Genomic DNA, 144179 nt, shown 5'->3' on the forward strand with positions numbered 1-144179 from the left:
TCTTCAACCAGTAACAGGAGATAACTTTCTACTATTTGCATAGATTTTCCTCCTCTGTTCTTGCGGTGTTGTTTACAAATATGTATCAAAACAAAACACCACTCGGGTTAAAATGCATTGTAACGCGCGTTACTGAAGTTTGTACCGAGTAAAATATGTATAAAATTTTTGTAATGCCTTACATTACCGCGTTACTGCAAACAGCAATATATTACAGTAATTGCATTACTTTTGTAACGCATTACTCCCAACACTGATGATAACACTTTCATTATGGCTGCTTTAGCCACAGACCCTCAGCTACTGTACAGTGGGTCCCATTTGATTCACGCAGATGGGTGAAATGTATTACAATTTTTCGCCAAGAGGTGGCAGCCCGCTTGATAGCCTACTGTAAGCCAGGTGTTTTCAACCAATGGTCCGCGGCCATCAGTATTTTTCCCACGAACAATAACAAACGTAGCTCGACTTGGCCCGTTAAAATGTGAACAGTCTAGCGACGCATTTCATGAAGGCCCTTTTGGACATGTCAGTTTTGTACCACTATTTAGATGTAAAACTGCATTTCGTTTTAGACTATTGGTAGGCTATTTAATTTGTGCATTGACAATAAAGTTGAATATGAACTAAAGATGACTACAATCGTGCATATGTAGAAGAAGAAACATTCACAAATCCATGGCATGACCTCTCTTCTTGATAGCTGTTGAAAACTGCATAGAAATGACAGGGATTGTTTTGTTTGTTAATAAATAAATAAATATAAAATAAATAAATAAATAAATGTAAAACCTTCTGCTTTCCCCAAATACAATGTAGCCTACAGGTGTACATGACCTTTAATCAGTCCAGTTGCAATGGATGAACTGTGATGAACTGCCCTACTTGTGATTGTTTAGAGATGTTAAAGGTTTTATAACAATGCTACAAATTTTTTTGGCTAGTGCTACAAATCTATTGACCTTCGCAGCGCCAGCAGGCTACTCGCTGTGCGGCCCGCACAAACACACACAGGCATGCCAAACTAGCATACACAAAAGTTTCAAGAGTTTGGGTGGAGTAGAAGATGGATACAAATTGATTAGTGTGATTTATGTTCGCGGAACGGATGTACAGGAGCGGTGGTCATATTTTGTACCGCTATGCGGTACATTTAGTTCTTTAAGGTATGGAAGAGATTACTTTGTCAACCTCTAACAAAATATTTCCCATGCACAGCTCCCACATCTTGAAGAATTGTTAGGAGTTACACCTTTTTAACCATTTTGAAGTAAATACTGATTTATTGCAATGACAACAATGGGCTCTTTGCACGAAAGGCTCTCAATGCGGCCACTTTGTTTCCAGTGGAACCAGGAGTATTTGAACCTGCAGCTGGACCCAGTTGGGTGTTGCAACTAGTAAACTGGCACATTACGATAAAAAAGGATTTATGCGAGTTGAAATTGTTATTATTGGGCAAACAATATATTCAGTGTCGGAGTGAAGATGTTAGGAGCAGAATATAACAGAAGATGCCGTTACAACACAACGCTCCACCGGAAGTTAAGCAGCCACTTTGAGAGCCTTTCGTGCAAAGAGCTCAAGAATGACATGGTGGGGTAAAAATCCGAGGGTGGGCTTGTTACTCTCGGTGTATCCTGTCTGCACAGATGTCTGTACCTATGAGAATAACAACAGGGAAGGGAGGAAAACATTTTGTAGGTTTTGGGTATAACAACATGAAAACATTATAAAACTGTTGGTTGGAACAGACTAGGCCTACTGCAATACAACAAAGAGTACATTGTGTAAACTGAATTTTATGTTTAATAGTGATGGAATTGCATAACCAGAGGTTTTGGGTAGCTGTTTATATATTTATATTGTTTTTACTACTACTATATTTGTATTATATGCATATATTTATAAACCACGTTACAAATACGAGAAAATTAATGTGTAGTTCTCAGACCCCATCTCAATGAGATGAGGTTTGGCGTTAGCCAGGCTAGCATCAGTGGCAGTCCTGCCAGGGAAATTGACCAGCTGGGGACATGGAGCACTCCCTCCCAGCCAGCACACTCTACTGGTGTTGTTGGTGCCAAACCGGGTTGCCATTCCTTAAGATGGCTCTATCAAAGCTGCAGCATGTTCCATGCCCCATTCCCACCTCAAGAAACTTTGGAACATGCAGGTGGCCTTCACAATCTTCTCAGCCACCCCTGGAAGGTGTGTTGCCTGGGTGAACCCAGACAAACCTGTTAACAACCTGTTTCATCTGGTTACCCCAGGCTAGAAGTGCACATGTATCCTGAATTACTTACTGACTCCATAGATGCTCATCCTTATTCTGGCTTGGGCAATAGCCCTCGGGAGAAACTCAGCATCCTGCGATAAATTCTCCATTGTGCTGTAAGTATACCAAACATACACTTCACCATCCTCCAATGGGAAAGACAAAATGTAGAAATTCTCCTCTCTCCAGTTTTGTGGCCAGGGTAAAGGCAGAGGTTGTTACAGCGCAGAGGGAGTACCTCATCTGCATGAAACCTTTACGGCCCAGGCTCGTGTGGATCGAAAACAAGGGCAACAACACCAAGTTGAATTATAACAAATTTATTTGTTTCACAAAAGTATGTCTAGAGGGATGAAAGCTCAACTGGTTGAGAGTGTAATGGAATGCCGAAAATCGGAGTTAGAGTAGAGAATGTTTGTTGTGCAGTGAAAGGGAATGTATGCAAGAGTGAATGTGTGCGTGCATGAATGTATGTCGTGAGCATGAACCTATGTGTGTGTCTGGGTAGAGAGAGGTAGAGTGAAGTTGGTCCGGTTTTAACCCTTAAAGGAGTACTGTCACACCGGTGTGACGGGAATGTTGAGAAATTAACGTTCTAAAGAATATCTGGGTTCATTGAATTCAACATAGAACTTTAGAACCTTCAGTTGTTGCGGAACTTAGAACGTTCAAAAACCTACACCTTTAAGGGGAAGCCAGTCTCTGCACAGGTGGGGCTTAATTGCCAATCAAGCACTCTGCCGTCTCCAGCCAGCCAAGGCTCTGCGGTAGCAGACTGCCAGAGACATAGAGGGTCGTAACAGAACACATTAGGCATGGCTGCAAGATGCCGCAGGGAGGGGAGAGTCTTCAGGTATCCTTGTAGTCATTGATCCAATCAACAACCACAAAGAGAATGATTGACAATGTCCCTCTTGTAGTATAGGAACACGCTGGATAAAGAATGATTGACAATGTCCATGCTTCCCATCCTTCCCATCTAATGCTTCCCATCCATTGCTCCAAGGCAGTTAGGGATAGCCCAAATGGCACAGCACAGAAGCACAAAGTGAGTTTTGCATATATGGCCTCTTTAAAAGAGACACAATGGCAGAGTTGTCAGCAAACTTTACAACATGTCGATCTGGATGTTACATAACTGTTAAAGTAATTCCACAGTTTATTACCGTAGTACTGTAAATGTTTTTATTATAAGAAAGTATTACAGTAATGAAACAGTTTTCATTTATTCACAGTAAATTCCATGGTAATGTTCTGACATTACAGTTCTTTTCATGGTGACCTTCCTGGCTACAGGACTTGAAACTGACTGGACCCCATCAAGCCCTTAAATATAGAAATGATTTTGGCCAAGATTCATAGGGACTTTACAGTGCCTATAAAAGTATTCATCCCCCTTGGATATTACCCCTTTTAATGCTTTAATAAATGAAATCTTTGTCCATTTTATTTTTACAATAATTTACAAAAATCCCCTTTATAATGTCAAAGTGAATGCACATTTCTACAAAATAATTTTAATTAATACAAAAATATATAATGCAAAATAAGTGATTGCATAAATATTCACCCCCCTTCAAGTGACTGACCTAAATCAACAGTGGTCCAGCCACTAATAGTCTCACAATTAGTGAAATGGGGTGCAGTGAATGTGTATAGTATAGTAATATAAAGACACCTGCACCTGGAAGGTCCAGTCACTGGTCAATCAGTATTCCTGGCTATAATTCCATCATGAAGACAAAAGAACACTTCAAACAGCTCAAAGAAAATGTTATTGAAAAGCATGTGAAGGGATGGATAGAACAAATGTTCAAGTTACTGAACATCCCCTCAAGTTCAGTGAAATCCATCATTAAGGAATATAAAGAATATGACAAATGTGCAGCCCTGAGCAGCCCGTCACCACAAACTGAGTCACTGTTCAATAAGAATAATGGTGGGGGAGGCCACCAAGGCACCTATGATAACTGTGAAGAAGTTAAGCATAAGTAAGTATAAGTATAAGTAAATATACCAGTGTTTCCCACAGAATTGGATTGAATTTGTGGCGGTAGCTGACTTGGACAACGAGGGGGTCCTTTTTGGGGGTCCAAAAATAATTCAGTGGAAATGCATGGATTTCAGTTGCTGCTACTGGAAGAAACTGGAATCCATGCATTTCCACTGAATTATTTTTGGAATCTGATCCCTTATCATACTTGTTCATTCTTACTCGTCGCTCGACTTATCGTGACTAAATTCAAGATGGCTGCAAACGCTAAACTTCGTGAAGATACTGTCTGTATAAATCGTCTTGTAAGTAAACTACCACTGCTTTTTCAAAGTTCTTAATGTCTCGTTTTAAATGTCAGGGCCCTCGGAAGTCTACCAATGAAGTGTGGAAATACATTGAGCCTCGTAAATGGTGTAAAACAGTGATTTATTTGCATGGCTAGCCCGATGCGAAGCACCACCATTGAAAAAAGCTGTTGGTAGCATCGGCTAACTAGCGCCAGATTTTGGAGTGCAGGGGACAAGCCGAGATGGGCTATGAGACATACGTTCACACTCGGTATCATGTTTCAACACACTTTAGGTCAATATCACACCGGAATTCTCCTTTAATAGTAATTTAGCCAGACGTCTTCTATGCAATGCTTCTATGTGGCAACAACAATCCTTCAACAATCGTGAATATTTTGTTAAATGCACATGCAGAGGAGGGGCAGCTGGCTACGAGAGAGAGTGGGGCGGGGCAAGGAAAGGCTGCGTGCGTAAAAAGCGCAGCTCAATGGCAATGCAAGGATTTGATCTTATATTTAATTTAATTTCAATTAAATTAAATTAAATTAAATTAAACATAGAATATTAATTTGTGGCGGCCGATTTTTATTTTGTGGCGCCCCACCACAGATTAGTCAATGTATGGGAAACACTGTATACTCTTTTGATCCCGTGAGGGAAATTTGGTCTCTGCATTTAACCCAATCCGTTAATTAGTGAAACACACACAGCACACAGTGAACACACAGTGAGGTGAAGCACACACTAATCCCGGCGCAGTGAGCTGCCTGCTACAACAGCGGCGCTCGGGGAGCAGTGAGGGGTTAGGTGCCTTGCTCAAGGGCACTTCAGCCGTGGCCCACTGGTCAGGGCTCGAATCAGCAACCTTCCGGTTACAAGTCCAGAGTGCTAACCAGTAGGCCACGGCTGCCCCAAACATTAAAGGCTTCAGATAAGAGAAGATAATACTTTAATGTCCTTCAGCAGCTGAGATGACTATGCATACAGCGACCAGTTCTTCGCCAGTCAAAGCTCTATGGGTGAATGGCAAAGCTCTTATTAAATCTTAAAAGTTCATGTGGGAGACTCCAAGGTCAAATGGAAGAAGGTTCATTGGTCTGATGAAACCAAAATTGAGCTTTTTGCACATTAGACTAGATGCTATTGTTGGCACAAAACAATTGCATCTATTGTTAACTATTGTTGCACCAAATCACCAAAAACGCCCCATCCCTAATTTGAAGCAAGGAGGTGGTAGCATCATGCTGTAGGGAAACTTCTCGACAGCAGGCCCTGGAAGACTTGTAACGGTAAAAGTAAAATGAATTCAACAAAATATGGAAATCCTGGAAGACAATCTGATTCAGTCTGCAAGAGAGAAGTATGACTTGGGAGAAGATTTACTCTCCAGCAAGACAATGAGCTGAAGCCAACGAAAACTACACAGCAATGGTTTAAAGACAACAAGAGTGGCAAATCAAATCCCAGACCTCAATCCTATAGAAAATCTGTGACTGGACTTAAAAAGGACTGTTCACACCGGATCCCCTTCCAACCTGGCAGAGCTTGAGCAGTTTTGCAAAGAAACTGCAATATCCAGATGTGCAAGCCTAATTGATATCTATCCACGCAGACTCCATACTGTGCCAAATCAGAGAATGCTTTTGTCACAGAGTTTATTGACTCCACACCAAAACACATGAACACCCCATGCCAGGCCAGACCCGGCCCTTATGCTCTTGTCCTAAACCTCTGCCACAGGCCGTGCTGGCAGCACACACCGGCCGACCCCGGCACCAAGCACTCCAGCAACCAGCACGCAGCTAAATTGACTCTCGCCAGATGAATTTCGTTCCGCTTAGCTCTGCCTAGCTTCACTCACATCCATCTGGGACCTCTTCCATTGAGAGTAATTTCTGCACCAGATTTTATGGTACAGCAAATCAGGACGCAGGGCGGGAGTTTCATAGATGTGACATAGCGTAGAAGCGACTGTGAGACTGTTATCAGCGTCACGGGTTGGCTTCGATGTGAGTGGTTGAAGTAGCACGTCAATAGATGACGGACAAGTGGCTTATTCAATCATATGCAAGCATTTTTTATTAGTTCCAGCCTTCTGAAGCAAAACTCCAATGGATTGGTCCCAGATGGATGAGTGGAGCTACTGTAGGCGGAACGAAATTCATCTGGCGAGAGTCAGGTTAGCACACAGCCACAACTGCCAAGACAACGCATCAACACAACCAACATTGCAAGCCATCAAAGACCAACATTCATGAACGCATTGCACAGCATTATGGGAGTTCACAGTCCTGAACCAGCTAGGCTCGGTTCATTACAATACTTTAATTGTGGCCAAAGTTGCTCTACTCAATGCTGACGGGAGTGAATGTTTATGCAATCGCTTATTTTGCATTATTCATTTTTAATTAATTAACATTAGTTTGTAGAAATCTGCTTTCACTTCGACATTAAGGAGGGGATTTTTGTAAATTATTGCAAAAAAGTAGCCTGGAAATTCCAGACCCTGGTAATCTAGAAAGATTAAGGGTCTGGCCACGAATAATGTAATGGCCCAACTCGAGGGGCCATTACATTATGGATAAGACTATACGACCAACATTTACTGACTGATTCCGGACTTTGACGCAGCTGGATAACACTACGACTGTCATCTGTTTAACTTGCCTTTGGCCCGCCTATATCAGATACACCGATGTGATTGGCTCCCCCCGATACATGCAAAAGTAACCTGCATCATTACTCATTGCCAGAGTGTCTCATCAAAATCCCTCCCACGGCAATTTTCCATCCTGACGTCAAGGAAGAGGTACAGGAATTTCCATAATGACTTTCAAGTTCTTAACAACTTCATATCCCAGGTTGTCCTGCACGCACACACACACACACACACACACACATACATTGTGAAAAATGCTCACTAGTACCCTCTCACATGTTTTATGGCCTTTCCTGGACTTTTGGGTTGTTTAAGTGTTCTAGTTTTATTATATTACATATGTTGCCTACACAGCAGGCTTGTGTAAAATTCCAGAATTTAATTAAAACTGGCTCTTAAATTCCAATTCAATTCTTGAATTTCACTTGCATTTCAATTGAGGTAGCTATGTGGATACTGTTTTTTTAGAATTGATTTAGATTAAGTTTTATTTAGTATAATTTGTATTTTAGTATATTTAGTATATTATTTATCTTCTACAGTCCTTATTGCTTAGTTGTGTTTTTTATATTATATACTTTTAATTACTTTTTCTGCTGTTAGTGAATGTGTGTGTGTCTGTTGTCTGTATGGCCAACCTGGATCCCCCCATAGAGTCATTCCTCCCAGGCCTCCTCCTGGGATCAAGCCAGGAACATCTTCCATGACATCATCATATACTAAACTGAATAGCCTATGGAGGCTAAACTCCAAGTTAAAATAATGGAGTCTAAATCTTCATATTATGGTAGCCTAAATTAAAGACAATGATATTTGACAGGCTATTCTGTGAGTGCAGCGAATGTGTGTTGCCCAATACCTGATTTGATCAAAAATCTTAAATCCTTCTACTTTAATGGCTGGAGCCAACTTTTCATTTTAAAACCATCTGAAATTTAATTCAATATAGGCCAAATCATTTGATTTACAAATATTTTCACATTTACGTACAGTCAAAGTCATAGTCTAGAAAACATGGTCAGAAATGTAGCCTATATCTATTTAGTTTGTGGACTTGTATGGGTTAACAGGACTGATCATGTAATTCTAACTCCACCTTGTATTTATACTAGTATACAACCATTGCGTGCTTCCCTAGCCCTAGGTTGCTACATTGTAAAAAAAATACAACACGACTATCTCACAACACAAATTGCACCACCCTCTTCCCTCTCACTCGCCCGTAATGAACTTTCCTGGATATTTTCGAGGGCTGCAACTCACCGTCGGAAAGACAGTTAGATACTGACTTCAGCCGTTTTTGGCCCAGTCAAAGTGCTTTCTTTTACCTATTTGACACAATCGTCTCCGTTATTTCAATGCACTGAAATCGAGGATGATTGTTATTTTTTTATTTCAATTGTAGTCTTCTGGGTCAGCAACGAAGACAAAAAAAAATACTGCGTCTAGCCTACACTGGATTTGAGGCTAACAATGAAGGGTAACTAATAACTATTCATCTTTAATATGCCTGCTTAATCAGAAAAACGGGTGCAGTTAACTGTATTAATTTATAGCCTACATAATGGTCGTTTAATCTTATTCCTCTCCATCAGTATCGTGCATCGTGCAGACCTGCACATTACTCTTGCTGTTACACGGACAGACAATTCCAGCTGAAAAAGTGAAGACCGTCTTAAAAGGAAGCGGTAAGTCCTTTAACAGACCAATGTAATATAATGTTATGTGCACATGCAAACACACAACCGGTTGACTGGCATTCCGGCAAGTCTATCTTAAAACCAGAACAGTAAAACAAAGCGAGAGCAACAACCACTGTCACATTCTGGAGAACAATCTTCTTTTGTAACCTGTGTGTGACGAACAAGTCTGATCTTGTGCAGGGGACTACGAAAGGGTCATTCATAGGCTGTTTGTGTAGGCTGTTTGTGTTGGGAAAAATGATAGGTCTACTATGCTACTACTAAGCCTACTATGATAAAAAAAATATAGCCTAACAACAATAGCCTAGTTGTCATAATAATAATAATAATAGTAATGATAATGACAATGATGATAATAATAATGGTCATGATATAGGCTACAATGAAATTATTTAGCAGCACTGCAGTTAAAGTGCCGCTAAAGTGGTGGTTGAGTTATCAGCATTTCCATTCCGTTACATCACAACCACATTTCATTCAAATTTTGCCCTCTAGTGTTATCACAGCTAAACTGAGAGTGAAGCAGGAAGTCATGTTAGGACGTAATGCATACCATCCATGTGTTTGTGCTGCAGTGGACAGGCCATCTAAGGGCTTGGGTTACATTGATGGACTCAGATTGACAGACCACTTTAACAAGTGTTTTGAGAAAGTGTTGTTGTCTAACCTACATAAATGTGGTAGGCCTTTATCTTGTTGATATTGATATAGGCTACACGTAATAAATAGTCATCTTGTCTATAACCTATTCCAGAGAAATATGGCAGTATGGAATGTGTAATTCCAGTGAGAAAACTGTCAACAAATCTGTCTTGCACCATACAAAAGAGTACTTACAAACATGTATTCTAACTGTAACTTGAAAAAATTGACAGGAGTAACTACTGTACTGTAGTATCAAGTAACTATAGAATGTCTTTTTGAAATGAACAGTTTGCTACTGTTGTTATACAGCATGCAACAAACATGTAAACACAGTAAAATTGTGCCTATTTATTCATTTGGCTGAAACGTTTAATCAAAAGCAACTTACATATGTCAATAATTACAGGCCCAGTCAGAGGAACATGGGGTTAAATGCTTTTCTGGCTACTGCATAAGCCCAGCTCCTTAGCCAGCTACTATGCTACCGTGCCTAAAAACAGATTAGTTAAATCTGACCAAATTTAAGTGTGTCTTGTTAAATGGTCTTTTTGCTAAACAGTTTATTGAGTGCGTTCAAACCAATCCCGGGGTTGGTTGAAAAAGATGAGTCAAATTATATCTTACAAATTATTTGTTTGTAAATTGTAAATGACAGTATGGTAGCCTGCATGCCTGTCTGGTATCTCTGTTCATTTTCATCTCACTGTCTGAGATAGTGTGGCTCCTCTCAATACATTTATGTTTCCCTCAGCCACCAGGATGGCAGGCCATTCAGCATCGAGAGGGAATGACTTTAGTTATGATAGCGAAAGTGGCTGTGGTAAACGGCAGCAACGCCTGCAAACACAGAACAAATTGCCATTGGAACAATGTGTAGCAAAGGTAAAGACATTGTTTCCTGACAGACTATGCGGTTTATTATCAGTTTGTAAAGGTTAGGCAAAGTAGCAAGCAAAGTTAAGAATCCCTGATCAATGTACAGTAATTGGTTAGGCTGGACCAATGATTTCAAAATCGGGATTATGGATTGATCTTGAATTTCCCCTTGGGGATCAATAAAGTATCTATCTATCTATATATCTTTTATCTATCTGGATTATGTTGAATCTGCCATTTTGACACAAATGCTTTGTGAGGGCCAACACTTAACCATCACGCCACATTCTGATTTCTAGAAGTCAGTCAATTAGTTATCATGTTCCCTTTATCAGAAGAGGGAAATATTACGCCTTTACTTCTGTTTGAGTAAAGAAGCAGGAGCAAACACCCAAGGTCAATAAACCCTTGGTCAATAAAATCCACCATTACATAATTAGGTAGCCTACTGTAAGTGTAGTAGTGTTTTCTTAGCAAAAGGATGTCTTTTAAAGGATGTCTTATGAGTCCTTATGGGAACTCTTTTACATCCTTGCTTGATGTCTTGGCATATTAAAAAAAAAAAGTCAATGAAGGAAAAAAAGATATAGGAGGACATTATTTTTAGACTATTCAACTATGGCCAAACTCTGAACTCTACGAACTATGTGCAAACTGGAAATTGAAGTGCTGTCAAAACAGTGCCAAACATTCCACCCAATGGGAAACCTTTTAGCAGCATGGGAAAAAAAGACGTCCTCCTTCCCAACTCCCAAGTAACACCAGTAACAAGAAAATTGCAGCTTTTTAAAGGTTTACTAATATTTTAACTTTAAAGTTACCTACCAAAGTCGAAAAATATAAGTGTCCACAACACAACATGTCACCTAACTAAATCTGTATTCACAGGAGTGAATAGAAGAGACAGAAATGCTACCTACCCTTATCAAACCTGGGCTGTTTTTATCACTTTTAAAATCTGCTTGCACATTCCACACAGAACATAATGTTGACTTGCAGGCTGGTTGGGAGTGGGGGAGAGAATAGCCCATTGGAGCTGGGGGATGTCAATCAAGCAATCAATCAATCAGACAAGCTCACTGCACAGGCACTGCAATCACACAAAGGCACCACAACAAGATCATGTCAGTGTTTAGTGTTTCAATTTATGACGCCAGTTCTGTTGTGTGTGTGTGTGTGTGTGTGTGTGTGTGTGTGAGAGAGAGAGAGAGAGAGAGAAAGAGAGAGAGAGAGACAGAAATCTAATCTATATTTCAGGACCTCATTTAACAATGCATATTTCAGTGTTTGATTAGCATTATACATATGTTTTTTTCCAGTTAATCCTTGTTGCTACTATCCATGTCAGCATATGGGAATCTGCCTAAGATATGGGATGGACAGTTATGAATGTGACTGCACCCGCACTGGTTACTATGGAGAGAACTGCACCATTCGTGAGTAAAACAAAATTATGTACTGTATGTGTAAAATAAAATTGAAATGCCACCAATTACAAAATAATGCAATTCAGTTAAAGCAACACCAAAGAGTTTTTGTACCTTACAATAATGTTTCCAAAATCGTTTCAGTGGTTCATCAACTTGTAACAGGGTGAACGGCACTTCTGCATTTGCCTTGCAGCCCTCTATCGGCTATAACCGCACTATGTAAGTTTGCCAGATCGGGTAGCGGATCTGTAGTTCAATAGAATGAGACATAAGAAACTACAAATTTGACTTGCGTTTGATGTTACAATAAATCGTACTTTCATAAATCACGCAACATATTCTACCTTGTCTGTGGACATTATTATTTGCAAAGCCGGTGCTGGATAAACAAATAGCGTTCTTTGGTGTTGCTTTAAGAGATGAATGCAAACAGACAGTAAATTATGTTTATGAAACATAATGTTAAGAGATCACTTGTTGTACCATGCGATGTTGTACCAAGCAAATCTTCTAAGCAAACACTGCTTGCCTTGCTTGCCCTGAAGACATGCTACTGGTGTTCAAGTGAGATCACTGGCCAAGATATTGCAGGGTTCATTCACAGGGAGGAGTAAGATATAGATAGATATATACTTTATTATCCCCTTAGGGAAATTTGTCTTGGACTTCTCAGAAATTCTGACCCAATACAGACACACAGACATAGACATAAAAGGCTAATAACAGACAGTATAATTAAATAAGTGATTGAATAAATAGATTAAAAAATATATAATAAAAAAAAAACTCTTGCTGAACCTGATGGCACTTATTTGCGGTGTTTGTTAAGGAGTGTTATTGATATGGGGATAAAGGAGTTTCTGATTCTATTCAGTCTACAGTGGGGGACTCTGAAACGCCTGCCTGATGGCAGCAACTCATGCATGCAGGACATGAGAGGGATCAGAAAGAATTCTGTCTGCTTGCTTTAACACACATTGATCGAAAATAAACTGAGGGTTGTTATACTGTTTCAGACCAATGACTTTCATGGCTGTGTGGACTAGATAGTTTAGCTTTGATTTTAATGCAACAGAAAGGTTCCCAAACCAAGTGGTTATGCCATATCTAATAATACTTTCCAAAACTGCCTGATAGAACAATATCATAATTTTTTGGTCAACTCCATACAAACGCAACCGCCGCAGGAAGTGGACTCTTTGATGCAGGAACATAACAAGTCAACGTGAGTGTTCCATGTTAGGGAGCTATCTATATAAACACCAAGATATTTGTATGATTGTACCTGTTTGATTGGTTGCTGGTGTATAGTTACTGGGTTGTGATTGCCGACTGACTTTGGGTCAAAAATGATTTCGTCAGTCTTTTTAACATTTAGAATAAGGTGGTTGGAATCACACCAATCAACAAACTGCCTTACTTCTGAATGATAGATGTCCAGGTCATCATTCTGTTGAAGTAAACATAGAATTGTTGAGTCGTCTGAGTATTTAAAGATATAGTTCCCAGGGTGCTTAGATGAACACTCATTAGTGTACAGAGTAAAAAGGACTGGTGAACTCACACATCCTTGTGGTGCCCCAGTACTAATAACTTTAATTTGGGATAGACTGGAGTTTACCCTGACCTGCTGTGTCCTGCTAGTCAGGAAAGAATGAAACCACCGGATAAGTGATGGATTAACGTCCAACACTTTCAATTTCTGGATTAATAGTTAGGGCTGGAGAGTATTGAAAGCGGAACTGAAATCAATAAAAAGTAATCGGGCATAGGATGACTTGTCTTCAAGGTGTTTTAAAACAAGATGCATGATGGAGGAAGTAGCATCGTCAGTACATCGCCTGCGTTTGTAAGCGAATTGAAGTGGATCTAATTTACCATATACGTCTATTTTATGTATGCTAACTATGTACTTCTCAAAGCATTTCATCACAACTGATGTTAATGCTATGGGCCTAAAGTCATTGTTTTCAGTGGGATTTGCCTTCTTGGGCACTGGGATAATTATGGAGCGTTTCCACAGGGCAGGGACTGTGTGTGTCTATTGACTGTTGGAAAACAGGACACCAAGCTGCAGTTAGCTCCTGTGCAAATGTTTTTAACAAAAATGGTGAGATCCCATCTGGCCCTGCAGCCTTTTTTAACGGAATGCGCCGAAATAGGCGTTCGATGTGTTGTGGATCAATCCACAATCTATGTGTCACACTATCAATGGGAGGTAGGGAGCCCAGCTCCTTGTTACACTTCTCAGAGAAGTCCTGTGTCTCAAATCTTAAATAAAAATGATTTAAATCATTGGCCACTTTGGAGTCATCAAGTGATATAAAGTGATTTTTAGAAGGGTTCATGTTTGCAATAGCCTTCATAGAATCCCAGACTCTCTTAGTGTCTGAAGTATTAAAATTGAGTTCTAAAAGTTCTTTCTGTTTACTCCTAGCCACATGCAGTTGCTGGTTAAGTTCTTTCTGTGCTAGTCTAAGTGCAGCCTTATCATGAGTTTTAAAAGCAATTTTCTTTCTGTTGATACAGTCTTTAATTTGCCAAGTAATGTAAGGTTTGTTATTCGGGTATATGACAACATCCTTTTTGGTGACAACATTTTCGGTACAGAAATTAATATAATCTGTTATTGCCTCTGTTGCAGACTCAAGGTCCTGGCTGTGAAATATGCTCCAGTCTGTACTGAGAAAACAGCCTTTTAGAGTCTCAATACTGTCGTTAGACCACACAGACACTCGTTTTGTCTTTGGCTTGGAGCTTTTTAAAACAGTTTTGTAAGAAGACAGTAATGGGAGGCTTCAGAGTGGCAGTGTAGGCATTTTTCACATTACCATAGCATTTATCTAGTATGCTCTTATCGCGTGTAGCACATTTCACATATTGTTCATAGCCCGGTAATAGTGGTTCCAATTTACAGTGATTAAAATCACCCAGAATAAAGACCGGCGCACCTGGTGTACGTTGCAGCTGATCGTGGATACAGTCAGCTGTAAGACGCGTAGCCCTCGCTGCGTTCGCGCTGGGAGGGATGTAGGTCGCACATAGGATAATATTCCCGAACTCCCTCGGTAAGTACCAGGGCCTCAAGGATAGGCAGAGGAGTTCAGTGTCAGGAGTACATACCGAGTAAAGCCGGATCTCTGTCATGTGTTGCTCAGGAGAGGTGATGTTTTGAGAGAGACTTTAATGCTGTGTGCTTTATACCTACCTCACTTTCTCTTTTCTCAGAGAGCCGTTGTGTGATGGAAGATGAAATGGGATGCATGATATATTTTCCCTGTGTGTAGCAGTTGGTTGGGGCAATAATGTACCTGATATTTTCCATCAGCATGATTTAATTTCTGGGTGAGGTACTCAGCTCACCAGAAGAAGAAATACATGAGCTCCCCTAAAAGCTTAATTTCAGAAATGTAGGGAAAATCATTTTCTCTATATATTTATATGCAGTACTTTTTCACTAACAGCTATTTTGATAATCCCAATCATTTGTGTTTCGACACACAACAGTTTCCATCACTGCTGGGTCCACCTATGACAGTGCACTCAAGTAATGATATTCTTTTTTTCAAAGTGAATGCCATCACTGAATACATAAGTCAAAGCTTCAGCATTTGAGTGGCCAAGCTATGTAAGCAGTTTTTGTTAACGTGTCTGCGCTAAATCATGAAATAACACACAGAAACATTTTTACGCAGAACAAATGTGTGAGCTTCTGAATGTTTTACAGTGTACTGGGCATTTGTGTGCTGTGTTTAGAGTTGGAAAGGTTGTCTATGTATAGTCAGTATGCTTCTGAAGGTGTTAGGGGCCGTTCACACCAGGAACGATAACTATAAACATAACTATAATGATGAAAGCAATCCACACTGACCAATGATAAGGAAAGTCTTTCCTCATGTTGATAAGTAAGTAAGTATAAGTATATATACTCTTTTGATCCCGTGAGGGAAATTTGGTCTCTGCATTTATCCCAATCCGTGAACTGCACACTGCACACAGTGAACACACAGTGAGGTGAAGCACACACTAATCCCGGCGCAGTGAGCTGCCTGCAACAACAGCGGTGCTCGGGAAGCAGTGAGGGGTTAGGTGCCTTGCTCAAGGGCACTTAATTGGCACATATGATGAATGTGATGGCTAAAATTTAATGGAATCTGATTGGCTGTCAGCTTTTTATAGCGTTTTTAGAATGTTTAACTGTCACTCTGATAACAAAACCATTGATCACACTAAAAACAGTATCTTTCGGACATCACAAATATTTTGTTTTGTTTTTGTTGTTGTTTTTTTTGTTGTTTGTTTTTTCAGCGGAATTTTGGACCAGAGTTCGGCAGCACCTAAAACCAAGTCCTAACGCTATTCACTACATCCTCACCCACTTCCACTGGCTTTGGAATATCATTAACAGCACTAGATTGCGGGACTGGCTTATGCGGATTGTCTTGACAGGTCAGTATGCTACAAAAGAAAGTTATGTAATGGATGGGATGGGGGATCACAGGCCACAGAGATGGTGTTGCTTCACCACCAGTAAAAGTGAGGAATAAGCTGTTATAAGTGGACACTATAAGTGGTTTGATAGTTTGACACTTTCTTGCTGTCATGCTTTTTTGTAAAAAAAAAAAAAGATAATAGTAATAAAGAAATGGTATAATGCAGTCTACAGCATGGTCTCATCATGATCTATGCTGTAGACTACAATGAGTGAGTGAGAGACAAGGCGTACCATACGGTGCCATTGGAATGCTTAATAGACTAAATATTTACAGAAAGTAAATATGCACAGTCTGGTTGAGATGAATATGACCACCCTGCCTCTATCATGATCTCTTAGTCAGTTTATGACTTTTTTCTTTTCTATCTCATAAACAGGAGGAAAAGAAATCTGTTTGTTACCACAATGCCTGTTTCAGTTCCTTCTTGTTTCTACTTATTCTTGGGGCACTTTCTCTAGTGTGCTTACTTATGCGTGTGTTGGTTTTGACCTTATATCCTGGAGATGTTGATTCAGTTAAAGCCCTTTGGTGCAGTCCTGAACTTTAAAAAAACAACAACAATGTTTTATGACTTTCTTCCATGTCATTGTGTATAGAAACCCGGCTCAGTAGCTAGGAGGTGCTTTAGGAATGTCAGTTGAGTTAGAGGAGAGGCTGAGAGGAGTCAGAGATAGAAGATGGCATCCTGCCAAAATAACTTTTAATATACAATGGACTTTTTTTCTGAGGTTCCTGTGATTTAGCAGTTTTCATAAAAATTTCTCCTTGATACCCTGACTTCCTAAACTTTCTTTTGTAATAGGTATTCCACAGTGTAGGCCTTGATATCTTACATTACATGCTGAATTAGCAAACATATCACAATTAGCAATCCAATTCTCGAAGGAGACAGAAGGTTGCTCTAAACTATTATATTTTATATCTCATTCTCTTAAATCAAGTGGAATTCCACTGACCAATTGTAAGAAAAACAAAACATTAAGTGTTCAAACAAGCTCTAGAAGGTACTAGATAACTCTGTGTCGCAGTACTTAAGTTACCTTGGTTCATGCTTAGATTTGAGCAGATTTGTATGCATCAAGGCAACAAAGATTATGAATGGATTTTACATTTTGACATTTTTTCCTATTAACCCTTACCACCCAGCAAGGTCCGATCTTATCCCAAGTCCTCCAACATACAACTCTAAGTATGGATACTTGAACTGGGAATCATACTACAACACCACCTATTACACTCGTATCCTGCCACCTGTGCCAGAAGACTGCCCAACTCCTATGGGTACTAAAGGTAAGGCACAATGTCATCAAATATGTGCAAAACTGATATTTTAGTCACATATTGTCACATAGTTTTTATTTATGCCTTGTGGTCTTTTGTTTTTAAAGCAGACATAGAATGTAAAGCTGTTTTTAATAAGGCTTTGTTGAATAAGGATAGTTGGGTGCATGGCCATAAAGCTCTTGTGAACTTGAAAGACTATTGTTTCTTCCTTAATATGCAAATCTTGGGCTTTGAAATGACCACTCGAAAATGGACCAATCTGAACAAACACTGTTTGTTGTGGAGTTTGTTGTGAGTGGTCATTGGCTGCGAGGAAGCCAATCAGCTCAAAGCTTGCTAAATTATTATGGGTGCCAGATAAAAATGAAGGGTGCTAGATATCTGCTAAAATACAGCATTTTATTCCACAGTCTAATGGGCTTATAAAATAGCATCTGAGCATTTTTTGGACAGACCAATATTAACATTAGAGATCAAGATATAATTCGGAATTTTTGCCCAGATCCGATTTGTCGATTTGGCTGTTCAAATTACCTTTTAAAATGTGGCCTATATCAGATTCCAGTGTGAACTGTTTGTGGTTCCGAACTGAACCGCATGCCCAAAAGAACAATAACAATGACGTCAGCTAACTCCCGCTGGCGCATAATTGTGAGAAATGTCGGTGTAGATCAGTGGTCCCCAAACTTTTTCTTCCGAGGGCCAGCTCACTATGCCTGGCTCTAAGAGAGGGCCAGAGATTCGGAGTATATAAGTAAACATAAATAGCTTAGTGCTGTGAACAACAGCAGTCTACCTTAGTTGAATATTCCATTACATTTAATCATAGGCTACTGCAATTTAATACCATTATTAGCTGTGTTTATATTGCCATCATGCCATATCAGTGTAAAATGTAGCTCAAATGAAATAATACTAATAAAAAGACTTTAACAGTCCCAAAAGTGTATTTTATCCAAAATGTGTGAACTCTGAACTCTGTGTATTTGCATACACAGCTCAAGTTGTGAACAAACAATATCCTACAAATAATTTGAAGTTCCCGAACTATGAGAGTTTTATGAAGTGCAGGCAAAAACATCTGAAATGACCACTTTCACTCACCTGATGGAATTATCCCAGAAAGTCCCAGAAATATGACTTGACTTAGTTAGTTATTAAAAATTAATTGATACACTTCTAGAATACTTTGAGCACTAATGCAGTCAGCCTCTTGCATTGTTTGCAGGTAGGCCTACGTTTCATTCCGTTTTCGATGGCAAACGCAAAACAGCGCCAAAACAACCACCAGTGGACAAAAAGAGTATTACATGTGTACTGTTAAGACTCGCCATAGAGAATGAATGGGGGAAATTACGGAAGTTATAGTTTGACGATGTCGTACTCCCATGCGGGCCAGATGCTACAGTATATACCGCGGACATGTTTTAGGGGGCCACCCAAAATGAGGTTTGGGGACCACTGGTGTAGATTGACGTAAAAGTCGCATCAAATCCGCTTTTCTTGTTCACTCTGCAGCCACAAAAAAAAAAATCAGACCTGGGTCTGATTCAGGACCACATATGGATTTGAAAAAATCAGATCTGGGCAAGATTTGAGTGTTCACACTACTTCTGAAGAAGTATGACCTGGTCACTTGATCCTCAAAAAAGATTTGGGCCACTTTTGCCTGCAGTCTGAACGTAGCCTAATGTGATGTATGTATGAGTGATCTGTTTGCATCTGTTCTTTTGCCTGATTTCCGTTTCCCTTCCTCTCTATCTGTGCCTCTACTGGGCTGACGCTAAGCAGATGGGTCCCCCCTCTTAGCTGGGTTCTGATCAAGGGTTTTTTCATGTTAAAAGGAGTTTTTCCTGGTCACAGCTGCATTGTGCTTTCTCCAAGAGGATTCAGGCCTTGGACAGCTCTTTGAGACTATTGTATTGTACAATTTGAAAAAATGTTTTCTTCTGTCATGTACAGTCTTTCAGGTGAGCAGCACAGCAAATAAATAAATAAATAAATAAATAAATAAAGAAGGTTTCCTAATTGTTTTCACCTTTCTGTAGGTAAAACAGAACTTCCAGACCCAAAGTTGTTGGTGCAGAAGTTTATGCTTCGGGACCATTTTAAACCTGACCCTCAGGGGAGCAATCTCATGTTCGCCTTCTTTGCCCAACATTTCACTCATCAATTCTTCAAAACCCACAACAGAATGGGATTAGCATTCACTAAAGCCTTAGGTCATGGGGTAAGTACACATTATACCATACCACCATACTGGATTCCAGAATTTTAGTTTATGAGTTGAGTTTATGAAGACAATGAAAGAAATTAATGTGTTGAATGTTGGTTGGCTTGAGCTTAAACCAGTGGATATAGGTGAACTACAGTAGGCCATCATCTGAACTTAAATCATCATAATATTTTTTAGAGTATAGAGAATTTGTGACACATTTCCTGTTTATGTTTATGTGACAAGACGTGTCAATTAATTTTATTGCCATTTGAACATATTGCAGGTTATCACAATTTCCTCCTTGATTCAATGACAGCAACATCCTTACATCCTCTATAACAAATTATACACATAAATATGATGAACCTTCTAGGGGTAGTATATCACAATTGAACATGTGTCAACATGCACAAAATTCAAAATAGCTAATTACCTGTTGGCCGTGGCTAATGCAGTGGGGAGCAATGCAATGCCTATGTGTGTGTGTGTGTGTGTGTGTGTGTGTAGGTGAAACTACACCAGACACCAGGTGTTGTGTAGACCCCAGGTCATACCCAGGGCCAGGTCTCTGTTTCTGAGTAGAACACTGAGTGTGCTTTATCAAAACCTACTTAAAAACCATACTATTACAGAAGCTTATGATTTGTGTAAAATTATATTACATGTGACTTCTACTCTAGGTGGATGCAGGACACATATATGGGGATAATCTTCCCCGGCAGCTGAATCTTAGGCTTCACAAAGATGGAAAGCTGAAATACCAAGTGAGTAGTCCTGCTAAATGAAAACACAGTGTCCTGTCTACATTTTTTCCCACGCTTTGTACATGAGAGTTGTGACCTAGTTTAAGGTAGGGACACTTCTGGAGCAAAGACTGTTATTACCTGTCTGTTTATAGGATATCTTTTTTGTTGAGAGCCACCCCCTCATCTTGGCCCTTTAATGTCATCTTCCATCTACCAAATGTTAACAATATTTAGTTTTAATTTAATGGGATTTTAATGGACTTCATCGAGAATATGAACATTATAAAGAGACAGTACTGTGTAAAAGCCTTGTTTGCCATTAGATTGGTTGTTAACCAAATATTTATTAACATTGTTAACCAAATATTTATTTCTCTGTCTTTTTATTATAATCATAGATAGACACATGAGTTATGTAGATAGGTGTGCCAAAGTTGTTTTTTTACACTATTGTACATATTGACAATAAGAAGATAAGAAACAGGCCAAATTTGAGAATATGTATACAGTGTTCAACAGCACATTCTATGGATACACTCAGTATTCTGCAGTTGATATTCTGCACTATATGTCTAGATTAGAATGGCTCAAAATACAGACATGTGGTGTGCTTTGCAAAAATGTTGTACAGTTGCAGATGTTTCTATTTGAAATTTCTGAACCATTCCGCAATCTGCCTATGCTACCACTTGCCCAACACTCCTTGACTCCTATTGCAGCTATATTTCTGATATTTTCCTCAACAATTAGCTCATGGTACATGTAGGACAAAGAAGAAAAGGCCGCACTTTTCATACAAACGTGTTTATTGCACAGAAGCTTTTCGGCTTAGAGCCTTTCTCAGTGTGTTCGAGCACACTGAGGAAGGCGCTAAGCCAAAAGCGTTTGTGCAATAAACACGTTTGTGTCCATAAACACGTTTGTATGCAATGTGCGGCCTTTTCCTCTTTGGTATTACTTATACGTTTGGCCAAGCACTCTCAAAAATAAATAAGAAACTGAGTGAAGCCTGCTCCTACAACACATGTAGGACAAAATCATATGGTACAGGATAATCAAATTGTGATAGATGATGTGAAAATAATCAGACAGAATCTGTACATGCAACAACCATAGCTCCATGGAATGTTAAGGTACTTGTAACCAGAGAGGGCTGAAGCAGAATAATCAAGGATCTTTGTCGTAACTGATCAACATCTTGGACAATGAGTGTCACCCACTCCACAGCACTATTGTTAAGCAGAAGAGCCTGATCAGCTGGAGACTTCGCTCACTGCCTTGCACAACTGACAGACTGAGAAAGTCATTTGTCCCCAGGGCCATTGAACTGTTCAATGCCTCACTTAAGGGAAGAGGAGAGATAGACTTCTCTGCATAGTCTGTCTGCCTCTTCACCCCCTCCATGTTTGGTACTGTCTGTCCACTAGCCACTTGTACCACTGTCTTTATGCCTCACTGTTTGCGTGCTATATTAGCACTTTAGCACATATGCTTAACCCCCCCCTCCATGCCACAGCCGAACTGTGGCCACACTTATACATTTTCTTAAATAGTTAAATATATAGACTTTACTTTACTTTATTTCTGCATTGTTGCACTGTTGACTTACTCATTTGCACTATCACCATGACCACTATCACCATGACACTCATTCATTAATTCACACAGAGCACCTTAGAGCACCTTACCATACCTTACTATGCACAGAGAATCACATGCTCAGTCCCTGCCTCAGTCATTGCAAGCGCCTCTGATTTATTAATCACCACTATGTGGATACTGTTTTTAGAATTGATTTAGATTAAGTGTTAGTATAATTTGTATTTTTGTCATTTGTATTTTAGTATATTTTTATATATTGTATTAAGTGTTAGTATAATTTGTATTTTAGTATATTTAGCATATTCTTTATCTTCTACTGTCCTTACTGCTTAGTTGTGTTTTTATATTATATACTTTAATTACTCTTTCTGCTGTTAAAGAAAGAATGTGTTTGTGTTGTATGAATGCTGCTGCTGAGACCTTGAATTTTCCCTGGGGATCAATAAAGTATCTATCTATCTATCTATCTATCTAACATTACTTAAATGCACTTAATGCTTAAATGCAAACAGCACCTAAATAGCACATAACTCATGTGTGAGGATATCTGCTCTGAAAACAATCATTTGCAACACAACAAAACCAATCAAATGTTTCCTTTTGGATTTCAAAGTTTGTCATCCACTTCCTATTGCTTAAGGTTCCATTACCTCACATGTTCTTGCATGGATACACACATTCCTTCACACATAGCCATAAGCATGGCTGTATACATTCAAGCTAAGAAAATGGCCCTTCTGTGATGGTTGACAGGATTTGATAAATTGTTGGCAAAACAAATGTTTGGATGATGATGATGATGATTTGGATGGGTTTTTAAGCGTGTGTATACAGGATTCTTTTAAAAGTGGAATTGGGGTGAATATGTCAGACCAAAAAGGCAAAAAACAATTCTAAAGGTCAAGTCCTTTGTATTTGTTTACATCACATTTCATTTAAGATTGCATAACAGTACAACACTGTCAAAGTATCATTTTGCATCTTTTGTAATCTAACTCTTATTGTTTAAAGCATGGCCTTATTGTTATTTATTTTCATGCTCTGAAAAGCTGCTGAATGGTGAGATGTACCCGCCAACTGAAGCAATGGCAAAGGTTAACATGAGCTACCCTCCAACTGTGGCCCCTGAGAACAGACTGGCAATTGGGCAGGAGGTTTTTGGGCTGCTGCCCGGCCTCAGCTTGTATGCCACGCTATGGCTGCGTGAACACAACCGTATCTGTGACATCCTGCTTGAAGAACACCCCACCTGGGATGATGAACAACTCTTCCAGACTGCCCGACTCATTGTTATTGGTAACTATGGACTTTAATCCTATAACACAAATGGTGTCACTATTAAGTGTATTTTCAATTAAAACATTATAGTGTCTCCTAAGATTTAGTTTGTATAAGTATGTTTTTGACGTTTTAGATTTTATCCGTCAGCTTTATCATTGCCCTTAAAGAAATTTCAGGCTTCTTGCGCAAGAACAACAGTTGCCGCAAATTTTTCACATGCAAATTAGGTTTCAGGCAAACAGTTGCGGTTAACTTAAGTAAGTAAGTATACAGTAAGTATACTAAGTATATACTCTTTTGATCCTGTGAGGGAAATTTGGTCTCTGCATTTATCCCAATCTGTGAATTAGTGAAACACACACAGTGAACACACAGTCAGGTGAAGCACACACTAACCCGGAGCAGTGAGGGCTCAAGGGCACTTCAGCTGTGGATGTGGGCATGGGAGAGCAGTGCTCAACCACTTCCCCCGGCCACATTTTTCCTACTGGGTTGGGGAATCGAACCGGCAACCCTTCGGTTACAAACCTGAAGCCCTAACCAGTAGGCCAAGGCTGCCCCATTTTGGCAATGTTTCAGCAAATTTGTAGCAATGTCACCAGAGGTTCACTGGAAGTTTGCCATTATTGGCTAAGTGTGATGTCAAATCACTGGTGAACACATTTGCCACTAGTGGCAAACATCTCATTGTTGCCAGAACTTTGGAAGTTCCCCTGTAGCGGCCAAGATTGGCAAACCTCAAATCACCCACAAGTTTGCTGCAAATCTGCCACAAACATTTAGTTTTTGTAAGGGTGAGGCTTTGTGCTGCTATGAGTCCAAAAAGCAAAATACTTTTGTACACCTCTTACAGACAGGTGCGTCGGAGAAGACCAAAGGTCACCAACGCATAAAAGAGAGAACTCCAGCACACTGTTCACTTTGTAAGCAATTATATTTGTTTTAGCAACGTTTCGGTCAAACGACCATCATCAGGCAATTATTTTCCTGAAAAAAAATAGCCTACTAATACACATTGCTGAAATAAATATAATTGCTTATGGAGTTAACAGTATGCGGGAGTTCTCACTTTGCTGTCATCTGCTGTGGGTAAAATGCCCATGTGGTCAGTATTATAAAATATAATTTACAAAAAAAACATGGAAAAAATATATATTTGAAAAGACAAAAATAAAAAAATGACTCAAACATTACTTAAGTGTCCATTAGTTTGTATACTACAAACAATTAAAAAAGGCCTTGGTAAAGGTCCAGAATGTTTTATCCAAGGCGTAGTTGGGAAGTGAAACTAAGTGATTATCTACGTAGAGGATGATGACGTAAACCGCTGTACCACCACAACCCATTTGCCATTAACAGATCCCCAGATATGAGGGACTGTTCTCCCCAACTAAAGAAAGCATCTAGACTTTGGAGAAAAGTTCACTCACAATTGGCAGCATCATCCATGCTGCAAAGAAAATAAAATCCCTTTTGTCTTCAGTCTGGAGTTTCAGTTTAATTTAAATATTACAGCAACACTCTTGCATCTGCATTTAAAGCAACACCAAAGCACTTTTCCTCTGTCGCATGCATGCTATTTGTTTATCCAGCACCAGCTTTGCAAATAACAATGTCCACAGACAAGGTAGAGTATGTTGCATGATTTTATGAAAGTATGATGTATTGCGACATCAGAAAAAGTCAAATTTGTAGTGTCTCATTCCATTGAACTACAGATCCGCTACCCGATCTGGCAAACTTGCATAGTGCGGTTATAGCTGATAGAGGATCGCAAAGCGAATCCTGAAGTGTCGTTCACCCTGTTACGAGTTTATGAACCACTGAAACGATTTTGGAAACATTATTTTAAGGTACAAAAAACTCTCTGGTGTTGCTTTAAGATGATACTACTAATAATTGTGTGTTGTTTTTAGGTGAGACAATCAGGATTGTGATTGAAGACTATGTCCAACATCTGAGTGGCTATCTACTTCAGCTGAAGTTTGACCCAGAACTACTATTTAGTTCCCAGTTCCAGTACCAGAACCGCATAGCTGTGGAATTCAACCACCTGTACCACTGGCATCCTCTCATGCCAGACAGCTTCCACATTGATGGTGATGAGATCCCTTACTCCCAGTTCATCTTCAATACATCCATTCTCATCCACTATGGGGTGGAGAAGCTTGTCGAGGCGTTCGCTCTCCAGCGGGCTGGACAGGTAGCTATTTGAAAAGTCTTTCTGGTCTATGTCTAGGTCATCTCAGTAATGAAAAGCAAAATGTGTACTTCTTATATGGCTTGCAGATACAATAAAAAAAAAGTGTAGCTGACGAAATCTGTACTATTACTTGGTACACTCATGATAACTTTAAATAGGACAGAAGATAGGAATGACATGTGATAGATGTCCACAAGCACGAATTCCACGAGACAAATTAGAACAAACTGTTCCGGTAAAAATATTCTTGCCATATTTAAATGCTGCAATATTTCCCTTAATAGCTATCTCTGGCAATTCATTTTTGGATGACTGTAGATAGCTATTTAGTCTAGCCTACGTCTTCGTAGATAGGCTAGGCTAGATTATTAGGCCACAGAATAAAACACAGCTGCTAACGATCATCCTCCACAACCATGAGGATCTAATGGTAAACGTTATTGTAAAACCAACTGTTAGGGCCTACACAAGTGGTCAGCATATCTCGGCCAATAATATTAATATAAGTATATATACTTTTTTGATCCCGTGAGGGAAATTTGGTCTCTGCATTTAACCCAATCGGTGAATTAGTGAAACACAAACAGCACACAGTGAACACACAGTGAGGTGAAGCACACACTAATCCCGGGCGCAGTGAGCTGCCTGCTTCAACGGGCGGGCGGGGAGCAGTGAGGGGTTAGGTGCCTTGCTCAAGGGCACTTCAGCCGCGGCCCACTGGTCGGGGCTCGAACCGGCAACCCTCCAGTTACAAGTCCAGAGTGCTAACCAGTGGGCCACGGCTGCCCCAAATGACAAATCCTCAAGCTCTAACGGGGATTCGAACACTCAACCTAAGAAACACCAGTACAAGGCATTATCCCACTGAGCCACTAACAATCATTTGATATTAAAATTTAAATTTTGATGCTATTTGTAACTATGTGTAGCCTATGCAACCCAACTGTTGTAGGCATGTTTGCCTACCACTCTGCAGTCCCTTGCCTACCATTCTGCCTACCACTCTAGTTGTAAACAAACTGTGATGTAACATTAGAACGGAGGTGTAAAACCTTACCAGCTGACTGCTACATTCCTGCATGGTTCTGACATAGTTTGGAGCTGTGTTTTGGGTCATTGACCACATTGTCGAGGAAACTGGCTTCAACCAAACACTGCCCACACAGTGTGGCATGGTGTTTCAAACTGGAGTGATGGCCCTTTCCTCCAGATTCCTTTGGTTCTGTATAAATTTCCCACACCATCAAAGCATTCCAACTTTCCCACCACACTGCCACACCTAGACATCACATTCTCTCCATCATGCTTGACAGATGGATCAACACTCCTTCAAGAGTTTGGTCTGCGTCTCTGAACACCTTTGATGTAACACTTTGTGTTCCAGTCTTTCTCCAATGACTGTCTGTGTTCTTTTGCCCATCTTTTTTTTATTGGTCAGTCTGAAATGTGGCTTTTTCTTTACAATTCCAGCATCCTGAAGTCACCTCTTTGTTGATATTGACAAACTGGTGTTTTGCAGGTACTATTTAACAATACTGCCAGTTGAGGACCAGTGAGGCGTCTCTTTCTCAAACTCCCTCCTCCTCAAACACCCTCCTCTCTCTATTCAGGTTAAAGTCAGTTTACACTCTTCTGTGAAAGTGGTAGTGCACAGTCTTGGTTGTCCCTCTGTGCCTTCATTTCTCAGCATAGATTGTCAAGTTTCAGAAGAAAGTTATTTGTTTCCAGCTATTTTTCCAGACTGTATTTAATTTAAAATTATGTTCCTGAGTCATTCTTTATAATGGGAATGGGTATTAAAAAAAAAAAAAAACACTCGCCTGAAAATGCTCTATTTTGAAAATGCTCTATTTACAGTAAAAAAAGTAATTAAGAAATTCCAATCAACTGGAACTGTGACAAATTTGTCTGGACAAGAACCCATGTTTATCTTGCCCCCACAGTGGGAAGGATGATTAGAGGTCAGAAATTCCAGAAGAACTACTGTTGAAGAGTTATAGAAACAACTAGCATCTTGTGGTCACCAAGTCTCCTAAAAAACTTGAGAAGTGACCTCCATGTTCATAGATTATTCGAAAGCCATTATTATTCAGTTACAAATGTAAAAGGCTGAGGCTTCTAAATGCTATTGGGACTCTGCCTACAATCACGTTCTGTGGTCAGATGGACTGAATATTGAGCTTTTTAGCAACAAACACTCATGGTGATTGGGTTTGTCATACATAGAAAGATGACTATACTTAAAAGAACCCCATGCCTACTGATAAGTATGGTGGAGGATCTGTGATGTTGTGGGGCTGTTGTTATTCCAAAGGTCCTGGGCACCTGAGCAAAGTCTGTGTCTCTGCCAAGACACTAAAAGTGGGTCATTGGATCATCAAGCAGCTCATTGAACCATGACAAATTTACAAAGCAACACAAAAATGGCTTACTGAGCACAAAATCAAGCTTCCGCCATTGTTGTCTTAGTCTTCTGATCTGAAATCTATAGAAAACCAGTGGGGTGAGCTATAGCACCTCCAGCCCTGCCTGAATAGCTTTGTCCCACCCTGTGGCCATGTGCTTCGGTATGTAAACAATACCAGGGTTGCTTTTGACAGGCCAGGGGCTGGACACACCCTCCATCTCGTCACAATGAAACATTGTTTTTCCTCAGAATTTTTCTTTCCGAAAAGGTTGGATTTTTCATTTTTTAGACCTCTTTTTACTCAACTTTACCAGAGGTGCCAATAAATGTGGAAGGCACTTACATCAGCCATTTCCTGCTATAATCGTAATTTACCTGTATGTCTTTTATTTTAATGTTAGAAACATCCTTGATTTTGAGGGAAAAGCTATAAATTACCCCAAACTTTGAACGGTTGTGTTTGTCACCTACATTTTGGCCTTGAAACTAGATAGATAGATAGATAGATAGATAGATAGATAGATAGATAGATAGATAGATAGATACTTTATTGATCCTCATGGGGAAATTCAAGGGTCTCAGTAGCATACAGACATCACACACAACATGCACTTACAGCAGAAATGGTAAACATAAGTATAAGTATAAACATATATCTAAACTCCACTGTACAATACAGACAGTACAAGATAAGAAAGATAAGAAAACTAACAAAACTAAATACTAAATACACTATATAAATTAAATTAAGAAAGTCCAATGTGCTTGAGGGTGATCAAGCATAAGACGCTTGTAGTGACAGGGCCGGGACTGGTAATGTGCTAAAGGGAGTGAGTGTCATGGTGAAGGTGCAAAAAGTAGTCCAACCATAGTCCTTTAGTTATGTGTGCATGGCAAGGTGCTCAAGAGAGTGAGTGTCATGGTGAAGGTGCAAAAAGTAGTCCAACATTAGTCCAACAGTGCAACAGTGCAAGAGTAAGGTCTAGAGACCAGCATAAATAATATGGACAAATAGGAGAGTAAAGTATAATGTAGACAAGGTAGAGTAAAAAACTATTTCAGTGCAAGAACAGGTTGAGGTAATAGGGTTATAGCCATTTATTCATTCAGTATTGTAGCAGAAGCCTGACCGCAGCCATTGATCATGTGTGCTAATATAGCATGAAAAACAGTGTAGCAGTAAAACAGTAGTGAAAAAACATTAGGCTGTGTACATTAGTAAAACAGTAGTAAAACAGTAGTAAAGCAGTAGTGGGCAGTCAGTACTCAAACATGGAGAGGGTGGAGAGGCAGACAGACTAAGCAGAGAAGTCTATCTCTCCTCTTCCCTTTAGTGAGGCATTGAACAGTTCAATGGCCCTAGGAACAAATGACTTCCTCAGCCTTTCAGTTGTGCATGGCAGTGAGCGAAGTCTCCAGCTGATCAAGCTCTTTTGCTTTTTGATAGTGCTGTAGAGTGGATGACATTCAGTGTTCAAGATGTTGATCAGTTTGTTTAGGGTCCTTTTGTCAGATATTGAAGTGACGCACTCCAGTTCAGCTCCCACTACAGAGCCACCCTTCCTTACCAGCCTGTCAAGCCCAGCATCCTTCTTCTTTGTGCTTCCTCCCCAGCATACCACTGCATAGAAGAGGGCGCTGGCCACAACAGACTGGTAGAACATCCTGAGGAGCTTGCTGCACGTATTGAAGGACCGCAGTCTCCTCAGGAAGTACAGCCTGCTCTGTCCTTTCTTGTAGAGTGCATCAGTGTTGGCTGACCAGTCCAGTTTATTGTCCAGGTGGAGACCCAGATACTTGTAGGTGCTTACCACCTCCACATTGACCTAGTGGGGACACATGACCCTGAGTTGTTTGTCTTTGGGAACCCTGCATGCCTACCACATGTGAATCTGTATGCCTGTCACAAGACTTAATGGCATAGGGCGGCCTTATGGAGTCCCCAGGCCACACCATGGGCCAAACGAGCAAGGTAGAACTGATTATTTTAATTTTTTTCACACCAACAGTACTTGGTAACCTTGAGAAACCAGAATTCCCCTTTAAGGCTCCTTCATGCTCCCTTTACATAAAAAAAACAAACAAATGTTTCAACCAATGTGACTGTCACAGCCCACATACTTCCATGCCTCCTTTGCATTGGCATGGATGTTTCTCAAAGTGTGGTCCGGGGACCACTGGTGGTCCGCAAGCTATCCCAAGTGGTCCGCGAGCAGACGTGGTAAAATATGATATAGATGAGTTGTTTGCAATATTGAACCAACTTGTATGTAAATCCAAACAGTTCTGCAACACTGTCTATGTAAGATGTGCAAGTTTAAATCATATGAATCCTCTGGCACAATAAGCAAAGTGCAAAGAGAAAAAGCAAGATGGTTCAGTGAGTAGGCCTATTGTGTAGGCTAATATACTGTTAAAGTAGGCCTATTGTGTAGGCTAATATACTGTTAAAGTAGGCCTATTGTGTAGGCTAATATACTGTTAAAGTATATTTTTTTTAGCTAGGTGGTCAGTGTGTTTCTTTTTTATTGGTTAAGTGGTCCTCCCTCTGAAAAAGTGAACTGAGAAACACTGATGTAAGCAATATATCCACTAGAGGGCATCTAAGAATCAAATATGGCAAAAGGGATGTAGGTCATAATGACAACCTGCATAATGATGGACAACAATCCTCCACATTTATTTCTATCCCTGGTGAACACTTTCATTAAAAACATACACCATAATTATTGGCACCTGTAGAAAATCTTGTAAATACAAGGTAACTATTTTTATTCAACTTCTTGAATTCAAGTGTCTATGAACTTGGCTGTCCATATTTACACTAACAACATATTTGCAGTTACAACAATAATTAAAGGGACACCAGGCAACGTTTTCGTGTTAATTACTCATCTTCGTAAGTCGGTATATGGTTAAATGACTCATTACAGGGTGAATGAAGACTCTCTCACCCGCCCCTACTGCCTGTAGGAAGAATATCCCGCTTGTAAGTTCAGTGTATCGTACCCACCGACCGAAGCAGGATCAGTTTACATCCTGCATCCACAGCACAGAGGCAGACTAACGAAACGCTAGCGATTGTTGCAAACGTGTGTATAATGGCAGAGCCGGCGAAGAAGCAGCGAAAACCCTTGACGGAAGATGCAAAGAAAAGGAAAAGAGCTTCAGACCGAGCGAGGGGGAGTTTCGTAGAGAAAAAGCATCAGGCTTGCCTGGTGTCCCTTTAAGATCTAATCAATTGAAACTGAGAGAATCGCTTGGAAAATGATCTACATTTTATCTTTCTTCCATGCACAGTGAGGAGGAAGTTAAGAGGGGAAAATATTGCTGTAAGGAAATTTTGTTCACCAAAAATTAAAAATGTAAACAATCCAAATTCAGTTACCTATACATGGATTTCTATGCAACGTCACTAAAACATGCGTGCGCAACTAAGAGGCAGAAAGCACCATAGAACATCATAGAGCAGTGCTGTCCATGAAAAGAATAAAATGAGTTTTTGTGCTGAAAACTGCACCAATTCGAAATCACGATGGTTAGAGAATGTTCAATATGTTCAATATCCCTAACGGAATGCATGTCTTCGCCAAAAATGACAAAATACGATGTTATATTAATAATGCAAATGAACGGCAAACTCTGAAATATAGTCTGAAATGAGATGTTATTGTCATTGAGACAACAGGGGTATACAAAAAATTCCGATTGTAGCTTACAGCAGCCGACTATTTAGGTTAAGTTTATAACATTGTGGACGGCCACCAAGCGTCTTCTGCCCCACGGCTGCGCGCGCATCTAGTTTTGTTGGTAAACGGGAAACCTGTGTATAGACCTCTGAAGTTCATCTAAAAAGGAACCAACGCTGCCATCTTGACCCATATAAGGAGATCCGGGTGTTGAATTGAAGCTAACTACCTTAGGCAAGTTACATTGTTACATTACAAGTTAGCTCTGGGGTAGCAAAAATTAAAGTGTGCCATCTTAACGTACCGAAGATCACAGTATCCACTCAAAGGCAGAGAACAAAAGTGTGTAGAGCAAAACGTCTGCATTTCCGATTTCTTTGTCCGCGCAAGAGTTTAACAGGTGCAATAATTCAGAATCCCCCATGTTATTTTCCCATAGGGAAAATCTCAAGATACCGGATCTCATTATATGGGCAAAGATGGTAGCATTTTTGTAGGCGAACTTCAGGTCTGTAGGAACTGACAAAAAGGTTGCATTCAAAATGTATTATTGACGTGTCAGAAGGTGCTGAGAGAAATATTGTGTGCAGGTGCACCTAAATGAAAACGTTAGGTACACCAGAGTAACTAGTGTACAACATTATTCTGTTGGCTTGTCGTTTGTCAAAGAACACACATGATTTTACCCAAGGCACAAGTGCAAAACATCACACTTTTTCGTTTTTTAAATTGTGTACTTACACTATTTAGGATGATCTTAATAACAAAAACCCTCATGAAGTGACTGTTCTTCTTTCAGATAGGTGGTGGTAAAAATATTCATCCTGTCATAATTGGTGTGACAGAAAGTGTTATTCGGGAATCGAGAGAACTCCGAGTGCAGCCTTTCAATCAGTACCGCAAACGCTTCAACCTGGAGCCATATACATCATTCTATGATTTAACTGGTAAGTACTAAATGTTTTTAACTTTTAAGATTTTTAACTCAGGGAAATAAAAAATCCCTGAATTGATTTGTGGTGAGTTGACAATATTTGTAAACTTTAGAACAAGCACAAACTGATGGAGGTAAGGAAAAACACCTTCCTTCTTTTAACAGAAAGAAACCTTGAGCTGAACCCAGCCCAGTGGGGGATCTGTCTGCTTGGGCCTGATCCAGGGTGACTCAAGTAAAGTCAGACAGTAAAGCCAGCTTATGAATGTAATAGTTCCACAACTTACTATGGATCCTAAGGCCTTCTCATAGGTGTAACTGGTGACATTTCGCTGTTGATTACATGTCATTTAGGACTAAGGATCTCATATAAAAGACAGAAAGCACTCAATGACAATTGAGCACAATATATTGGAAGAATAAAAAATAAATATTGAAGTAAGTGACTGGTAGTAGATAACTAGACAGTTATCAGTCAGTCGGTGTCACGAACACTGCTCCACCACACTACTGTATACTAACATACAGTGCCCAGGTCAAAAGGTCGAAACTATGAAATAACATACATGGAATGATGTATGAGCAAAAAAAAAAAAAAGTAACAAAGCTAAAAGTTTTTATTTAATGACAGCTTTTTACATTCTTTGAACATGTCTATTGTTTTTCCAACGCAGTTCAGATCAACTTCCGTATGACGCAGACCACATAAGTCATAAATAAAGCCGGCCCCTCATGCATATGTTCTGCCCCTTTACTATCACCTCTTGTTTATGTTTATCAATGTTTATGTTGCATACTTTTAAGGATGTGCACGGCCGATGTATCAAATGAATGCAGGATACGTTGACAGCCTTGATGTATATGCATTGTTAATAGCAATTATATCCCAGGCCAATGACTAGTTTTTACTCTGTACATGGCATGACAAAATAACCTTCTGTACTTCTCTTGACTTTCTGTGACATTTTATTTCCAGAAAATGAAGAGACTGCACGTGAGCTGGAAGAACTCTATGGGGACATAGACGCCCTTGAATTTTACCCTGGACTTTTGCTGGAGAAGCCTCGATCAGGTTCAATATTTGGTCAGAGTATGGTAGAGATGGGCGCTCCATTTTCCTTGAAAGGTCTGATGGGAAATCCAATATGTTCTCCTGATTATTGGAAACCCAGCACATTTGGTGGTATGACAGGTTTTAACCTTGTAAATTCTGCCTCACTTGAAAATCTGGTGTGTCTGAACAGTAAGTGGTGTCCATATGTAGCTTTCAGTGTTCCCTCTCAATCACACTCTGAAACTAAACAACAGCCATCTTCTTTGAAGCCTGAACTGTAGTCCCACTGGTAATACATACTGTGCATCACTGTAAAGATCATTTCTTTTCCAACACATAAAACACAATAGTTTTCACCCACAAATTCACAACCACAGAACAATATGTTTTTATTTTATTTTCTCCATCAGAACAGTTCAATAAATGCACTGCAAGGAATGTGATAATGATATACATGTTCATATTATTGAGGAGAATGATTTTAAAATACACATGTCAATATATAACTCAATAAACAATTACATACCTGTGTTTAGATGTCCTTCAGTAAATAAATAACTGCTCAAGATTTACTGGTTTAAAGGTGTACCATCACAGGGAAGCTACACCAGGTGAGTTCCATTCGCGTTGCGTCTGCTGCAACAATAAGCTTCCACTAGAATCAATGAAAGTAGCTACACAAGACGTGATAGCGGCACGTACGTTTGGAAAAAAATAGACCAATCCAGAGCCTTATAGATAGAGACCAGTCTTTTAAATGGATTTTACACGTCATGAACGGAACGCATCAGTTACACACCTAGTGTAGCTTCCCTATCACACTGGTGTGATAGGAATGTTGGGAAATGAACGTTCTAAAGAATATCTGGGTTCATTGAATTCAACATAGAATTTTAGAACCTTGAATTGTTGCGAAATGGAATCTTATGTTAGAATATTCAAAAATCTACACCTTTAATGTGCAAATAAGGTGTGTGGTTTTTAGCTTGGTTGGAATCGTTTGTTGGAGTTGGTTTGTTCTCTAGTTCTTCTGACTCTTTAAGACGAATGGTGAGCTGATCCACTCCCGGTTCCAGGTTCAGCCCTCTCTTTTGCAGAATAAATGCTGATGATTCTCAATATTACAGCATGGATTGGAGGGGTGAGCTCTGTCAACCTAAACGCCCTCAACAAGATTATAAAGATCAGCAATGAGATCATCAGGCGATAAGAGGAGCCACTCAATATCATCCATAAGAAACGGACAGTAAAGAACGCCTCAAGGATAGCAGAGAAACACCACCCAGAACCTCAATCCCAACTTCATAAATAGAATCATAAATAGATAGAATTATAAATCATCTGTCAACCAATTTCATAATAAAAAAAATTCTGTTTGTCATGAGTAACTGGGTTATAGAAAGGTAACCTGGTAAAACCAAACTCAGTCTGGACACTCACAATTGTGAAAGCTTTCCAATATTAGCATGCTGACGGGCATAGACTTTGCGTTAAATTTGAAATCATTGGTCCAGCCTAACCAAGGCTGAATAAATTCTGATTTAAAAGATTTTTCTGGGGGCAGTTTTCACTGTGAGAACTGTGTTCTTATAATCCTTTAAATCATGTTACCAATAATTTTGGAAGGCACTAAATGAAAACCCCTTGACAGTAATGATATCATATAGTCAAATTGTTTAATTTAATAGTTTCATTTAATGGCATTTCTTTCAGTATCAGTTTATACATTTGCTGTATACACATATATTTGGTGACAGTGATATTCATATATATATATATATATATATATGTGTGTGTGTGAAGTGCAAAACAAATGTACATCTTAGAAAATACAATAAAAAAGTTAAAACAAATTTACAACTTGTGAAATACTTAAGGCAAAAGAAATCAGCAGCATCACAGGTGTGAAGGTTAAGATTAAGGATTGATACAGTGCAGATATTCTGACAGCTCAGAGACTCCAATTTCTGAAATACACCTTGCTCAACATCATATGGACAGTAAATATGTAAGATAGTCTTGACAGCTGTTAACAATATTGTTCTCATTCTCAGTAGACACTGTAAACTGTTGTTACATTCAGTGGTTACATATATTTCCAGATAGATTTTGTATGTTTTTTTTTCAATTGGCCCAAGGGTTTACATGAAGGCCATTTTTGATATGATTGGGAGCCTGTAAACAGTGTGGGTACAGCTAATTTAAGGTCGCCCTTCTCTTTTATGTAAATTTCTTGATAAAACGAAGTTTCAGATAGGCAATACCCAAGAAAAGTATAGTCATTATTGTGAGGGCAACATGATTCTGCCAAAGTCCCCAAGTTGAATAATCAATGCCTTGATTGTTGAGAAAGTCTTCCCCTGTACATCTGTCACATAAAACAGATAAATCAATTAATTTATCTAAAACATAAAATTAAAATCAACAACAAACTAAATTACTTCAACATTTTGGTTAGTTGTACATGTTTTTGTGATACACTGGTTATAACTCTAACCAACGGTTAACTACATCACATAGGTCTACAGTCATTGTAACATATTTTGCTTAAATGGAATGATCCGGAGTAAAATCAACCTAGGGTCTATCTATGGATAATAACAAGTTTAAACTTTCATTTGGGAGCAAAAATACCATTTCGAAGTATTGTAAACTTTGTAAGTGTATGGAAAGGTTATAAAAAAAGAATGTTTATGAAGTCAGTGCATTACTTTGTCTTGAAGAAAAGTATGTAAAAGTCAGTAGGCTCACTTGACTTCATGCAGTGCTGCACAGACCTGGATGAACATGATGCATGTGTTCAATGTGAAGCATACATCACGCTCAGCCAAATCTGCGCAGCGCTACACAAAATTGAGTGAGCCTGAAGGCAATAAGTCCGATGTCACTGACCGGTGTAAGGCCTGACTCGCTGCAGCATTCTGGACAGCAACAGACACGCCCACTCCAGTCTTACACGGCCTCCCCAGAGTTTTGACACCTGTGACTGATATCCAATTAGTAGACTTGCCCTATAAAAGGACTTTGTATCGGTTGCCTCGATGTGAGGTATTGTTTGTATTAACTCTACTAAGCCGTGTTTGTAGTATTTCATTGAGAGTTACCTGTTTAGCCTTTTCCAGTTTCGACCTTGCCCGTCTGTTTTGACCAAGCTTTTTGGATTACGTTTTGGATTGTTCGCCCTGTCTTTGGATATCCCTGTGTACTGACCTTGGCTTGCTGTCGGCTACTCTTTGGATTGTGGACTTGTACCTTTGCTAAGTAAACAGAACCAAACTGCACTTGAGTCTGAGACTTTATTTATCATCACAACCGGAAAACAAGTTAAGGTAATGTTAATGCACTGACTTCATAAACAGTCCTTATTGTAACCTTTCTGTATACTTAAAAAGTTTGCATTACTTCGATTTTCCTGTTTTTTCTAATAAGAGTGTGTATCATTTAAAGGTAGCACTTACGAAACACCTGGTGGAAGGGTGATATTGGGTGCTGTCTGACAAAATTTCAATCCTGAAAACTCATTAATCTGAAGAGCCTAAAGAAAAGCAAAGAATGTAAAAAAAGTTACATGTCATGCATACATATGAATATATGCTCTCACATTACAGAAGTCTGTTAAAACGGTACATTTTATACTGTACTCACAATAGTCACCACACACTCTAGTCTATAGTCTATGCTGCTGCTGTTATTCAGTAAAAGGTATTAATTAAGTAAGTAAATGAATTAAGTCTTACAGTGAGGCCATAGCGAGGAATACTGAAATATCCCAGCCAGGAAAGCCAGACCGCAATGCTGGGTAGATTAACCAGCAGTCCTGAGAAGATCTATACACAAATACAACAACACAGGGAATTGCACAACATGGCTACTGTACATCTGCAAAATCATGAAGATTTTCTCAAAACGGAATGTAATCAATCAAGTTAAAAAGATCACTGGATCTGTTAAAACATCAACAAAAACTCCTGACCACACATGGAAATAGGCCAATACGCCCACAATAGTGTTAGATCAGTCCTTTCAGTCAAAGCACTTCAGTGTCACATTTGGGATGTAGCCTGCAAGGCATATATTCGCTGAATCTGTTTCCATTTACCACTTTGGAAATCTGTCACTGTGTCCCTGGCTACATCAGTTGGCCATATAATCAGTCAGCGCCATGGACAGCTCCTTTTTCGCTTTCAATAGCCTTAAGGATTGTCTGACTGCACTGCAAATACACTGCTGCTTGTACACTCCTGCGCTCAATTTTGGGTCCTTCTTGTACTACGGCTGCTTCTGTGCACTCGCGCAACCTCTTGTGGTCTTGGAACTTCTCCCTAAGACTTTGTACTCTTGCTCATGGAATGTTGTGAAAAGATCCGGCCAAAAATTGCCACAGAGGCCCCAGCCGTGGCGTAACTGGCTGGGGCACCTGCACCTTACGCCGGCGACCCAGGTTCGATTCCCGCCCTGTGGTCCTTTCCGGATCCCATCCCGACTTTCTCTCCCACTCACTTCCTGTCACTCTCCACTATCCTGTCAATAATAAAAAAGCTCCAAAAAATATACTTAAAAAAAAAAAATCACCACAGAATGGAGTGTGGTGTTTGCATCATCTTCAGATTAGTTGGTGGAAAGGGTTCAGTGAATAATGCCTTGCAGGTTATATCCCAAAGATGACCTTGTGTTCTCCTTCAAATAACTGTGGATACATTCATAGCCAGAATGTTGTGTCCTCTGAGAATAAACTGACACTAAAAATGACAAATTTGTACACTAAAGTGGCGCTGAAAAGTCTGTCAGCCAAAACGTGATCAGATCTTCATCCAACCCATAACAAAAATAATAAAGACAAACTGATGAAATATGTATTGAAAAAAAAAATATTCACAATAAGTCACAAGCATGCTTCTGTTTTCCAAGATTCCTGCTGGGTTTGGAATAGGTCCCAGTTAGTCTGCTGTTATCAAGGCATCCCCTTAGATATTTTATTGAAATCTTCCAATTTACACCACAGTGAATACTCAATGCCCTCTGCACTGATCCTGCGTGTATACTGTTTGTGTGTGTGAGTGTGTTGATTTACCATCATGAAAACAAAGGCGATGGTCATGAAGATGTTGGCAATAGCAACCACAGTCTGGTCCGCAGAGATAGCCATAGTCATTGCAGTTGCTGTGTATGCAACTAATGCCACCGTAAGCATGAACACGAAGAATGCATCAGCAGTGGGTTTGAAGCCTAGGATGTAAGCAAATACAACACCAACAAAAAAACACACACAATGAGACACCAATGCAATACTCACAGTTGGGTCAAAAGACATATAACTAGAACATTTCTTAGTCCTTCCTTACCAGAACTAGAACCCTTCTAAATGAATACATGAAATGAACACATGCATGTGGGTGTGTATGTTACCTATCATAAAGTAGGCCACAAGGCTGAATGTGATGGCTGGAACTGTACGCAGTGTGATGATGTCAGACAGGATCTTGCACAAGAAGTAGACGGACACACGGTAGTAGCCACTGATATACTCATGTCTGTAATACACAAAAAGCTTGATATTAATACAAATGAATTATATACCGGTATTAGGAATATAAAGAAGAAATTCATTCGTATCCAGACTTACATGAACAGTTTACGCTCTGTGATGAAGAGTTCGGCTGATGAGAGTGCGGAAAAACACTGATTTGTTGTAATGAAGAAAAGAGCTCCCATTCTAAAATATGGCATACATACGGAAGCAATATGTTAGAGGAGGCTGGGCTGTTGAAAATAATAGAAAAAAAAAACAAATGAGAGAAAAAACCTTACCTGTTCTGTATTCCACTCTGATCCTCTTTGACATCAAAGAAAATGGCTCCCACAATTAATGCCAAGAACACGGTTACTCCAACCTAACAGAAAAGTAAAACCCGTAGCAAAAAAGGCAAAAACCTAATCAAAGTTCTTGTCATCCAATTAGAGAGAGAACGACTTTCAAAAACGTTCATTGTACATACAGGTGACATGATATATCAATTGACCTTCACACTGAATCAGAGAACAAATTATATTTCACTCATCATACACATCAAATAAATTACCTGAGCAACTGAAGTCTGGGGGTTGAGCATAAGGTTCTTGAACGTTCTCTGGAGGACCCATTTGAACTGGTGGCAGAAGGAGGTGTTGTAAGTGATGGTGCGTACAACGGTACGGTCAGCGCCTCCACCCTGAGTAATGCGTTGCAACTCCTGTTGTGTCTCACGGAAGTCGGCACTCTGCTTGTATGCTTCCACCAGGTGCTGCTCTATAGACTGCGGAGAAGACCTCTGTCCATCTGGAGCCACCTCTTAGGCACAAACCACCCATACACAGAACACACATTTAATACACTGTGCACTCACATAACAATTCAATTGCATTTATTCATATGTTCATATATTGCATGTTATTAGTCAAGATAGTGTTGCCCAAAGTTGCTCTACAGAACCAAAGTGATACATCCCACAATAGTAAGGTGTTTTCGGTAAGGAAATTACCAAAAAGTATTCTCATGTCGGCACTTATTTAATACCTTAACAATGTACACAGTGCAATTTATTGGAGCCAAATGAATTGGATTTAATGATCTTACAAAGATGGGGATTAATCCACTGTACAAAGCTGATAATATTAATAATTGTTTTTATTATAATAAATGTCAGCTACTCTTTTAATACCTATAAGAAAGTGAATCTCTATTGATAAGTAGTCCAAAATAAACTTATCATTGGTACCTGCCCAACCATACAATTGAATCTATAAAAGCATTGGAGGTTCAATGTTTGAACACTTCCAGCAAGTCAAGGAACAGGTTTGTAGAATTGTGCATTGCTATGCCTTTGACTTGTATGTAAAGTGTATTCGAAACAAAAACACACTAAGTCTTTTAATTCTTGTTGCTGTAGACAGAGTGACTGAGATTTACAGTAAATTTTAATATTTTCAATGTTAGAACATTAGATGGTGCACTTTTATTGTAAGATATACACAACAGGACATACATATAAACGGCCATAATATGCACCAAAGATTCTAGAATGCTCTTTATATGCACTAGGAAGGAATAATGAATTTCACTCACCTGAGTCTGTTGCAGTTTTCTGATTGGTAGCATCTCCATTTATGACGTCAAGGAAAAAATCAGCTGGGTTGTTATGTGGCTCACATTCATAGCCTACAAACATACAGTCATGTTATATCTTAGGGACAAAAGTACATCTGAAAGGATGAATATGTAGTACCGGTAAGTCATGAGCAGAATTGGCCACCTCCATGCATATGACAAAGTACATTTACAAACATTTACAGGTAAAGTTGAAATGGGGGTTCATGTCTAGAGTCCACACGTTTCTAAATGTTTTTGTCTGAGGATACTTGGATGTAAGAAATGAATAGATCATCTTTTTTAAATTTGCCATATGAAATATTGGTAATGTCTACTGTATATACATTCATATAATGCCACCTTGTTAAATAAAAGTGCTAATTTTATCAAAACATGAACACTTCTGAACACTTCTACAGATGTTAACATGATTATTAGGATATCATGAATGTGAGTTTGATTGTTTACCAATGTCTTTGAAGTACTGCAGTGCGTTACTGGCACTGCCATGGTAAACCTGTCGACCTGCCACCAACAGGGTGAGATGGTCAAATACGCGGAAGATGGAGAAACGAGGCTGGTGGATGGACAGAATAATGGTTCGGCCGTTATTGGCCATCCTGTTTGGGGTTTGGAGAGAGTTGAGGATGTCGTTAGCAAGGCTTGCATCAGGACAACATTTACATAGTATTTTTGTCATAGTGCTTTGCTCAAGGGCACAACGAGGGAAGCCGGGAATTTAACTCACAACTTTTCAGGCTACTGCATGCAACCCCAGCTCCTTAACCGCCCTTGTGGACATTTATATGTAGTCCTAATTCATTTCTGTGTATTTCTAAGTTGTATTGTATTTTGTACATTTCCAGGGTGTGCATTGCTTGCACCTATTGTTTAGGTTGGATGTTTAAGCACATCTCTGTAAATGTAATATGACTGTTTTGTTACTTTGCAAACAATTGGTTCGTTGGTGTGTGTGTTTTGTGAGAGGGTGTGTCCAAGGGAGACGTGTGTGCATACTTTTTAAGTAATGCCAGCACTGAATTCGCAGTGCTTGCATCAAGGCCTGTGGTGGGTTCATCCAGGAAGAGAACACTCGGGTCAATCAGAAGCTCCATGCCAATATTAGTGCGCTTGCGTTCTCCTCCAGAGATCCCTCTAATCAACTGAGTTCCCACCTGACCGCAAAGAACAAATAACAGTCTCATATTGATGCTTGGATTGTCCATTGTCCACATGAACCCATTGAGAAAAACAGCATGGTGGGAAGGTGTTAAGTCCCATTCAGCAGATCAATTTAAACATTTCTGGACATGACATGTACAAAGTAATATCACAAGAGTGATGGTCTGGCCCTGGCTGATATGCATGGTAACATCAGTGGATATCTGGGCAACACAGTAAGCATTTTTGACATTACGTCAAAAGGTTGTTTCTTCACATTCTATTGTTATTTGTAGGGTAGGCAGGTATGTACCTCTGTTCATACATACAGTATTAAAATGGTTGTGTGGCAGGAAATCAGACATTTGAAGAATCATTGACAAAGGGGGAGAAATGGTATATCATTTATAGAATTTATAGTACTGGTAATTATTTACATCAGATGGATTTGATTTGAACAATTCAAGTGCAATAATCTAATAAAATGAGTAATGAACAAAGAATAAATATTCAATGGTCAGGATTTTACCTTCAAGGATTTCTCAATCAGGTCTCTATTTAAGCATAATCATCATTCCAACTGTCGACGTCTGAATTAGGTGCTTAGTTGCCAATATCGCAAAATGCTGATGATGCAATTAGAGACTAGAGTTTGGCAGATGTATGGATACATTTGAAGTTAAAACCTTACCCGTGAGTTGGCCACTTTTTCTAAGCCCAGTTCTTTAATGAGATTGTCCACCCGCTGTTCTTTCTCCTGTGACTTGATACTGGTGGGTAACCGAAGTTCTGCAGAAAATCTGAAGTTCTCTCGTACTGTCAGTGTTCCCATCACAACGTCATCCTTGAGACACACAGAACATAGATACACACACTTAAGATAATGTAACTTTAGAATGACTTGGATCTAATACAGTTTGAATAGATCACATGCTCTAAAAGGACTTTGGAGTGCAAACGTCTCCCTGCAAGTGAATGCAGAGTTGTGATTATAGTGCCAATGCACATAGCTAACATGCAAAGGAAGTTGGATGAGTTTAGAGCAGGGGTCTCAAACTCAAATGAGCTGGGGGCCAATTCTGCCAACGTCATCTGATTGGAGGGCCGGCTATTTCTGAAAATGCAATGTTCTTTTTTTCAAATACCACACAAAACTGCAAACAGAAAGTTCAAGTGTTTTTATCTAGTTTTAGACACCTGTGCTAGCAACCTTAGCTTATAAATAAAATAATGATAAAATAAATATTAATACAAATTATAAAATAAATGAAAAACAAAAAAACAGGTATGTGTGTGTGTGTTTCACACCAAATAAAAATATTTCCTCTCATAACTTTTTTAAACCTGGCAAACTAGGCATCAGGGTTAAGAAAGCCATTGCCAACACCATTGGATTTTTATATCAAAATGTCAAAAGGCCATGGCTTGAAAGTGGTCAGAGATAAAGTCCTACTGTAAATGTAAAAATCTTTGAGTAAAACAAAAGTTTATGAAGGGGTAATTTTACCCATGTAATTTGTCACTGGATGGCAAGCACCTCAAATTATGCACCTTTCAGTAAATACTGGATGAACATATTTAAGCAGGTTTACTTTCCTTTTTTCATATTACCCACATAACAAATTAACAGGAAAACACCTAAGATGTTGTGGTTTAGTAATAGATTACTACAATATAGGCCTACAATAAAGTATTCTGGTCAAACAGTTCCTATCGCGGGTAATCTGCAGTACCCAGAAGTTCGCATCATATTGCGGGTGACTTTGTAGTTCTTTAGAGCCCTATTTCTACTAGCCCTGCTGTCTGTACCACATCCATTACGGACACCATCATCACGATTACCACTGCAACCTCCAAGCTATGTTGGGCCGAAACAAGCATGGTATTCTTAGTGGACACCGTTGTATACACGCACCTCCATTCACAGACGCACCGTGACTATCACTGTCATAGACGATCGATCATAATCTCCAAAAGGATATTCTCCTTCAGAATTAGAATAGGTGAATAACATAGCTTACCTAAGACTTCATCACACGTGAACGTTTTTCAACATTTGGTGTAGGCCTATTTCTGCTTCAATTTCTGCAACACTATGGCCTGCATCGCTTCCGCGTCATTACATATGCACGTCTTTGTGTTTCTCGCGTGTAATACAAGTATTTCCCGAAAACTTTGCGCAGCAATTTTGGGTTTGAATCAAGCTTTGGATGTCTTGCACATAGTGGAGCAGAGTAGGCCTACAAATGAGATTTGTCACCGTACCTGGATCTATCGTCTATTTTAATCAGTATCGTTGTTTGTCGCAATTAATAGCCTCAAGGGCCGGATTACATTATTATTTTGTCATACGTCGCGGGCCGGAATTGGGCAGGACGCGGGCCGGATTTGGCCCGCGGGCCGAGTGTTTGAGACCCCTGGTTTAGAGGCTTTAGCCCATATCTGTTCAATGATGTTAAATTTCATCACTGTGAGAGAGTCCCTGTTAGCTCCATGTTTTTATAGGGACAAAAGGTGGTAAATTCCCCAACAACTACCCTCTCAGTGCATTATGATTACCCTCTTTGGTTAATGTCCTCTGTGATCTGGTCATTGGGATCTGTGTAGCTTTCCTTGTGTTTTCGATCCCTGTGCCATCCTTGCCCGCGTTATCTGTGCCAGTGAACCCTTGTGTAAATACCCCTGCCCAATGTCCATTCTGTATCAGTGTTCTTGTGTGAATAAATGGCAGAATGCCAACGATTTCCAAAGGATTGTGAGTGGCTCACAACAATAACACATCGTGAATCTCAGTGACATGAAAGTCTGAATGAGGGCTACTTGCTCAAATCATATATTGTATATCTTTTATTCTACAGCCAGATGCAGTGGACCCACTTAGCACTGACATTAGCACATAATGTAAATACATTGCCATTAAAACAGATCTGTGTCAGTCAGACTGTGGGGAAGAAAATGAATCAAGGCCACTTTAAACATGTAGACTGAACCAAATCCATGTGTTTACCTGGACCACATATCCGGAAAGGCACTTGAAGTTGGGGGGTTGAGGAGCTCCGTCAATGAGCACCTCTCCCGACAGACCTGATGGGTCCTTCCTGGCCGCCAGCACATCTAAGAAGCTACACAACAATACAACACAACAGAACCCATGACAGTGTTGAGAAGGTAGGTTGAAGACAGTAGCACAATAACAAGTGCTGAGCACATAAGCATTTCATGGCAAAAGGTAAAGATAAGTGGGATTTAGCAGTTGCTTTTTTCCAAAGCAATAGGGACTCACAGCGATTGGGTATTGAATGTGAGCCCCCTGCTTATTGGACGGCAATGCTACCGCTGCTCCACCACACTAACATATCAAATACTCCACAGTCAAAATATCATAACAAATAGTGATAAATAGATGAAAAATCGAATTATTTGCGAAAGTGTATAAAGTGTATAACTTACGAGGATTTGCCACTGCCTGTAGCTCCTAAAATAGCATTGAGGCCTGGTCTCATCATCCCACTGGAGAGGAATCAAAACAGACAAAGTTAAAAAATGCTGTAATTTTAAGTGTATCAAAATAAACTACAAATAACAGTAGCCATGCCATGTATGAAAATAAAATACTTTATTTTTGTATTTTGATACAGAAATACAAATACTCTTTAAAGGGAGCATGAAATCACTTTGCAAACCTTCCATATCTGTTTATTTAGTTTATTCCTTCATCAGTAAACTGACTCTGTTGATTAAGTGGTGGACAGTGTTTGAGAGCAACTGCTGTTCTCTGCCTAGAAGGCATGCCATAAACCTACAAATGTCAACAGATCGACTATGCTGACCTGCCTGTTACACCTCATAGCCACCTCATAGCCAAAATACTGTCAGAGATGCACTAAAAAAATCAGAGATGCACTAAAAAATTCATCCAATAAAATACAAATTACAAAATACTATTTTTGAAATACATATTTAAAATACATGTATCATAAATACTGCCCATCCCTGATACTAATGTATTCATAAACCAAAAGTTTATACCTCGGAACCAACCATACTCTAAATTACGTAGGCCAAATAAAGTCAGTCCTCAGTCATTCCAACACCCCCCCAGTTCCACCTCTTTTTTGTTGCTGAAATTGCTCAAGAGGGGCTCTTTGCACATTACCGGTGCGGGTAACAGTATGTCGGTAGCAATACTGCTGTGAGTGTGATTTATTGCGGTTCTTTTTCTATTGCAGGGCTATAAGACAGTTTTCACAACTTTGAATTGACCCCCATATTGACAAACCAGGTCACCACCCTGAATTGTCTGCTTTTAGGTGGACACGTGCAATAAAGCCTGACTCCGCTCACCGGCTTTCAGTTCACGGGTCTAATGAAACAAGGCTGACACAACAAGATGAAACTGCAAGATCTTGACACAACAAGATGAAACTGCAAGATATACAATTTATATCTCAAAAATTGTGGAGTCATACTATCATGAACTGGACTAAAGGGAAGAGCATAAGAAACAGAAACAGACACACACACACACACACACACACACACACACACACACAAAAGCTTCTCCTTCACATGAGCTCACAACACATAAACCAACAGAAACACGTGACAATACTCTCTGTTACACACACACACACACACACAAGAGCACATTTATGTTCCTGAGTTGATAATTAGCCAAAGATAAATAAAACCATCGGTTAATAAAGGCATGCTCTTCACACTCTTCTCAATACCGATCACTCACATTCAAAACAAAGAAATATTCTTAATTTCTCTCACACACATTATCTTTCGCGCACCACTATATCAGCATTGCGATGAAAAGCCGGATGTATACTGTTTTCTAAGTGTAAAGAAAGGCAAAGAGTGCACATGCACGTATACACAATCTTCTAAACAAAACGATGTCTGTTTCAGTCCTTTTTCTTCTGACCTCTCTCTTTCATACAATTGAACACACTCAGCAGGGGCCAGGGGATGTATATTTGTGTGTATTTATGTATTTATGTATGTGTGTGTGTGTGTGTGGCTTCCTTCCATGTATTGAGAGAATTCTCTTTTTGATCACAGCTTTATTTTGAGATGATTGTGAGACCGAGACGATAAAGATAAAAGGACAATGCTAATGCATTGTTCAATACTCAGAGGTCTGCTGCATGGGAATGTCAAGAAGTCTCATGCTAATAATATGTAAAGGGCATTTAAGACGAGTCTATACTGGGGTGTGCCGCTACATTCTGCCTTCAAGGTGGACATTAATATAAGAGATACAGAAAATGCACAAAGACTGTATGTGGCTTAGGCTACTATTTAAAAAATAAAATAAACGTCATTAATCTGAGGAGCGCAATGGTAGGGAGGTAACATATGCCTATATGAGGGCATTCAAGTAAGTGGGTGCAGAACCGGAGACTACTTCGTAGGCAAGCGTTGATTTGAATTTGATGCGTTCAGTCATTGTCAAAATACCAATTTCTAAATTTTTTTCTCCAAGTAATTTCAGTAGAATTATAATTGTGTATTGTTATTTGATTTATTTTAACTTAATCGAAACAACACAATTGCAATTTTATTGATATTACCTGAAATACACAATTAAATTACATTACTTTTTTATGGGTTTTTTTAATTTTTTTTTTTAAATAGACATTTAGTGTTTTGGTACCAAACTCTTCAAATGACTTCGGAAGTGAACTCTGGACAAATTGTTCAGTGTTGCAGATTGACTGCATATTGTCTGGTTTCTGACACTAGCTGGTCAGTCCTGTTTTCAGTGCTGGACTCCTGCAGTCCACTGAATTCAAGCTCCTGCATGCAGCCCTCATTGGCATTGTCAATAAAATACAATAAAATACAAATTACAAAATATATTTTTTTTTTTTAAATATGTATTTCAAATTTTTTTTTTCACAACTTTGAATTGACCCCCATATTGACAAACCAGGTCACCACCCTGAATTGTCTGCTTTTAGGTGGACACGTGCAATAAAGCCTGACTCCGCTCACCGGCTTTCAGTTCACGGGTCTAATGAAACAAGGCTGACACAACAAGATGAAACTGCAAGATCTTGACACAACAAGATGAAACTGCAAGATATACAATTTATATCTCAAAAATTGTGGAGTCATACTATCATGAACTGGACTAAAGGGAAGTCATGAACTGTCATGAACTGAACTAAAAGGGAAGAGCATAAGAAACAGACACACACACACACACACACACACACACACACAAAAGCTTCTCCTTCACATGAGCTCACAACACATAAACCAACAGAAACACGTGACAATACTCTCTGCTACACACACACACACACACACACACACACACACACAAGAGCACATTTATGTTCCTGAGTTGATAATTAGCCAAAGATAAATAAAACCATCGGTTAAAGGACCAAACTAAAGGCATGCTCTTCACACTCTTCTGAATACCGATCACTCACATTCAAAACAAAGAAATATTCTTAATTTCTCTCACACACATTATCTTTCGCGCACCACTATATCAGCATTGCGATGAAAAGCCGGATGTATACTGTTTTCTAAGTGTAAGAAAGGCAAAGAGTGCACATGCACGTATACACAATCTTCTAAACAAACGATGTCTGTTTCAGTCCTTTTTTCTTCTGACCTCTCTCTTTCATACAATTGAACACACTCAGCAGGGGCCAGGGGATGTATATTTGTGTGTATTTATGTATTTATGTATGTGTGTGTGTGTGTGTGTGTGGCTTCCTTCCATGTATTGAGAGAATTCTCTTTTTGATCACAGCTTTATTTTGAGATGATTGTGAGACCGAGACGATAAAGATAAAAGGACAATGCTAATGCATTGTTCAATACTCAGAGGTCTGCTGCATGGGAATGTCAAGAAGTCTCATGCTAATAATATGTAAAGGGCATTTAAGACGAGTCTATACTGGGGTGTGCCGCTACATTCTGTCTTCAAGGTGGACATTAATATAAGAGATACAGAAAATGCACAAAGACTGTATGTGGCTTAGGTTACTATTTAAAAAATAAAATAAACGTCATTAATCTGAGGAGTGCAATGGTGGGGAGGTAACATATGCCTATATGAGGGCATTCAAGTAAGTAAGTGCAGAACCGGAGACCAATACGCTGTTTGATTTTGCACTTCTTGCTTTTAAAAGGAATGGCAGATGTCACACTCACTGGTTTAATGGATGTTACACCCAAAACCCACCCATGACTAATTAAGAAACATAAGAACAACCTTTTTAAATAATGAGCCTGGCGTCTGATCACTTATGTAACACCATACGTTTAAACCATGTGTTTCAGACCGTTAAAATAGCCCACAAACTGTTATACTACAGTAGTATCATTCACTGTTGTCCAAAATAATCACTGGTTACAAACTGGAAAATGGTAACAACTAGCAGAGAAAGGGAGTGCAGAGGGGAGATGATCTCAGTTAAGTTAAGAAACCTGATTATGGCCCCAGTCAACACTTTAAAAAGTCTTAGAGAGGCCCCGGCCGTGGCGCGACTGGCTGGGGCACCTGCACTGCTGGCAACCCGGGTTTCGATTCCCGCCCCGTGGTCCTTTCCGGAACCCACCCCGACTCTCTCTCCCACTCACTTCCTGTCATTCTCCACTATCCTTTCAATTAAAGGCATAACCCCAAAAAAAAAAAAAAAAAGAAACCTGATTATAGAGAATTGCTGGGAAAACACTAACTTGACTTGCAGAACCTCCCTTGAGCCATCACTTACTGGATGTGAAAGTTGTAGAACACCATGGAATTATGAAATACCAATTGAGAAAAGCGGATGTACAGATTATTATTAGATCATTATTTCTGAGACATTACACCCCATGCACATTGGGTCCCACCCAGTGTTGACTCCAAGGTTACGGCCTTGAAGCATGTTACGCACACCAATACACCACATACACCAATTTGTATAACGACAATTATAATGTATAATTCTGCTGATAGGCGCTTACACAACAAAGAAAAATGTAGGTTCAGCATTAAGTCTTCAAAGGTGTTTGATATTGCCACAGTGACATACATAATCATCTTGGCATGATGCGATTAATATAAGGGTAATGGTTAGAGAAAATTAAATGGAAAGTTTAGGTCTTACTTGAGGTCAATGAGAATGTCTTTGGTGGTGCTCTTCCTCTTGCACAACAGTCCTCTGCTTTCCTTAACACTGTAGTTGATGTTGTGGAAGCTGACAGTAGACCCTTTCGGCCTACTGTTGTGTGGGGTACTATAACCATTCTCCTCCATGGCCACAGACACAGGTTTCATATCCACAGCCATTCTGCAACATCACACATCAGGTCAATCTATGAATAGCAAAGGTTTGAACTACACACCCAGATGGTATAATAATTGTGTCCTGATGAGGACATGACACAAAACAAAGTAAAACGTTTAAAGAATTTGAGTCATTTAGTGAATATACCATCAATAGAGCTAAATAATATTCCTCCATCATATCTTCACCTAATCATATTCTATGAATTCTATTATCAATGAAAAATGTATTGGTTGTATTTGTCACTGTTTACATGAGCATCCACATCACATCTAAGAGAGCCGATTATTATGACCGCCGCTTCGCTGCGCGGCGGTCATATAGGTTTAGTCAGATTTTTCTTTTTTTTTTTTTTCTTTTTCGCATGTCCAAATTTCCGTCAAGGATTCCTGGGACACTGAAAGACCGGGGTACACGAAACTTGGTGGGCATGTAACCCCACATGGATAGCATGGAACCATCGTTTTTCGTTTTGATCTGTAGCCCCCCCGCTGGACTGGACCCCCAAAAGGAGGGTAGGGCAGACACAGTTTTCTGTGAATATCTTGAGAACCGTAGGGCCTGGGATGACCAATTTTTTCCGTATGTTTGCCTCCAGGGGTCATGTTAACCCATTCCATGTGCACACATGTGCATAAACAGATACACACGCACACAAATACATTCACAGTAATCATACGTATGACACACTCACACAGTAGACATATGTATGCATGCATGCACATGCACAAACACACATACGCAGACAAACACACAAGCACGCACACACACACACACACACATAAACATAAACCTGTGCACGCACACATGCACACAATTCAAGAATTTCTCAGAATTATGAACAGGCAAGATGGGGGTGGGGTTGTATAAAATCAATTTTACATGTGAAATCTATGAACTAATCATGTATTGGTACTTGTTGTCTAGCATATACCAGTGAGATTTGAGTGTGGATAATGCAATTTAGTGAGACAGTTACAATCATATAGGCCTTTCAGCGTGATTTATTTTTGTGGAAAAAATGTGCTGGACTGGGCAGCGGTCATATTTTGTACCGCTCTGCGGTACATCTAGTTATTTATCAAATGCAGTTCCATGGTGTTTTATTAATAAATAATATGCAGTATGTTAAATAAAATGATAAAATCATTTTCATATTAACCTTTTCTGTAAAACTTTAGTTAATGCTGTGCTATATTTGTGATGATTGACTACTCATAGCATTTGTCAATGGTGTCAAAATGCTACAAGTTAGCAAATAAAAAATTACAAAGTGTCTACATTTAGACAAAACATTTTTTTTTAACTACATTTTCAAACTGATATTCAGGTAACTTACACAACTGACGTGACAAAAGTAAAGACAATCCCATCTATAGATACCACATAGCCTATACCCATAGCCTTCCAATCTAAAGGCTATTGACAATGTATCACTCACAGCAAGAATGTAAAGCTTGTATAGATCTATCTATCTGATGTAATGAACAATCTTACTTACCTTCTTTTTAGTATGTGCCCATGTGTGAGACTTAAGTCCTCTGCAACCCTTGCCTTGCTTTTCTGTAACTCCAGGCTAGTTGAGAGATTTTATGAGGTAATTTAAATTATATTGCTTGTTATAAGATAAGAACTAGGCAACAGGGCAATCCCATGGTTACCGCCATGTGCATGTGTGGAGGTTCTACATGATATGAGAGACACAACGCTGAGGGTGCAGCGTTTACTTAGAAAAGTTAGTAGGCGGGATTTGGAAACAGTGAGCTTGAGCAAGATACACTCAGTGAAGTTTGTCTATGCAAGTCAAATAATGTGTATAATGCTCATCATTGCTTTTGCTTATAACATGGAAAGTTATTTTTGGCTTATCCCTGATTCTGTGTAACACAAGCAGACAAGCTAACAATTATTCAATTGTATCTTAAACACTGGCTGTATGTGAAAGCCTATATCATATAGTCTTATCACCTTCACTCGCACACATGAACACATGGTAGCACAACTATGGAATTATTGCAGATATGAAGCTGCAGATGAAGCTGATTTTGATCATATCATTATCATTCTCACTGTATATAACAGCTTCATATCACACAGCCCAGTGCAATTTTGGTCTTCTTCTGCACTTTCACCTTTTGCCTTGTGAAAAAAGGCTAAATTGTCTTTCCACATTTCTTGCAACTTTGTGATCAACAGATTATTTTTCTATGAAAGCATGTTTTAGAGTCGGCAACAACCACAGATCAATGGCCTAACACTCTGACACTCATAGATACTGTATAGCCTGACACTGACTCTAAGGGCTTTCAGACATACGTGTAAGGCCGGAGGTTCTACGGATGTTAAGTGGTTGGGCCGTATATCTGATCAACATAAACGGTCATATGGAAGTCCGAACTTGGCAGGCTGTTCTACTGCTCCCCTCTTAGTATTTCCTCCGGACATTATGTAAATGAGCTGTCTGAACGAAGCGTCTGACATCACTGTGGGAAGTTCACAATGCAGTACTTGCAGCATTCTTGTTTTTTTTTTTTTATGACAGAAACCTGATATTTTAACTTTCAAATATACAGTATATTGTCTTGTGGCAAATGTCAAAACAGTTGTAGACTGGTCTACACACAAAAAAAAAGAACAACTGTTGTGCTAGTTAATGTTTTACATTGCTTTATCAGTCAAGGTGGTATGACACCAGTTTGTCAAAGGTCAATTCTACAAGACAATGATATAACTGTGATATAACTGCCACTGCGGCAATACCAATGTGATGATTACTAAACTGTTTTATTTCACATAACTAAAATGATAACTGCTAGCCTTGACCTCACACCCTCCAGCACTGTGGTCGCCACATTTTTTTTGTCCCTTCCCTTTTTCACCTGTGGACAGGTAACATGTTATGGGTTATTCATCACCTGAATCTTTGGAAAGACAGGTGATCAGGAGCCCTGAAAACTGGCATGAATTAAGCGCCACTGACCCTCAAGTTAACTAAGACGCTAAAAGGCCCCTAGCAATTTACAAAGGTATATGGGCCCTCAGCTTCAATGATCATTATAAACATACTACTTCAGATGTATGTTTTGCATCCTGTGGGTCCTTGTCAGCGAGTGCATCACTGACAGGGGCACAAGTAATTAAGCTCCCTAATGGAAATTTCAGAGGCCCTCATATTCCCTAAGTCCCCTCCAGTTTGGATCCTTGGAATTGTGCTCACCTTTCATGCCCTTATGGTGAAGCCAATTGAAATCAAGTCATTAATAGCAGTATTCAGTGAGTACTCTGTCACAAATCTCACATGTTGCTGTGAGTGCAATTGTTAAGTTGTGGTGCAATAATGTGCCAATAATTATTTTTCTGGAGTCCAATTTAGAGCAGCCTACCAGAACATTGCCACTCTACTACTCACTTGCTGCCTAAATCTAATAAAATCCTATTTTTGACGGAGGCTCGGACATTACCCTCGATTATATCACCTGGCTGCACAGCTACATTAATTACTCTGTTAGAGTCAAGCTATTTTTGTTTTACCCTCACTAAAACAGAAGTGATGGTGACAAGGTTTACATGTTGTGAAAACAGGCTGTAACCTTTTTGGACAAAAGAGCTGTTGGACCTGAAAACGACATGTGACGTCAGACTTAACAACCAAATGGTACCAAGTCAGATTCCTCATAAGCCTACATACATGTCTTGGGCCCGATTTTCATTACACAATTCCCAGAACACCTGATCTTGTCGATATCTTGACGTGAAGGTGCAAACCTCATGAAGTGTGACATGTAGGATCACTACAATATTCACTAGATGCACACTTTTGTGACACACACACACAGGTGTATATAATCACAGACACATACATCCAAACACACACACACACACACATAGATCCAAACTACCCCCCCACACACACACAAGGAAACACACTTATACACTTCTTAGAAGACACTTGCAAGCCTACCATCAAGCTTATTGATATGAACAAGATTAGTTATTGATATGATTTAAATAAACTAAAATACTGAGTAAGGTGGAAATGTTTTAGAAGGCATGCAGATCAGGTGCAGAAGGCTGGGGGTTGCTGCGAGCATTAATGTCAAGTCAAGGGCAAGTTCATAGAAGGGCAAGTTTGAAAGTTCCAAGGATGGCTTTTCTAGGTCATCTCGATCACATCTGAAGATGCCGGGGCTGATGAAGCGTGCATGAGCTATATGTTAAATAATACAATATTGAATTACATAAATTCTCTCAAATATGACAACAGATAAAGGTATTGATATTTCCTTTAGTTACAAATCAATTTCGCCTGCATTTGAAGGTTACTATAAAATAGCCCCTGGTATTTTAATTTACTTGTTTTTCATTCATGCACTTTCTTTAGATATCACTTTGTACTGTAGATGTGACTGGCATTAAATGCACCATATTGTGCTCCAAACTCAATGTATAACATTTGCATATAGACAAGGTAGTATTGACCTCCATACGCAACAGAATTTGGAAAACAAACTGGTAATATATGTTCACATTCTGGAACTTTTGTACAATGAATGGGCAATACAAATGCCTCGGTATACAAAAAATAAATACGCGTGTGACGGATGAAGCATTTATTAATAACAATTATTATTTTATAGTAATGTATATTATCTTATAACATTACTGATGTGCTCATTGCCACACTCTTTATTCCAGATCGTATTGGTTAGACAAACTGGATAATCAATCAATGACTAATGATGAATGTCTGTTTGATTCCAAAACGCTATATCCTCTATTTTAATGAATTTTCATGAACATTTTCCTACATTTTTTTCTCCAAGTAATTTTAGTAGAATTATAATTGTGTATTGTTATTTGATTTATCTTAACTTAATCAAAACAACACAATTGCAATTTTATTGATATTACCTGAAATACACAATTAAATTACATTACTTTTTAATGTTTTTTTTTTTAAATAGACATTTAGTGTTTTGGAACCAAACTCTTCAAATGACTTCGGAAGTGAACTCTGGACAAATTGTTCAGTGTTGCAGATTGACTGCATATTGTCTGGTTTCTGACACTAGCTGGTCAGTCCTGTTTTCAGTGCTGGACTCCTGCAGTCCACTGAATTCAAGCTCCTGCATGCATCCCTCATTGGCATTGTCAAAGCTGTTCTTACCATGGACCTGCTTAAGATGTTTTCTGAGGACTGGTTTGTGTGCAAAAACCATCTCACAGTAATTGCAGCGGTGGGGCTTATCACCACTGTGCAGGTTGAGGTGGTCTAGCAGAGAGCACTTCTGGGTAAAGTTCTTCCCACATATCTTACACTGGAATGGCTTAATTCCCGCATGGACACGCATGTGCCGGTGAAGGTTGCCCTTCTGCGTAAATGTCTTGCCACAAAGCAGGCACATGAACAGCTTGTGCATTTTGAGGTGGTTGGCGTAGTTCTCTAGCTGCCGGAAGACGCGCGAACACTTTGGGCACTGGTGGTACCACTGTATGCCCTTTTCATTGGTACGTAGACCCCCCCAAACCCGGGATGATTCCGCTGGGACAGGACTTGTAGGGTAATCGGACAAATGCATCAGTGTAGTCTCTGAATCACCCACACGGTTTTCTACAGTGGAGTTAATTAGTGAGTGCTGTGGTTCAGGAGAGTTAAGAGTGGGTGATTGTGAGATTCGATCATGCATGCTGTCTGCCATTTTATCTCTAACTGACTCCACTTTTATTATGGCAAGGGGACTGTTGTCACATTCTTCAGAATTCTTGCTTTGTTTTGTCCTTGTCCGTCCTTCCATGTTTTGTGTTCCCGAAGGCATCACACGCTCTATAATGATGTCATCGTCGTCATCTTCCTCCCCTTCATCTACCACTTGATTCTCTAGCTCATTTTGTTCTGCCTCTACAGTGGGAAGAAAATGTCCAACTTTACTGGAATGTGTTTGTGTGGTTTGCTCGTCCTTCACTTGATGTGGCTTGATGAATTTGTTAAGTGCCTGGGTGCACTGCTCAACAATGTGTCCCATCTGGAGAAAACTTGCGACTGTGAGGTAGTTGACTAGCTCTAGTTCTGGAAACTCCAGCACTCCTGTGTAGCAAGACAGCAGCAACTTTTGTCCAACCTCTGCATCCTGCAAAGTACTGATCTGAATTTCTGCGGAGTCCTGGAGGAAGAACTGGTCCCGAAGAAAGGGAGATCCTGCCGCAAAGACCACTTTGTGACCGGCCACCTCCAGATCATTAATGCGAACAAGTACATCACAGAAGCGCCTTTGGCTGCGTAGGGCATCCATTTTCTGTAACATTGACTCTCCAAAGTTGGCAAAGCGGAATTGGAGGATCACCTGCTTCTCAGCCATGGTTTAACCTGAAATTTGGCCATGCAGGTGGTTACACATAAGGAATAATGAGGTTGCATACATGAAGAGTATTAAGAATAAAAGCGAAGATTTTTACAATGTTAGCAAGTCAAAGTACTCCATTATTATCACAACTATATAACATGATACAGTAAAGTATATTTACTTATAATATTATTGAATTACTATTAACTTCCTATAATAACTCACAAAGGTGGCTATCAGCTTTTTAAATCCACCCATGTTTTCCCCAGCTGGTTATGAGCATGTTCACATAAAAAAGGCAGTGTAGGAATTTGTTGGCACCAAGGGACCAATCACAAATTTGAATAGGTCTAGACCCACCACCAACATAAATCACAGAAAAACAAAACGATAATACTTCAAAGAATGAAGAATTTAAATAAGTAGTTCAGACTGAAAGCAACAGTTGCAGCATTCAGACACAGAAAAGCTGGCCAATAAATGAATGGTTTAAGATATATCTTCATGGTGAACAACCTTTGTATCATTGAAAATCCCAGTGAAACCTGAAGGTACTTCATACTGTAAAGCCCGAAATCCTGCTTCATACAGACCCCAGGATGAGTCAAAAGATGTAAAAGGTGAAAAACGTCTGGAGCTAAAATGATGTGGATGTGGATTTTAACTTTATAACTCTCCCAAATCATAGCATTGTATTAATAGTAGCCTATGCCACCCTATATGGCTTAAAGGTGTTCTGTCTAATTTTACAATAAAAACATATTTATATTGAGAACATGGTGTTGAGATAGGATGAGCACTTTTGCAAGGCACTATAGCCTTCTGAGACAGCCCAAAATTCCCAAGCCATGCGGTCAACATGACATAATGTCCATTAAACTTGTGATGGGCTATTTTCAGAGTACTCATAGGGCTGCCTTGCATGTAAGGCAACACATTAACCCATGGCTAAATTCAATTTCTTACAAGAGATTAAGAGGTATTGGAATACATGGCCTACATGAATCGATATGGCATCTTAAATCTCAATTTTTTGTTTGGGCTATTTGTTTGCTTGCTTATGTATGCCAAATTATTTATTTGCAAGTTATCCATTCAATTGTGAAAGTAGTCTAAACACAGACAGATCTGGGTAAGAACCTTGTTTGGATGAATAGCAACAACTTCTGCACTTTATTCTGTGTGATGAACATACAATCTGCCACACTGTAGGCCTGCTGATACATAGGTAGGGATCTTGGCACTTCCATATTTCATCACTTCCCCCACGTTATTATCAGGTGTTTATATTATGTTCACTCATATCCTACAACGGGAAACACAATTTAAACCTATCTTGAGTGGTCAAGTGTTAGAATTAGCTTCCAATGCTTTCATTCACACATTCATTTCAGCTATGTGTTGTTGGCTAATGTTCTATGGCATGACTGCCTCCACAAACGACATGCGATAGAAGTCATAGCCAAAATTTGCTGTTAGCCTGTCATACAAACCACATGCATGTGTCATTAAGGCATTTCCGACATCACTTGAAGGTCGCATATTGGGCTCAAGCAGGGCTAGCCAGTGCTATAATTGAGGGTTTTGCCTCAATAGGCTCGTCTACTTTGTCATCCCTGGTCGCGATGGTAGAACCATCTATTCATGGGTAGGCTATTCATACGAAATTGATTGCCTTCTAGAATTCTGAAGTTCCCGAGTGTAGCCTACCTAGACCTAGACACCTCACAAATGACATGTTACTCTCTAGGCTACACCAGTGATAGCCTAGCACATCGTCAAGAACATCATGAGCAAGTGTATTTGTTTAATTAAGATAAAATACCCACCACAACGAATTAATGTTGTAAGCTACAGGCTATCGTCAGTTTAGGTCACTTCGGTTTTGATGCATCCCCATTAGCCTACGTTACCAGGGTTCACGTTAACAAAGGATTCTGTGCGAGAGGGAAACCGATAACCTACCTCTTATCTATCGATGATAAGCCGTTCAGTAAAACTAAAATTATGTCAATTCTATAAATAATGTTAATGCTAACTCGACTTCACTTGACACTGCGTTCAAAATTCTAAAATGGCAGATATGCACCAGCACAGAGGGACAGAACCTAAAGAGGAGGAGCATCGAAGATTAAAGGGACCCACACCTTATCGTTGTTGTAGGCTATGACATTAATCGCTTTGAGACACTAGTTAGTTTTCAACTAATTCACAATCAGATGAGGCTATTTGCAAAATGCCAATTTAATTTCTTCTTAGAATTCAAGAGCATTACATTTCGATTAAATGTCTGACAAAGCTGAGTTACAAGATGCAGAAGCCTATGCATCTGTTAGTGGAGCAGTTAAACAGACACTTTCTAATGAGACACAGCACTCAAACATCTCCCACAGAAATGTATTGGGGTTAATGGGGTATGTCTAATAAGGGGAGAACCGCCACTCTCGGGAAACTTCCGGTTTCTGAACTGGTTGCAGTTCCTTTTCTGGTTCCACATGAGGGCGCTCACGAATAAGTGCAGAATGAATGGAGGTCTATGGAGCTGTGCCCCTCAAATCCACTTTTCTCGAGATATAATTTTTTGCCCAGAAATTTGAATGTTGCATATTGAGTCACTTATTTGTCCTAAAAAGCCTTTCAAATGCGTCAATGACGTCATTCATTAGCAGAAAGCTAGTGTGTTGTGGGCAACAATGACCCAACCTGTAAGAAATCGAAAGGACGTAAGTACTCGTTCATTCAACTTTTGACCTATAATCCATATTGATCTTGCAGAAACCACAATCCAATCTTCGATTTTTAAACGACAACCAGGTGAAAGAGACACATTTAGCCGTCTAGCTCCATAGACCCCCATTGTTTTTGCGCTTATTCGTGATCGCCCCTAGCGGAACTGCAGCAGATTGCAGGTACAATGAAGTTAATAGGGAGTGATCCGGCTCTCCGTAAATGGGCTCTGGGGTTACGGTGTGTTTCCACACAGCGAAACACCTCGCGATTTTCGGCCAGCGAAATTTCGCCTCGGGGGCGTGACGGCGAAACCGCTAACCTTTTGACTGCAGTGTCTAGCCAGTGGTGGCAAGCGAGCTAATTAGGCTAATCAGCTAATTCAAACGTTTAAGTACTTAATGAAGATATCCAGGGGTCTTTATGACTCGACTAAGACTATGTTGCCTATAAACAACAATTCATGTTCATAGAAACAACAAGGTCAATAAGACATAATATATTTCATACCTGTGTTGCAGCATGTAGCCTAGCTGTCTAGCTAGGTTTACAATGCAATCCAATGTCCTAAAATACTAGCATTTAAGCCTGTCAGCTAGCTAAAAAGATTGAGTGCTTAAACTAACATATATAGTGGTCTATTTAGTGGTGTATGTGCTCTGACTAAGTTCGTGTGGCATATAAAACCACAACCGTGTTGATACAAGTGCCAATGTTCGTGTAGAAACATTTTAATCACATACAAATGTTTGTGTTACAGGTCAGGTAGTCTCCGCCATCTTGGTCAGACTTTTTGTAACTCCCCTCCAAAAACACAAAGACGCGGACCTGATTGGTTCTCGAATGGTCCTCATTTAAATAAAGTTAAACTTTGGCCAACTTTGTTTAGCCTGCCTCGGCGATTAAGCTTTCATTTAAGCCCAACTAGAATTTAATTTCTCCATTCAACCTCAATGAGGGCTTACGCGAAATTTCGTTGTGTGGAAACACACCGTTACCGTCTTTTTAGCTAGCTGACAGGCGAAATGCTAGTATTTTAGGACATTGGATTGCATTGTAAACCTAGCTAGACAGCTAGGCTACATGCTGCAACACAGGTATGAAATATATTATGTCTTATTGACCTTGTTGTTTCTATGAACATGAATTGTTGTTTATAGGCAACATAGTCTTAGTCGAGTCATAAAGACCCCTGGATATCTTCATTAAGTACTTAAACGTTTGAATTAGCTGATTAGCCTAATTAACTCGCTTGCCACCACTGGCTAGACACTGCAGTCAAAAGGTTAGCGGTTTCGCCGTCACGCCCCCGAGGCGAAATTTCGATGGCCGAAAATCGCGAGGTGTTTCGCTGTGTGGAAACACACCGTTAGTTCGTAACACAAACATGGCAGTCGTCTACACATATTCCGCCCCTTCTGCCACCAAAAGTTGACGTGAATAGGGCTCCACAGTCCCGCCCACAGCCAAAATGCAGTTAGGTGCCGGAAGTAAGATTCCCATTCATTTGTCCCATTGACGTTATGGAAAAATCCGTATCTAAAGAGTTTTACAGCATGTCTTAGGCTAACCAGCTACGGCATAACTCATCAGCATACAACATATCATTTCGAAAGTGAAAAACTAAGAGAAAATCCAAAAAGTCAAAGGTACAAGACTGTGTACATATTTTCATTTCGGCGAAGGAACTACTCATCCCATAAACCACCACGCCTCACTGAATAATATAAGCAAGGACGAATCTGCGCGATTTTGCCATTTGAACAATTTCCAACCGGCGACAGCACACGAACCCTTTCCTCCAAACAGTGATTTTTATATAGTGAATGTACAGTTAATAGCAGTTATTTCAGGAGTAATCGTGTAAATAACAGTGTTTTGATATTGAATTTTATTTTTATCATCGTGTATTTTATATTGTGTGTGTGAAAGTGGTTAACGTTAACGTTAGCAACATGGTGCAGTGCTTCGTACTTGACTGTCATCCTATGCTGTCATCACTGCTCAGTCGGGCTGATGCATGGACCGGTGCATGGTCTGCTCTTGGACTGCCATATTCAGTTTATTAATTTGTTGTGAATTATTACACAAAATGTTCATTAAATGAACAAAGAAGTATTCCTAGGTTAATTAAATGAATCATACAGTATGAAGGCCACAGTAGCCTAGCTAATGTTAACTAGCAGCATTAACGTTACCAACTTTGTAGGTCTTGTCCCTCATGCTGACCCTTACAAAACCCACAAGCTGACTCTCGGACACACAACAGTCAATAATGTGACCCGATTTAAAGTGGCCTTAACCCCTTTGGACACTCACTAAAACATAATATATTTCATACCTGTGTTGCAGCATGTAGGCTAATGTTAGCTGCATTATGTAATGGCATACAATGTCGGAAATGCTAAAGGTTAGCCTGTCGGCTACCTGAAAAGTTTGAGTGTTTTAAACTAACATTTACAGTGGTCTATTTGATAGTGTATTGGCCCTGACTAAGTTCGTGTGATGTATAAACAACAATCCTTGTTGATACAAGTACCAATATTCTTCAAGAAAGTTTTTAATCACATTAAGATTTTCGCCATAGGTAGTAAAAGACTCCGCCATCTTTGTCAATAATTTTCGCTGAGAAAGTTTCAAACTATGACAATAACGGCCTTTCCACCAATCAGATGCATCACTGTGGGATTGTGGGATTGTTCAGGATTGTGGGTAATGAAGTACTTATCCAAGAGATCACAAATAAAAGGCATTTATCTCAAGGTTAGTTCCCCATGAACTCTTGGCGTCTATATGAGCATATACAATCGCTTCGTACAGCCGTAGCTGGTTTTAAGTCTACCACGTGCAGTCAAGTTTTTATGGCTTATACCGCAATTGTCAATGGAGAAATTGCATTGAATTTTTACTTCCGGCATCGGCTGTGAGCGGGACTGTGCAGCCCTATTTGGTAGGCTATGTTGTGAATACATCAGTGCCAATCATGCCTTGTGATCTCGCGGCTGCCGCGGCTGGAGCAAGGTTGGTGTGTCTATGGTCGTGACTCATGTAACCTTGCGCATAGGCTACGCATGCCCGATATGTGCCCAAAAAGCATTTGATGTTTTGCTAGAAACAGAAACAAAACCAGAAACTTTTTTTTACATTTTTTATGTTCCTTTTTTTTACATTTTTTATGTTCCGAAACAGATTCAGTTATCTAAAATACTGGTAACCCGGGCCGTTAATACCATTATTTTTTACATTTTTTTGACAAGATTTCTGTGCAATATGACTTGGTGAGGTTCACTTCCGATCAGGAGAAATGTAATAGAGAAGCTTGCCGCCAGCCTTAGGCTACAGGCAGAATCTTTTTCACTTTCCTCTGGGGCCTGACAAGGTTTTGGGCATTTGTTTAATATTAACAATGGCAGCTACTTGTATGTACACACCATTGTGGTTTTGTATTGTCTCATGACATAAGAGAGACAAAGACAGACATAACACCACACATTGACTCAAATAAATCCAAACCTAATAAGTTTAAAATACAAAAAAAACATTATAAAGTCTCTTAGTAGCTGAGGATTTCCTATACCGCTCAGGGGTGCGTTTCCCAAAAGCATATTGTTGGTTGCAATGCAATTTGCCATTGCCAACCAAGTTGCTAACAGGTTAACAGGTTAGCAACTATGCTTTTGGGAAATGCACCCCAGACTTGCACATAGAGATTGACATGGTGTTATTTCAGTTAGCCTATTAGCTGGTTTGATTTGCATTGAGCTCAATGAGCATCAAACCAGCTAATTGTTGATAATAAGAGAACAAGTGACGGTGTTATATATATTAATATAATACTATAATATAATACTATAATAGCCTCACCCACCATAATTCTCATACTGTTATTGTTCGAAAAAGTGAGTGTGAGTGCAGTGGGATGCAGTTCAGCACCCTGGGCAGGGACTTTGTCCAACTTTATTGTCCTTCTTACCATAAATTCTGATCTCTTTCAGTCAAGTTCAACAAACTCTTCCAGATGAGAGAGCTCCACGCTTACACTGAACAAACATGCCCCCTACGCAAGACTGAACAGCTGTTCATCTGCTATGGGACCCATGCAGGCAGTTGGCCGTGCACTGTTGAAACAAAGGCTTTCCCACTGGCTGTTCGAAGCCATCATGCATGGGTACTGTGAGCGACAGAGGCGGTCAACGAGACCAACAATCAAACAAGCTCTTTATCCCATGAATGAAACAAGTAGGGACACACATCGTTCAACAAGCACATTGATCAAAGGAAGTGCATGGGCTACAACTTCATTCACAAACAGAGCAAATAATTCAAATCGAGATGATTGACATGAATAATCCTGCCTATAGGCTAATGTAACCAGTTCACATGCTGCAATCATCATGGTTTGTAAATGGCATTTTCTCCCCACAGTTTCACAGTTTTTGGTGATGTTTATGCATGCAACACAGACATGACTGGGATTCGGTATTCGGTTCGGTATTCGGACGAATCTTAAAGAAGGTATTCGGTATTAGGCAGAACCTTAAAAATAGGGATTTGGTGCATCCCTAGGATCTATATTCTATAGCTTTATACTTATAGCAGCATAATACAGTTTTTCTTGATTGCTTTGATGCAGCAGTCAACTCAAACTCCACATTTTCAAAACACACAGGCCAAAACAGTGGCACTCATGGTCAAAAACGACACATTTTGTTTGCAAAAGGCTCTCACCACGCCAAAACATTTAATATATGCAACAAAAGCAAATAGGGTGAACAACACTTCTGCCGCACTCTGAGCAGGTCTTATTGCTTGTAAAACAGCCATAGGAAGTTTGGTGTTCAGGTAGGAACACTGCCCCCCACCTCCCCAAAATCAAAATGGAAAAGAGCTGCTATACTACAGGAATTCGAAGATCTACTGCTTTCCCTGTATATTGTATAAGAGTTATTTCAATTTAATTGTACTTATATTACTTATATAGAGCGCCAAAACATTACACATGTCTTATGGCGCTTTACAGAGTGTTATGTCAGAGTTATGTTCCTACTTTGTTGCAAAAGACGCATATATAGTTAGTTTATTATTGCACTTCTCAATTGTAGAGGGACCCCGACAGCAAATCTTCTTTAGTGCTGCTTTCACTAATCTCAGGGTTTATTTTTTTGCGCCATCATCACTTGGCATTTTAGCCTAATGGGTGTTAAGATGTTGATGTCTTGCATGATATAAAACTATACATTTTGAGCACCGTCCTGCATAGAATGCAAACCTGCAACTGTATGCGAAGTAGCATTGCTAATGCACTGTAAAAAAATGGCTGTGAAATCTAGTTATTTACTGTGGATTTCACAGTACCATTACTGTATATGATTTTTACAGTAGACTGTTGTAAAATTTACAGTAAACCCGTGTCCACATGACAAAATCACAGTAGTCTGACTGTTACCGTAGAAATCACAGTAGTCAAAGCATTACTGTAAAAAAAATTACAAGATAGCCACTGTAGTACTGTAAATACTAAAGTAAACTACTGTATTTTCCTACTTTATCTTATCTTACACTCTTAAAAACATATTGGTTAAAAATAACTTTAGCCCCAAACATAGCAACATGTAGGCTTACCCTTTCTGGAACATTTATGTAGGCCTACCTTTTATAAATAATTCACAAAAAGGCCTAAACAGTAATGTGTCACTCAAATGTTGTTGGGGGAGGGGATTTTGGAGCAACCGTTACTTTTTTCTTCAAGTCAACTTCAGTCCTCACTCACTCACCAAGTGATGCAGCAACTTTCAACAGGGGAGCTTCTGGAGTATGAGAGAAAACACGTTTGTAGGATGGAAAAATCTTTGTGGAAGAGGAGGCACAGCTATTCAGAGGTAAGGTTTAGTTTAAATGTAAGGAAATCCGGGTGGTAAATACTGTTAACTGAGCCAAATTATTAGCTAAAAGGTCAACGTTAGCTGTCACTAACGTTAGCAACCTAGCCTAAGCTACCCACAAATTCTGATACTTCTGTACTCTTTAACATGCCTTCAATAATGCATGACTGTCATGATAGAGATAGAAATTAAGGAGGAGGAATCAGTTGTGTGTACCTATCTGTTCCCGTGTTATTTTTAAGTTTGTAGAACCCAACTAGCTAACGCTAACGTTAGCCTATTATTTAGCTTCTAACTATAGCCAGAGACAGTTGATAAAGCTAAAGGATCTTTGCCATAGCCTAGCACTTTTAGCCATAACTAGTTAGCTCTGTGTCCTAATTGAAAGTCCCCTTAGTGCAGATTAAAGAATCCTGTAAGCATTAACGTTAATATCTAAAAAAAAAAAAAAAATAGTTGAGCTGCCTATGTTGACCAGTTTGTCACGCAGAGAAACTTAGCTTGTCAGAATTCTGTTTGTATAATACAGCTGTATTCATAAATCCAGTGGTGGACATTACTTGAGTACATTTACTCAATTACTGTACTTTCTGTCGCTTTTTCATGTATCTGTACTTGATTTGAGTATTTCAATTTTGTTAAACTTTTTACTTTTACTCCAGTACATTTCAAGGCCAAATATCTTACTTTTTACTCCACTACATTTTGTGACAGCTGAAGTACAGCTGAAGTTCCTTTTGGAAAAAAACACTGTCCAAATACATGTGTACTGTACTTACATGTATATTTTCTATTAAGCGAGCTAGGCTTTAAATAATGGTGTTGCCTAACCTATGTTATTGTCATATCCACTATTTACTGTACCTTGTTGACCCCAATAATAATTCACAATATTGATGTTAATATAACAAACCTCTTGACGCCATCGAGCAAATGATAGACAATGATGGACAATCTGACATTATCAAACACAAAAGGGAACATCTTGATTTGGTCTGAAAGTGTAAAGCATTCAACAAAGAAAAATGTGGTTACTTTGAAGAATCTAAGATAAGATAAGATATCACATTAGTTTGTTTTACAATAATTATTAGCTGATTTTGTCCTTGAATGGAGGAGAAAGGCTCAATGAATGCCTATGTCTGTGCGAATAATTTCAACAAAAAGTAAATGCAACTGTATTAGTCAAAATACATTTCAGGACTTTTTACTTTTGATACTTAAGTACATTTGAAGGCAAGTACTTTTGTACTTCCACTCAAGTGGAAATGTAAAAGGAGGACTTTTACTGGAGTAACATTTGACCATGTGTATCTCTACTTTAACTCAAGTACAGGATTTGTGTACTTCCTCCACCACTGCATAAATCTAACATTAATGTTTAACCTTCTCACAGGGGTCCCTCCAATGCAGAATATGGGGAGAATAAGTGCTAACAATGAAGTACCTGTCCAGAAGGATCTAACAGCTATGTAAGTTTACACACCTTTTTTGTAGTATAGTGGTGGTATTTCTTTTTTAATAATATTAAGCATAAGTACACATAAGTATTGCATTTATTAAATTAGGGTGCGTTCGTAAATTGGCACTCTGAGCGCTCTGAGCACACTCTGAAACTTTTTAACCGTTCGTGAAGGGACGGAGTGGCAGAGTGTGTCGTCACACAGTAGATTGCAGGCTAGTCCTAGAATGCTTTCACATTACAAGCTGTAAGGCCCGTCTTTTGCCCAAACCTTATGCATTTCTAAAGAATGCCTTTTTGCATTCAATTTACATGTGTGGATGCCTGTGTTTGATCTGTATTGTCTTAGCTGGCCATGGCCAAAGATCCCCAACACCTGCTCATGCATAAAGTGACCATTTGCTCCTTATTCTGGCCCCTCTACTGAGAGGTAACTCAGTCCTGGGCCTACTTGATGTCTTATTGTGAGATAGGCCAACCTTTATTTTAACTAATGACATAGAAGACATTCCCAATTGCATCCACATATCGTAATGCACTATGCAAAAAGTGATTTACACTCGTAGCCGAACACAGTGAGATGCAAGCCTTCCAATCCACTCAGAAATGTAATTAAGCTACTCTCACGTCCTTAAAGGGGCAGGCAGTCAATTAGACGTACACCACCAATGTAATGACATTAAACAGAAGTGTAGTCAAATAGTTTAAATCAATATGAAATTACTAGATACTTACATGGCAATTAGTAATTATGCAGGCCACAGACTATGAATTATTAAAAAGATATGAACTTAATATGAATTACAAAATATATGAATGTATAGAAACATATGACATGATGCCATCTCTTTAGGTGACTGTCTTTTTTGGACAGTTCTACCTAAAGGTTATACCGCTTTGTGAATTACCTCAGTCAAAGCATTTTCACAAATAAAGTAGGCCTACTTTGATTTTCTGTAATCCTTACTGTTTACCTTTGATTATCCTTTTTTAATAAGCATCAAGATTATCAGTGTGATTTTGGTCTTACTAACCTTAATTGCCCTAAATAAAAAAAAATCGCAACTATTTTTGCAATTTTCACTTCCTCCCGCAATTTCTCCACAAGAAACAGCTAAAAACACTGCAACTTCCATCCAGGCATTTTAGGTCGTAACAGTCATTTACGACTTTTTTTACTGACTCATTTTACTGTCATTTCAAAGTAATTCATTACATTATAATATTACTGTCTCTGAATTGTAAGGCATTACACTACTATTGTATTACTTTTAAGTTACTTTTACCAAAATATCTAGAAATATGGATTTGGAATTCTAAATGCAGTTTATTATGCTCAATGCAGCTCATTGCACTTCTAATGGAGGGTGATGTGGTACAACATAATGACTGAGCTAGGCTTAAGGCTAACAACAGTAGAATACAATAGGTGCAGTGATGGCTCATGATGCAATACAAGGAACAATCATAGCCAGAATTTTGTTAAAAGAAGACAAAAGGTCAAAGTCTGGTCAATTGTGATAGAAATGCTGTAACTTCAGGCTTAGGCCTACTCATTAAAATCAACAGAGAGCCTACTACCTGTATATTGTAACCCAAAACTTAAAGACATGTCAGGATAGGCTACACAGTGCAGCTACTGGCCATTTTGGTGCCCTAACTGGTGAAATACAGTATTAACCTAAGTATGTCATCATATGGCCAACTATAAAGATGTAATCTGCCTGTTCCCAGGGATGGGTAGTATTTCTGAAACATGTAATATGTGTTTCAAATGCAAAATAGTATTTTGTCATTTGTATTTTATTGGGTTGAAGGAAAGGGCTCTGTATTTTGTATCAAAATACTTTATTGGTGTGTATTTTTGTATTTTAAAAATACTGCAAAATACTATATGTGAAAAACACAAAAAAAGTAGATACTACACACAGGTGTAATGAATAATTGGTAATTAGGCAACAATGGTTTATGTTTATCACAATCAGCTAATGTGAGAACAGCTGTGTTCAACAACACGTACAGCTTTTCAGTATTGCTGAAGCATCAGCTCTGGTCTGAAGCACTGGTGTGAAGTAGTACGCAAGTAAAGATGAGCAAGTTTACCTGTGCAAGTTCACATAAGGACACAGACAAAGGCAACCATGTCCCATTGTCTCCATGCCAATCTTTAACAGAAAAATGTCAGATATCTCAACCACAATGACATCAATAGATGGTAAGGTGTTGAGTGTGTTTGAATTCCCTTCCTTGTAGCATCCTTTTCTGCATTCCACAGAGGGGAAAAGTTCACCTTGTTTAATTAAATAACAATTCTATTTCCTTATTAGCTGCATACTTGAGGTTGGAGATATTAAGGCACGTCAAGTCTCTCACATACTGGAACTTCAAGATACATAGCCATTATGATTTTCTTATTCAGTTCTGCACTGGACTTGAATTAATTAATTTCGCACAGATACACAATTATGATTTTGGCCTATTGATTATAATGTGTTTAATTGAAAGCTCTGTCAGTCATTTGGATAAGCATCAGCTAGATCAGGGGTCCCCAACCTTTTATGTACCATGGACCGGTTTGATTCCTATTTTTTTTTCACGGACCGGCGGGGGGGTTCCATGTTCCATATGTGTTGTGCATGCATTACTTGAAAAGAACTAGCTCCAGTTATGTATGAACAGTGAAGGTAACGATCTCTTGTGAAAAACGTGAACTTGAAGAAGTGAAAATTGAACAATATGAACTATGAATATTGAACAACTTGAAGCTACATCTATAAGTGTGAACATGCTTAACAAAATATGGGAACAAAACATGGGAACTAAACGTGCATTACGAATATAATCAGTCGGAGCCCTGCTTGTTTCCCTGCAACAAGAAACTTCCATCTGGGGGTGATGGAAGACAGTGACACCCTCAGTGTGTTTGAAATGTCCAGTCGACAGCAATTTGTCTAGTTGCAGTCATTGCGAAAACCGGCCTCGCAGATAGATACGTGGTGGGAAACGTTTTCAGGGCTTTTACGGCTATCTCGGGATATTCTGCTTTGGTTTTGATCCAAAAACCGCCAGAGAGGTTTCCTTATACACACTCTTAAGACCACCGTCATTTGCAATTTCGATCAACTGCTCTTCCTCCTGCGCTGACAAGTTAGGACTATTCGAATATTGACAAATGGGTTATGGACCCACTCATTGGTTTGCCGTGAATCTTTGAAGGATGGGAAGTGCGGCTCAAACTCATTTGAGGCGCAACAAGGTGATCGCGCACCAGCTGCGCGAGAGAAAGGGCCCTGCCTCAGTCTCTCCCAAAACCCCCACTACTTTTTGGAACATATCAAATACACCCCGGTCCACTCGTCGTCCCTACAAATCAAGCTTGGCTTTAAATGCAGCGACTTTATCTGCCAGTTTAAAGACAGTCGTCATTCTCCCCTGGAGTGACAGGTTGAGGTCATTAAGCAACCCGAATATGTCACACAGGTAAGCGAGTTTTGACACCCAGTCCTCATCACTAAAATGTGCAGCGTGTGTGACTTTTTTTCTGCTATTGCAACTCAAACACTCTGGCCAGTGACCTGCTAAAGATGCTTGTTTTTTGTTGCTCATTCTTCATACTCTAACTTTGTGTGACACTACCGTTCGCCAAGAACTGATCAAGTGAAGTGAGCTGACCTGAGGCTGCGCAGCGCTGAAGGCAATATGTAAAAGTGTTGAAGGCGGGACAGACAGACGTAAGAAAATAGACCTTGCAAAATGCAAACATGCGTGCAATCAAACAACTGCATATAGGCCTATGCCATGTAAAAACGTGACATTATTGCGAATTAAATTTAGTTTAGTTTGCATGCATTTGCATGCGGCCCGTTGGTTGGGGACCGCTGAGCTAGACGACTAAATGTAAATGTAAATTCTTGAATTATTCTTAATTCTGATCACACTACATGAACGTGCATACGGTATACGACGGGCCAAATTGTATTGTTTTTTTACTATATAGTTTTAATAGGCTAAATGTTTGGGATAAAAAAAGCTTTTTTTGCAGTGCTTCCATACTTCCTTGAAAAAAGTATTTTGAGTATTTTCTAAATACAAAAATACAGTATTTTATTTTGATACATAATATGGTTAGGCCTACTGTACTTTGTAGTTTATTTTGATACATTAAAAATGAGGGTATTAGGTATTTTATTTAGAAATACATTCTGATGTATTTTTGCCCATCCCTGCCTGTTCCCAGCATTCCCAGCACAACACTTTGCGATGATTAGCTTGTCACCTGTGACGATATATGCTAGGCCTAAGTGACTGACCTATCTGGGTGTGTTTGGAGATGCCTGACGAAATCAGACATTGTTGAATAGGCATAATTACAGTGCATGAAAATGCACTGTTCTGTTATCCGAAGTCTTCTTCTTATTATTATTATTACAGTGCATGAAAATGCACTGTACTTTTCTTCCAAGGCAACAACATCAACAACAACTTCTTATTATTATTCCGCTTACCACTTTTTTTTTTTTTTTTTTCTCTTGAACAGTTTAACTTAGAAACTTCGTTCAAACTTTGTAACGTAGGTCTTCAAACGGACCAAGCTGCTATGTCTTTTCAACTTTGAAACTTTTATACTTTTTAAACTATTAAAGAAAAACTTTTTAAAAATCCCCATAGACTGAACATTGCCGATTGTGACATCATAATACGGCCGTTAAGCAATTAGAATCCTATGGCAGGTGTTCAGGCCACCTGCAGCCTCAGGCTTTAAGCATACAATCTGGGTCAATTAAGACTACACATCCTATTCAACTGTTTCCTCTGCCCAAAACTGTTTCAAAATAAAAGTCCTCACTACAATAATCCACTGTTAAACAATGTAACCCATTAAACTACTGAACTTTTTTACATTCAACTTTTAAACGGTCTACTTTTAAACTATCATTAAACTATCTATCTATTAAACTAGCTGTCTATCAACAACTTTTAAACTATCTACATTCAACTTTTAAACTTTTAAACTATATACATTCACTAGCTGTCTATCAACAACTTTTAACTTGTCATCAACTACGTCAACACTTTTCATCAACTATGACTCCTACCCACTGTAGCTAGTTAGCATGGTTAGCAAAGTTAGCATGTTAGCATTTCTAAAAAAAAAATTGTAAAAATGATTAGCTAGGTTAGCTAAGTCACATGGTTAGCATAATTAGCATGTTAGCATTGTTAACATGTTAGTTAGCATAACAACTAAAAATGATTAGCTAAGTTAGCTAAGTCACATTGTTAGCATGCTAGTTAGCATACTTAGCATAACTATTAAAAATGATTAGCTTGGTTAGCTAAGTCACATGGTTAACATAGTTAGCATGTTAGCATTGCTAACATAGTTAACATGTTTAGCAAAACTGCTAGAAAACGTTAGCTAAGTAGCATGGTTAGCAGAATTAAAAATCTTAGCATAACTGCTAGCAAACATTAGAGCCATTCCAACTTTCAGTTATCGTCAAATATCTACCTATACACAGCCATTAAACTATTTGAATATCAACATTCATTAAACTGCTAGAAAACGTTAGCTAAGTAGCATGGTTAGCAGGTTAGCATTGCTAGCACTGCTATAAAACATTAGCTAAGTAGCATGGTTAGCATAGTTAAAAAATCTTAGCATAACTACTAGCAAACATTAGAGCCATTCCAACTTTCAGTTATCATCAAATATCTACCTATACACAGCCTTTAAACTATTTGAATATCAGCATTCATTAAACTTCCAGTCTGTCAACAACTTTTAAACTATTTACCTTCAACTTTTAAACGGTCTACTTTTAAACTATAATTAAACTATCTATTAAACTAGCTGTCTATCAACAACTTTTAAACTATCTACTGTCTATCAACAACTTGTAAACTATCTACATTCAGCTTTTAAACAGTTGAACTAGTACTTTTAAACTATCAACTTTTATTAAGCTATGCAACCACCATGTCTATCCTAGCATCACCGTAGTAACCATCTCTGTATTATCTGTTTTAACTATACATGATATTTTACATCACAACTTTAGCATTTTCATGCACTGGTAATTCCTTGGAATTGCATTTCTAGTTATTATTATTCTTCCCACCAAATTTCTGCGTCTAATTCAGCTTTAACCGTTTAACGTAGAAACTTCATTCAAACTTTGTAATGTAGGTCTTGAAAAGGACACGTGGGGAATGTATTTTTCACTTTTGTAAACTTTATACTTTTTGAGATATTAATAAAAAAACAAGCTTATTTTTCCCCATAGACTTAACATGGGCTGATGACATCACAATGGGCTAATTAACTTGATTTGCACCTGTATCAACTTCCAGCTGCTCACTACTAGGACCCATCAAAGGGCCAGTTAAAGGGAAACTTGGCAGGATTTCCGCCTCTGCTGGAGAAATTGTGCATTATGCTATTTCAAATTGTGGAAAAAGGTAACGATAAAGCACATGGATTTGTTTACAAGCTAGCAAAACGGTTAGCATAAGTTTGGCAGACAATGTGGATGTTACAAGGTAAGAAACACGATTAAAAAAGAGTTTCTTGTTTCTCACTTCTCTTTCCGGGACGGTAGTCGCAATGTTGCAAGGTTGGTTTTCCGCCTGGGGACGCTAGGGGCAGCGGGAAAAGTCACCATTTTCACCGGAACAGGTCATTTAACCATCCAAATGATTTCTAAACGGGTTTATTAAGTTGAAATAGTTGCCAAGTTCCCCTTTAAACTGATGGCACCTGTATCAACTGCTTTCTGCTTAACTAGGCCAACTCTCTCTGTGTCTCCATTCTACAAGGATATAAGGCACATTCACTGGCACCTTAATGCAGGGGCTTACCTGGGCTGAAGCCCAGGGGCCTCGACCAATGAGGGGCTTCCTAATAATACACAATGACATCGATGCAGAGGCCCCCTTTGTCTTCTCTTCTGAAGTGTAACAAAATGTAACAAAACTTAATAAATCCCAAAGTAGAGGAGCTACAGGAGAGGCTGAAACTGACTGACAAATTTTCAAACTCTGGAGATAATGTGGGTTGGATTGAAGCAACGATAAACGAATGACGTGGATTCCTGTAACTGTCCATGAAAACAGAAGGCATAGCAGATAAATATCATAGCAAATAGCCTGGCAATGAAACGGCTTTAAAAACATGTAGGCCTATTTCACTTGTCTCACTGGAGTGAATGCAGAACATGGGCTGTTGCGCAAAGAAATTAATTAGTGATCTGCATCTCCGTTCACCAAAAGTTACGTTTATTAGCTATAACCCATATTCGCACAAATAATATCCTATGTTATGTTTTCTGATTGTTAACGTGAGATATGTCTCCATGTTGGGAAGTGTAGTGATAATGCATAAGGTAGCCAATGTTCACATCACATGAGCCAGCTGCTTGTTCTGTAGGCTAAAAGTATTTCTGTCCCTCCCAATCTGTGTTAGAATGGTGTGTTAAGAATTTTAAAAAACCTCCTGAGGAACCCCCCGACACGACAAACACATGCACTTTTGAAAAGCTTGAAACGTCCATATGTGTAACCCATCTTTTAACTTAGCCTATAGTGTTGTAAAAGTTCAACGCTGTTGTTTTCGTGCAGTAGGTTAACCTTTTTGATAAGCGATGTCATGGGTAGGCTGACGTGATTAAGGGCTTTCGGTTCCTGTTTATGTAAATGTTTTACATAGGCTCAATAATGATAGGCTACACTGCATGTTAGGCTATATCAACCAAAAGCGCGCGTTATGTAAATGGGCGGGTCAGATCGCTGGGCGGGTATCATAATTAGTATTTGCGGTTTCCAGGGGGGGGGGGGGGGGGCAGGGGCCTCAGGTGGTATTAAGGCGCCCCTGGGCACACTCCATCCAACTTTCTATCCATTCATCCTCTTCAAACCATTCACTCATCCACCCATTAAACTATCCACCAACATCCATTAAACAATCTGCCTATCAACATCCATTCAACTTTCTGTCTATCAACATCCATTACACTATCTAAATGTAACTTTTAAACTATATACTCTGTCTCAGGCTTTAAGCATACAATCTGGCTCTCTTAAGACTACAGATTCTGTTCCTATTTCCGCTGCCCACAACTGTTTCAAAATAAATGTCCTCGCTACAATAATTCACTATTAAATAATTTAACTATTTAAACTATTCAACTATTTAACTGTTTAGACATTTCAACTGTCAGTTGTTATCAACTATGACTCCTGCCAACTGTTTCCAAATAAAAGTTTGTTTTGCATTTTATGTTAATATACAGTATGTTTATATTTTCATGCACTGGTAATTTCCTCGAAATTACATTTTCTAGTTTACCCTGGTGCCACGCACTTTGCATGTAGCTGTTCGCTTATTTCCTCTGTGTACGAAGTTATTGTAACTGAAAGTAACGATAAAAGGCACAACTCCAGGAGGACTTCTTGTCGCCATGGTCAATGCATTTTTTTTTTATATATCTGTGAGTGTCGCGACATAAGCATCGCGTTACGTTGCACATTATGGCAAAGGGGCAATGCCGCTCGTTATATGTTTCCCAAAGTATATGTAGCAATAAAATAAAATGGAAATACATGAATACATTTAGATAAAAAAAAGCAACTAGATGTACCGCAGAGCGGTACAAAATATGACCGCCGCCCAGTCCAGCACATTTTTTCCACAAAAAGATATCACGCTGAAAGGCCTATATGATTCTAACTGTCTCACTAAATTGCATTATCCACACTCAATTCTCACTGGTATCTGCTAGACAACAAGTACCAAAACATGATTAGTTCATAGATTTCACATGTAAAATTCATTTTATACAACCCCACCTCCATCTTGCCTGTTCATAATTCTGAGAAATTCTTGATTGTTTGTGTCATGTTTATGTTATGTGTGTGAGTGTGTGTGTGTGTGTGTGTGTGTGTGTGTGTGTGTGTGTGCGTGCTTGTGTGTGTGCCTGCGTATGTGCCTGTGCATGCAAGCGTACATATGTCTACTGTGTGAGTATGTGTCATACGTATGATTACTGTGAATATGTATGTGTGTGTGTGTATCTGTTTGTGCACATGAAATGGGTTAACATGACCCCTGGAGGCAAACATACAGAAAAAAATGGTCATCCTAGGCCCTACAGTTCTCAAGATATTCACAGAGAACTGTGTCTGCCCTACCCTCCTTTCGGGGGGTCCAGTCCAGCGGGGGGGCTACAGATCAAAACGAAAAATGACGGTTCCATGCTATCCATGTGGGGGTACATGCCCACCAAGTTTTGTGTACCCCGGTCTTTCAGTGTCCCGGGAATCTTTGTTGGTGTACGTCACTAAATGTACACATAAATTATTTTATTGTAAGGCCCCCCATGAACGAAAGTACACAAAACTTGGCATGCATTCGAAGGGTGTCATAATGATCCTACACTTTTAATTTCGTGCAGTTTTGACCTTGTCAGCCAGATATATTGTGATGAAAACACCTAATTTTTGCTTTTAATTTTTTAACTAGGTGGTGGCTATATACATGAAATAAGTGGTAATGGGATGGGTTGACATGCCCCTTAAGACCAACATACATAAAAAGGTGGACCTCCTAGGCCCTACAGTTCTCGAGATATTCACAGAAAACTGTCTCCGGCCACCTACAGGCCAGTTGGTGTATAGTAACATAAATTAATTTATTGTGTGGCCCCCCCAATAACGGAATTCCACAAAACTTGGCGTGCATACAGAGGGTGTCATAATGATCCTACACTTCCAATTTCGTGCAGTTTTGACCTTGTCAGCCAGATATATTGTGATGAAAACACCTAATTTTTGCTTTTTTAATTTTTTAACTAGGTGGCGCTATACATGAAATAAGTGGTAATGGGATGGGTTGACATGCCCCTTAAGACCAACATACATAAAAAGGTGGACCTCCTAGGCCCTACGGTTCTCGAGATATTCACAGAAAACTGTCTCCGGCCACCTACAGGCCAGTTGGTGTATAGTAACATAAATTAATTTATTGTGTGGCCCCCCCAATAACGGAATTCCACAAAACTTGGCGTGCATACAGAGGGTGTCATAATGATCCTACACTTCCAATTTCGTGCAGTTTTGACTATGTTAGGTCACAGATACCTTCAATTACAACACCTCATTTTTACTTTTTTGTGTTTAACTAGGTGGCGCTATACATGAAATGAGTGGTTATGGAATGGGTTGACATGGCCCCTTGAGATCAAAAAAATTGCTGCGCGGCGGTCATAATAATTGCATGAAATACAGCTTGTTCAGGATTCTCAAAGCTCGAGTCCGAGTCAAGTCTGAAGACTTTTGAGTGGAGTCGCAAGTCATGTCTGAAGTCACTGTTTTTGAGACCTAAGTCCAAGTCCCCATCTTTTTTACATTTCTATCCCTTCATTCTCTTTAATTCAAGTTCACAGCACAAAGCTGACATGCACTAGAAGAGCATTTATGCTTTATCAAGAATCAAAAAGATTAGCGTGGCACCGCTCTAGATGTGTCATTAAAGGAGAATTCCGGTGTGATATTGACCTAAAGTGTATTGAAACATGATACCGAGTGTGAACGTATGTCTCATAGCCCATCTTGGCTTGTCCCCTGCACTCCAAAATCTGGCTAGTTAGCCGATGCTACCAACAGCTTTTTTCAATAGTGGTGCTTGACGCATCGGGCTAGCCATGCAAATAAATCACTGTTTTACACCCATTTATGAGGCTCAATGTATCTCCACACTTCATTGGTAGACTTCGAGGGCCCTGACATTTAAAAAGCGAGACATTGAGAACTTTGAAAAAGCACTGGTAGTTTACTTACAAGGCGATTTATACAGACAGTATCTTCCACGAAGTTTAGGGTTTGCAGCCATCTTGAATTTAGTCACGATAAATTCGAGCAGCAGTAAGAATGAACAGGTATGATAAGGGATCAGATTCCAAAAATAATTCAGTGGAAATGCATGGATTCCAGTTGCTGCTACTGGAAGAAACTGGAATCCATGCATTTCCACTGAATTAAGAATAATAAATAACTATTTCGCGAGGTATAGAGATCTTTCGGTTTCACACACAAAGTGCACTTAACTGTTTTTCATATCCTAGTTGTCTCTGACAAATTGAAAATAATGAGCGTATAGGCTTATGTCCATCAAATCAGTTGCAGCCAGCCACAGTCATCTTCAACCAGTAACAGGAGCTACGTTCTGCTATTTGCGCAGATTTTTTCTCCTCTGTTCTCACAGTGTTGTTTGCGAATATGTATCAATACATAATACCACTTAATTTCTTTTTGTAATGCCTTACATTGCCGCATTACAGCAAAAAGCAATATATTACAGCAGTAATTACATTACTTTTGTAACTCGTTACTCCCAACACTGACCACTAAGAGGAATAGTAATGGGGAAAGTAAACAGCCTTGTCTAACTCCTGTTGTGATGTGAAATGCCTGTCAGCTGGTCTTCATGTATGATTCTACATCGCTCATCGGGGCAGGGACTTACTATTGCAAGCAGAGTACTGTATGTATGATGTATTGTGTGTGTGGCGGGGGGGAGTGGAGCAGTGACTGTGTGTGTGTGTGTGTGTAGTGTGTAGGTGGGGACAGTGTGCTGTAAGTATGTAGAGGATGTGTGTTGGAGAAGATCCTGAAGACAATGTGCTGTGTATGTAGGGGGGGGGGCAGTGTGCAGCAAGTATGTAGAGGAGGCTTACTGTAGCAAGCAGTGTGCTGTATGTATGTGAAGTGATGACAGTGATGATGTAAGTGTGTGTGTTGGGGGTGGGGGCAGAAAGGCTAGGCAATCAAGGACATGGGTAGATGGAGGAGAAATCAAAAATAATAAATAAAAGTTCTATGGAGATGTGCAAAAGTTGGAGAAAGTCAGATATGTGTGTGTGTGTGTGTGTGTTTTGACGTGTGATGAAATAAGAAAATAAATAAAAAGGTCTGTAGCATAGGGAGAGGGATGTAAAAGTGCTAAAAGTCTTGTAGGTGTGTGTGTGTGTGTGTGTGTGGGTGGGGGGGGGTCATGAGTGCTGAGTAGTGAATGAGTGCAAAGTCAGTATAGTGTGAGTTCAGAGTTGGGAAATGTTTGAGAGTGCTGAGGAGTGAATGAGTCTCTCAGTTCTGGCTTTGTGACTACATAGGCGTCTTCTTGATTTCAGCGGTAGGAATAATCCATTGTTAGGATGAGAAGAGTCCTTCAGAATCTTTTGGGCTCTTAGGAGTACTCTTCTGGAATAGATATCTTGTAGAGCAGGGAGTTGAGTTCTTATAGTAACGTTCAGCTGAGCGCACTACTCTCTGCAGAGTACTACAATCTCTAACTGTGGAGTTCCCATACCAGGTGATGATGCTACCAGTTAGAACACTCTCAACCGCTGAAGTGTAGAAGGCCTTCATGATGGATGTAGAAACTTTGAATTTCCTTAGCTGACGAAGGAAGTAGAGTGGATTGTCTGGACTTTTTCAGAACATATTGAGTGTTAACAGTCCATGTTAAGTCTTCAGTAATGTGGACACCAAGGTATTTAAAACTTGTGATTCTCTCTACAGGTTGCCCGCTGATCATTAGTGGGGTGTAACTGTAGTTCTGCTGCTGCCTTCTGTAATCCACTACCATTTCCTTGGTTTTATTGATATTCAGTGTCAAGCTGTTAGATTGACACCACTGTGCCACCTCATGAACCTGATCCAAGTACAGCTGTTCATTGTTGTTACTAATCAGGCCCAAGATCACTGTGTCATCTGCAAACTTGATGATGGAGGTATGACTACTGTTGCCTTTGCAGTCATGTGTCTATATGTTGTACAGCAGTGGACTCAAAACACAGCCTTGGGGAGCACCAGTGCTGATGGTTAATGAGTCAGATGTCAGACCCCCCACTCTAACCACTTGTGAACGGTTGGTGAGGAAGTCAAATATCCAGTGACACAGGGTGGTGTTCAGTCCTAAGGCCTTCATCTTTGTGACCAAGGTGAGAGGTACTATCGTGTTGAATGCTGAACTAAAGTCAATGAACAGCATCCTCACATAATTCCCATTCCCCTCCTCCAGGTGAGTTAAGGTGGTGTGCATAAGGTTTGAGATGGCATCCTCTGTAGACCTGTTGGCTCTGTAAGCAAATTGGAGGGGGTCGAAGGAGGCAGGGAGGGATGAGCAGATAATGTTTTTCACAAGCTTCTCAAAACACTTCATCACTGTAGGCGTCAGGGCTACTGGTAGTCATTCAGACATGATGGACTTTTGTTTTTCGGTACTGGAACAATAACCGACTGCTTGAGGCAAGTAGGAACTGTCTCTTGAGCCAATGATGTGTTAAAGATATAAGAGAACACAGGAGCTATCTAATTAATCATAATTTGATAATAATAATAATAATAATATAATAATAGCATAAGTACCTTGACAGAACTCCGACATCACCATCTTAGACCCTCATCACATGTGGTGCAATACAAAGTAATTGTAATCCATGTAATTGTCAATGTTTTTTCTTATTTAATTTTCAGGACAACTGGGATTCTGGGTCTCCAAGGTCAGAGGACCATAGACCTTTATATCAAGTGTCAGGGGAATGATATTTGTAAGAAGTTTCTTTTCATTTATGTTTTAAGTGTTCATGCATATGTTCATTATTGTTCAATGTTTTATTTTATTTCAATATTGCCATTGTGTTAATCATTGCTCTTTAAAACGTGCAAATAAGGTTGGTTTTTTTTTTTTGACCGTATTTTATCAATTCACATTATTGTTCCATCATGTTAACTTTGGATAGTCTAATGGCGTGTCGTCCATTATCCCTAACTTATGTTGTACCTGTTTTGTCATGTTCCTGTTCACCAAATGTCTTAAATAAATAACTGTTAACAATTTCTTGTTGTCCCAGACCCAGCTCTTTAGAGAGCATCTCCTCTCATAGCACCACTTACAACAAGTCTTGCTGATCCTAGCACTTATCAGCCGTCTTGAACTGACACTCAACTGTTTAAAAACAGCACTCACTGACGCACTTATTCTTACTGTACTCTACCGTTTTTAAATTGTCCTAAAACCATGTTGTTAGTCGCTTTGGTTTAAAATGCGCCAGCCAAATGTAATGTAATGTAATTGTAATATTTTAGAATATGGGTGATTCTATTAATGATAATTAATAGTTAAAAAAAACACAGCTCAAAAAGTACAGTACCTTTAAGGTAAAATTAATTCACAGTAACTTACTGGCAACAATTGGCCACAAGTCCACAAGTGCCAAAAGCACTATAGTATAAGTTTCCTTATAGTTCAAGTATTGACTTTCAGGGAGTGGTGGTGACATGCTTTCTGTCAATTACTCCAAGGCAATTTGGATTTTTTTTCCCCACAAAAGCCTTCAGCCACCTTCTTCCACATTTGTTATGTTGGCCTGGGCAGAAATCTACCCATCATGAGTTTTTCAGTGGCCGCATATGGACAGAAAAACTGGCCAAAGTTTTGTGCCATAGTCTGTAACTGTAAGACTGGTGACTGGTGAAAATTGCAGTTTTGTAGAACTGCTGTCTTATGTTCTATGACATCATAATGTTGCCAGACTGAGGTCGCATTGCAAAAAATCAGTCCAGTATCTGATTTAGGACCAGGAAGAGGCCCAAATCAGAACTGAAAGTCAGCGGATTTCCATGTGACACTGTTTAAAAAATAAAAATAAAAAACATTCAGATTTAGTACTCTGGATACAGTCCTAACTGTATCTTTACAAAACAAATAAACAAGTCAATAAATAACAGCAGGTGAGTGTGGTGCCTTTTCTACTGCAATAAAGTAGTACATCACACCACATTAATTGTGCATGGTAGTATAAGGTGTAGAATAATATAGTTTTAACAGGTGGTATTGTAATGTGTTGTTTCATGCACATCTCTGGTACCCTAGCGTTATGTGGATGAATAATATCATAATGTCAGTTTCAATCAATTGGACTATAGTGTATTTCCAGATTTACCAGGGTGTGTGAAGGGGGATCATATCTTCCAGCTCCCCTCTGTGGTTCAACTCCTCAGAGAACTCTGTATGTGTTTGTGCTTTGTTGACAAAATAGTAAAAACAGATTTCTACTATTTTTCAATAAAGCGCATACACATACATAGTCGTGGCTGGAAAAACTGAAACGTGGCACCCATGCAATTTTCCCTTTTAATTGTTAAATCACATATTTTATACATTTGTAGGCCAACAGAACACTGTGGTCAAAAGTATGTGGGCAAATTGCCATTACAGTAGTGTAGGAAATCTATGCCTTTCACAGCAGCATTTTAGATAAAAAGGGATCAACATTTTGTTCAGTGTAATTTCTGCTCAGTCCTAAAGCAGATGAAAAAGACAAAGAACTGTGGAGTTACTAGGTCTACTTTTGCTATGTACAAAACGGCCCTTCAGGCCCTCCCATAGAGTTTGCATTAAAATCTTACTTTACTTTATCTTAAAAGCAACACATCAGATTTAGACTTTTTCACATTCAAGTAGGACACAGCCCTATTGTTGGGAATTCTTTTATTGCATAATCAGAGATTTAGGATTAATGTTCGTTGTCAGCCAACTCAAATAATGAGATGATGGAATTTTTATTTGTATTGTTTTCTAGCTGATTCCATTTTTGCAGTCTGTCTGGTTACACCTTCCAAAAAAGAAATAAACATTGCATTTACAACCTTTGTGAAATAAATAAATAAATTAATAAACAACAACCAAAAAACATTTTAGAGTACACTGAGCTGCCAGAAGCTGTTAAATGACACATCTGTTCTGCAAAACAATGAATTAAAAAACATCATCATCTTGCCATGGCACATGTAGTAATGACTTCTGCAATCTCTATAATAATAAATGTGCATAGACCCAATCAGTTAAAAACTCCTTCATGATTGGCTGTTCAAACTGGCTTATTATATGGCTCTTCAGAATACTGGAGGAAGTCCCATTGAAATCAATTGAGAGGTCTGATTCCCAATGATGACCGCTTGGAAAAAAAAAAAGACGGCTGCCATTAGGCAACAGGTTTTGTGCTTCTGATTCACATATCTGTGATGAAAGTTAAAGATAAATACTGTATGCTGCTACAGTATGCAGCACCTACAGCTTAAAAAGTTAATTTTCTATTTGCCTGAAGAACTATTTCCTCTCGGCAAAAACAATGGAATGGAAACAATGGAATTTCAAAAGACATATTGGGTGTTTAAGTTTATTTTGTCCTTTTGCCAAGTAGCCATATAATAAATAACATATAGCCCACCAGTCACTACTGAAAAGCAAATCATTTCTAAGCAGGACTAAGCAAGCAGTTGTCAGGATTTGTTTTCTGATACTGTCCGATGGACTATGAGTTATCTCTTGTATAACATATTTGAGCCAATCTGAGCCAATTGTAAGCAAAAAAAAAACACAGTTAGGGGTCACATTTACCTTACAGTGTTAACACCAGCTAGAGTCTTTATACTGGGTTATCATGAAAACAACTATATTACTTCCACCTGACATAGACAGAGATGACACCCATTGGTTGGTGGTTACATATACAGACTTGTTGGAGTATGAATTTACGGCAGAACAATTAATGACTTATATCATGGTATCTTCTGAACATTATCACAAAGTTGTTCCTAACATGCGCTGAAAAATAAACCGGCACAATAATAATCCAGTGTGTGGGCCCTTACATTAAAGAAAACTAAAAAGGACGAATCACATATCACACATACAAGGCCTATGAAGACCATTATTGTTCAGTTTCTCCAGTACATAAACTTAAATTCAGAATTAAAAATGTGTCCTTTTGCATATAAATTGTCAGGTCATCAGAGAAACAATAACACTAATCTAGTTTATATTCAATCTTGTTCATAGATCCATTTGTAATTATGAATCTTATTTCACACCATAGACCTACTGTCACACTCATGATGCATCTTTGTCTGAGCGCCACAGTTTTTCCTTGACTTCAGTAGGTAAGGTTTTGAAAAGGTCTTCTTCAACGTTTATTGCACTCCTTCTCAGCAAATGGCACTCCCCTAGTTCAACAGGTAGACCTTCCAATCGATTGCCTCGGAGCTCCAGCTGCTGGAGGCTTGTGAGTTCACCGAAGCGAGATGGTAAAACTTGCAAGTAGTTATTCCCTAGGTTTAGTGCACGCAGCTTTTTGCACTGGAACAGCTCAGGGGGGAGAATTTCAATCTGAAGAGGTTGAAAAAACAGACAACATTTATGGTTAAGTCAAAAAAGTGATCTTATGATGATCCTACTATGGATATTGTGTACTGAAATATAAAATAACCTTACCCTGTTTGATGTCACAGCAAAGTACTGTAGATTTTGTAAGAACCCAATGTCAGCTGGTATAGAAGTAAGGTTGTTGTGACTCAAGTCAATAAACCGCAATTTGCGGCAGAAGAAGAGTTGGCTTGGTATTTTCTCAATTTTATTTCGATTCAGGTAGAGTCTCTCCAAATTTGTCAGGGTGCCTATCTGGATAGGAATGTAGGCAATCTGGTTGTACCAGAGTTTGAGGCAAACAAGTCGATGGAGGTGCTGGAAGCTTATGATTTCCTCAATGGTTTTCAAGTTGTTGTCCTTCAAGTCAATCTCTTGAAGATTGTGGAGGCTGAATATTGAGTGAGGAATGCGCTCCAAGTCACACCGTACAAGCTCCAATTCTGATAGGTTCACCATTTTCTTCAGGCTGTTCAGTACCATCAGTTTTGTGCCTTCGTTATTCACTGACAGTTTCTGCAGGTGCACCCCAACATCTGTAACAACCTGTGGCAACTTTGTGAGGTTGCTTTTCAGTCGCAAAACCTTCAGTCTCTTTAATTCCCGTAACCCGTCAATAACTATGTATCGATTGTTGTCTGAACTAAGATTGCCTGTGAGGTGCAACTCACTAAGATTCTTTAGACTATAGATCCACAGTGGGATTTCCTTGATATCGGTGAATTTTATGTGTAGGGCTTTTAGATTCTCACGCAGAAACGCTAGAGCAGGTGCCTCTATTCTCGCGGGTGTGTGATAAAGCCACATCTCCCTCAGGTTAGTGAGTTGGGCAATAATTGGCGGTATGGTAACATCCGGTATCAACTCAAGTTTTAAGACCTCAAGCTCAACCAGATCAAATACAGTATCTGGGATACCACCCAGCATAAAGAGATGGAGCTCAAGCTTTTCCTGAGAGTTTTTAGTGATTCGCTGCCTAAGTTTGTCCAGTGTCCACTCATTGTTAAGATTAAGCTGCCTCAGTTTATTTTCGCTCACCTCAGACAGGAAAACCGCAAACCGCTTAGAGTAAAGGGGGTCATACTGGTCTATCATATGAAGCATGAAAGCAAAGTCATTTTTGACATCAGGTATATCACTATAGCTACTTTCTTCTCTAATGGACTCAAAAGAGTACTTTTTGAGAGAACGACGGAGCATCCAACCCAAAGTGTACATGCAGATAACCCCATAAACAACTACAAGACTTATATAAAAGCAAGCAAGAATTTTGAAGAGGGTTGCAAGGGGGTGCGTACAATGGTACATTTGATAGCCAGTGAGATTCTCAATATCCACACTGCAATCAACATGGAACTGAATGTTATGTACATAAAAGCCTGTGTAGCAGATAATCACTATGAACTTAATTACTTTTATGGTGGTCTGCCGAATATACAGTCTGTACACTATGTCCCCTTCTTCTACATGTATGCGAAATTTTTTAACCTTTTCAAATAGAGCTTTGGCCTGTTCGCCCTCTTTTTTGTCCAGGACACCAGAATCGGAGTGGTCCACAATGCCTTGTTCAATACGGTACATGGGGGGAATCATGGAAACAGTGGCCTCAACATCATCACTGAGACACGACGCTTTCTTGTCCAGTGACCCATTCATTTTTCCTAGTGCTTTAGGGTCGCTCTCCTCAACCACTGTCTCTGAAAGCGCTCGTGTTGTCCAAGGGGAGTCAAAACATTTCAGCAAAATGGATACAAAATGCTCGAGTTTAGAGCTTGTCCAAGGGAACTTAAACCAGAAGTTGCTACATGCCAAAAAAATTAGGGTATGCAGTAGCACTAGGTATGGGAAATACTTGGCAAACCAGTGGAGTTTATTCTCATAACAGACAGCATCCACGTAGTTGTACTGGTGACGGTCAAGGTTGTACTGGATACCTTTAGGTTCTAAGAGTTGAGCTGCGGAGAGGGTGGAGTTAAAATACTTCCTGCAAGTCTTGTTTACCACCCATTTGCAAGGCAAGCAAATCATTTTGTCTTGAGTGACCTGCAGTGTTCCTCCAAACACAGCTATCATCAACATCACCACAGAAAGGTAATCCGTGAAAACATCCCACCATGGTTTCAGGATGCGGTATGCAGGTTGGGTATCCACAAAATAACGCAGCTCCGTAATGGGTATCATGATTTACCTAGAAAGAAGAACATATACAATTAGAATCTCATTCAATAATCCCATGAGATTTGGCAATACCATTCTACAACAACAAACTAGGTATCAACAAATGAATGACTGTCCATAACTTGACACTACAACAGACAAAATGTGGCAGTGACATCGGTCTGGCAAAATAAAATGACAGGGTTAAACGTAGACAGTTGTAGACTTATCAGCATATTACAAACTGGTTACAGAGGGATCCAGTCCAGACAAAGCTCTTTTTCCATTGATTGCACTGCACTCAATATTGTCATCCAGATAATGCATCTGCAAATAATTAAATAATAACCACTGTTCAATATACTAAGTTAATAATACCCTTTTCTATGGAGTGACAAACTCAGCACACAAGCACACATATTTATTTTTGGGTTACGGGAAACTTTAATATCCCAACGCATTAGTGTTTAGTTCAGGGGTTTTCAACCAGTCAGATGTGGCCTATTTTTGGTCCATGAGTGCATCAATGGTCCCTGGAAATTAGGGCTACATTGTTTTTTATCATGAAGTACTATTTATATTGCAATTTGAACTAATAAAATTCACAGCTCATAATTCTGTTCCAATATTTTAGTTTTGTCTCACCTTTTATTTTTTATATACATGTCACCCTCCTTGTGCGACAGACAATGAAGCTCACATATCAGGGGTGCTATTCTTCTAATGCACTAAACATGCACCCCATTCAGAAGTGGTCCAACTTAAAGTTTGGAAAATTGAACTGAAGATTGACTTTTAAAATAAAAAGTCAAATCAAATTGTGAATTAAATATGTGTTAGAAAACCCAATTAGATATTTTCCCCAAATTGTGTGGCCCTGGCAATGTATATGTAGTTCCAGTGTGGGAATCACTGTTTTTTTGTTCAGTTGTAGTCTCCAGGTTGCTTCCTTAGTCAGAATGATGGCAGATAGGGTTAAAGCGGAGCTAGTAATCAAGGATATTTGATGACGGTCCCTGCTGGTCACACAGTCAGTTGTAAAAACCCTATCACTATCTTACTTCTGCATGTTGGCCATTAGGCTATTTAAATTACTGCCCAATGCATTGTAGGCTAGGCTACAATTGATATAACGTCCTATCACTCTATGCCAGGCCTACCTCTTGTTTTGAGACAAACTGCTACACAAAATGATCATGTTGGTCTTGAAACATGTAAGTTAGGCATAATAGTCATACAACAGTCATAACATTTTTTGGATCAGTTATTGCATCACTGGAGGTATTAAATAGCAATATTTTATAATTGTTTTTTTTTTTATTATTGTTATTGTATTTTATAATACATACAACCAACAAACAGAAATACATCTAAGACAACAAATAAGACAACATACAACATTCAACCACATTCACCCCCCAGGTCTTGCCCCAGCCCAAAAAGAAAGAAATTCGATTATCTGAAACAGCTCAACAAAGTTGATAAATTGATATGCCAAGTTAGGATGGAAGATGAAAAGGAAGAGAGTAGCCTACGCAGAAAGGGGACATAAGGCCATGGCTACGATCCCGACATAGGCCTACTGTCAATAAAAGATGACCATAAATTAATGTTTTTAGCCTGAGCGCCATGCATGATGGCCACAGATTTCTCTTAGCCAGTAGGCCTATATTTTGTAATTGTATCTTTGGCCAGTAGACATATTATACGTTATTTTATTTAAAATAAAAATGACCACGTTCCACTGGAGGTTAAGTAATGTTAATGTATCAGACGAATCATAGCCTACGATGTAAAACTGTAAGTGGATTAACCAATATGTTTTTTTTTATATATAACATTTGTTTAATATCGATGGGCAACGTTGTTAAAGCAACGTTAACGTAATGATAACGTCAGCTGCAAAAGGATGTCGACTGAGCAGAAAAAGGAGCAGTTTCTGGCTGAAAACTGCGTTAGCTGGCTATTTATTCTGGCCACTAAAGAAATCCACACAATTTCGCTGAGTCAAGTTATTTCCGCCAAGACACCGAATTCGTCAGGTGATTGAAAGGGAATTGAAATCCAAATCATTAACGCAGAGTAGCTGTATACGTTAGCCATAAAACCTTAGGTTAGCTAACAAGCTAACATCAACTGCACAATGTCTCAACTCACCCTTGTGTCTTTCACAGTCAGACCAGCTGATCACGTTTTTTGTAAGTGGTCCGACTTTGCTATTTGCCCAGGAGATAATGGAGACCCATTTCTATAGGACCAGAATCCTCCGGTTGACCGTTGTTGTATATTATAATATGATTATAGTTTGTTCTTCTAAACATGTTTGCAGCTGCCTTTGATGCATTAAAAAATCTCTAGTGTAGTCTGTGTAGTCATGCGTGTAGTGACCATGACTAATATGGCCCCCAGTCGTCATTTTTTCTTTCAAAATAAAAGTCGAAACGTATTCATAGATAGACAGATACCCTGCTGTAGATTGACCTAATTTATTTGTCATATGACTCATATCTGAGAAAATGCAAGTGCATGCATAAAACATGGTCACAGATAGTCACACAGCCTATATGCAACGGTTACACAACTGAGGAAACAGTATGATAAATGATCTCAAAGCTTGCAAACATGTGGCAACTACAAAACAATCTTTAAAATAGATTTATTTAGAAAACTTGCTTAGCAGGAGGTGCTGCAGCCCCCTCCTACCAGCGTCCCTGAGTGGCAGGGCGCAGTGGTCTTTTACTGAGATGCTATTAGTTTGAGGTCAGTTTGAGGTTATTATTATTATTTATGCAGTTATTTTGATAGTTCAAATAAAAACTGTTATGTAAACCAAACCCCGTCACCAGCTTCCAGACTGATCAAGGAATCTGCCACGGTCTCTATCCACAATCACAGCAGCCACCGTCATGCTCTACCACTTTCTTTTGTTAGGCCTATTGATTACAGATGAGATGTAAGATTCAATCAATTTCGTCAGATGAATACTTCCACCTCACATTTGCTGCAAAATTAACTTGGGTTCATTTGCTGATTTTCATTTACTAGAGTTGTAAATTGTTAAATAGCATGTGGGCATGTTTGACAGACCAAAGTTCATATTCTATGTTCACGTCACAGAAAAAGGTAAAATACTCGGTTAATCCATGTTATGTAATCTGTAACACAATTTGATGTGTGTACGGACGGACGGACATATAACGCTTTGATTTTGCCATCGTTGTGTCATATGGCGATCTGGGATGCCCTCCAGTGATCATAGCAAGCAAATGCATTTTTTTACAGACATGCACTCAAAACAGTGCCTGAAGTTTGTTGAACAGCATAGCATGTTCAATGTAACATTTTTATATCAAATTAATTGCCTAGAAATTATGTAGGCCTACATCATGATTATTATGGACAGTTAACCTGCACATAACAGCAAATCACACATGGATATCTTTAGTTTGACTTGAAATGCGTGGTTGAAGTATGGGCTCTCTGAGTGCCTGAGGCCTATAAAGTAGGCGCACTAGTTGTTTCTCTTCCAGTAGGTGGCGATATACACTTTACAGACGTAACCCGTCAATAATAATGAAAAGAAGAAGAAGAAGAAGCTTTGGAGGCACGGGTAATAATTTCACATTTTCCTGTGTGTGGGTTATGGTCGTAGTAAACCTGTGTTGGTGTCGAGGAGCTGCTCTTTTTCAAAAATGGCAAGTATAACACCGTTTCTTTTTTCAAACATTAAGTTGAGTTAAGTTAAAATATGTTTCGCAAATGCATGCCGAAGAAGTGAACAACTGCAGCTATCACTACCGGTGGCTGGTTGACTAGCCAAGTAACAACGTTACTCTTTTTAATTCTTTGTACTTTATTTTTTAGGCAGTGACTCTACATACAGACTTGGGGGATTTAAAGATCGAATTGTTTTGTGAACGTGCCCCGAAGGCATGCGAGGTAAGGTTACCACACACTCGCAATATATATAGATATTTTTATATATTTTTTCCAATGACACTTAAACGTCTTTTTAAAAGATGGGCACGTAGCTGGATATAGCCTACTCTTGGAATGAGATTTTTTCAGCAATCATGTGAAGAGTAGTGGTCGAGTAAGAACAGACTTAGTTAAGAGCAGGGATCTAGAATTGGGTGGTAAGACTTTCAAGATTTCGTCAGAAAATACGTGGCTGGCTTCAGGTACAGTGCAGTGGTTGACTGCTTAATATGATGCCTTTTTTGGGATACACACACACACACACACACACACACATTCACTCACTCTCGATCTTTCACAGACAGACACACACACACATACACTTAGAAAGACAGGAGCATGAACATCCAAAATCATTCTTTCTGACCCTTGAAGTAAGATCCCACTTGCACTTTAACACTTTTTAAAGTGTTGACTGTGTCAATGTGTGTTCACTGTGTGCTGAGTGTGTTTCACTAATTCACGGATTGGGATAAATGCAGAGACCAAATTTCCCTCACGGGATCAAAAGAGTATACTTATAATGATGTTGTGGTGATGGGCCATAACGATTTCATTGTTCTGCTTGACTACAGATCAATGGTAGTAGCAAAGTACTCAACAGTTTTGAGATCATTCTTTATTTCCCCTTGACATATTCTTTGTTCAGTGTGTTTACCATTTTCCTGAAGCCTTCATTAACCACAGTGTAGGGGTGTGAATCTCTCATGTAAAAGACGATACGATTCACATCTAGATACATGGACACGATTCAATACAAGAAAAGATACATGTTCATAAAAAACGATCCAGTACGATGCGATGCAGTTCAAGAATGGAAAGGATTCTGAAAGATTTTTTTTATCATTTTCTCAAGGTGCACATTCATTTTATATTATCAATTATAATGATCATGGTTGTCAATTAGGCAAAAAAAATGTGTGAATATTATTATCTAAACTGAGGTTTGTATCATATACTGTATTGAAATGAAAAAAGAATAGTCTACATTTAAGTCAAACACAGCAGCCAAATACAACATAAAAATACTTTATAGATTTTATAGAGTTATATCTGATTGTTTTCAAGGAGCTGTAGCCTTGTTGAGGTGAGACAATACCGAAATAAAATAAAACCGTGCTTAAGACACTCTTGGCCTTTTCTCATATAGCCTACAAGAATAAAATAGGCCTACATATCAATGAACTCTCTGGGCTTATTTTGTTCCAACGGTAGACCTAATATGCAGAAACCTATAATGCCACAAGTCTGGGTGAATATGAACAAAATAATTGTCTAATAATTTGTGCATCGTTTTAGCAGCAAGGGCCAAATTATTATTTAACATTAAGGAAATCCCCTTCATCAAGCGTAAGGCTACTCTACAGACTATCGTTGCTGTGTTTAATTTTTGAATGGGGCAGCCGTGGCCTAACCTGACCCTAGCCAGATAAATTTCGCTCCGCCTAGCTCCACTCATCCATCTGGAACCGATCCATTGAAGTGTTGCTTCAGAAGGCTGGGCCTAATCAAAAAATGCTTGCATATGATTGAATAAGCCACTTGTCCGTCATCTATTGACGTGCTACTTCAACCACTCACATCGAAGCCAACCTGTGACGCTAATAACAGTCTCACAGTCACTTCTACGCTATCCTAGCGTTCATGGACTTCGGAAAAACCTTTCTCCGAGTGAAAACATCATCATTCCGTGTCATTCACGTCACTTAATGTGTGAGTCAGAGGTCGGAAACTGGGGCTAGATTTTGCTAACAGAGTTGCCCAGTTAGGGGCTCGTCATCACTTTTGTCGTCACGTTGTAGTTCGTTTGTAGTCCATGTGGCCTTTCATGTCCAACAGTTTTCATGTGAACTTGGGAATTTGCCCTTTTTATCACTTGAAAGCTGCATATCTTTCTTTCACGAGCATCTTACACTATATTTTAAGCAAATACAGTTGTTTGTTTAGGATTAGTGAGTGTATGTTTTAACCTTTGTTGTGGCATCCGTGTTTGTCACACATTCCGATGGCAAAGCACATGAACACTTGCTGTCGGAAAAACAAATTAGCCATGGGGGCGGTCCTTGTCATTCCGAGGTGCTCTGAATGCACCATATGTCACATCTATGAAACTCCCGCCCTGCGTCCTGATTGGCTGTACCATAAAATCGGTTGCAGAAATCACTCTCAATGGAAGATGTCCCAGATGGATGTGAGTGAAGCTAGGCGGAGCTTAGCGGAACGAAATTCATCTGGTTAGGGTCAGGTTAGCCATGGCCCACTGGTTAGCACTCTGGACTTGTATCCGGAGGGTTGCTGGTTCGAGCCCCGACCAGTGGGTCGCGGCTGAAGTGCCCTTGAGCAAGGCACCTAACCCCTCACTGCTCCCCGAGCGCCGCCGTTGTAGCAGGCAGCTCACTGCGCCGGGATTAGTGTGTGCTTCACCTCACTGTGTGTTCACTGTGTGCTGTTTGTGTTTCACTAATTCACCGATTGGGTTAAATGCAGAGACCAAATTTCCCTCACGGGATCAAAAAAGTATTTATACTTATACTTAATTTCGTGCTGGATTTTGAAACAACGACCGAGTGCGAGTTGTCATGTGCTTAAATTGCAGTAGATGTATAGGTAAAGAGGTCCTTTGACAACTTTGGGCAATGAATGTAGCCAAAAACAAACTGCATTACCCACAAATCCGTGCCACGTGTAGTTTCAAAACCGGAAGTGGGATGAACGCGCTGTTTGGAACGTAAATGAGAGTCTGAGCGAGCAGAAAAGGTTGTGAACCGATTTGTAACAAGTAAATCGATATAACGACCGGTTCATTTCAGTTTTATTCCGATACGGGGCTTCACATATCGATGTAGCCGTATCTTACAGGTTAAAAACGGATACCGATACGTATCGGTTAATCTTTACACCCCTACCACAGTGTTTATTGGGCACATATCTTTGGCCAAATGGAATGCAACTGCATTTGTGATTTCAGTGTGTCTGTAAGAGCTGGATGGATATGATGATCGCGGTACAGGCTCACTTCTATGGACGCCTGAGTTAATGTTGGATGATTCATGTTAGCAACTGTTTTTTGGCCTTCATGCGTTCATCATATTGCCGTTTGTGCTGTGTTTTCAGTTGGTTGAATAAATTAGTTGTGTTTCTTTGCGGTGCCAACACAATTCTAAGGCACTCTTTGCATATGATCTGTGCTTTCGATATCACTTGCCTTAAAACCAAAATATTTCCAAATAAAAAGTTATGATCTGCAGTGTAAGACATTTTATTTTATTTGATTTTTGGTTTAGACAGATTGCTTTGCTTTGCAAAAACTTTGGTGTGGAGTATTTTATGGATAGAGAATGCATTTTAAATATTGTTTGATCATGTTAATTTGATTGTGGGAAGCCAAAATCATGATCGAGATTAAAATCTGATTAATTGTGTAGCCCTACGTGAAACAAGTATAATCCAAAAACCAGGTAATCTTGACCGCCTAAGACTTTTTCTCAAAGTCAAGGTGGGATCCTTCAAGGCTGCTATTTGAAGGATGTTATGTCAAGTCCCGCCGAAGTACTGTTCCAATGTTAAGCATCCATCAAAATCTACCAAACTCTACCAAGGCCAAAGTCCTCCGTTTTGTCGAATTTTTGAGGATTTATGTGTGTATCATCTGCGTGCTTGGAACACCCACAATCCTGTGCGCACATTATGGTGTATTTAAAATCTGTACTAAACAAGGTAGTTCTCTGTGTCTTTAAATGTAAACATTGTCAAGTCGGTGCCATGATGTTTTGTATTGACCTTTTTACTGTGCCTTAGCCCCAAAAAGTTTGAGAAGCTCTGGTGTAGGCCTGACCTAAAATTTTAAAACAAGTGGAATGTATCTCTGCCAGTGGATACAGAATTGAAGACTAATTATACATTTACTGATTACACTGTCTGTTCTAAACACTTCTATATTTGTTTTGTGTACTGTTGACAATCATTGTGTTTGCCAACAGAATTTCTTGGCTTTATCTGCTGGTGGATTCTACGATGGATGCATTTTTCACCGAAACATCAAAGGCTTCATGGTACAGACTGGGGACCCCACAGGTAATTTACAAGTGAGCGTAATGTCAGCTGACATTTGTGATAGACCTATTAGAAAAAGACGTTCTGTGTAACACAAAATAGTCCTATTTTACACACCTCAAGATCACAACACATTAAATCCTATATCGTTGTAAAACACTGCTGGCTTAAATAACACAACATGGATAATGATAGTCAGGTTTCTAGGCCAAGTATACTTGTGTATAAGGAATTTGGTCTCTGCATTTATCCCATCCGTGAATTAGTGAACACGTGAAGCGCACACATTAACCCGGAGCAGTGAGCTGCCTTGCTACAGCGGCACTCGTCGGAGAGCAGTGAGGGGTTAGGTGCCTTTGCTCAAAGACACTTCAGCCGTGGATGTGGGCATGGGGGCATCCACTTCCCCCGCCCACATTTTGCCTACTGGTCAGGGATCGAACCGGCAACCCTTCGGTTCCAAGCCCGAAGCCCTAACCAGTAGGCCACGGCTGCGCAGTTATTAGTTTTAGGGAGTAATAATTTTTTCACACAGGGCCATGTAGGTTTGGATTTTGTTTAACAACCTTCATTTAAAAACTGCATTTTGTGTTTATTTGTGTTATGTTTGACTAATATTTAAATTTGTTTGATCTGAAACATTTCAGTGTGATACACATGCAAAAAATAAGAAATCAGGAAGGGGGCAAACACTTTTCACACCACTGTAGTCTTTCAAAACTGTTGAAAAGCTATTTCAGGTGATTTTGGCTGGTACTAAATATTGGGAATAATGTTGTCACAACATGAATATGAAATTGCTTAAACACAAAGTTTCACGCCTTTGCAATGTACGATAACTTGTGATGATCAGTTAATAGGTTTATTCTTTGTATTAAACCACTTTTGCATTTGCAAGGTTAACTGACTTACTAGTTTGATTTCCCATAGGAACTGGAAAGGGTGGAACAAGTATTTGGGGGCGAAAATTTGAAGATGAGTTCAGCGAACACCTGAAAGTATGGAACAGTATGAAATATTGAATGTCAAGTGAATGACAATATATTTTTCTTTTTTCATTTAAATTGTTTTGTTTGTACAAGGCCATGATTATTGTTATTATTCTGTTAAATGATATGTAATGTATCAATAATGTTTTTAGGCTATCTGATCTTACTATAAACATTAATGTTAATGCAATATTTATCGCTGTTACTTTGGACATTAGCATCTGCTAAATACGACAATAATAAACTTTATTACATTTGTTACATTTGTTCCTGCAGCATAATGTCCGTGGTGTGGTCGCCATGGCAAACAATGGTCCAAACACAAATGCATCACAGTTCTACTTCATCTATGCCAAGCAGCCGCACTTGGACATGAAGTACACCGTCTTTGGAAAGTATGTTGTGTCTTCAGACTATTTAATTAGCCACATTTCTGTCTAATTTGTCACTGATATTATTTTCTGATTTTTGTTTTTCAGGATTATTGATGGTTTGGAAACTCTTGACGAATTGGAGAAACTTCCAATCAATGAGAAGACTTTTCGACCGTTGAATGATGTCCGTATAAAGGATGTGATTCTCCATGCAAACCCATTTGCTGGTTAATGACCTCTTTCCCAAACCTGGAGATAATTGTCTTTTTATTTTGTTTTATATAAATACATTTTGCTTGTCTTTGTGAAAATAATAAAAAAATACCTGATCATTTTACTAGAAAAATGTGTCACTTGAAGGTGTACTCACATGACTATCCTTTTAACTACCTCAAACTGTCCATCACTATCTACTACTACTTCTGGAATTATTGTCTGGCAACTTGAGCATTGCTTTTGCCAAGCAGACACTTGACCTGATTTCCACCCTGATTCTGACTGTCAGATACAGATGCGACAGGCTTTTAAATCGGGGCGAATTCCTATCTGACTGCAGTCTGAGCCTGAATGTACATTGTGAATACAGCAATTACGTCCGATTTAAACATGTGTTCTTAGTTAGGCCTACCATGTTGTAGCCTATGTGACTAAATGCACAGTGCCCTCCTGGATTTACGCTTTGCCACAGCAATTTCATTTTTTTCAGCGTGATCCTCCACCGCATGTACCCAGGATCCGGAAAAGGAAAAACACCTTCACGAAACAACATTCTCTGCCTGTGGCTATTATTATTATAATTTGATTGGTTGGTGCCGTCCATCGATTGGTTTGGTTGGCCAGTGCCGTCTGTCAGTGCAGCAACAGCTGAACTTCTCAATGCGAGCGACGGGAGAAACGCGACGCGACGGACCCACAATTCAGTTCGGCAACGGATGACGTGAGCCCATGTAAAGTGAATGGGATGCGTCTCCAGCAACGCAACGCACGCAGCTGTGTGTAGGAGCCGTTACAGAAACATCACCAACAAAGCAGCCCTCATGAGAATTTCATGGGACTTATCAAGCAAGCACCTTCCTTCAGTGATGGTTTTGTAGAATTAGGCCTGCGGCACCTCAGCAGTATCGATTTTGAAGTATCCCGGTTTTGTGTTTGTGCATGTAAACAAATGATTTCAGAACCCTGAATAAGTCCTTATCCTGGTTTGGAGAAATCCAGTTATGCTAGCTGGAGTGCTCTGAAAAAAACTGGGATACTGTTCCATATGTACACCTTATCCTGAACAGAGGCTGGCTATGTGCATAGAACTCTATCGTTGGTAACCGGGATTCTAGTATTTATCATGCATACAGGGATATTAATAACCAAGAAGTGAATCCTTATGTTCTTTTTTGCCTAGGCTGATAGGATAAGTGTTGATGCTTAAAAAAAGAACAGATTACTGTAGGTACTTTTATAATGCAGTTTTATCCATTTGAATGCTGAGAGGCTAGATGCAACAGGTCTTACTGAAAAAATAGTCCACATATTGAAAAGCCATGGCCTAGACCACAAAAATAACCGCCAAGCATACAACTAGGCTGCTGTATTGAGTGAACTTTCAAGGGTCAAGGCTAGAATCAAAGAGTAAGCCAAGTATGCCTTTTACATCCATTGCAGTGCCAACTGTCTCCATTTAGTGTTAGTGGATCAAAGCAAGATGTATGGCACACCAAGACTGCCGTACTCCACTGCTTAAATGACACATGATGGACATGATTTTTATAGCTCTATGTAACATTATGGATAGATGGCCTGACCTTAAATGAGTACTGCAAGAGATAGCCCAAGAACACAATTGTGAAAGATGTGTTGAGGCCTGAGGTCTCCTGGCACAGATTGACCTTGACTTTGTTGTGCATCTTGTCTATAAAGTGTTTGGGGGAACACAACTTCTCTGATATGCTACAGAGCTCAAGAGTTCTTGATTTAGTGGAAGCTGTGGTTCAGACATTGAATAAGTTTAGGCATGAGTCCCTTTTGGTAACTTGTGTTGAACATTTCTGAGCAATGTGATGCAACACAGATAAGCCCTAAACTCAGTGAAAACTGTACTGGCTGAGAGCTAGATTTTGGTCTTCCTTTTTCTACCAAGTCATTGATCATACTGAAAGAGTTAAATAGATGTTTCTCTAAAACAAACTGATCTACTGAATAGCATCCAAGCTCTCAATCCCCATCAGAGTGACCTGGTATTCTCATTTGCACGCTTATATGATGCAAACATGATGACCTGCGGCATGAACTTGATCAATTCAGGCGAGAAAGATGCAGAGTGGCGGGATAAAAAAAAGTAGAGCTGGTACTTTTCAGTGAGCCGTATAGAGAATTAGTTCATGCTCTTTAGACAGAAATATAAAATTATTCTTCTTGTGAGTGGAGTTTCTCTAGGCTACATTAAAGTGGCTGAAATTATGCTTCTTGTGGAGTTTCTCTAGGCTACATTAAAGTGGCTGAAAACCTATCTCCGGTCTACCATCTACCTTTCCAACCATATCTTTCTATGATGGTTGGTACAGCTTCCCTACAGTCTCAGATAGCAGTCTCAGATGGGAGACACTTCATGAGTGGGAATATCCCAGGACATTACATATTACGCGAGTATACCCTTTACCAACGCCACTCTCATTCATGCTGTATATTCTGTTAACTTGCAGGTTTTAGAGAAGGCTGGTAGAGCTCTCTATGAGTGTGAGCTGTGGGAGAACTGACAACCACCTAAAGAAGAGGTGGCGATAATGGCTCTCCAAGAGGAGGTTGTCAGTCTGGAGTCTGAAGGCTTTTATTCAACAAGGTTTGTATGACGATGAAGGAGTGTTTTCATACAGATGTGAAGTTTTACATTAAAATTTACATGTTTAACTTTAATGAAATAGCAGCTTAATTGGTTGTACAAGTTTAGTAAAAATTTGAGGATGAAACTAACTTTTCCCTTCAATGTGTATCTGTGTGCTTCTCTCTTCTGTGTATATGATATATTAGTTGTGTTGTCTCATTTAAAAGTGTTAGGCTGTCTGTGTGGATTGCTTCACATTTTTGCCTTACCATCACAGATCTTTCCTGTGTTAGTAAACTGTAACTATTTGAGGTCCTAATTGATTGTGCTATTTTTTAGGAGGCACTTAGAGGGAATGCCTGGACCCTGAGAGGACTAAGACGATAATTGGTGAGTTTATTTTATTTGGATGTCTTTCTCTCCAACTCACTTTGTATTTATCTCCAATTATCGTGATAACACAACAGTGTTTCTGCACTTAAGCATCTGTATTTGTGTCACTATTATTTGCATGTTCTTTTTGTATATGTTCTGTCTTATTCAGAGGCCACCCTGAAGCAGTTCCCAGGCCAGACACTCACTCCAGATTGCTGGGCCAGGCAATAAATGCCAAAGTGGCAGAATTGAGGTTCCATAACAAAAACAAAGATTTTCAATAAAATAGAATAAAAGATAACAGAAGTGTTGTGTGTTTCTTTCTCTTTATACTGATACTATGGTTGATTTTAAGTGAACACAATAGTGAAATATTTATTGATTAATGCGGAAAATATCAAACCATAGTAGAATATGAACTATATTTGAGAAATATATGTCTGAAATATATAGATCATGTGATCAGAATCTTCATCAAGGGTCATGTGATCATGCTTCTTGGTGTCATATATTTAAATATATTTAATTATATGCATAAAATATAAGAAAGTGGCCAATATTTAATATTTACTTATATTTTGAAATATATTGATACATACATGTAAATATATGTATTTAACATAGATGTGCTTATACTGGAATATGTTCAAGCTGCATATATATGAATATATTATTTTTCTGGATGGGGACCGACTTAATCTGGGTGTGTATTGAGTCCAGATAAGGGCCAAGGCTTCGATCCTTGGTTTATTTGTAAATTGGTTTGCAAGAAATCATGAAAATTACCTGATATTGTTGCTGTAATGTACAATTAATGTACTGTAAAGAATTCATAGTTTAAACAGCTCTGACATCACTGTATCTGATTCTTTTTTTTTGTAGTTTGTAATTTATTCCAATGAAACTGAACTAAACGTTTTGAATAAAAAAATGTCTGCCTTTTTTTTGTTCTGTGGCCGCATATGCCCCTCTGATAAGAATTCAGACAATTATTTTGAGCTCATCTTTCATCTGAACCTTTTTCAGCCCATATAGTTGTTTGTTCTTCGAGTCTAAAATACTTTTTTACAACTTTTATTTTGACAATGGTAACTAGCCTACATTCACAGCAGCCATACTGGAAACGGTCGTACAGGGGGATGTAGTAGCTTGAAGTTCTGATGAATAACGTGCCCTTTCACCAACTTATTATTAGGTTACCCTTTTCCTAAAATGCATCAGTAACTTATTCAAAGTTGCATGTAGTAGTTGCATATAGTACTCTATAGATAAAGCAATAGAATGTAGGCACAATGTCAACTTGCAAGGTTTCGTTTACTTTTTTAATGGGATGGCAAACTGATCGATGCTGACTGTCAACGTTACCCCCCAGGCAAGCTGGTTCTGGTTAACTGATTAATTGTCTCGTTGCAATGTCAAAAGGCAAGAGACTGGCCGATCCAGATGGTAAGTACAGGCTAGCCTACTGCTAGACTTCCCTGTTTGTGTTGTCTCTGTCACGTGAGGTCTATGTACACATTAAGAGAGTTAAATACCATAAACAGTAAAAGAAATACACGTAGCTGGTAGGTCTAATGTAACGCAAATGCCCTAGGAACAATTCTCGAGAAATCTCGACTAAACTCACTTCCATCCGTAGGTTAAGTTCATGTGATGGTTTCCAGCGTTAGCTAACAAACCATGTGAAGGCGCAGTCCATGATTGTAGTCCCATCCATTATTTTGTCAAAGGCTATTTAGTGCTCCTCCTATTTTTCATTGGTAATTTGCTGACCAAAGTGCCATCGCTCTGGCCTGGCTCTTTGGTGTTACGGTCACGTACCAGCGGAAAAGTGGGCTCGAGGCCGGGCCAGGTGAATGTTCTACCTTCGCTACAAATGGTGTTGTGGGATGGCTTGGTGGAGGCGTGCCCATGTGTGAGCCGTATGAGGGAGCCCAGGATAGGTTGAGCCCTCTGTGAGGAACCCTAGAGATGAGTGAATCAGAGAATGTCTAATAAGTATTAAGTAAGCGGGGTCTGGGTGAATTAGCTGTGTTGGGGACCCTAGGATACTGCTAGGATGGGAGAAGTAGGCTACGTCAGTGTGCTCGCTCCGTCCAAAATGGAGCATGCGCAAACATCAGCTCAAAGCTCCCAAACATCACACAATACCAATTACTTTCATGAACCCGACACTTTGCTCATTGTCTGAATTGCACTATTCCTGTGTTTTAAATTGGGGCACAATGTTCAAGACTCTTTGTCACAACTGAACTGATTGGCATCTGTTTGGGCATTTGGCTATCTGAGCATGTCAGTCTTTGCACCATGATGTGTTATTGTGTTACAACTGGATTAGCACAGCCTGCCTACCCTGACAACATGTCATTGTGTTTAGCTTGTCTTTTTAATGTTCTATTAAAATGTATTGAAAGGTATTTCCTTTTTTATTAATGTGTATGAATTTCATTTAGATGACCTTCAAGAAAGGGAAGATGAGTTAAATCCATTTTCCTTCAAGGAATTCATCAGAAGCAAAGAACAGCATGCAAGTAATCCTCTGGCCTCTGATGGGAAATGTAATGTCACAAAAGAGGTACAGTTTTGCTGTTTATTTCAAATATAAAGCCTACACCACAAGTTTTACGAAGTTGCCAGTTCTCTCACATAGCACATCACATAATTCTTCACCTGAACCATGGTAATTCCACAGTTGAAAAGGAATGAAGCCCCTTGACCACACCTTCACCTTCTCTTCAGTTAAATTAGCCTTCTTTGCCAGTGAAAGGAGTCACTGTTGTAGCTGGAAGGCCAGAGATAAAAATATGAATGTTAAATTGTTTTGAACATGCAATATGATTCAACTCTCATCAGCCCTATCTTCTGAAGGCAGCGCTGATACATTTGTAGCCATGTTGTACAGTATATAGTATCCACGATGTCGTGGATACCATATACTGTACAACATGGCTACAAATGAATGTACAACATGGCTACATAATGTCTTGGTGATTACATGATTATTCCATTATGTAATTGTTGCAGAAGACGTACGTTCGTGCGGATCTACCAGAACGAGACTGCTCCCTGCCAGCTAAAGGCTTTGATGAAGACCAAAAAGGACATTATTTCATTGACAGTATCTCCCAAGAACACACCAACATTGATGAGCCAGAAGAGGAGTGGGCTGGAAGTTATCAACCACTAGCCTTTGAGGAGGCACACAATTTGGGTCTTTGTGGACCTATGGAAAGGATTGCTTTGTCTGATGGTTATCCTTTTACAAGCTTTGAGAATTATGAAGCTGAGAAAGACACTTTCATAACTGATGTACCATACCAGACCTGTAAAAGCAATGCTGAGTATGGAAATGGAAGACATCCTAAGGTTTGTGCATTTTATTGACAATTTTATACAAAAGTATACATTACATTTACTTTACGCAAAGTTTTGAATATTTAATTTCAATAGAATCGTCTGCTTTTTGCTTACTTTTTCTAGCTAAAAGAGGAGAATGCTCAGTTAAAGAAGCACATCAAGGAGCTCTTGAAAAAGTCAGAGATTGATGACCAAAGGTAATAGTCATGTTTGCATAGCAATGTGTAACTATTATGAATTAAGGGACATTCCACGCTGGTGGATTTCATTTGGATAGGATAGTGAAGACTGTTAGGAAATAAGTGGGACAGAGATTGGTATTGATGATCTAACCATGATCACTTAAAGGAATCTTCCGGAGCAAAAACAACATAGGGTTGTTGTAGATTCATAGACAATGATGTAATCCTATATTGAAACGTAAATTCTGGCCCTGAATAAATCTGTTTGTGTCTGTTTTCAAATGATACTGAATATGAGCATATGTCCAATGTATACGGTCAACATTGTTCTTATTTATACTGTTGTTTTCCAGAATCAGACACCTTACTGAGGAGTTGCAGAATAAGAAGGTCCAGGATGAGCGGGAGGCAAAAGCTTTGGAGACGATGGTTCAGTCTGTTGAACAGAATCTTCAGCTAATGACTGTATGTATTGCATGCAAGTTCCTATTACCCTATATGGTTCCAAGTTGCAGGCTGCTGGAGTGCCTTAATGTTGGTCTGTTTTATTGATTTTTTTATCTCCTCCGCGCTCTGTTGTCTGACTTTCAGAAACGAGCAATCAAGGCGGAAAATACAGTGACAAAACTGAAACAAGAAATTCATCAACTACAGGTTTGAGAACCTTATGGAATACCAGGTCTTAACATTGTATTACTGTTGTTTCTTGGTGGACTAAAGGGCACAGACACACACACACACACACACACACACACACACACTGTAAAAAATCTACTTGGTCTGTTGTGGCAGAGTTGTCATGCTGCACTGCTCACAAGTCTGTAGACACACATGCACGCATGTATACACACACAAGCAAACAAGCAAACATATTACTATCTCAATCGAGAGCAAATCCATCAGTGTCAATAAAAAAAGACAGCAAACAGGATATGAAATCACCGATGGGTGCTTAAAAAACTAGCTACACCACGCATGCTTAAAGGAGAATTCTGGTGTGATAGATATTGACCTAAAGTGTGTTGAAACATGATACCGAGTGTGAACGTATGTCTCATAGCTCATCTCGGCTTGTCCCCTGTACTCCGAAATCTGGCGCTAGTTAGCCGATGCTACCAACAGGTTTTCAAAGGGGGTGCCTCGGGCATTGGCCTAGCCATGCAAATAAATCACTGTTTTACACCATTTACGAGGCACAAAGTAGCTCCACACTTCATTGGTAGACTTCCGAGGGCCCTGACATTTGAAACGAGACATTGAGAACTTTGAAAAAGCACTGGTAGTTTATTTACAAGATGGTTTATACAGACAGTACCTTCAGGAAGTTTACCGTTCGCCGCCATCTTGAATTTAGTCACGATAAGTCGAGCGACGAGTACATATGAACAGGTATGATAAGGGATCAGATTCCAAAAATAATTCTGTGGAAATGCATGGATTCCAGTTGCTGCTACTGATATGCACTGACTGCAATGAAGTACTAGAAAGAGTTGCTGAGTAAATGTTTAATGGTGTAACAAACTGCTTTACAGGACCAACTGGAGGGGTACAGGGGAGAAGTGGCTGTCATGAATGCCATGAAGCGCAATACACACACAGCCTCTGAATATCTCAGCAAAGCAACACGTGATGCTGAAACTTCCATCAAGTATGCACTAAGTACCCAACAGTTTATGTTCTATAATTGAGACGAGCAAATCAGTCATTTCAGAGGTTATTCAGCAGGTTACCATAGTGTTATTACCTTGCCTAGTCACTTTAAGAAACAGTATGGAATTCATTATTACCTACTCATAAGGCATGCTCAAAACATTGTTATCAACACCAACATCCCTGTTGATACTGATAAGCTTGCTAATATTCCAACTCCTGTGTTTTGGCAATGTACAGTGCCTATAAAAACTACTCATACAACTCATATGGAAGTTTTCAGTTTTTGTTTAATTTAGCCCCCCAAATCCTTGATTCTGGGTATGTTGGTTTTTACTGTAGATGTAGATGTTAAAAGTATGAGAATCAAAAGGTTAGATATACAAAATGTTTCACCAACATGAACATCTCTCTCTCTCTCTCTCTCTTTAGGCAATTATTGACGGGAGCAGAAACATTACATCTTGTATCTCAGATGCTCAACTCTATTGACAAGATCACTGAGAACATAGCACATGACTAGTGACATGACTAGTCTGTATTAGTGCCTTTTAATAAAATTCAGATGAAGGATGTTTCTTTAACAATGTTTGCTATTAAGTATATTTAATATTTTGGCATGTAGAATTTAGGTATTGCTTATCTGTTCCTGTAGCAGTTTGTAGAATAGTTACCGATCAGTGTCCTAATTTCCAAACATGGGTTCAGTGTTTTCTCAGTATGTACCTTTTACCATCCAGTTTAGTCCCATCCACCATAACAATCAATGGCAATAATCTCAATAAATCTATTTCTTGTACTCCTATGTTGACTTATTTAGTGACTGCATACATAATTATATACAATTATACATAATTGTGTGGTGCTTGTTGACAGCCATGTCAACAAACAGGATACTTGTTAGCCGACTTCAAGTAAGCTTGTGCACAGAACCCATGGGCTTGCATTGTTTCATAACTGTTGTTGCACCGCATTATGTTAATGAAGTGTGTTTGTATTATGGATACAGTAGGCTAAGCAAGTAGGTGTGTTATTTGGGTTAAGTGGGATGCTAATTCCTGTACAAAGAATATGGCATGCCAGAGACACCACTGATCAATAATAACACTAGCTTTCCAAGGCTTTCAACTATGAACATAATATGATGTTGGCTACACATACACAAATTGCTCTTGAGAAAATGTTAGCTTACTGTTCATCCAATGGGGAAATGAGATTTCTGCCCATGACCGAAGGTGGGCTAATGTTTTTGTGCCCATCATTTTTGTTTGTTAATTACGGAGCCCAGGAGGTGTCATTTAAAGATATTTTTGTGTATCGAGAGAACGTGCGCTCATTTTACTAGTTCGTGCACACGTTTTACTAAATTGTGCTCTCCATTTAGTAAATCGTGCACACGATTTAGTAAATTGTGCACACGTTTTACTACATAGTGCGCTCATTTTACTAAATTGTGCGCTCAATTTACAACAATTAAAATGAGAGCACAATTTAGTAAAATGAGCGCACTATTTAGTAAAACGTGCGCACAATTTACTAAATCGTGTGCACGATTTACTAAATTGAGAGCACAATTTAGTAAAATGAGTGCACAATTTAGTAAAATGAGCCCATGCTTTCTGGATATGTACCAAAAAATACCTTGCAATGACCCCTCTAGGGCTCCGTAGTTAATTTTTGGAGACTGTCTTGATTCTTTTTCCTGGTATAGTGACAATTACCATCTCAAAATGATTTTTGCTCCCCTCAGTCTGTGCAGAAAATCTCTTCAGTAGGCAACACTTACATGTACAAAACTTCCCTTTTATTTCTATATCTAAAGGTTTGTTTAACGGGAGAGTTTGTTCATATCATAGCCTTTTATCCCTAAAAACATGATGAAAATGACTTTCTCTACAGTATCTTCCTCTACATCTTCTCTTTAACTACTTGGCTATTTTCTGATCTATGGATTGATCAAAATTAGTTTTTATTAGTTATTTTATCGTCTCGTTGCTAAAAATAAAATAATAATCACATTTCTGTTAGAGATATAAGAAACTAGGCTACAAGTTCAAACAACTATGGCACCAGTAGCGTACAGCCTCTTCAAAAGTTAACATGCGAAAATTACATATAGACTAGGCAGGATTTTGGAAAATGTGCTTATTTAAAGTCCCGAAGACAAATCATGTTAATTTTTGGCATACAACATTTGTAGGGGGTTTGAAGGGTGCTGAATTCAAATCTTCTGTATGCCAGGCTAAAAAATGTCCCATAATGCCTCAAAATTGAGAAATCCAATATGGCCGCCGCCGCCAGGTCAAAATCTAATTAATCACTTATCTTTTGGACTGTACAAGGTAAAAACCTGAATGTAATGTGCTTTTAGGTTTTCACATATAGGGAATTCAATGCCATGCTCAGATTTAAGATCAAAACTAGAGAAAATGCTTGAAATTAATGTACATGGTTAAAATTGTTGTCTCGGATAATGAATCATTCGTTAGCTAGTTAGCTTTTGTGAATAGGGAGAAGCTAACTAGAGCCTCCACTCTTCAGGATGTGGGCCCCCTCTTGACAAGATGTCGCCCACAGCATTCAAGGCCCCCGGCACATGAACTATTCTGAAAGAGCTGCACTGCAAAAAATGAATTCTAACCAAGTGTTATTGATCTTATATTAAGATTAAAAAATCAATTTGTATTGTTTTTAGTATGAAAAGACTTACCTAGCGCCCTCTCAAAAGATCATTTCGACTTAATTTAAGAAGACTTTAACTTATTTTAAGGAGGCAAGACAAATTTTCTCAACGCGCTGGCAGACAAATTTGCTTGTTTTTAGGACAAATTTGCTTAACGCACTGGCAGACAAATTTGCTTGTTTTCAAGATGAGATGTCTTAAAATAAGTCTTTTTTTTTTTTAATTAAGTCAAATGATTTCACAAGAAAGCGCTAGGTAAGTCTCTTTATACTGAAAACAATACCAACTAGTTTTTTTTTTATCTTGATATAAGATTAATGACACTTGGTTAGATTTTGCTAGATAAGCAGTTTTTAAGTATAAGTATATATATATAAGTATATATACTTTTTTGATCCCGTGAGGGAAATTTGGTCTCTGCTTTTAACCCAATCGGTGAATTAGTGAAACACAAACAGCACACAGTGAACACACAGTGAGGTAATCCCGGGCGCAGTGAGCTGCCTGCTTCAACGGGCGGGCGCGGGGAGCAGTGAGGGGTTAGGTGCCTTGCTCAAGGGCACTTCAGCTGTGGCCCACTGGTCGGGGCTCGAACCGGCAACCCTCCGGTTACAAGTCTAACAAGAGTGCTAACCAGTGGGCCACGGCTGCCCCTTTTTTGCAGTGTGAACAGGGGATGAGCCCAGAGCCACAGGTCTGTCGCCAGGCTGCAAAGACCTGGAGACCCCAAGCCCCCCTGTCTGTTGATGTAGGCCGCAGTCACCGTGCTGTTGGTCCTCACCATTACATGTTGGCCTTTTAGCCACGGTAGAAAGTGCCAGAGGGTGAGGAGAGTGGCCCTCAGCTCCAGGATATTGATGTGGGATAGCCAAGCAAGTCCAGAGACCATTGATGCCCTGACTATCGAGAACGGCGCCCCAGCCTACTGGGGATGCGTCTGTAAATACGATCCGGCGACGAATCACCGGTCCCATGGCACTCCCCCTCTCGGTGTTGGCGGGATCTCTCCACCAGTGTAGGGCCCTGTGAAGCCTGCGGGACACAGTCACCTTGGCCTGGGAGGGCCTTGGGGCACAGGCCTAAGCTCAACAGGCACCTCTGGACTGGGCACATGTGAAGGAGGGCAAGGGGGACTACCTGCACCATTGCCACCATAACGCCCAAGAGGCGAAGGCAGAGTTTCCACTCCACCTGGGTGTGCAACGTGAAGCGACTGAGACATGCGGCGAAAGACTGCTGTTTCGCCGGTGAGAGAGTCACGGATGCCCTCCTGGAGTCCAGGACCATGCCCAGGAAGGTGGTGACCTGGGAAGGCTGGAGCCTGCTTTTCTTGGGATTGAGGCGCAAGCCTGCACCTCAGGGACCGGAGGTACCCCTGAGGTCTGAAATAGGACGAAGGTCCCCTGTTCGCTTTGGTACAAGAAAATATCGGGAGAAGAACCCCCTTGGGGTCTGAACACATGACTTCCCTTATCCCCCTTTTATCCAAGAGGGTGGATAGCTCTGCACGTAAGGTCTGAGCGTGAATGGCACTGCTCACCAAGGTAACCGTAGGTGCCCTCGTCACACAGAGTTTGGTCCTGAACTGCAGGCGATACCCATGGGTCATGGTGGAGAGCACCCATGGATCCGCTCCTAAGGCCAGCCAAGCCTTCCTGCATCGAGCTCAGAGGCGAGGCTGGCTGGCCCGCAGATTGTCAGGAACGATGAGGGCACCTGGAGGGGCCACGGCCACTAGCACGCTGGCCCCCCCGGGGATGCCTGAAGCCGCTGCCTGAAATCAGTCGGCCCCTAAGACGGATGCCCCAAGGTAGGTGTTGGCTGAGGCGTGAATGCCCTAGGGAGCCTAGCACCCCTGGCATGCCTACCAAGAGACCCTGACACCTCTTCTGCACAGCGACGGCTGTCACGCGCCTGCTGCAACAGTGTGGTTGCCTGTGGGCCGAACATGGACCCAGGCTCCACCGGCACTCTCAAAAGACGCTCTCTGTCTGCCTGCTGGAGCTGAGATTGAGACAGCCAGAGATGCCGTCTAGCTACCCAGAACTGAGCCAAGGAGCGGCCCGATGCCACTGCCTGCTTAGACACTGCAGCGAGGCACACAGAGGCTGACTGGAGCTCTCTCAAAATAGTGGGATCACCGGAACTGCTTTGCAAGAGACCAGAGAGGTGTCGAACAGGTGGGCTTGCATCGCTGTGGGCCTATGCAACTTACCTAGCAGAGCCTCCATAGTCCTGCCATTGGCACTGAGGCAGGAGGGACCACCAAAGAGGGAGTTGGGAGAGGAGAAGAGGCGCTCCAAACAAAGCTTGATCCACTGGGGGGAGCAAGCCACAACCAATCAGCCTTTCGCATGTTGGAAAGCACCTTAGGGGAATGAGCGCCGCCACCTGCATCTAGGTGTGAAACCTAGATGCAGAGGCAAGGGGCTTCTCTGGAAGGGGAATATCAAGAGCCCTGGATGCCCTGCCAACGACCTCCTGGATGCCTCCCTAGGGGTTGGCTGCACAGTGCAGTGCACAAGGTAGCTCCCTCCCTCAGAGAAACAGTCCACAATGGCCTCCTCCAGCCAGACTGGTAGGAGGAGCAGGTTGGGGAACTGCAGGCCTTGTGCTAAGAGAAAACAGTGAGGCTGCTGAAGACTCCCCACTCTTGCCATCTGGCTGCACAGTGCAGAAGTGCACAGGGCTTCCCTTTTGTGTGCATAGGCATAATAAAACAATTCATACTGGGGGCCCCTTGCCAAGAAAGCATGTTAGTGGCCCAAACACAACACACCTTATCAGGCCATCCAAATGTGGATGAACAGCCACAGCTACTATCTCTCACCAATTCTTGTAGATAGATAGATAGATAGATAGATCTTTTATTGATCCCCAGGGGAAATTCAAGGAGATTCAAATTTGTAAGGAGATCACCTCCTGTGGTTGCTTCAAGGGATGTCTAAGCATGCGCTGCAGTTGCAGGAAAAGTGGCATGTTATGCATGGAGTCATGCAGCTGCAGCAGCACCTGTCAGAACACTGCTGGAGAGGAGGAGGATGAGGATGATTAGGATAGCCTAAGGCGGGGATCACATTAGCCAGCGGCAAGCGGCAGGTTTCCTATGCTTCGGCAGCGGAACGTAACGCTAGCGTTGAACAAGCTGGGCATTGGACTTGGTTCAACTTTCAAAGCGCAACGCGAGCGTATTCAATTGACAAACCGTTTGTGTTGCTTAGGAACGAGACAAAATGTATTATGGTCTAAGTGTTGCGTTACGTTTGCCGCTGCCGCTGGCTAATGTGATCCTCGCCTAGTGTAGCCTTCCTCTTCATACCAAGAAGTTTAAAGAATTGGATAAAATAGAATGGATTAATTACTAAATAAATAGGTAAATATGCATTATTAAATAAATAGTTAAAAAAAAGATAAATACAGATAAATAATATAAATAGATAGTTAAAATAGGCATTTAGCTTAAGAGTTTCAAACATTTTATTCAAATACTAAATAAATAGTTAAAATACAGATAAATAAATAATATTGGTAATCAACCTTGCTTCTAAACATGTTTCAAGTATATTCTTCAGAAAGCCATCAACCTGTTTCATGGTCCTTTTTTCATGAATTATTCATTATCCAACACAACAATTTTAACCATGTACATTAATTTCAAGCATTTTCTCTAGTCTTGCACTTAAATCTGAGCATGGCATTGAATTCCCTATATGTGAAAACCTATAAAAGCACATTACATTCAGGTTTTTACCTTGTACAGTCCAAAAGATAAGTGACTAATTAGATTTTGACCTGGTGGCGGCGGACATATTGGATTTCTACATTTTGAGGCATTATGGGACATTTTTCAGCCTGGCATACAGAAGATTTGAATTCAGCACCCTTCAAACCCCCTAAAAATGTTGTATGCCAAAAATTAACATGATTTGCCTTCAGGGTTAATTTATTTTAAAAATAACTAATACCCTAGTTTATTGCTGGCCCTGAAGCTCTCGAAGGCTATAGCCTACACACCTTAGGCCTACTCAAAGATTGTAGATAGGCTAGCCTACAACCTTGATGCAGTGGTCAAAGTGCTTTCAGGACTAGGTTATAGTTTCTCTTGGGCTTTTATTTTGATATTGGACTGTCTCCCTTCCAGAAATTGTGGCCGGAAAAGACACTGGAGTTGCGGTTGAATTCCTGAACTGACTCCACACACAACACACCAATTGGAAATAGAATTTGTGGCAAGAACCAGTTTGGCTTGTAGCGAGCATTAATCAGCATCGTTCGAATGTTTAAATTAGACCGTTCCTTTAGTTTTTTCGCTAATGCTTGCAGATGGCCACATGAGCTGCCGCCAGTAGTTTATTTCTCACATTATCCTTAGCACAAACGTAACATTATAATGCTCAGTTCTCATAAGATACCGGTAACAGTCAAAGTCGAGATCAATGTTTTACTGCTACTTGTTACTCTTCTCGGACTGCTGACCAGGCTGTACGGGATTCAGTTTCCAAGAGCTGTTGTGTGAGTAGTGAATTTGTCTGTCACGGTGGTCTGTTAACAGAATTTCATGCACGGTCGAGGTTGTAGGCTAATTCATTAAGTGCATTAAACCGTGCATTAATTTCTGTTAACAGACCACCACGGAGTCCACTATCCCGCTTATTCCACTGTTGCCACAAACGTTTTAATAGCTAGAACTGTCTTGTTTGTAGAACTTTCCCCCGACACATTTTAACTAATTTCCAAGGTTCCCACGGGTCATGGGATTTCTGGAATATCATGGAATTTTACAAAGTCTATTCCAGACATGGAAAGTCATGGAATTTTTATAATTTTTGGGGCATAGTCATGGAATATCAGGGAATTTTGTTGTAGCAGTTTAAGATGTAGCCTACTTGCCAAAATACATAATACAAATATATGTCCACTACAAGAGCAACATTGTTTGCATCCACAAAATTGCACATTATCTTTAAAATGTCGCATTATAGTTCAGTCAGTCAGGCATGCATTGTCCAAGGTGAGCACTTTCCCATTAGAAAAGACCATTTAAATATCTTCCCTCCAATTGCTTTTCAACACTTGGAGTGAAATTGAGCCTTATTCATTTGCTCTCAGATTTCTTTGTAGGCTATTTATCGAAATAGAAATAGTCTGGTCTTTCACTTAAAACTAGAGTTTGAATCCAGACTTAAATCCCTCTGAACAAAAACAAACATTGCAAGGTTGTTGAAACAGTAGTGAATGCATGGATGTGTGCCATAATCATAGCAAAAGGCACGCCCATGAAATATAGTGTAGAAAATATGATTTGAAAACCGTAGCAATGTTTACAGTGACTCACAACAATATTCAACACCCCATATTCAACATCACAATTACAATATACTTCCATACATTATAGTTCTAGCATTTTTATTGTATCTATTTAAAATAAAATATTTCCAAAGCCAATGTATATTTGCTAACATTAAAAACTGTGGTGTATAACTTTAAGTATTTAAACCCATGTGCTTTTGACTTTTAGGGTGGTTGAATACTTTTGTTGAATTCTAAACATTGTTAATTTACGAAATGGCAGGAATTTAAAAGCAGTAAATGATACATTAAACCATGTCAGATAATTGGTCTTAGAAGTATGGACTGAGTTACTATCATAGGCCATAGAACATCTGTGGAAATGCAACTTTAATGCTAGTCTTCCATTATGCAGAGGATGATTAAAAAATAATAGATATAAACTCTAGTCTGGTCGACGTATATTACTTTCTTTGCAGAGAATCTTCTGCTCTTGCAACTTCAGAACTTTTATATTTCTAATGAGCTGCCTCTGTGCAAATTAGGATGTGATTTGTTTATTGAAAGATATTCCTTCTTGATTGGTTAGCCTATGACAGAATTTACCTAGTTATTCACATTAAAATGAATTTTGGTGGAAAGTTGACTGAAACCTTGTTTTTTGTAAATCAATATTATAGAAATGTCTCATAGTTCCATGCCAGGGACTCTAAACACTAATGTGAATATTTGGTAAATTAATCCAAAAGCTGTGTATTCTTTGTTCTTCTTTTTGTAGGTTTGATGAGGTTTATTATGGACAGTTTGTATCTCTCTATATGAAACAAGTATTTTTCGTTGACGAGAGTGGACCACCATTTGGCCATATGATACTTGCGCTTGGAGGTAAGCGTGCACCTTGGAGCCTGATACAAAACACTGAATCCTCCCCTTGTTGCCTAAAAGTAGCCTTAATCTGACATTTGCTTTCATACAGCCTATCTGGGAGGATTTGATGGCAACTTTGTCTGGAACAGAATAGGAGCAGGTTAGTATTTTTCATTTTAAATATATTTTTCAGTGTGATGGGATTGATTGACTGACTGATCCACTATCTGTTATTTTATAGCTTTTTCAATATAAAGAATAATAACCATGGGGTCTGCTGTTCTAAGTTGTTTGTGGAACCACTACAAACCACACAGAAACTTCATGAATTTTGACAAATTGGAAACACATTGGTGATGCATTGTTTAAATTTGTTGTCTAGTAAAGAATTACAAATAATGATTGACATAATTCTGTGTAACCATTCAGAAGTAGTTATGACTACATTCATAACTCATAACATGAATCATAATGTTACACTGTCGTAGCAGAACCCCTTAACGAATGTGCACACTGCTTACAATTACTATAAAGACAATTGTAACTAACAAAGTTCAGTGAGAGAGGCTATATGTGCACAGTAATTACTATATTTGCCTGTCTATATGTTACATGTTAAATTGAACATTCACCCAACTTCATTTACTCCATTTTCTCACTCCATAACTGTCAAATCTGACATCATGAAATTCATGAAATTGCTGCTCCATCACTTTGAACAAAGGGAATGTAACGTAGCCTGACGAGCCAGACCCACATCAAGATGTAGGGTCTGGGAACTTACCATAGGCACTGCTCAATCTGAGGGCCGAGATGAATGGTTGTCTTTCAAATTTCCTCTGTACGCAATAGTATAAGGATATAAGTATATATAGTCTTGATCCCGTGAGGGAAATTTGGTCTCTGTATTTATCCCAATCCGTGAATTAGTGAAACACACTCAGCACACAGTGAGGTAAAGCACACACTAATCCCGGCGCAGTGAGCTGCCTGCAACAACAGCGGCGCTCGGGGAGCACTGAAGGGTTAGGTGCCTTGCTCAAGGGCACTTCAGCCGTGCCTACTGGTCGGGGTTTGAACCGGCAACCCTCCGGTTACAAGTCCGAAGCGCTAACCAGTAGGCCACGGCTGCCCTATAGGATAGTGCTACAACTGGCTACAACTCATGAGTCATGCATTTTCCCACCAGCAGAGGTAGTTGGCTAGTTGATCAAACTTTTGCCAATTTAAAAAAAGCTTAACTCGAGTCGCGATTCAAGAACTGCTGTTTGCCAGCAGCAGCATCCATCGTTTTTTGTTTTCAAGTAGCAGTAAATTCATGCGGAAATTCACCGTCGCCGACTCAATGCAGGATGTGATTGGCCTGATAGAAGTTTAATTTTTCCAGCTCGCAAGCCAACAGAGAGTTGCCCTGGTTGCAAATTACATCCCGATTTCTAGCCTAGTAACATCGGACAGTTCAGTGCAAAAATATGGAGTGATTGCTAGTGTTGAAGTGTCCTGAGATATCCTATCACTAATGGAATGCCTCTTGTCTAATCAGATATTAATAAATAGTTTGATCCCACCTAACTGTTTTTTGTCATAAGCAATATGGAACATACCTGAAGTGCTGTGTATACTGTCTGAATAAAAAAGCTGTCGAAGAGAGTGCTGTTTTGTGGAAAAGATACATTTGATCAGATTACATTTTTAAATTTGACATTACAAACTATACCCTATCATACAATTTGAAAGCTGTGCTTGTCAGATCAAAGGATCCCGGAATGTTGTGCTCCATTAAAATATAAAGCATTTCTACATGTTTGCTTAGTAGCAGTGAATGTGTAAGAACAGTTCCCACTTTGCATTCACAATATTTTAATGTTATTTGTTTTTTGGTCATGTGCTTTTCCTAGAATACTCCAATAACGTACCTGTTTGGAGCCTCAGAGTAATTCCGGCCCTATCAGGCGCTTTGTGTGTGCCACTGGGGTATCTGTTGATGCAAGAGTTGGGTTATTCCCATCTTGTTGCTTTAATGGCATCAGTGCTTCTCTTGCTTGGTAAGCTTAATACATAATGTCTGAATATATTTGTTTCAATGTCATGAGGCTAAAATTTCACTGTAGCTCACACAAAGTGTTTTTCTTTGTACACATCTCTTGACAGAGAACTCACTGATTGTCCAGTCTCGCTTCATGTTATTGGAGTCTATTCTCATTTTTTTCCTGCTGCTTGCTGTGGTTTCCTATCTCCGTTATTGTAAAGCTCCAAATGAGTAGGTATCATGACCTTTTGTGAAAGAGGCGGTTTAAAACACTGATTTAAAAAAATAAAATATCCAGTTAACGATGGAGTGTGTGTGTGTGTGTGTGTGTGTGTGTGTGTGTGTGTGTGTGTGTGTGTGTGTGTGTGTGTGTGTGTGTGTGTGTGTGTGTGTTTGTGTGTGTGTGTTTTATTTAATTTCTTCAGTTCATCAGTCAGGTGGGTATGGCTGGCACTGTCGGGTGTGGCAAGTTCTTGTGCTATCGGGTGAGTTGATCCTTTTTTTTTTTTTTTTTTTTTTTAAAGGTTTATTTATTTATGTAGAGGCATGCCACATTGTTAACAAAGAGACATTCACTCTGAATTCCCCTCTTTTATGTGACAGAGTGAAATACATGGGTCTGTTCACCTACCTGCTGCTTTTGGGCTTGGCAACTGTTCATGTCTGGAAGCTCATAGGAGACAAGTCTTTAAACATGGTGAGATCTGAACAAAGTATACTATGAAGTGCGCACATCCAAAAGTGTTTCAGCAGGTGCCAAAAAGGGCATACAAGTGAAAAAGACTTGCACACTGCCTTTGAACGACTCAACTTTTAATAGAAAAAAGACACAACGTTTCGATCTTACGATCTTCTTCAGGCATCTTAATGAATAGAAAAGCACTGCCAGTATAAAAGCACAAAATGGCCTGTACAGATAAGTAGGACAAGTGATGTCAATTAGGTATATTAGGCTATTAAGCAATTGGCATGAGTACGCCCATTTCTGAACAAACAAATTATTTAGCTTAACTTAGTGGCTTTGAATGACTGTATCTGTATTTTGCTTTTTACTTTCCGACTTGATGTCTCATGCAATGCCATATCTCCCTGTGGTTCAGTAGGCCGTGGTTGTGAAGCAGGTTGTTGCACAGTTTTTTGCCCTGATTGTGCTGCCAGTGGTCCTCTACCTGGTTTTCTTCTACGCCCATCTAAGCATTCTCTATCACAGTGGGCCACATGACCAGATGATGAGCAGTGCTTTTCAGGCCAGTCTGGAGGTCAGTATTGTAGAAATCTGGGGTATTTCTGTATGTATTCTGATGTGTTCATCTGTGTTACTTTTGTGTTACTTTTGTGTGTAGTAGAGACGTGGAGAGGTACATGCCATTGTTTCACTCCCTAGTTCTAATCCTTAGGCCTTGTGTGGCTGCACATAGGATTTACCATCAACAGGTCAGACTGCCATGTTCATGGCTGTAGTGATAGCATGGGCAGAATGAGATATCACCTTGTTATTCTGTTTTCAGGGCTAGTACTTTTCCTATTATTTTTGAGCTATGGCTGGTACCTTCCACGTTGGCATGATTTACGTTGATATGATTTTAGTATAACAGGCTTTGTCTCAGGTTTGGACTTGAGACGGATCGAGGAAGTTTTCTCGGGAGCATCTTATGCTCAGCAGCAGCCCGCTTCTACTAACTACCACACCTGTTAGACTCTGTGCAGTTTTACTGTTTGAGACTTAGCCTGTGCTCGGTTAGTGAGTGTTGTACCATCTACAATAAATTCTTTTTAATCACCGATCCTGATCCAGCCGCCAAGCTTTATTGACCATCTTCAGTACAGACATCAGAACTAAAACACAACGCAAAAACGATTGCGGAATCCAACATTTGGTTTCCGTGACCCAACGCAAGAGGAGGGGAAGACGAGAACATCCATTCGGGCGAGGTCAGACTGAGTCTTCGGGTTCAAACAGACGTCGAGGGCAGATTTTGAAACTTCACATCTGTAAGAAGAGTCTACTTTGGGGCCCCGGGCTGACGTGACCAACCCCAGCTGGAAGCCTACCAAGAGGGAGGACGCTGTCTTGGCGGTGCACCGCCGCAGTGAAGAAACTCTGACCAGGTGAAAGCAAAGAGTTTTTTCTCCTCTGTGCGTGAAAAGAACCAAGAGTAAAGTTAAAAAATAAACATAATTTAGGGAGTAAATTAGAATTTTTTTTATTTAAAGCTGCACATTAATGAGCGTATTGAAGTTTGTGTCATTAAGTGTTTTGACAAGTAACGTACCTATATCAATGATTGATGAGCTCTAGATGTCATTGGATATAAGAAGTTTTCTGATAAAAAAAGTAAACGGTTAAAGTGTACACATATTTTGGGTAATTGGAATAGATTCATGAACGAATTAAAAGAAGTAATCGATTAACTACGGACAAGCTTGGGGGATTAAAGCTTTTCTTTTTCTGTACTGCCATTACATGCTGAGCTGTGTGGGTTTTGTGATAAATGCTGTGCGGGTGCCGAAGAGAAAATAGAAGGAGTTACTGTTGCTACAGTCATTATTGTTGCTGAAGTGAACTGTGTGGTTGTTTCTCAAGGTCTTTGTTTAGTTTAATGGCCTAGGACTAAACTTAGCGTTACAGTGATACGGAGAGGAGACAAAATCACCAGAGGGGGGTGTTTTGGTTGTGCAGTAGGTGAAAAGTGGAATAGGGTTTCCAACCTATGTTTTTGTTGACTTGGTCAACTGTGAATTTAACGAGAGATCGTTAAAGGTGTGAGTGAGACGTTAATTTTTTGTCGTTGTCCAGCCGTTTTTGGGGAGAAAGGAAATAGTCTGAGTTAAGTGGAACTGACACTGGTGAAAGTTATTGTTGTGGCTTCATGCTGTGAGTGAAATAATTTACCAAGTGCCAGCGAGAGAGATAAGGAGAGAGTGTTTTCTTTTCCCTGGCGGGAGCAGCGAGCGTGTGTGTGTGAGTGTGTGGAAAGAAAAAAAGGAGAAGGACAGAGAGAGAGAGAGGTTTTTTTTCTCTGGCCAAAGCAGAATCGCAAAAGTTGGCACTAAAACATCACACACTACTGACAAATTTAAGTAAAAAGTTTAAATAAAGGACCTCGTCCTTGTACGAACACATAGTCCAATTCGTATGGCTTCGGGCCCCAATAATAATTTGGAACAAGACATTGTGCAAGAGAGTAAGAAATCAGGGATGGTTTGCGGGCGCAATAAACAAAAAGAAGATAAGCAAGCAGCTGACCATGATGAGGAGAAAGTGAAGCCTCAGCAGGAGGAGACATTCGCTGAAATACAAGATTACGTGTCAGATTGGATGGCGAAGAACTTTCAATTGGGCAAATTTGAGGAAAAATTGAGAACAGATTTTGAAATTGATCCAGCATCTATTGTCCAGGGGCGCTGGCCACCTAAGAAGGTTCGTGAGGTGTATTTGAGTTGGAAAAAGCACAACAGACATCGTGAGCCCTATGCCTTCTTTGTTAATGAGCCAACTAAGGCGATCCTTTATGGGGGCTATGCGGGCATCCTGTTCGCAGGAGGTGGATGCCGAAAAACACCGTACTCTGATGCTCAAGCCAGCATGGGCCTACCAACAGGCCCTGGCCTCTACACTTCATATGTGACCCACTACCAACAACCTGCTCAACCCCAGCAGGGCCATTACCAGCCACTGGCCACTGCTACAGCACCCACTCCAACACCATCCATGCTGTTACCAGCGCCACCTGCAACCAATCCCCAATACCTGCCACCTGAACAAGCCAACCAAGCACAAGCGAATGATGACGCAACTGCTGTCCCCGTGACTGACGCCCCATCCACATCTGATGCAAGCCCGGGAGCGGCTGCTCCCGTAATTAAGCCCAAGACCAAGAGGCGCAGACCACCAGCAGAGGGATGGGATGTCTGGGATGAATCAGCTGATGAGGCCCTCATATGCCCAGTACGCACAGTAGCCAACGCTGATGGTGTGTCTGTGTTCTACCAACCAGCAAAGGGCGGCGAAATCCAGAAGTGGTCCGCGCCATACAAACCCTCGGGATGCCGGACGGCATACCTGGACGAAGAAAAAAAGAACTCAAGGAGATGAGAGACCTGCACCTTTTGGCGATTGAAGATCCTACATCGTTACGTTACTGCCTTGTTTGAAGGCAACTACCAAAAGACCTGGCAGTCGTAAAAGTGAAAGCACACACAAGGCAAGACACCCTTTGAGGCAAGAGGCAATGCATTGGCCGGATCGCGGGCCAAGAACAGCCGCAAAGAAAAAAAGAGAGGGAGAGGATAAACGACTAATTAACGAGAATGGACACGGAAATGGAAACACGGACGGATCTAACGGTAACAGGAAATGTTTTGAAAATGACAAAGAGAAATGCATGATGAGAGTGACCAAGAAGGTCAAGGAAACATCTGAAGAGGGAAAACGGGAAAGTTTGGCCAACATCAAAGACATGCAGAACAGCGCAAGCCGAGAAGAGAAGTGGACTTGGATTGAAAATGCGGCGAAGCTCCATGACGACAACCTGTGGAGGTTTGGAACATGAACAGTGGCTCCAGAAAGTCTTCTGCCATACCTGGCGACGCAAATTCATTCGCTTGGACACGTGGGAGTGGAAAAAATGAGGAACAGATTCATACAGGTCTGGTGGGCCCCAAAGTTCACAGCAACGGCCAGGGACATCGTCAAGCGGTGTGCCACCTGTCGGCAAAACAACCACGACAGAAAGGTCAAGCTGCCAACATTGAAACCACCTGCTCCACCAGGGCCTTTCAGAGTTCTTCAGATAGATTACATCACCCTTCCAAAGTGCAAAGGCTATCGCGACGTTCTGATTGTCCTGTGCAAGTTCTCTAGGTGGATCGCGTGCCCCTGCACGATCCGAACTGCACTACACACTGCCAAAGTCCTCGTGAAAGACATCATTCCACGATACGGATTGCCGGAACAGATCTGCTCAGACAACGGAACACACTTCACTGGAGCAGTCTGCGCCGAGGTGGCCCGCATGCTGAATGTGCAATGGTCCCTGAACTGCCCTTACCACCCAGAATCCTCTGGGCAGGTGGAGAGAGCCAACCGGACGCTGAAGGAACGACTGGCCAATAAACATCAAGAAGGCATTCCTTGGGTTGACGCCTTTACCAACAGTCCTGTGTAGCATGCGTGCTACAAGCAACAGGGACACAGGACTCAGCCCATTTGAGATCGCGACTGGCAGGCCTTTCTCCGCACCAGGCACGATTGATCTGAGGAAAGCCGACATCCACCTGACATCAGATGCAATGCTGAACTACTGTGTGCAATTGACAGAAGCGGTCCAGACAGCGGCTAACCAAGTGAAAGAGGCCTGGGGAGACCCCCCGGAAGGTGGGCACTCTCTAGTGCCAGGTCAGTGGGTGATGATTCACAAGCCCCAAAGGTTAGCTAGAAGCGGAAAGCACGATGGGCCGTATCAGATCTTGTTGATAACACAGTCGGCAGTAAAGGTCCAGGGCAAAACCAAATGGATACACGCGAGCCACTGCAAACTAGTTGATCCGCCGGAAACATGACACGCCGGGCAGGGTACGAATTATATCTGATTTTCCGCCCGTCTTCTTTTTAGAAATAGGGTGTAGACCAGGGAGGAAGATTCACGGAAGACTTTCATTTTGACGGTGGATTTGTTGTTTTCACGGGAGGTCAGAGGAAAAAATGAAAAGGGTAGGGACACCAGTGTAGAATCTTTCCCTGTAAAACCGAGCCTGCTTGGAGTGTTGTGCTAATTGACTCTTGGTGACACAAACTCATGCTCAGAAAGGTGATCGAATTGGACAAGTCTTACCTGTTTTTTTATTACTGGCATTAGCCATTATCTAATTCAGGAGTGATTACATATATCTGTGAAATGTTTAATCATTATTTGCTTGCATGTTATATTGTTATGTTACAATCAATACTATAACTTGATTATATATTACATTTAATCATTATATGATTGTTCTCACTGCAACCATGACTATCCTCCAACTGATACTGCTCTTTACTTTCACTCCACATGTACCCATGGAGTTGCTCGAAGCCACGGACATCATCCAGGACAGAGACTTTTGCCTTTGAACTGAACTGTTGCCTGCCGGTCTCCTTCACTTCTCCCCAAAAGACTCTGTTTCTTTTTATGTGTGAGACAATCCTCCGGAACTAAATCAGTTATTATGTTTTTCTTTTAAGACACCGGCACTTCCTCCTTTTCACAGTGCTAGAGAAGTAATCTTGTCTTGGTTTGTCCTCTGTTCTTTAGACCACATCAGACTCCTTTTCTTTGTTTTGTATGATCTATAAAAATCTGTGTTTTTTAATTGATCAAGAGGGGGGACTGTAGAAATCTGGGGTATTTCTGTATGTATTCTGATGTGTTCATCTGTGTTACTTTTGTGTTACTTTTGTGTGTAGTAGAGACGTGGAGAGGTACATGCCATTGTTTCACTCCCTAGTTCTAATCCTTAGGCGCCTGTGTGGCTGCACATAGGATTTACCATCAACAGGTCAGACTGCCATGTTCATGGCCGTAGTGATAGCATGGGCAGAATGAGATATCACCTTGTTATTCTGTTTTCAGGGCTAGTACTTTTCCTATTATTTTTGAGCTATGGCTGGTACCTTCCACGTTGGCATGATTTACGTTGATATGATTTTAGTATAACAGGCTTTGTCTCAGGTTTGGACTTCGAGACGGATCGAGGAAGCGACTCGGGGAGCATCTTATGCTCAGCAGCAGCCCGCTTCTACTAACTACCACACCTGTTAGACTCTGTGCAGTTTTACTGTTTGAGACTTAGCCTGTGCTCGGTTAGTGAGTGTTGTACCATCTATAATAAATTCTTTTAATCACCGATCCTGATCCAGCCGTCAAGCTTTATTGACCATCTTCAGTACAGACATCAGAACTAAAACACAACGCAAAACGATCGTGAATCCAACAGTATCTAACACTCAAGTCTATTAACACTGAAGCCGGTACCGTCACACTGGTGTGACGAGAACGCTCTAAAGAATATCTGGGTTCATTGAATTCAACATGGAATTTTAGAACCATACATTGTTGTGGAACAGAATCTTCTGTTAGAATGTTCAAAACCCCCCTGCTGAAGGATGGATGACACATCAACTCAGGCATTCCAACTGTAAGGCGGGGATCGCACTGGTAATAACGAAGCGGCAGCGGTAAGCGTAACGCAACGCTCAGACCATAATAAGTTCTATCACGTTCCTAAGAAACGGTTTGCCTAAACTGACAAATTGAACCAAGTTCAACGCTCAACTTGTTCAACGGTAGCGTTACGCTAGCATTGCCACCGTTCTGCTGCCAAACCATAGAGAACGATATGAAACCTGCCGCTTGCCAGTGTGATCCCTGCCTAAAGGGCCATTCTCACCTGAAATGATAACTATAACGACAACTAACAATATTATCATTATTGTTATAGTTTATGTGTGGACGTTGTCATTCATATTAGCTAGAGTAATACTTTTTTACCATTATTGATATAGTTATTGTTCTTGGTGTGAACGGCCCTTAACAGTCTGTGACTTTGTTTTATATAACACCCTTAGTTTTGCTTGTTAACACATATTATAAGGCTGTGCTTTTGTTCTGTTAAGGGTGGGCTAGCGAGAATCACAAAGGGTCAGCCTCTGGAGGTGGCATATGGCTCTCAGGTGACCCTCCGCAGTATCTCCAGCAAACCTGTTCCATGCTGGCTACATTCTCACAAGGCGAATTACCCTATAAGGTTGACCTGGGGTTCCTCTGCAACCCTGATACTTGTGTTACTGTACATGTTCATGTTCATTGATGAAGTAAAATAAAATCCTAGATAACATTCATAATTAATTAATTTGATTTAGCATGTTTCTCTTTTGCTGACCATTTTCATGTTTTGCTTGTGGCTTACAAAGGTATGAAAATGGTCGTGGCAGTTCACATCAACAGCAGGTAACTTGTTACCCTTTTAAAGATGTCAACAACTGGTGGATAATCAAAGATCCAAGAAGGTAATCCCTGTCATTTTAAGACTTGTAATGTTTTTTCTGCTTTCATAAATATTCTTTCACTCTTTTCTTGAATTATCTTACAACCACATATTTCTCACACTCACTTCCCAGACAAGACCTGGTGGTTAGTAGTCCTCCCAGAGTGGTCCATCATGGAGATGTCATTCAGCTTCTTCATGGAATGACCTCACGTTTCCTCAATACGTATGTTTACAACTCCTACGATTTAGTGTATCCATCCAAGCATAGACTGACTTGCCTTTGCGACTGAAGTTATATGTCTGAAGTTATATGTCTGAAGTTATATGTCGTGCTTTCACAGGCATGATGTTGCTGCTCCCATGAGTCCTCACTCACAGGAGGTGTCATGTTACATTGACTTCAATGTGTCCATGCCGGTTCAGAATCTTTGGAGAGTGGTACGTCTAATGTGTTTATGTAGACTGATTTGTTTCCATCATTCAGTACACCCTGTTCCTATCTCGACACAGAGATGTGTTAAAAAGCAAGTTGTGTTGTTTTCAGCACATTCATTTTAAGAGTGTTACACTGTATATTTGCCAAAAGCCAGCTCTGACAATCATATATAAAGACTTGAGATGAACATGGAGATTCTGTGCTCGGTAATGATCATAGCCTGAGAAATGTTGGAGACATTGAAGGTTCTTATACACACACACACACACACACACAAATGTAACAACGGGGAAATGCACTCAACTGTCTTGTTTTGTTGCTGATTAAATTGAAGAGCTGATTTGTTGCTTTGTAGGATATACTAAACAGAGAGTCCGAGAGAGAGAGCTGGAAAACTATTTTGTCAGAAGTGCGATTGGTCCATGTTAACACATCAGCTGTGCTGAAGGTAGGCCTAATTTCATTTCTGGTTTCTTTTTTATCAAGTTGCCAGTGAAAATACTACCTTGCCTTCAGTCATTACTGATAAGATACTTTATGTGTTGTGTTATTTTATGTACAGCTTAGTGGAACCTCTTTGCCAGACTGGGGGTTCAGGCAGCTGGAGGTGATTGGCGATAAAGTCTATAAGGGCTACCAACAGACTGGCATGTGGAATGTTGAGGAGCATCGCTATGGAAGGAGTATGCAACTACTTAAAAAAGATTCTGTAGATTATAGTGTGTGTATGTTTACCAGAAAGCTTAACGGTAGATCTGTATAGATGCATTGCTATGGCCTATGTGCCACGGAATGCTCTCAGCCAGTCTCACACTTGTTTTGGCTATTGCTTTAGTGTACCTGTTTACACGGACCTGGTTGGGTTTTGCACCTAGTGAATGAGCATGTCACGATGCTCAAGGATTTATGCGTGTGTCAAAGTTGACAGTTTGGCAGCTTTGTGTCAAAGTTAAAGAGTTGCTCTGTGCATAAGCAAGATTTTCAGTGTTCAAGTAAACACAAAAGGAACTGAATATAACAGAAGATGCCGTTACAACCCAGTTGACACTCCACCGGAAATATATTGCAGGCTGAAGCGCCTTCCGTGGCACATACTGTAGTCAGTTGGAGGAGGTAGTATTCTCTTTCTGATGGCTATCAGTAGACTTAAGTCTGACAAGATCTATAGGTATTGGGTGTAGGGGCCAGCTAGTATTGCATCACGGTTCCACTCCACTCTGGATAAATACAGTACAACTTAGGAAGAGCTCTCAGACTAAATGCAATCTTAAATTCATGGAAATACCTTGGTTAGAAGTTTTTTTTTCTCTTAGATTAAAGTTAATTATTGTGGGTAAGATATGGATACTGTGTGTATGTGACTGAGTATTCAGAACTGACTTGATAGCCTTTCTTTGGCTTTTGTGGTGTCAAACTTGTACTTTAATTTTATCTATAGTAACATGCCAGAGCTTTTACTTATCCAAAGGCCATCTGCCACTTCATTGTGTGCAGGTCATGAACAGAAAGAGAGGGAACTGGAACTCAATTCTCCCACTCATATCGACATCAGCTGCAACCTCAGCTTCATCGCCAGGTTTTTAGAACTCCAGGTAAATAATAGTGAATGTATTTAGGATTGGCTTGTTTGGTGCTTAACTTGAGACTCACATAGTATGTTAACTTGAGACTCATAGTACTGTATGTAATATCAGTGTTGATAACGTTATTTCAATAGTGGCGAATGCTGTCTGTGAAAGCTGAGGAGTCTGAACACAAGTATAGCTCTTCACCTGTAGAATGGATCACCATGGATACCAACATTGCATATTGGCTTCATCCTTCAAACAATGTAAGATTTGGTGACTCATTTGGTGTCTGGAAAATTACTCTTGACATGCAGCCTTCCCTTTGCCTGCTGATATTAATCATATCCTATCCCATTCCTGTATTTTTGGTTGCAGGCTCAGATTCACCTCATTGGAAACTTTGTAACTTGGACATTGGCAAACATTGCATTGGCTGTGTATTGTCTGTTGTTCTTGGCATATCTCTTGAGGAGACGCAGAAAAATACAAGATATTCCTGAAGGTATTTTCGTTTTTTATGGTTGACAGTGAGGGGATAATATTGCTTCATTGCTTCATGTTCGAATCGAATTTTCTCTAAAACACTATAGTGCACAAATTATTTAACCTCTTTACAACTGAGATCCATTCTCAATCTCAGTTGAGATTTAAGAATCTGTCTGGTGTCAGCCAGTCTATTAAACCATAGTTTATGACGTTTATTATCTAAAATGAATAGTGTGACCTAAAAAGAAAAAGCATGCGATGTGTTTCAACCCAATAGCAAGCTGGGCTCAGATGGTCCAGGCTGGAGCTGTGTGTGCCGGAGGCTGGGCTGTGAACTACCTCCCTTTCTTCACAATGGAGAAAACACTTTTTCTTTACCACTACCTGCCAGCGCTCACCTTCCAGATCTTACTCGTCCCAGTTGTCCTGGAACACGTTCACTCTCATATCCTCAGGTGAGGTGGCTTGTTGTGTGGTCGATGTCATCGGTGAATTGAGATACTGTAATTACTGAAGGTGTTCTGTGAAAGTATTTTATATTTTTGAAAAGGGTGGGGTTTATGGTATTTCTGAAAAATGGAATTGTAACGTGAATATGAATTATTGGTATACCTTGTGCACATCACCACTGGTGTAGTGCAGTACAGTCATGTAGGTTTTGTCAAATTTAATTTAATTATTTTTTTATTTTGTTTTTTTGTCTGAAGAGGTCTTTGGTCAAGGATGTCCATGATACTGGTGAACCTGTGCACATGAAACTTACACTGTTTTTGCAGAATAATGTGAAAATAGTTAACTTAAGAACTTAAAGGTAAAGTTAAAAGGTAAGTTGGTCCTTTAAGGGGAGTATCACCCTTGCTAATTGAACCACTCATTAGGAGTCACTCCTAAAAAATCTAGCACTTCAATGGAGCAGTAGATGCAACACGAGCGGAACACTTCAGTTACGTGACTAGTGTAGCTTTCCACATAGGCTACAAATTTATATTTGGTAGGTGTACACTTGGTCACATTTATTCACATCCCCTAATGTTGTTGTGGTCAAAATTACTGCAAGACAACTGGTGTGAGACTGCAGCTTTATTCACGACGCCGGGAGCATGTTACACACATGAAATGTCAAAGTAACAAGCCCACACATCTGTGGGTGAAGCCAACTCTTATACCCTTACCCCACACCCATGGAAATCACAAGTTGTCACCCTCCAGTGATCACTTAACCATCTGGTATTTTAATAGAGATAAGAAATGTTTACAACCCCCCATCCTGAGGGTTACCCACAGTTCGGTGACACAGGGGTTAATTTAACTAAACATTCCAACATAGGAGTTTCAGAAAACACAAGGGTAAAGGAGAGTAAGGAGATGACAATTAGATTTCACTACATGTATTATATAAGGTACACTAAACATTCAATGAGAAAAATAAAAATTATCCCACATTGTGATGTGAAGTTTCAAAGTTCATGAAATTTGACATCAGCACCACCTATTAGATTTGCGCCAAATTTCATGACATTCTGTCAAGGGGCACAGCAACTATCTCAAGTCATGCCTGTGCTGATATATTGTGACAAACTATGTGATGGATGATAAGTGAAGATAAGTGACTCAAATAAGTTTGGAAGCTGTATAAAATGCAAATAAAAACAGAATGAAATGCTTTACAAATCATGTAAACCCATATTTAATTAAAAACTGGACATAGACCACACAACAAATGTTAATGCGACTTCATTTTGAATTTGATGCCAGCAGCACGTTGGGACTAATTAGGTTAATTTGTAGCATCTCTCAGAAGGATTGGGAGTTTTTTTCACACTGCGTGGGCAAATAGTACAATTTAAGAATGATGTTTCTCAAAGTAAAAATGCAAACAATTTGGGAATTTCATAATATACAGTACACAATAGGGGACAGGACTGAAAAACATGATTGGATGGCCGTGATCTTCGGACCTCAGCTGGTGCTGCTGAAACTCTGGTCTGATCAGTCATAATGTGGGTCTAAAATCATGTCAAGTTTCATGGCTAAAGGTTCACCGGTTTCCCAGGTATCATCGACCAAATAATAAAAAAAAAAAACATTTTAACAGAACCTAAATGACCACACTGAGAAATTCACATTTCAAAATAGGTAATCAAATCACAATTAATGTTTAAATTGAAACTATTATTAATTTATCATTGTTTAGGTCCCCATCACAACGTTGGGCATTTGGTGGGGTTGTTTTGGCAGCTTTGTCTGCAGTGTTACTGGCCTACCACACCATCTCCCCCTTTACCTACGGCCATGTTGAGATGACTTCTGATCAGTTGGCCATGCTGCGCTGGAAAGAGAGCTGGGATATTCTGCTGCGCAAACATTAACACTCATCTAATGTTGTCCTTCATTGGAATGGTACAGAGTTGTCATGACAGAAAGTACACTTGATAGAGTACAATTTTAACCAAAAAAGTTTTGTTGTAACAAATGGACAAATGTGTTTGAAGGGAGACTTATTTATAAAATACCAAGCTTGTCTCTTCAGAGAGAGAGAGAGAGCGCGAGAGCATTTGGGAATGAGTAAGGGAATGACTTATCAAAAGGTAATATGCAACCTATATATATATATATATAATATAATTGCAGTGGGACATTAGAGCTCATCTGGTCCCAATTCCAAGGCTGTGAAATGGTCTCTTATTTAATCTTGCTGTATGAGCCTAAATGGGTTGACTGGGTCTTATTTTTTGTGTTTGTACTGTTTTATGGTTCTTAATAAATAAATAAAAAAGACAAGGAGAGCTGATAATTGTCATGCGAGTACTTGTAGTGTTTTATTTTCTTTCTTTCCTTCAAAATCGTCTAGATTGTGCAATCACTTTAGTAACCCATGTTTGTGTTTTCTAGCACACAATTGAATTGTCAACATATTTTATTGAAAATGTTAAATATGGAAGCTCATCATCCATCAGTACATATTAAAGGTGTTCTGGTCACTCAGAGTTGAATCTGGCAAGGCTCTTCAACTGCTCGTTCCAGTGTTCCTGCCAGCTTAGCAGTTTAGACATCTGAGCATCCATCTTTGCCTCTAACTGGGCCAACTCCTCTTTGTATCTCTGCAGGTAACGCTGTACAGTAAGAAAGTACATTTTATTTAGAAAGGACATTCACAGCTTTCACTGTCCAACGTGATGTACAAAACTCAAGAAATTATAATAAACATATAAATAAAGAGTGAGAAACCTATACCAGCAAACACACACATATCAACAACAACCACCAACAAACAGCAGGGGACTGATATAACAGGTGGAGGGTTAGGGGGCTGGGAAGGCCAGAGAATAAAGGGTGGATTTTAAGCCTAGACTTAAAAAGTCAAGATGGAGGGAGTATGTTAAATGTCAAGAGGCAACTGGTTCGACAGATGTGGAGCAGCAAAGGCTCCGTCAACTTTCTATTTGAGCCGTGATTGAGGCACATGTTGGAGCTATACAAAATCACCAAGAACAAACATGTCACATAAATCACAATAAAACGTAAAGCATAACTGATAAGATGTGAACTTACATATGTGCAGGATGGAAGGTAAAATGTAAATGTTGTGTTCCTTGTGTGCTACAGTATGTGGAGAAGGGTTTGGGGTGGTGTGTTGCGTAAGCTGAGCTACCTGGCATGTCATGCCAAGAAGGATGAAGTTTAAATTTCTGTACCTGGTGTGCATCATCTCTTGCTTCAATAGTTTGCAAATGGACCAATGTTGTCTTGGCTGTGGTGATCGAGGCGGTTTGTCTGTTAGACTTTTCCATCAATTTATCATCAAACGACTCAAAGTAGACCAGCCCTTGCCATATGCTTTAGAAAGAAACCACGTGTTAAACAATATCAAACACTGGTAATTCTGAATTATATAGATATATTTCTTTTATTAGAATTCCTTACCGTTTGCCTCTGTGCTTAGCACAGTTGTCCTCCTCTATAGTTGTTCCAGCAGTTGTAAGCTTGTCCTTCAGTTCAGTCTCTGAATCACAGGAAACACAACTCATTTGTATTATAGCGGAGAGTGGACCACATTGTCAAACTTTTCCCTTAATGCTCACAATGATAACATAATGGGAAAATATGGCAAATGATATTTGGTACACATTTTGTATGAATTAGATTGTATGTTTCAATGTTTCCATAATTAAATAAATAGTCTTGCAGAGCTTCCAATGCTAAAAGCTAGTTTTGGTTATCTGTTGTCAAGCAAACAAAAGGAACTAGCCAGCAGACTGCAGAAATCTAAGTGCACATCTGAGATGAACTTGTCACAAAAAAAGTACAGATGTTGTTTTTGAAACATGTTAGGTATACATGTTCTTTTTTGCCTGCGATACTATTAAAGGAACCGTATGTAAGATTGTGGCCAAAACTGGTACTGCAATCACTTTCAAATTACTGTAGAGCGGTGTATCCCCTCCCCCTCCCCCCTGACTAGCAGAACTGGCACCCTGGATGCGAAACACTACTGACTTTGTGATTAGTAGATAGGTGGAGGGTGGCCATCAGGCCAAAACACAACATGACAACATCAACATCAGTTGAGGGCTGCAACTTTACTTTTTAAATGACAATATCCTGTTGTCAGTGATATAAGTATTTGAAATGAACATGAATTCTTAGGGCTTTATCTTGCACTTTAACGCAATTGACTTCGCGCAAATCGCTTTGTGGGCGGATCTTGGGCGCTGTCTCTATTTTACCGGCGGAATATTGACTGTTGCGCCCGAAGCAAATCTAAAATGGGGTGGTCTGTAGCAGCTGCATTATTCATGGGTGTGGTTTGGGCGTAACGTGCAATAAACCAATCAGAGCGTCATCTCACATTCCCTTTAACAACAGGTACGCTTGTTCCATAGCGGATTGTTATTATTTGCAGGCGCAACCAGGAATGGTTCACAGTGCTATAGTCAGTTGTGAACAGTTTGCTATTGATTTTTCTTCTTGACAAAATGTAATACAGAAATGTCACTTTCCGATGTTTTGGGATCACTCTCACTGAATCACAAGCTTATGAATGCATGGTGACAATTTTGCAATGTAATCTAACATTACCTCACTATAGACAATGCAGATCTGTCAGATAAGCTCTCCTCTCCCGTGCTGCTGCTGGGGCATTTGGGTTAAATGGAATCGGCATCCAGTACGTCTCATTAAGTCCTCTAATATAGTGCAGTTCGTCTCATCAAGTCCTCTAATAATCCTAATTTATGTAATCAACACATCCGTGATTCGTGGAAATGTGTTCGCAACACAGGCGCCCAAGCAAGCGCTCCTGCAGGTGTAAGCTACGGCTGTACCTTACCAACAGGCAACTAAAAACACTTTCCAAGTTGACCTAACTTTCCAACTCTGCACAGTATCCCATTAACTGCATGACAGTGGGCTATTTACAATATTTATTTTATGTAAAGTAGAGTTTGTAAACACGTTATCATCAACTTAATGCACGCACAACTTTTGTTTGAGCAGGAGAGAGAATAACAATGAGGGCCTGTCCACACGGAGACGCTTTTTAGGTTAAACGCAGAGGTTTTGCTTCGTCTTGGCCGAGCGTCCAAACGAATCCTGTAAATGCACTGCCCGAAACCGCACTTTTCTGAAACCTGGTCCCAGAGTGGAAAAATTGTAAGTTACGCATGTAACTATGGATCTGTGAGACCGAGGGATGACCGTCACTACGGTCTAAAAAAGGAATGATCACCTTCGTTCTGCCTATCACCGAGACCATATGTCAACAAAGTCATGCCCATGACCTCCGGAAGCAGAACGACTTCGAGCTTGTAAATAGCGGAGATTGCTCCCGGTTCAGTCTCCTACCTTGGCGCCTCAGGATGGTCCGTGCGACAAGGATAGTGACGGTCATCCCTCGGTCTCACAGATCCATAGTTTCATGCGTAACTTACGATCTGTTTCGACCTCACTCTGACTGTCACTACGGTCTAAAAAAGGGATGACACATACCAAAAAAAAATGCGAGGAGCTCTAAGCTAACCATTAAAACCTCGCCGGTCACGGACATGAGGGCAGCGTCGCCAACCGAGCTGGGCGAATGACGTCCACCCTATAAAACCTGGTAAAAGTGCAAAGCGTCGCCCATGAAGCCGCTGCACAGATATCGTTGGTTGGTACCCCCTTAAGGGCATCCCCAGACGTAACCATACTCCTGGTGGAGTGAGCCCTTGTACCCGAAGGGACTGGCATTCCCCGAGCCCGGTAGGCATGGGAAATAACCTCAACCAGCCAATGTGACAGCCGCTGTTTGGAAAGCGGTAGCCCCTGCTTCGCCGCCTCCATAACAGACAAAAAAAAGTTGAGTGTGTTCCCTCCTCAACGACTGTGTGCGGGCCAGATAAGCTCTCAAAGCCCTGACTGGGCACAGAGTGAGCAACTTGTCGCTCTGCCTGTGAGGCAGCAGGCGGCTGGAATTGGGTCAGCTCCAGAACCTGGTTGATAGACTGCTGACTTAGAACCTTAGGCAGGAAGGCTGGATTAGGCCAAAGTGACACGCCAGTGCCCCCTGCCTGCCACCTTAGGCAGTCTTCGCTGACGGAGAGGGCGCACAGCTCCCCGACGCACTTGGCCAAACAAAGAGCCAGGAGAAAACAAGTTTTAAGGGACAAAGATCGCAGATCTGCATCTAAAATGGGCTCATACGGGCCTTCAGTAAGTGACATCAAAACAGTGGGCAAATCCCAGTTTGGTGCCCGCAAAGTGGCTTGTTGAAAAGCGTACAACAAGCCTATCGGCCAGTCTTGTGACAGAGCATCCAGGCCCAAACTGCCTCCCTGTCCCACGAGAGAGTACCACTCTGGGCAGTGAGTCGTTTCCGCCGATGCAAACAGGTCCACTTGTGCAGTACCATACTGAGCCCAGACCTGGCTGACCACCTCTGGGTTCAATCTCCATTCCCCCGGGAGTGGCCTGGTCCTGGAGAGAATGTCGGCCGCCCTGTTCTCCACGCTTGGAATGTGCACTGCCCTCACTGAAGCCAGATTCCCATGACAGCAACTCCTCCGCCACCTGGAGGCACCGCCGGGACCTCGTGCCGCCTTGGTGATTGACATGATACACCGCCGAGGTGCTGTCTGTTCTCACCAGAACATGTTGGCTTCGCAACCCTGGCAGGAACCTCCGCAGGGCGTCAAAGCAGTGAGTGATGAGACGGTCCGTCCTGGCACATTCCTTACGTGAGCAGCGTGGATTGGGAGATGCATTGGGGGCAGCGTGGATTGGGAGATGCATTGGCAGGCCCCAGGGAAGTCCAGGCACCGATGGACTGCTCGACCGGTGGCATATCCCCCAGCCCTGAGTCGGCCGGATAGGCAGCCTTTGCCAACTGACGGCAACCTGGATTGAATTGGGGGCGCTGTAGCGACTTACCCCATGCCGTCCGCAGCACCTTCGTGTAATCCTCTGCCACGGGTATACAGGGTGGTGGGCTATTGTCTTGGAGGCAACACCCGTGACATCAAGGAGCCAACAGGGACCTACCCCGGCACCGTGGATTCATCAGTTGGCTCCACCATGTCTGAATGTAGCTCATCCAGGAGGCCGTCCCGCCACGTCATCAATCGTAGGCGAGGGGCATGGAGTGACAGCACATCCACATCACCCAGATCAACATCCGCACCATGGCTCTCAGGCCTGGATGAGGAGAGACCTTCCTGGCCAGGGGGCAGAGAAGAGGATGACGTGCCCTGGAGACCCTCCAGCCTGTCCATCCTCCTAGCCAGAGCCTGGAGAGCTGAGAAAATCTGAAGCGACTCCGTGCCACCACTCTTGGTCACAGCAGCTGGAGCCGGGCGTTTAGCAGGTCCAGGGACCTCCACCTGACTGTGCCTGGGAGGGGACTCATGTTGCTGGTCCCATTTACGCTTGTGCTTATGCTTACGGCCATGCCCATGAGAGTGGGGCCGGTCGGTCGGGTGGCGCCGCCTGTCCCGTCTGCCCTCCGCCGCGTGTCCACATGCCTGGTCAGCCCGGGCGGAGCCGTTCCTCCCCTAGGAAGGTCACAGGCTCGCGCCGCAGGGGCTGTCGACATCCTCCAGGAGGTGGGCGGCCCTAAAGGCAAGCGGGGACACTCTCTATGCCGTCATTGGGGCCATCGTGGCCCTGTAGACTCTGCAGTAGTGTGCCGCCATAGCCTACCACAGAAAAACACAATGCAATACAATACAATACAATACACTAAGGCACTTACCTTGGCCGTTCAACGCACTGGGTCTGCAAGCAGCAGCCCGTAAAAGAGATACACCAGTGGTGTAATACCCGTACACGGGTGGCCTGAAGCAGCGTCGGACACGCTTAGCAGGCTCACACTGGCCCAGCTAGCTGCGGACAGCGGCGACGGGGTATAAAACAGATGTACAAAGAAGGCGGTTACCAGTGCGTGAGCGCACGCGCCGACGTACACTAGTGGACAACTGGTAAAGAGACACACAGCAGCCCGCACCTCGTGCAAGACTGCACCTAGTAGTCACAAACAGCTAAACTTACCTTTTCAAGTAGCCTAGCACACAACAACAAAACTATCAAGAAGCACACAGTAACAGTAGCGCCTAAGCGGCCGAGCACATATGCGCTGATCAGGCCAACACAGGTTCCAGCTGCCAGAGCAGTAAACAGAAATAATAACGGTGGCCCACGCCGGTGCGCGAATGCACCCAGCAGGCTCACACCAAGCCCACTAGCCGCGAACAGACGGATAAGGTACACAGTAGTTAACAAAAAACAACCCGGAAACCTGGCACACACAAAAGGGAAAATAAAACCGAAACGGTGGCCCACAGCAGTCTTGAACATGGGCAGCAGGCTCACACTAGCCCCTCCGCGGCGGTATGGGGTGAACTCAGGAAAGGCGTCAACAAGTTAAGCGAAGTTTCCTGAAAAACACAGGTTACTGCCACATGCAGACTAACAAACGCAGTCAAAAGCAAGAAAGCAGTGAAAATGCATTACTCACGCCTCACAGGTCTCAGATGAGGCGATCAAGGTGAGAGACTGAACCGGGAGCAATCTCCGCTATTTACAAGCTCGAGTCGTTCTGCTTCCAGAGGTCATGGGCATGACTTTGTTGACATATGTTCTCGGTGATAGGCAGAAGCGAAGGTGATCGTTCCTTTTTTAGACCGTGGAGGACGGTCAGAGTGAGGTCGAAACAGATCTGAAACCGTAACCGTAGCGAAACCGCACATCCTGCTTGCGTATCGATGATGTCATCGCCACACCTCAGCTGCCCTGGACTTGCACTTATAGTATTGCCTAACAATACTAGTTTTCATACATGACATTACCTACGATTACACTCCGAAGATAAATATCTCAACTGGTGCTTGCGCGACCGATAGCGTATGACTTGGTGGACTGAACACTGTTTTTCCCTGTGTTTTTTGTATGCATTCTAGCTACTGTCAGTGACATTGAGAGAACTTAAGTTATTAGGAAAGTGCGGTGTAAGTTTAGGCTACATTAATTTGTGCGAGTGCCAGTGTCATTCATTTATTTTACATGTCTTACAACATATATACATGCATTCACAGTCGAGTGAAATCAGATATAAGCATACAAAGGCGCTTAGAACTCAGGTTAAGCCGATGGTAGCACACTGAATGCAAAATGCGCGATTTGATGCAGGCAAGCGTATTGACTGTTACTACTGAAGGTTTTATAGCAATATTATAAATGTGGCGACAGAATAGCCTAGAACTTGGGTAAGCCTTGCGTTTAGTAGCTTAATTGCGGTGATAGCCAAAACTAATGTGAATCACGGACTATCCTACAACCAAAGACAGTAAAGGTGATTAGTATGCCTACCTGCGTTAGCCAAATAAAGGACGGGACTGAACCCTTCACAAACCGTAAAATAAAGTTTATTAGTTTTACAGTTGACTACAGTTGACAGTTCACCATCAGTCCACACAAACAATTCTGGTTTCCTTGCACTAGCCATTTCGTCATAGCCTATTCTATCTGTTTGTAAAGCGCAAGTTTTGGTCAATTTCTGTAAAGAAACAGTGCCACCTATAGGCCTGGGGTATGAAGTAACGTGTTGAGTGTTGAGATGTTTAAAGACAGTCGTCATTCTCCCCTGGAGTGACATGTTGAGGTCATTAAGCAACCCGAATATGTCACACAGGTAAGCGAGTTTTGACACCCAGTCCTCATCACTAAAATGTGCAGCTAACGGTGACTTTTTTTCTGCTCTCGCAACTCAAACACTCTGGCCAGTGACCTGCTAAAGATGCTTGTTTTTTGTTGCTCATTCTAGCAGTTTAGGATCCGTTTGGACGCAAATATTCTTGATACGGTTTCAGGAAAGACGGAGGGAAAAAAGATCGGTTTGGTACGTGTGGACTAGGCCTGAATGGACGCAGCAACTACAGAAATTGTAGCGAAGGCTACTTGCTGCTTTCTTTTACTGTCTATGGTTGCTGGTTAACAGCACATAATAAGCTTATTGAAGCGAATTCACAAACTCAAGACTTCAAGGCCATCATGGATATAAAACGTTTTTTGAAAACAACGAAAGGATGGAGGGAACATTTTTTTTTTTTGGAGTTTTGGAGTTATTTCAGATGGCTACAAGGTAGGCAAATTTGTAGTGCTTGCAAAACCTTAGCGCAGCTGGAGTAATGCTTATAGGCTGATGTTAAAGCGCACACGATGTTTAAAGCCATACACAACGGTAAATTGGAACAAAACTAAAGGTAACTTTAGCCGTTATAGGGCTGTATAAAGTTGTCCAAATTAATAGGTCGTAATTAGGCATTGTTATTGTAAAGATATTGCATGTAGATGTACTATATAGGCTACTAAATTTTTAGTTGACCAATGCACGAACGAAGCCGGGAAACGGACAAATATTATCAAGGCTTTGAATGTTTCCATCTGTGCACTGTGTGGGTGTCTGTAGATCGGTGTGCATAGCATTAATTTCTGCAGGCCTGTGGCCATGCATGCGCCCTTAAAATAGCATCTGAATTCATGCCACTGACTTTAGACCAGGAGGTTCCTGGTCTGTGGCGGAATTGTTTTCTAAAACTGCAAAATATCAACAGGGACCGCTTTGCCGAACACGCCCCTCTTTTAAGCTGAAAGCGCCCCAGTGGGCGCACATGTACCTGTGGAGGGAAAATACCAATAATATGCGCTGACTGCAAAATAGGAAAGACAAAAGCGCGAGTATACAAAGTCAATTGCGCTGGTGTGCAAAATAGAGCCCTATATGTCTAGTGACAAATCAGGGCCATTTTATTATTAATAAAGATAAATTTCTTACATACGGTTTCTTTAAAGCCTATGGAATTCTGAACTTAGTCCATGCTAATAGCGTACTTCCTCCGTGAATATCATCAATTGTCAGCAGTTCATCCATCTGGAATAGCAGGCTCTCACTCAGCGTAGCAAGAGTAGAAACAAAATGTTCCCCATGGTTCCTCAGACAGTCCTGAGATAGAAGAGATTATAATATTCTTACCGTACTCTACCAACCTTCAAAACATCATGCATATACAAGCCACATGAAGCTCTACATGAGACTGAATACAAATTAATGGAGTACAACATTATATTTACATTATGTAACATATTACATGTTATATTTCGCCAACTCTGTGAAAAGGTCTATTGTATAACCATACTCTGATACCATGTGATTACACTTATGAGCTTCCTGACAAGTCAACACATGTAGAGACGTTGTCTGTACTTGTATGGCAGAAACAACTTACAGTGGCGTGTAATTAACTATGCTAATGTTAATTGAGACATCTGGTAGCTGATTATATGCTTTAGTGACCTTTAGTTGGAGGGTAGTGCTGCTGATGGCACTGCTATGCTCCTTCTGCCTACGCTCCTCAATCTCCTGCAGTTGCTGTAGCTCCGCTGCGCAAGCCGGGTGGCTAAGACGTACGGTCAGTTGTTTTCTCAACTCCCTCTGAACCAGTCACAAACACCCATTATATGCCCCGCACATCAAGACAAAAATGTAATTAATATGCAATAATCGCACATAATTCTTTACATACAACATAATCATACATTCCCACACAAACATAGTGTATTCTGCTCAGATGTGTATGTATATTAAATGGAAATAGTGTTTTTTTTATCTTAACCTTTTTCTCCTCACTTTCCTTCAAGGTGACTGCAAGCTTCTGTCGTTTGAGATCCATATCCTCACTTAAGCTGTGTAAGCACTGTTCGGTGAGGTTGTAGATGAATAACACTGGGACTCTAGACAAACAGTCTTCACAGTCCTTCAGCTGCTGCCTTAACTCTGAGGACAAAGCAGAAGAGCTGTTCTGCTGAAGATGCATGAGTTATTGTGTAACATTTGACATGTCACAGTAAGCACCCAATTAAATTTGGCAAAGATCTGGTAATTTCCACTGAACTTGCCAATGAATTCAAAGAACATGTAGGCCTAGTCACTTAACAGTCACTTGGTAAAGCCTGTATCCAATCAGATTCACAGATATCCCGCTCAAAGTGGCAGTTTACGAATGCATTCTTTTTTTATTTAGTTCCAAACGGACATATTCTGTATTCTGGTGTTGGGCAGCATGTTGATGACTTAATGTGTGGTGGAAGGGTGTTCGTCAAATTTGACACAATACTGATTCACTTGTGCCCTTAGCAAGATATTTGACTGATTAAGCACAGACATGTTTGATAACTCTTACCTTGTAGGGAACTGTTGTGGTAGTCTAGTGCTTGGCTTTTGTATTGCAAAAGTCTCCTGTTTATATCCTCTGCACACTGGTCAAATGTCTCCTGTAAGTACTGTGGCCGTGTCATCAGTCGTCGCTCCTTCTTCTTGTAGAACTCCTGTGTGATATTAAATAGTGAATATTCTGCAGACTGTGAAAGTAAAAGGGATCCTCTATCTTTCCTCTATAGCCTCTTACCTCTGCCACCAGAAGAAGGCCATCATTAGCTTTCCATAGGATATTTGTCACTATCCCCTTAAAGTTTGGCCTGAGGTGAAAACAAAGATATTACTAGTATATGCTAATTCAGTAAAAAAAAAAAAAAAAAAAAAAAAAAAAGCAAAGTGGCAAGTAAGTGCTTACATGCTTTGTTCCTCAGGCCTTGGTCCAAACACCTGAAATCTCTTGTCAAAGCGAGAGGCCTTGGCAAACCTCTTTCCACTGAAGAGGGAAATGTAAGCATATGTTAACATAAAATTCATGTAAAAATCTATTCATGTAGAGCATATGGAACTGAATTAAATTGTTGATCATTTGCTAAGCTTATTTGTGTAAACAACATTGTGATGAAAGCTTTTGTTACACATTTACACTACTGTTTAAATGTTTGGAGTCACTTACAAATGTCCTTGTTTTAATCATTAATGTTGTAAATGACTGTTGTAGAAAGAAATGGCTAATCTTTAATGCAATACAGATGCCCATTATCAGCAACCATTCATCCAATGTTCCAAAGGCACATTCTGTTTACTAATCTGATATCATTTTAAAAGGCTAACTGAGAAAACATTGGAGAAACCTTTTGCAATTATGTAAGCACATAATGTAATCTGAAAACTGCTGCCCTGATTTTAAAAACAATGCAACTGATCTCAGCTGTCCTTTGAACCTTTGAACAGCAGTGTATATGACTGGAAAGAGAGTGGAGTTGGTAAAGGATATCAGTGGGGAACATTGACATTTTACTTAAAGGTACTTTTATACTTTTAAGTATATATTTTTAATTATTCTGCTTTGGTTTTGATCCAAAAACCCGCCAGAGAGGTTTCCTTATACACACTCTTAAGACCACCGTCATTTGCAATTTCGATCAACTGCTCTTCCTCCTGCACTGACAAGTTAGGACTATTCGGGATATTGACAAATGGGTTGCGGACCCACTCATTGGTTTGCTGTGAATCTTTGAAGGATGGGAAGTAACGCTCAAACTCATTTGAGAGCGCAACAAGGTGATCAGCAAGCACCAGCTGCGAGAGAGAAAGGGCCCTGCCTCAGTCTCTCCCAAAACCCCCACTACTTTTGGAACATACCAAATACACCCCGGTCCACTCGTCGTCCCTACAAATCAAGCTTGGCTTTAAATGCACCGACTTTATCTGCCAGTTTAAAGACAGTCGTCAAATGCATTAGTCATTAAGCAACCCGAATATGTCACACAGGTAAGCGAGTTTTGACACCCAGTCCTCATCACTAAAATGTGCAGCTAACGGTGACTTTTTTTCTGCTCTCGCAACTCAAACACTCTGGCCAGTGACCTGCTAAAGATGCTTGTTTTTTGTTGCTCATTCTAGCAGTTTAGATAACTTTGTGTGACACTACCGTTCGCCAAGAACTGATCAAGTGAAGTGAGCTGACCTGAGGCTGAAGGCAATATGTAAAAGTATTGAAGGCGGGACAGACAGACGTAAGAAAATAGACCTTGCAAAATGCAAACATGCGTGCAATCAAACAACTGCATATAGGCCTATGCCATGTAAAAACGTGACATTTTTGCGAATTAATGTCCCGGTGGTTGGGGACCGCTGCTCTAAGCGATATTACGCAGTTTGTAAGCATACACTTTTAAAAAATGCGGTCTCTGTAGACACCCCAAGCTCCTAAAACGGCAACAAAAACAGCCTGGTGCAGCCAGGAGAGTTTCAGTTGCACGGAAGGGATGGGGAGGGAGGGGCAAGCTAGCTCTCTGTTTTGTTTGAACATCAACAGAAGTGACGTCACCCAACATCTTAGAGAACTTTTTTTTTTTTTTTAAGTATATATTTTTGGCCTTTTTATGCCTTTTAATGACAGGACAGTGAAGAATGACAGGAAGCGAGTGGGAGAGAGTCGGGGTGGGATCCGGAAAGGACCACGGGGCGGGAATCGAACGCGGGTCGCCGGCGTATGGTGCAGGTGCCCCAGCCAGTTGTGCCAAGGCCGGGGCCGTCTCTTAGAGAACTTTTAACATTACATTGTTGTTGTTTTTTTTTTTTTTGCACTGATATGATAAATGAGAGGCCAATTTTACATGACAATTTCCCTTCCCTCACTCAAAAAGTACGGTAATAATTTACTTGACAGTATTGATATAAGAGTGACATGACACTGTCATGACACATGAACCCTAACCCTAATCCTAACCTCTAACCCTAACCCTAACTTGTTTTGACAAAAACCGAATGACACTTAATGACAGAAGCGTTATGTCATAAACATTTATGAATTGTCTATGACACGTTCATGACAGTATCATGTCACTCTTATGTTGATACTGTCAAGTAAAGTGTAACGAAAAGGACCAAATGAAATGTTAAAATAACACTACCTTGCTGTCTGCCCTCTCTCTTCTATTGAATGAATGAAATGGTGTTGCAGTTTCTAGTACTGTATATCAAACATGGAGTGATTACTAGCAATGAAACACCAAAGTGGTGTTTGTAAAATCAGATATTAACAAATTACCCCACTAGATCAGTGGTTCTTAAACCTTTTGTCTGGCGACCCCCCAAAAAACATTGGCCAAGTCTCACGACCCCCCTCTCTCCAACTGGCGAAATGTGTTTTTAGCCTACTTTGGAAAATGTTGCGGAGGCAGAAATGATCTTCTCTCATAGGTAGGCTATGTCAATGCCAAAGGTATTAATGTCAATGGCAGCCTTTGACAATCTGATTTGTTATTTCCATAGGATAACTAGCACTCAACCAATGTATAACTGGCGCTTCTGTGGTGAAAAAAGGCTGCATGGTGGCAAGAGGCAGAGGGTTGAGTTTGAGTTTCAAACAGAACCACCACTTTCGAAGGAACATTATGGAAACACTGAATTGGAAGCATACATCTCTAGGGCTAACGAATATCCCAGTTTTCAAACATGTTGGTCTAAAAACCTTTAGAAAAATGTATTTAATTCAGACTACAAATTTAATTCAGACTACAACCCCCTTTAAGAACCACTGCACTAGATATAACTATTGTGTAATAGTACAGTATTCAAGTTTTATCACTGTCTACATAGATGTTACCCTGGAGATAAAGTTCACTGCATGGGAACACATCTTAGAACAAGAGAGCCATCTTACCTCTGAGTGCTGATGGAGTCCTGAGACCTCCTGCGGAGGCTTTCCAGCCCATTATTACTCCTTCTCTGGGCTGCAGGAGAGGGCCCACCCACTGCCACATACAGAAGAAACAAAAATCATTATGGAGATTCATCCGAAATCATACCCCTTGCCCAGCCGCAGTTAGTTAGTTAATGTATATTTTCAATATACTCATAAGCCAAGACATAAAATACAGTGAAGTACTACAGGACAAAGACTCTAAAGGGCATTCTTGAAATTCTGATACTTCTGATACTGATACTACACCATTGATCCCTTATCCTAAATTTGCTTCCCTTCAAGGATTTCTCCATACTGTTTTCAGTGTGAGACTACAGTAAGATACATTAATTGACAAAAGATATACATTTTAATATCACTTTTTTACTAAACTTGCTAAACTTGCTTGGGGCTCCAAAAGATTGTGCACTATTCATCAGAAACTCAGCATCAATAATCTGAGAGCATTAAGAATATGGCTTAAAAATAACACCATTCTTCACTGCAAAGCCACATACCTACTGCAGTTGAGACTCGATCTGGAGACTCTGTTTGAGTATCTGGCAGAACCTTAGGCTTGCTTAATCTGCAAATGAAGAAATTAATAATCTGACTGACTGAATCTGTCAGAGGGGATACACCGGTTGTACAACTGAGGCGTTCCATCGCTTTAGCTTTTACAATTAGCTTCCACTATAATAAATGGAACTCGCTACACAAGATGTGCAAGCGCTACACACATTCAAAAAGTAAATCCAGTCTTCTAAAACTATATTTTAATCTCCACGAACGGGAACGCTTCAGTTGCACTCCCAGTGTAGTCCGGCTGCAATCCAAATGAAATCCTAGGGAAAAAAATCTCTTGTAACAAAATGCTTGACGGTTTCATAATACAGCGAGTGCATGATTCAATTGTTCATGGCTTTCCTCTCACCTTAAGAGCCCCTTAATCACTCCAACAGCCACATCATCTATAAAGGATATTCCTATGCTGCTAGGGTGTAAAAGCCCATCCACCGTAGAGCTGCTGTTTCCTTTCTCCTCCTTATGGGAAAGGGGACGGGCTGCTACTGCAAATGGCCCCTGCAGTGGGGAATCTAGCAGTTGATCAGCCATGGATGGGTCCTAGACACAAATCTGACTCAGCATCAGATTCACAACACTTGCACTCAATTAGGAATAACAGTGTGTCAGGAAATGTAATAAACATAAAAATATAATAATAAATATCAACATATAATTCTAACACACAATCTAAAAGATAGCTACAAGTAGTAGATTATATGTAGGCCTATATTTTATATACTCCAGTCTTACTAAAAAGCAATCAAGGTAGGAACATCTCTTTCTCAGGTCTTCCATCAAGGCTGTGGTAAAAATGAGAACTTCTTCTAGTGTCATTTCTTGCTGAATGAGAAAAAATACACATTTATTTGATGTCATTGGTTCAGTCATTAAAGTGCACCAATGAATTACAACTTAAAATGTGATCTTAAAGGCATAATTGAAATATACGGTTGTGCAGCTTGTTTATTTATTTATTTATTTTATTATTAATTTAATGCATTCATTTGTCTTCTACTTAATTTCTAGTTAAAAGCCTTTCACACCATGTCTGAATTTGTTGCAATGAAAAATGCATTAGTTCTGGAAAAGCCTTTAGTTGTATGTTTTGTCTTATGTATTTTCTTTGCTGATATTGCACCATCAATAATAAACTGATTGATTGATTGATTTTGAGTTTGTTACGTCCAACATGTTAAAATAAATGTATGCAGACTACTAGACGTTGGGAAATATGATACGTTCTTTCAACACACTATCATTAGTCTGAAAACAATGTATCTAGGACAACAAATAGAAGTACTCATCACACCACTGATGAATTTCTGCTACATACCTTATCGGGGCTTGGATTGGAACAGGCCTGAACCATAATTTCCAGATCATTAATTAGATCGTCTATATTTTTCTTTTGCATGTTGCTGTTTGTTACCTGTGAATTCATCATTTGCTTTAATAGAAATCAATAATTATATTTATCATGTACAATCTACAGTAAATGCAGAGAAAGGAGAATATTGTAAATACCTCTGTTTTAATATGAACCTGTGTGCTAGTTAGTGTTCCCTGGATTTTCTCCAGAAACTTGAGATCCACCGTCAAAAACTGGAATTTATCTTCAAATCTCACAATAATATCTTTGGCCTGCAAACATACAATCATTTTGACAAATACCTCAATCAAAATGTAATGCTTCATGAACTGTAAATTACCACATGTGCACAGGACATACATATATAAATACACATCTGATCATCATCTGATCTGATCATCTTAAATGGACCTGCTAACAAAAATAAGTTAATGTTAACTAATACGTATGTGCCAATGTGTGTATTAAGTCGGTCCGCCAAAAAGGCAAGCTTGTCTCAGCTGATTTTTGTTCTAGCCATGGCCATGGTGGCTGTGCCCTGCTGGACTGCTTGTACTACTTTGTACAATGATTCACAATGGACGTGAACTCAATCTCAATTCATGAAGTGCACTCAGCACCAATTTACTTAAGCAAAATAAGTAAAATATTCCATTACCTGCTCGAGAGATTTGCATTCAACATTTTCCATTTCCAAGCTTATGGCCTCATCTGTTGAGTCAATCCGCTTAGCAATCTTCTCTAAGCGTTTCTGATGGAGTTCAGTTTCTTTAGGTGTGT

The 144179-nt window shown here is 40.2% G+C and overlaps 8 protein-coding genes and 2 long non-coding RNA genes across 12 annotated transcripts in view; 6 read left to right on the top strand and 4 right to left on the bottom strand.

Moving 5' to 3' along the window:
• Positions 1-8411: 8411 nt before the first annotated feature.
• ptgs1 (prostaglandin-endoperoxide synthase 1) lies at positions 8412-34322 on the top strand. Its single transcript, XM_048235895.1, has 11 exons — positions 8412-8703; positions 8819-8911; positions 11767-11883; positions 16186-16326; positions 17520-17663; positions 19706-19887; positions 20556-20639; positions 23273-23519; positions 25421-25707; positions 32603-32750; positions 33714-34322. The coding sequence occupies exons 1-11, from the start codon at positions 8697-8699 to the stop codon at positions 34070-34072; spliced, it is 1809 nt and encodes a 602-aa protein (XP_048091852.1). The 5' UTR covers positions 8412-8696; the 3' UTR covers positions 34073-34322.
• A 1227-nt stretch (positions 34323-35549) lies between these two features.
• LOC125289190 (broad substrate specificity ATP-binding cassette transporter ABCG2-like) lies at positions 35550-52110 on the bottom strand. Its single transcript, XM_048235893.1, has 16 exons — positions 51886-52110; positions 50205-50387; positions 45529-45588; positions 45086-45200; positions 42770-42922; positions 41935-42092; positions 41386-41537; positions 40894-40986; positions 39872-40119; positions 39600-39682; positions 39415-39504; positions 39198-39322; positions 38863-39017; positions 37529-37618; positions 37250-37326; positions 35550-36159 (listed from the first exon to the last, which is right to left on the bottom strand). Exons 2-16 carry the CDS (start codon positions 50384-50386, stop codon positions 36012-36014), a joined length of 1929 nt encoding a protein of 642 aa, XP_048091850.1. The 5' UTR covers position 50387; positions 51886-52110; the 3' UTR covers positions 35550-36011.
• On the bottom strand, positions 47749-58802 carry zbtb26 (zinc finger and BTB domain containing 26). 2 transcript variants are annotated; one of them, XM_048235897.1, is made up of 3 exons: positions 58555-58802; positions 55523-56748; positions 47749-47898 (listed from the first exon to the last, which is right to left on the bottom strand). In XM_048235897.1, exons 2-3 carry the CDS (start codon positions 56738-56740, stop codon positions 47788-47790), a joined length of 1329 nt encoding a protein of 442 aa, XP_048091854.1. In that variant the 5' UTR covers positions 56741-56748; positions 58555-58802; the 3' UTR covers positions 47749-47787. The 2 variants fall into 2 exon arrangements, with proteins under 2 accessions (XP_048091854.1, XP_048091853.1); XM_048235896.1 differs by lacking the exon at positions 47749-47898 and having other exon boundaries at positions 54652-56748; positions 58691-58802.
• Positions 58803-64855: 6053 nt separating this feature from the next.
• On the top strand, positions 64856-80698 carry LOC125289661. Its single transcript, XR_007192669.1, has 3 exons — positions 64856-65331; positions 66731-66806; positions 80330-80698. It is a non-coding gene; the product is annotated as an uncharacterized LOC125289661 (long non-coding RNA).
• A 1633-nt stretch (positions 80699-82331) lies between these two features.
• On the bottom strand, positions 82332-88707 carry lrrc8ab (leucine rich repeat containing 8 VRAC subunit Ab). Its single transcript, XM_048236702.1, has 3 exons — positions 88374-88707; positions 84129-86247; positions 82332-84023 (listed from the first exon to the last, which is right to left on the bottom strand). Exons 2-3 carry the CDS (start codon positions 86238-86240, stop codon positions 83748-83750), a joined length of 2388 nt encoding a protein of 795 aa, XP_048092659.1. The 5' UTR covers positions 86241-86247; positions 88374-88707; the 3' UTR covers positions 82332-83747.
• A 1044-nt stretch (positions 88708-89751) lies between these two features.
• On the top strand, positions 89752-95950 carry ppil3 (peptidylprolyl isomerase (cyclophilin)-like 3). The gene is made up of 6 exons (XM_048236570.1): positions 89752-89911; positions 90081-90155; positions 94175-94268; positions 95178-95245; positions 95513-95631; positions 95716-95950. Exons 1-6 carry the CDS (start codon positions 89909-89911, stop codon positions 95840-95842), a joined length of 486 nt encoding a protein of 161 aa, XP_048092527.1. The 5' UTR covers positions 89752-89908; the 3' UTR covers positions 95843-95950.
• Positions 95951-98394: 2444 nt separating this feature from the next.
• On the top strand, positions 98395-99059 carry LOC125289132. Its single transcript, XR_007192575.1, has 3 exons — positions 98395-98440; positions 98762-98812; positions 98967-99059. It is a non-coding gene; the product is annotated as an uncharacterized LOC125289132 (long non-coding RNA).
• An 861-nt stretch (positions 99060-99920) lies between these two features.
• On the top strand, positions 99921-104785 carry entr1 (endosome associated trafficking regulator 1). Its single transcript, XM_048236480.1, has 8 exons — positions 99921-100243; positions 101251-101372; positions 101822-102163; positions 102278-102351; positions 102690-102801; positions 102928-102990; positions 103869-103984; positions 104419-104785. Exons 1-8 carry the CDS (start codon positions 100210-100212, stop codon positions 104507-104509), a joined length of 954 nt encoding a protein of 317 aa, XP_048092437.1. The 5' UTR covers positions 99921-100209; the 3' UTR covers positions 104510-104785.
• Positions 104786-110856: 6071 nt separating this feature from the next.
• Positions 110857-128163, top strand: pomt1 (protein-O-mannosyltransferase 1). Of its 2 annotated transcripts, XR_007192613.1 has the most exons (20): positions 110857-111181; positions 112737-112843; positions 112935-112985; positions 114724-114870; positions 114977-115085; positions 115280-115339; positions 115458-115551; positions 115958-116113; positions 122506-122636; positions 122803-122898; positions 123010-123102; positions 123221-123317; positions 123671-123763; positions 123878-123998; positions 124810-124907; positions 125033-125146; positions 125259-125385; positions 125647-125824; positions 126077-126193; positions 127564-127650. XR_007192613.1 is itself a non-coding variant. In XM_048236035.1 (19 exons), exons 1-19 carry the CDS (start codon positions 111060-111062, stop codon positions 127736-127738), a joined length of 2169 nt encoding a protein of 722 aa, XP_048091992.1. In that variant the 5' UTR covers positions 110857-111059; the 3' UTR covers positions 127739-128163. The 2 variants fall into 2 exon arrangements, 1 of the variants encoding a protein (XP_048091992.1); XM_048236035.1 differs by lacking the exon at positions 126077-126193 and having other exon boundaries at positions 127564-128163.
• ccdc180 (coiled-coil domain containing 180) overlaps positions 128161-144179 on the bottom strand; it is a 54377-nt gene continuing 38358 nt past the window's right edge. Inside the window, 16 exon segments of the mRNA XM_048236034.1 lie at positions 128161-128482; positions 129065-129206; positions 129294-129372; positions 136731-136842; positions 137194-137331; positions 137513-137673; positions 138080-138224; positions 138305-138374; positions 138470-138547; positions 141443-141533; positions 141982-142049; positions 142398-142588; positions 142781-142870; positions 143364-143459; positions 143555-143671; positions 144058-144179. The exon segment at positions 144058-144179 is cut by the window's right edge and continues 23 nt beyond it. Of these exon segments, the coding sequence (XP_048091991.1) occupies positions 128348-128482; positions 129065-129206; positions 129294-129372; positions 136731-136842; positions 137194-137331; positions 137513-137673; positions 138080-138224; positions 138305-138374; positions 138470-138547; positions 141443-141533; positions 141982-142049; positions 142398-142588; positions 142781-142870; positions 143364-143459; positions 143555-143671; positions 144058-144179 (1835 nt within the window). The 3' untranslated portion in view covers positions 128161-128347.

The sequence above is a fragment of the Alosa alosa genome, chromosome 24 (genome assembly GCF_017589495.1).
Source record: "Alosa alosa isolate M-15738 ecotype Scorff River chromosome 24, AALO_Geno_1.1, whole genome shotgun sequence".
NCBI lineage: Eukaryota > Metazoa > Chordata > Actinopteri > Clupeiformes > Clupeidae > Alosa > Alosa alosa.

Bases quoted from the DNA above. Each gene is read 5' to 3' on its own strand.
- ptgs1 (XM_048235895.1), top strand. The intron at 8,912-11,766 runs GTAAGTCCTTTA...GTTTTTTTCCAG, and splicing joins GACCGTCTTAAAAGGAAGCG to TTAATCCTTGTTGCTACTAT. The intron at 11,884-16,185 runs GTGAGTAAAACA...TTGTTTTTTCAG, and splicing joins TGGAGAGAACTGCACCATTC to CGGAATTTTGGACCAGAGTT.
- LOC125289190 (XM_048235893.1), bottom strand. From the start codon at position 50,386: ATGGCTGTGGATATGAAACCTGTGTCTGTGGCCATGGAGGAGAATGGT. The intron at 41,538-41,934 runs GTATGCACACAC...AACCCCAAACAG, and splicing joins GTGCTGGCATTACTTAAAAA to GATGGCCAATAACGGCCGAA. The intron at 40,987-41,385 runs GTAAACAATCAA...GTATGTTTGTAG, and splicing joins GCAGTACTTCAAAGACATTG to GCTATGAATGTGAGCCACAT.
- zbtb26 (XM_048235897.1), bottom strand. From the start codon at position 56,740: ATGGCTGAGAAGCAGGTGATCCTCCAATTCCGCTTTGCCAACTTTGGA. The intron at 47,899-55,522 runs GGATGCATGCAG...AATGCCAATGAG, and splicing joins GCTTTGACAATGCCAATGAG to GGCTGCATGCAGGAGCTTGA.
- lrrc8ab (XM_048236702.1), bottom strand. From the start codon at position 86,240: ATGATACCCATTACGGAGCTGCGTTATTTTGTGGATACCCAACCTGCA. The intron at 84,024-84,128 runs GTAAGGTTATTT...CAACCTCTTCAG, and splicing joins TTGCTGTGACATCAAACAGG to ATTGAAATTCTCCCCCCTGA.
- ppil3 (XM_048236570.1), top strand. The intron at 95,246-95,512 runs GTATGGAACAGT...TTGTTCCTGCAG, and splicing joins AGTTCAGCGAACACCTGAAA to CATAATGTCCGTGGTGTGGT. The intron at 95,632-95,715 runs GTATGTTGTGTC...TTTGTTTTTCAG, and splicing joins AAGTACACCGTCTTTGGAAA to GATTATTGATGGTTTGGAAA.
- entr1 (XM_048236480.1), top strand. From the start codon at position 100,210: ATGTCAAAAGGCAAGAGACTGGCCGATCCAGATG. The intron at 102,352-102,689 runs GTAATAGTCATG...GTTGTTTTCCAG, and splicing joins TCAGAGATTGATGACCAAAG to AATCAGACACCTTACTGAGG. The intron at 103,985-104,418 runs GTATGCACTAAG...CTCTCTCTTTAG, and splicing joins GATGCTGAAACTTCCATCAA to GCAATTATTGACGGGAGCAG.
- pomt1 (XM_048236035.1), top strand. From the start codon at position 111,060: ATGCTCAGTTCTCATAAGATACCGGTAACAGTCAAAGTCGAGATCAAT. The intron at 123,103-123,220 runs GTATGTTTACAA...GTGCTTTCACAG, and splicing joins ACCTCACGTTTCCTCAATAC to GCATGATGTTGCTGCTCCCA. The intron at 123,318-123,670 runs GTACGTCTAATG...GTTGCTTTGTAG, and splicing joins TTCAGAATCTTTGGAGAGTG to GATATACTAAACAGAGAGTC.